Source organism: Mirounga angustirostris, unplaced genomic scaffold (genome assembly GCF_029215605.1).
Source record: "Mirounga angustirostris isolate CCGP_5_RB_7025 unplaced genomic scaffold, mMirAng1.0.hap1 SCAF_11, whole genome shotgun sequence".
NCBI classification, from domain to species: Eukaryota; Metazoa; Chordata; class Mammalia; order Carnivora; family Phocidae; genus Mirounga; species Mirounga angustirostris.
In genome coordinates, this window is record NW_026991719.1 from 41,563,001 (window position 1) to 41,707,179 (window position 144,179).

General features: G+C 43.9%; 2 protein-coding genes and 1 long non-coding RNA gene across 10 annotated transcripts; 2 read left to right on the forward strand and 1 right to left on the reverse strand.

Moving 5' to 3' along the window:
* The first annotated feature begins 13,696 nt into the window (after positions 1–13,696).
* On the forward strand, positions 13,697–61,278 carry LOC123846115 (uncharacterized). 7 transcript variants are annotated; one of them, XR_010406103.1, is made up of 8 exons: positions 13,697–13,880; positions 15,189–15,343; positions 16,732–16,867; positions 18,632–24,771; positions 51,831–51,999; positions 54,616–56,047; positions 56,132–56,488; positions 61,184–61,278. It is a non-coding gene; the product is annotated as an uncharacterized LOC123846115 (long non-coding RNA). The 7 variants fall into 7 exon arrangements; XR_010406101.1 differs by having other exon boundaries at positions 54,616–54,985; positions 55,881–56,488; XR_010406102.1 differs by having other exon boundaries at positions 18,632–21,585; positions 24,694–24,771; positions 54,616–56,488.
* An 843-nt stretch (positions 61,279–62,121) lies between these two features.
* On the reverse strand, positions 62,122–91,772 carry ZNF182 (zinc finger protein 182). 2 transcript variants are annotated; one of them, XM_045877014.3, is made up of 6 exons: positions 91,629–91,772; positions 91,192–91,378; positions 90,236–90,294; positions 69,822–69,948; positions 69,424–69,516; positions 62,122–63,752 (listed from the first exon to the last, which is right to left on the reverse strand). In XM_045877014.3, the coding sequence occupies exons 3-6, from the start codon at positions 90,248–90,250 to the stop codon at positions 62,122–62,124; spliced, it is 1,866 nt and encodes a 621-aa protein (XP_045732970.1). In that variant the 5' UTR covers positions 90,251–90,294; positions 91,192–91,378; positions 91,629–91,772. The 2 variants fall into 2 exon arrangements, with proteins under 2 accessions (XP_045732970.1, XP_045732961.1); XM_045877005.3 differs by having other exon boundaries at positions 69,424–69,519.
* Positions 91,773–96,025: 4,253 nt separating this feature from the next.
* On the forward strand, positions 96,026–99,540 carry LOC123846088 (sperm acrosome-associated protein 5-like). Its single transcript, XM_045877158.3, is given in 4 exon segments — positions 96,026–96,907; positions 97,306–97,464; positions 99,166–99,244; positions 99,348–99,540. Coding segments are annotated over 4 exon segments (594 nt in total). The 5' UTR covers positions 96,026–96,654; the 3' UTR covers positions 99,451–99,540.
* Positions 99,541–144,179: the final 44,639 nt, after the last annotated feature.

The window sequence follows — 144,179 nt, forward strand, 5'->3', positions numbered from 1 at the left end:
CTGGGAAAACTGGGCAGCAAATGTAATAGAACGAATCTGGATCACTTTCTTATACCAGACACAAAAATAAATTCAAAGTGGATTTAAAGGCCTAAATGTGAGACCTGAAATCATAAAAATCCTAGAAGAGAACACAGGCAGTAATTTCTTTGACGCTGGCTGTCGCAACTTCTTTCTAGATATGTCTCCTGAGAAAAAGGAAACAAAAGCAAAAATAAACTATTGGGATTTCATCAAAATAAAAAGCTTTTGCACAGTGAAGAGAGCAACCAACAAAACTAAAAGGCAGCCTATGGAATGGGAGAAGATATTTGCAAATGACATATCTGATAAAGGGTTAGTATCCAAAATATATAAAGAACTTATAAAATTCAACACCAAAAAAAATAATAATCCAATTTAAAAATGGGCAAAAAATAAAAATAAAAAATGGGCCAAAGACATTCAGACATTTTTCCAAAGAAGACGTCCAGGTGGCCAACAGACACAGGAAAAGATGCTCCACATCACTCATCATCAGGGAAATACAATGAGATATCACCTCACACCAGTCAGAATGGCTAAAATTAACAACACATGAAACAACAGGTATTGGTGAGGATGGGGAGAAAGGGGAACCCTCTTACACTGTTGGGAATGCAAACTGGTGCAGCCACTCTGCAAAACAGTATGGAGGTTCCTCAAAAAGTTAGAAAATAGACCTATCCTATGACCCGGCAATTGCACTACTAGGTATTTACCCAAAGGACACAAAAATACTAATTTGAAGGGAAAAATGCACCTCGATGTTCATAGCAGCATTATGAACAATAGCCAATTATAGAAAGAGCTCAAATGTCCATCAACTGATGGTTGAATAAAGACGATGTGGTATAAAAAGGGGGGGTTGTGCCTAGGTGGTTCAGTTAGTTAAGCATCTGATTCTTAATCTCAGCTCAGGTCTTGATTTCAGGGTTGTGAGTTCAAGCCCTGCATTGGGCTCCATACTGGGTATTTACCAGAGGAAAATGAAAACATTAATTTGAAAGGATACACGCACCCCTATGTTTATTGCAGCATTATTTATAGTAGCCAAATTATGGAAACAGCCCGAGTGTCCATTGATTGATGAATGGATAAAGAAGATGTGGTGTGTGTGTGTGTACCTATCTATATATACACATATATATGTATATGTGTGTGTGTGTGTATATATACATATATATATATATATGTAATGGGATATTACTCAGCCATAAAAAAGAATGAAATCTTGCCATTTTCAACAACATGGATGGAGCTAGAGAATATCATACTAAGCGAAATAAGCCAGTCGGACAAAGACAAATACCATATGATTTCACACATACATGAAATTTAAGATACAAAACAAACAAAGAGAAAAAAGAGACAAACCAAAAAACAGACTCTTAACTATAGAGGACAAACAGGGAGGTGGGGGGATGGGTGAAATAGGTGATGGGGATTAAAAGTACACTTATCTTGATGAGTACTAAATAATATATGGAATTGTTGAATCATATATTGTACACCTGAAACTAATATAATACTGTATATTAACTACACTGTAATCAATCAGCTTCAGTAGAAACAGAAAGAATTTAAAAAATTAAAAGTGCATGAGGACTGAAAAGAATAAAAAATTTAAAAAGTCTATTAAATAATAAAATATGGAAAAATTATATTGTAGTATTGTTTGTACTACCAGAAGGCTAATAATAACTCAATTGTCCATCAATAGAAAAAATATGGTAATATGCACATTGGAATACACTGAAATAATGAAACCATGTATATATTTATAGATAGATCTTTAGAATATATTGAGATAAGAAAACCAAACTAGGTATGGAACAGTATATATGGTAGGCTAAACTGTGTGTGAGAAAGGGAGTTAAATAAAAATATATATTGGTATTGCTTATATTTGCATAAAGAAAACAAAGTAAACCAACAAGCAAATTAAATAAATTTTCACTAAAACATAGACGTGTGTGTGTGTTTATGTGCACACACGCACATGGGTGGGAGTGAAACTTCTTTTTTTTTTTTTTAAAGATTTTTTATTTATTTATTTGACAGAGAGAGACACAGCGAGAGAGGGAACACAAGCAGGGGGAGTGGGAGAGGGAGAAGCAGGCTCCCCGCAGAGCAGGGAGCCCGATGCGGGACTCGATCCTGGGACTCCAGGATCATGACCTGAGCTGAAGGCAGTCGCTTAACCAACTGAGCCACGCAGGCGCCCCGGGAGTGAAACTTCTTAATTTATATATTTTTATATCCCTTTGATTTCTGAACCATGTAAATTTATTACCAATTCATGAATTACCTATTCATAAAAAATAAAATAAAAACATAACCCTGGAGGGACACCTGGATGGCTCAGTCGGTGAAGCGTCTGCCTTCGGCTCAGGTCATGATCCCAGGGTTCTGGGATCGAGTCCCACATCGGGCTCCCTGCTCAGCGGGGAGCTTGCTTCTCCTTCTCCCCGTTCCTGCTCTCTCTCCCTCACTCTCTCTCTGTCAAATAAATAAAATCTTAAAAAAAAAAAGACATAACCCTGGAGGAGAGAAGAAGCTGTTTGAATTCTGAACACACTCCCTACTGTCAGTTTCCCACTCAGGTAGGTTACAGGTGTAAGTTCTACAGAGGATTAAACAGCAAGAATGGTTCGCATGAGCAGCCCCACCCAGGCCACGACTCCCTGTTGTTGGATTTCCTGCTGTTTGTGGAGAAACAAAACTCTAACAGAGAGGGGGGCCTTTGTGTCCAGCGCACCAGCATCAGTGTTCATTCCTCTCCTGGAGCGGTTTAGATCCCCTCCCCATCCTGACATGCCTCTGAGAATTAAGAGAGGTAAATCCTCCCTGAAATGCAGCCTTGTCACCTACTAGAGGTAGATGGCAAGCCGGGCTGGAGGAAATCATGCCTCAACTTCCTCTCTTTGTTCCTCCAAAGCCCCCAGTATGGACTGCACGTTCTTGCAGACCTCTGCTATGCTCCTGGTTCTGTCCATGACCATTCATGCTTGTTACCTGCTGCACCCCAAGTCCCTTTAATGTGACTTGGACTTGTGTAAGTCTGGATAGACTCCTGAAAATTCCCTACCATGGGTGTAACAACAGGAAGTTCTAGAAGGGCCATAAATACCACCTCTCAAAACGGCTGAGTGGGAGGAGCTTGGGAAGTGGTTCTATATACTCGGTCTTCTGGAGATTTTGAAATGAAGAAATCTTGAATCTGTGAATGCCTGACCCATTTATGCCTCTGCAGTGTTTTGGCTCACTTATTGGTCAAACCCTTCATCACCAAGGCAATATGGTATTACCTGTAAACTTCAGAGCTATCTGCCTTTTTTTCATACCTGTCTCCCCACCAGAACACAGGCACCTCAACTCTGTTCTTGTGGAGGGAGTAAGGTGGATCCCTGGGGACCTTCTTATGTGAACTTCAGTGTAGCCAGATAAAGAAAAAAAGATAGAATTGGAATTCAACATTGTCAACCTCTAATGAATTAATGGATCTAGGGAGTGATTACCAACAGGTGATACTATTACAACAAGAAAAATGACTGGTCAATATGTGCCTTCTGTAATGGTCTTCTGTGTTGTGGTCTTGCCAAAAAAAGAAAAATAGAATTTGCATGTGATCAAACCCTAAGTATAATTATCAATTTATAGGAAATTAAAAATATTAAAGAACATGTTTGACAACATCATGGAGATGTAATCAGCAAAATCCAGATCATGGGAAATAGTGCAGGAAAAATGGCCTGGGTTTTGCAACAACAACAAATAAAATGTAAGAAAAGCCATTATAGAGGGCGCCTGGGTGGCTCAGTTGGTTAAGCGACTGCCTTCGGCTCAGGTCATGATCCTGGAGTCCCGGGATCGAGTCCCGCATCGGGCTCCCTGCTTGGCAGGGAGCCTGCTCCTCCCTCTGACCCTCCCCCCTCTCATGTGCTCTCTCTCTCTCATTCTCTCTGTCTCGAATAAATAAATAAAATCTTAAAAAAAAAAAAAAAGAAAAGCCATTATAGAGGAGACTCTATAGATTAAATACACTTAAAGAATTATTAGCCATTTACAGTGTATATACCTTTCAGGGTGTAGACCTTATGGTGATCTCATGATTCCTGACACCTGGTATTCATGCCCTTTATAATTACCTCTTTGTGAGTGTGGGCAGAACCTGTGACTTGCTTCTAGTCAATAGAATATGGCAAAGGTGAGGGGATTTTGCACCTGTAGTTAAGGTCTCAGATCAATTGATTTTGAGTTAATCAAAGGGGATATTACCCCAGGTGTGCCTGCTTAATCAAGTTAAAAACTTTAAAAGAGGGACTGGGCTCTCCCTGAGGTCAGACTCTCTGTGGCTAGCTTTGAAGAAATAAGATGCCATGAAGTAAGTGACCAAACTTCACAAGCTCATCCAAAAAATAGAAGAGGGGGAATGCTTCCCAACTCATTGTGTAAGGCTAGTATTACCCTAATATCAAAACTAGACAAAGATATCACAAGAAAATAAAACTACAGACCAATAACTTTTATGAATATTCTCAAAAAATTCTTAACAAAATACTAGCTAAGCAAATCCAGCAACATAAAAAAAGTATTCTACACCATGACCAGGTGAGATTTTTTTTAAGATTTTATTTATTTATTTGACAGAGAGAGACACAGCGAGAGAGGGAACACAAGCAGGGGGAGTGGGAGTGGGAGAAGCAGGCTTCCCGCAGATGCGGGGCTCAATCCCAGGACCCTGAGATCATGACCTGAGCCGAAGGCAGACGCTCAACCAACTGAGCCACCCAGGCGCCCCTGACCAGGTGAGATTCTATTTCAGAAATGCAAGTTTGGTTTAACATGTGAAAATCAATTAATGTAACAAATACACAGTATTAATAGAATAAAAGATTTAAAACCATATGATCATCTCAATAGACACAGAAAAAGCATCTGATAAAATCCAACACCCTTTCAGGATAAAAACATTCAAAAACTAGGATGAGAAGGGGACTTTCTCAGCATGATCAGATTATCTATGAAAAACCCACAGTTACCATCACACTTAATGGTGAAAGTCTGCTCTCTCCCTAAGATCAGGAACAAGACAAGGATGTCTATTCTCACCACTTACATTCAACATTGTACCGGAAGTTGTAGCCAGGGAAATTAGGCAAGAAAAAGAAATAAAATTGGGGCACCTGGGTGGCTCAGTCGGTTGGGCATCTGCCTTTGGCTCAGGTTGTGATCCTGGGGTCCTGGGATCAAGCCCCCTGTCAGGCTCTCTGCACAGCGAGGAGTCTGCCTCTCCCCCAACTCGTGCTCTCTCTCTCTCACTCACTCTCTCTCTCAGATAAATAAAAAAATCTTTAAAAAAAGAAAAAGAAATAAAATGCTGCCAATTGGAAAGGAATGAGTAAAAATCTTTACTTTCATATGACATGATTTTTTTATATAAAATCCAAAGGGATCCACACACAAAAAAACCCCAAAACCCTATTGGAACTAATAAACTTTTTTAGCAATGTGGCAGGATATAACCTTATCATATTATTGCTGGTTCCCTGTGGTCTCTGTCTGCTGCCTAAGTAAAAACAAAGCTCTCTTGTATTCTTTTCCTTGAACATAGCTAGCTACTGCTCTGAATTTAATCAATTGCTGGATCTGTCATCTTCCACTCAATTCCGTTGACGAAATTCGATAGCTGTTCCTTCGAAAACTTCAGAAGGTCATATTCCTCCTATAAGTCCTTTCTGGTACTTAATGGTCACATTATTAATTTAAACCTCCAGGCTTGTAAGAATTGTACCCTAACCCCAAGTCAACAAAATGCTGCTGAGGTCACTACAAATATTGGCAGATTCCAGTCCACCCAGAGTGGGCCACATCGAGATGAGGCCAGATGTGATAGTCAAACTGTTACCATCAAAGGCATTCCAGCCTGCTTTGCAGAAACTGTTTAACTGACTTTGTCTGCCATAAGGGACACAACATTGGTTTATTCCTGTTGTAACAAATGATACTTACACCTCTGCTGCAATTTATGCCCCAGTGGGGTACCACTTCTTTTTTTTTTTTTTAGATTTTATTTATTTATGTGACAAATAGAGAACACAGCGAGAGCAGGAACAAACTGAGGGTTCTAGAGGGGAGGGGGGTGGGGGGATGGGTTAGCCTGGTGATGGGTATTAAAGAGGGCACGTACTGCATGGAGCACTGGGTGTTATATGCAAACAATGAATCATGGATCACTACATCAAAAACTAATGATGTAATGTATGGTGATTAACATAACATAATAAAAAAAAAGAAGGCTGCTCAGAACCAGCAGCCTGACCCCAATCAGACTGATTGCTGCTATGGACTGACTGTGTCCCCCCAATGTTTATATGTTGAAACCCTAACACCCAATGTGATGGTATTAAGATGTGGGGTCTTTGGGAGGTGCTTGGGCTTGGATGAGATCGTGAGGGTGGAGTCCCCTTGATGGGATTGGTGCTTTTATTTAAAAAGACTAGAGTGCTTATGCTCTACCTCTTCTCTCCCATTCTCCCACCCTCCAACATTGTTAAGGAAGTGTTTCAAATAGAAGGGAAATGATAACAGAGGGATACTTGGAACATCAGGAATGAAGGAAGAGGAACAAACTTAGTGAAATAGCTAGGTACAGACTCTATTCTCTTGAGTTCTTTAAGATGTGGATTGTGATTGAAAGTAAAATCAAAACACTGTCTGGTAGGGGTTTTATGTATATAGTTGTAGCATCCTGGATCCAATCAGGAACACCAACAGAGTGGCCAAGGATACGGAAATTAGTATGGACCAGCCATCCAATAGATTTTTATGTATTTATTTATTTGAGAGAGAGAGAGGGAGAGAAAGAGCACAAGCAGGGGGAGCAGGAGGCAGAGGGAGAGGGAGAAGCAGGCTTCCCGCTGAGCAGGGAACCTGATGCAAGACTCGATCCCAGGACCCTGGAATCACGACCTGAGCCGAAGGCAGACGCTTAACCAACTGAGCCACCCAGGCGCCCCTGGATCAGCCATCAGAACAGAAGCCAAGCACTCTTCTTCAAGGCTATGGAAGAATGACCCTGAAGGTGTTTCAGAGATCCTCAGGGCTGTCACCGCCACCACCGGCCCAGAGTGCCGGGCCCTGTGGCCCAGAGCAGTTTCAAAGGGTGGGACTACATGAGTGGGGCCAGCTCAGAGAGCTGCACTGTGAGCAGTATCCGGTAGGGGTGACACTGCCCCCCAAAGGGCCCACAGGGTGGAACATTGAGCCACAGAGGATTATTCTCCAGCTTTAAAGTTTACTGTTGTTTGCCCTGTTGGGTTTGGGACTTACTTGGGACCATTACCCCTTTCTTCCTTCCTATTTCTCCCTTTTGGAATGGGAATGTCTATTGTATGCCTGCCCCACCCTTGTGTTTTGGAAGCACCTAACTTGTTTGGTTTCACAGGTTCACAGCTGGAGAGGAATTTGCCTCAGAAAGAATCATATTCTGAGTCTCACCCATGCCTGATTTAGGTGATATTTACATGAGACTTTGGACTTAGACTGTAGAGTGATGCTGGAATGAGTTAAGACTTTGGGGGCTATTGGGATGGAATGCATGCATTTTGCATGTGAGAAGGACATGGACTTTGGAGGACAAGGGGCAGAAGGCTACAGACTGAATGTTTGTGTCCCCTCAAAATGCATATGTTGAAACCAATCCCCAAGGTGTCTGATTTGGAGGTGGAGCCTTTGGAAGGTAATTAGGTCATGAGGGTGAACTTGTCATGAATGGGATTAGTTCCCTTACAAAAGTGACCTCAGAGGGCTCCCTTGCCCTTTGATGGAGGACAGTGTGAGAAGACTGCCATCTATGAAGGAGGAAATAAAGCTCTCACCTGAGGAAGAATCTTGTGAACACCTTGACCTTGGACTTCCCAGCCACCAGAACAGTGAGAAATAAATTTCTGTTGTTTATGAGCCACCTAGCCTATGATATTCTGTTATAGCAGCCTGTTAAAAAACAAAAATTCAACCAAGTTTGAAGATCTAACTAGCTTTATTAAGTGACTTGTGCATGGGGCAACATCCCATCTAGCAAGTGAAGGGGACCTCTGAGGAGTTGTACAAAATGGAAGGTGTTTTTTTTTTTTTTTTTTAAGATTTTATTTATTTATTCATGAGAGACAGAGAGAGAGAGAGAGAGAGAGAAGCAGGCTCCCAAGGAGCAGGGAGCCCGATGCGGGGCTCGATCCCAGGACCCTGGGATCATGACCTGAGCCGAAGGCAGACGCTTAACCATCTGAGCCACCCAGGCGCCCCCCGGTTTTTTGTTTTTTGTTTTTTTTTAAGATTTTATTTATTTTTTTGACAGAGAGAGACACAGCAAGAGAGGGAACACAAGCAGGGGGAGTGGGAGAGGGAGAAGCAGGCTTCCCGCTGAGCAGGGAGCCCGATGTGGGGCTCGATCCCAGGACACTGGGATCATGACCTGAGCCGAAGGCAAATGCTTAACGACTGAGCCACCCAGGCGCCCCAAAATGGAAGGTTTTCATAAGAAGGAGAGTGGGTCAAGAAAGTTAGTAGCAAAAGAAAAGATAGGCTTGTTCCAAGCAAGGTCACCTTCCCTTAGGTGTAAGGACAAGGGGTCTTTGGGTGGATTACCTCATCTTCCTTTGGGGGATGTAGAGGGTTCATGTGACACATTACCCTATTGGTACTGATCAGAAAATTCCTGGTTGACAGGTTAAGACTTAACATTTCTGGGGGAGGGTTAAACTGCAATTACATTAGCCCTGGTTTGTTGACTTGGCCTGGCCCAAGCGCTGGGTTTTTGTGTTGAACAAGCCTGAAATGGGGCACCTGGCTGGCTCAGTCAGAAGAGCATGCAATGCTTGATCTCAGGGTTGTGAGTTCAAACCCCACGTGGGGTGTAAAGATTACATAAATAAATTAAAAAAAAAAAAAACTGAACTGACTAAAACACCAATCCAGGACAAACTTGGAAGGAGTTCAGACCTTGTTGGAGAAGTTGTGTGTCTACCACCAGGAGAGCAGAAAAGTTGGCTGCTTTGGCCAGACTTGCGCTGGTCTGAAGTTTCAAACAGGCAACTCTTTGGAGTGGAGGCAGAGGTAAGTGATCAGCAGCTGACAGTGTGGACATGCAGTGGGAATCTGGGTGCTGAGGAGGAGAACAAAGCAAAAGAAATGAGATAAAATTAAATTTCCTTACAATTTGTAGCCCCTTGATAAATACCCAAGACAGGCAGAGTATGACAATCAGGCAGAGTATGACAATCGTCAAGAAGGTCACAACTGTCTTCATGTTAATGCTTTGCTACAGGCAAAGAGCAACCTTAGCTTGACGATATCCAGACCTCCAGAATCCAGTAAGTCTTCTTTAACATACAAAAGTCCTTTTGGAAACTTCCTTGATCTCTACATCCCCCCCAACTTAAAAGTATCTAGTTGATTGCTCCTCACAATCCCAGTGCAGCTCTTCCTACCCACCGTCCTGTCCCCCATGCTTTAATAAAAACACCTTTTTGCACTGAAAATGTCTCAAGGATTTCTTTCTTGATGGCCACTCCTGGCCCAGAGCACATCAGGCGCCAGCAGGGGCAAAAGGCCTTCAGAGCACAGGCATTATGAACGACTCTTCCTGGTCCCTTGTACAGCAGGTGGGTTTTGCATGGCCAAGGAACGTGCGGTGGGGGGTTGCAGAGCAGGAGATCTGTGCTGAGAGGGCTATGAGCAGGTTTTTGCCAGGCTGAGGCTGCAAGGTCACAGAGAGATGGTGTTCTGGACCTGAGACTCGGGCAGGTTCCACTGGATGTCCTCAAACCCCACAGGGAAGACTCCTTCTTTCCCCTACACCAGAAATTGTCGGAAGCACCATCCTCCTGGCGTGTGAGTGAGTGCCCTCTACTGAGAAATCTTAACATTACGCTCACTTCAAAGGAGAAATGCTTGAAGGAAGTTGGCTGTTGATCATGAAATATATATTGAAGAGTGTGTTCACAGCTGAGAGGCAACAAATTGATACGTGACACATGGATGTAAAACATGGAGCGATAATAATACAAAGGGGAAAGCTTTCTACATTCCACATGAAGTTTTATTATTTTTTTAAAGATTTTATTTATTTATATGCCAGAGAGAGAGAGAGCACAAGCACAGAGAGCGGCAGGCAGAGGGAGAGGGAGAAGCAGGCTCCCTGCTGAGCAGGGAGCCCGACGCGGGGCTCGATCCCAGGACCCTGGGATCATGACCTGAGCCGAAGGCAGATGCTTAACCAACGGAGCCACCCAGGTGTCCCTCACATGAAATTTTAAAATATGAATTCTAATCAGTCCCTGAAAAGTTAATATATATTTAAATCATAGAGATACTACTAAAAATATATATTAAAAGGGATATAGTAAAAAATGTATTTAGACAAAATAATGCTGAAAATATTTAAATAATTGAAAAGAAGGCAGGAGAAAGAGAGAAAAAAACAGAGGAAACAATCAGGAAAGTAATAATAGGTGCCTGCGTGGCTCAGCGGTTAAGCGTCTGCCTTCTGCTCAGGTCATGATCCCAGGGTCCTGGGATTGAGCCCTATGTCGGGCTCCCCGCTCAGTGGGGAGTCTGCTTCTCCCTCTGCCCCTGGCCTTGCTTGTGCTCTCTCACTCTCACTCTGCGTGCCCTCTCTCTCTCTCTTAAATAAATAAATAAATAAATAAATAAATAAATAAAATCTTTAATTAGAAAAGAAAAGTAATAAATTATAAGACATAAATCCAAATATTAATAATTACATTAAATGTAAATATCCTATAAATTTTAGTATTATTGGTGATAGTTCTGTGAAAAAGGCTGTTGGTATTTTGCTGGGGATTACATTAAATCTGTAGATTGCTTTGTGTAGTATAGACATTTCAACAATATTTGTTCTTCCAATCCGTGAGCATGGAATATCGTTCCATTTGTTTGTGATGAGGAGCAGAAGGCAAGCTGAGGGCAAAGCACAAGCTAACACCCCCCTCCTCCCTCCCACCCAAGGTGGGATGTGTGTGACATTCCTCAGGCACTCCTGGCTGCCTGAGAACAAAGGAAAGAGAAAACCAAATGGTTAACTGATGGAGATCACAGTCATGCAGGACAAGAGTCTCCATCAGTTTGCAACTGTCTTAATGATTTACAAGGAAAAAAAAGCAATCTCCAGAAACCTATAGACTCAATTTCCTGGAGCCCTATCATCACCCTCCTCTCCATAGGATAGAAAATCTTATATAATCAGTCAATCCTCACAACCCCAGTGCAGCTCTTTCTGCCCATGGCTCCTGTCCGCATGCTTTAATATAACCACTTTGTGCACCAAGGAGGCCTCAAGAATTCCTTCTTGGTCATCGGCTCCGGACCCCACAACTCCAAACCACATCATCAGGGTGGAGGAATGTTGTACCTACATTCCCATAGACTCACTGGGATCTTTAACATTACTAAAAATATCAGAGAAACAAGCAAATCAATATATTTGGTATTTTTGCTAGTGCACCAACATCTGATATCTGCATGCTTTTCAGATTAGAAATGGGATCTGCTCTTTTCGTTTAACTTGGGTAAACTTGGTTCCTGACTTACAAGTGGACTACACATTCTATCATCATTCTTCCAGCATTTGTCTCTATTACAGTGTTCAAATGTGGGACCTCCGGAGTCTTGAATACTGGTATGCAGCCACTGTCCTGTGTGATGATTCAACACTAAGCTGCTGTTGAAGCAATGTGAAGAATGTACACTTATCCAACCACAAACTGCGTTCTCCAAACCATCATTAGATGAGTGGAAGCCAGACAATGGTTAAGATCTGAATTTCACAGAATAATGTTCCATGGTTGACCTCACCTGCCCTTGGCTAAAAGGGAGAGTAAAAGAGTGAAAACCTCTCTGGGATAGAAAGAGTGAAAATCAGCTCAGAGTGAGAAAGAAAAAGGCAGCCTTGCTATTAATTGGGCTGGGGTGACGGGCACAGGTAAAGACAAGTGCAAAGTTAACAGGAAATATTGTTTCTCCCAGTCATACAGGAGCTGTAAAATTCCAAAAAGACACGATCTTCCCGTTACTACTGCTTTCTTATCAATGACCCCAGAGCCACTTTGCTATTTTCATCTATTACTGGGGACTTCCAACAACTGTTAAGATGTCCCTGCCATTACATACATAGGGGTGCACCCACGTCCCCATCCCGCACATACTCCAGCTTCACTCCTGCCTTGGAGTCCACCTGTGCGTCCCGCCTTCTCTATTTGAAATTCACTGAATCCCGCCCCGCTGCCAGGCACGCTCCGAGCCCATAGGATCCGCACACAGCTCTCACAGTCGCCATTGGTCCTAGCCCTACTCGAACACTAATCTAGAGTCCTCCGCCATCCCGTCCAAGTCTATAAAGCACGGCCCTGCTCCTCTCCCCATTGGCCAGTTTGGTTCCACTCAGGTTCGCCCCATCCACACGGTAAAGGCAGTGCTGGGGTACTGGAGCAGTGGGAGTCTCAGGTGCGAGTCTATTCTCGGGACTAAGAAGGCTACAACTTGGCCGGTCTTTCTACGTGGAGGGCGGGGCCTGCGCGGAGATCTACACGGTGGGCGAAACCGGTGGGGCGTTGTACGTGAAGGGAGGGGTGTGTGGGGCGGTCTACGTTGTGGGCGGAGCGAGCATGACGTTCTACGTGAAGGGCGGGACGGTCAACGTGGTGGGAGGGGCGTGTGGGTGGTTCTACTTTGGAGACGGGGTGTGTGTGTGGTGGGGGAGTTCTACGTGCGGGCGGAGCGAGCGGGGCGTGGGGCGGCCTAACGTAGTGGGCGGGGCTGCGAAGTCGTTCTGCGTGTGGGTGGGGCTACTGGCCCGCTCTACGTGGTGGACGGGGCGAATGGCCCGCTCTACGTGGTGGGCGGGACATGTGGGTGGTTCTACGTAGGGGAGGGGGCGTTCTACGTGTGGGCGGAGCGAGCGGGGGTGTTATACGAAGGGGCGGGGCCAGGGGGACGTTCTACGTGGAGGGTGGGGCGTAGGGGCGATCAACGTAGTGCGTGGGGCTGCGAAGTCGTTCGACGTGGTGGGCGGGGCGAATGGCCCGCTCTACGTGTTGGGCGGGACATGTGGGTCTACGTGGGGGCGGGCTGTGGAGGGCGTTCTACGTGAGGACGGGGCAAACGCGGCGGTTAACGTGGTGGGCGGGACATGTGGGTGGTTCTACGTGGAGGGCGGGGTGGGGGCGGAGCAGTTACATGAGGGCGGGGCGAGCGGGGCATTTTTACGTGGAAGGCGGGGCGTGTGGGGCGGTCTAACGTAGTGGGCAGGGCGTGTGAAGGCGTTGTACGTGTGGGCGGGGCGAGTGGCGCGCTCTATGTGGTGGGCAGGACCTGTGAGTTGTACGTGAAGGGTGGGGTGTGGGGGCGTTCTACGTGAGGGCGGGGCGAGTGGGGTGGTCTAACGTGATGGGCGGGGCATAGGCGCATTCTGCGTGGTGGGCGGGACATGCGGGGTATTCCGTAGGGGGGCGGGGCGTGCAGGACTTTCTACATGGAGGGCGGGGCGTGTAGGGGAGGTGTCTGTGGAGGAAGCTTCGTTCAGAGAATTCTACGTGGAGGGCGGGGCGTCACGTAAGGGGCGGGAAGTCCAGGGGCATTCTCACGGGGGTGGGGCCTTCATAGGCTCCGCACAGGCCCCACACGCCCTGCGCACGACGGTTTCTCGCAACCCACCAAACGGGTTGGGGGCTTCCTGTGGGCGTGTCTTTCGGGGCCGGAGCTGCGCCTACTTGCGCGGTGGTTGCGGCTTTACCTAGCCTTTGAGTTCGAGCTGTGGACGGACCGAGTCGCTGAAGTTTGTGGTTTGTGTAAACTTGGCTACTTTGTTGTTTTCTTTTCCTATCCGTGCATCAGAAGATGGTAGCTGTAGCTACCTCGTGACTGGTGCAGAGCGTTCCAAGCTAGGCTGTGAGCGTACTAAAACGGAATGGTGGGTTTTCTAAGGCAAGAAAGGGGCATCCCGATTCAGGGCATGTAGGCAGGTGCTAACAGAAATAATATCTACAGTTAACATTCAGCCCTTAGATGCTACCACTGTGCTAAGTGCTTTACTTTCTTCAGTTTTTTTTTTAATCTGCTAAAAAGGTACCAAGTGAGTACTATTATTATCCCCATTTTATCAGTCCAAGGAGGGCGATGCATGACACAGTCTTCCAGGTGCTGGGCCTCTGCTGAGCTCTTTCCCCTCCTATGTCACGGCCTCTTGCTTGCACTCTTGGGATGGTGGAGTGCTCTCCCAAAGGATGGACTTGTCTTGACACTGTGGCAATTCTTCCTGCGGCTGTGAAGGGGGTGGCCTGGCTGTGGGGACTGCACAAGAACAAGAGCCGCATGAATTACAAGGTCAGCCAGACCTGGTGGTACTCCCATGATACAGTAAGGCCATATACATCGGCCCCTCCCAGGCCCAACTCAGACCCACCATAGAGCACTGTATGGACCTCCAACATTTACCTGTGTTATTTCATTTTCTGACCTGTCCTGGACCCAGAAAATGGATGCACTAAGCACTCCCCCTAACACTATCAATTATTCCATTAACTTTGTTTTTCTTGATTTTGGACTTGCCCCAACTCTTGTCAACACACTTGGGGTGGGGATCTGGGGTCAAGTCAGAAGTCAGTCCCCCTCTAAAAAAAGTCACCTCCTACCCCTGCCTTCCTAGGGACCTGGTGGCTGTCAGGTCCTTTGCCCCTCAGGGATTCCGCTAGGCGTCTGGGCTGGATTTTCACTGGTCTCAGCTGGGTCTGCGCCCACCGTGCTGCCTTCCGGAAATCTGTTGTGCTTTCATGACATCTGTTCCCTTTGTCCACATGGTGAGTTTATACATTAAAAAGAGCATTTGTTTACAGTTAATTTTGTGTCTTAGGAAAAAACGAATTTAGATGCTTGTGGTCAGTCCACCACATTTAATTGAAAAATTCACCTTGTGTTCTCATACTTTAAAAATCTCTAGATTTAATTGTTTCCTTTCTCATTCCTGATTCTGTTTATTTTCATCTTAATTTTATCTTAATCAAATTTGAGGGGTCTATAGAGTCTTTTCAGTGGTGTTTTGGTTTTGAGACGGAAACTAAACATCTATTATTACCTTAAATCCTCCGTTGCAGACTCTTCATTCCCAGGTGTTTGCAGTTACCTACCACGTTTATCCAACACCTGTGCCCTGTCCCTCCTGATGTGACCACCTGGAAATGCCTTTTCCCAATCAGCCTGAGGGACACGATGCACCTTTCAAAACCGCTCTTCCACAGCTTCGCAGCATGTAAGTGTCGAGGTTCCCTGGTGTTGCAGGGTTGCGGGGTTCTTGTCTCACGGAGTCCAAGAATGAATCTCGCGGACAAAAGAGTGAAGTGAAGTGAAAGCTTATTAAGTGAAGGTGAGAACAGAAATGAAAGAAAAAAAGCTCTCTAGAGTGAGAGGGGTCCCGAATGGGTTGCCACTGAGGGCTTTTATGGTCCTCTTTTATAGAAAACAGACCAGAGAACTTGGTAACTATCTTGTTTATAACATTTAAGACAAACAAGGTGGATTTGTAAATATTCCGAAAATAGCAAGGTGGATTTGTTATGCTCTTTTCTCTCTGGTTAATATCTTGTCTATAACATTTCTCCACATCTGGGATTTCTGTGAACCTGGTTACTAGCCCCCTCCCTGTCTCTCCCTACCTAGCCACGCCTGTTCCTTACTCACTGGCTATAAACCCCTTGAGGACAGGAAATGTGTATTCTGCATTTCTGTGCCCCCAAACACCCAGGAAAACCCCAGCTATATAACAGGAGTTCAAAAAAGTTCTGGGGCACCCGGGTGGCTCAGTCGTTATGCGTCTGCCTTCAGCTCAGGTCATGATCCCAGAATCCTGGGATCAAGCCCCACATCGGGCTCCCCTTGCTTGTGTTTTTTTCTCTCTCCCTCTTCTCTCTCTCTCTCTCATTCTCACTGTGCCTCTCTCTGTCAAATAAATAAAATCTTTAAAAAAAAAAAAAAAGCCAAAGTTTTGTTCTATGAATACTCAGTGGTGTGGGATTCGTTACGTTATTTTTTTTTAATTGGGAAGCTTTAATACAGTGGATAACTTGCCATAAGCATCTGTTGTGCAGTCGGTCTTGCAAGTAGATATATACAAGGGCATAAATAATTGCATAGCATGAAGAATTTCGCAAAAAAAAAAAAAAAATCCACCTAACCATTATGCATTTCAAGAAACAGAACCTATCCTGTGTCAAAGCCCTCTAGCCAAAGACCACCAGGAACCCAAGTGTGGTTGAGCATGTTGGATTTATTACCCAGTGCAGCGAGGGAGAATGCACACAGTGTGGTGTCTCAGTAAGGGGGTGTTATAAAAGACTTGGAGGATGCGGGCCTCTGGTAGGTGATTTGTGGGGAGGATTGGAGAAGCCAATGTGGATCTAGATTGGGTGCTGGCAGGAAGCAAGGGTATTGGAAACCTATATGGTGGACGGAATGAAGAGAGACTAAAACTAATTGGTAGAGAAGCACGGGTCACTGATATGAGTGGACAAAGGGGGGTGTTTGATCATTTTTTGTGGTTTGGACAAGGTTTATGTCTTTGTTTGTAGTCAGCCATGATGAGAGGTTTTGTCTTGATCCATCACTGTCATAGAGTGATTTGGTCTGTTTTTCTTCTGTGAGATTATTCCAGTTCAGCAGGTGAACACCAAGGCCCAGCTGTGTCATGCCAGCTCCCTGGCCTCCAGTGCTGCCCCGTTCTCACCAGCATTCCAGAATTTGCCTCCTGTCTACCACCAGTGACCACACCCCCTCAAAGGTAACCACTATCCTGAGTTCTCTCAGGCTAGCTTAGTTGTGTCTGTGCTTGAACTTTAAATGGTATCATGTGGTATGTGCTCTTTTTAAGTCAGCCTTCCAGCCAGCATTTTTATCTGGCTTTATCTTTATGAGATATCTTTTTTTTATTATTAATTTTTTTATTGTTATGTTAATCACCATACCTTACATCATTAGTTTTTGATGTAGTGTTCCATGATTCACTGTTTGCATATAACACCCAGTGCTCCATTCAGTACGTGCCCTCTTTAATACCCATCACCAGGCTAACCCATCCTCCCAACCCCCTCCCCTCTAAAACCCTCAGTTTGTTTTTCAGAGTCCATCGTCTCTCATGGTTCGTCTCCCCCTCTGAGAGAGATCTTTATGAGATTCACCCACATTGTTGCATCTACCTGTAGTTCATTTCCATTCCATTAGAGTATTCCATTCTATAGATGTACCACGGGACCTTCATCCATTCTACTACGGATTGACCTTTTTTCTTACTTGAGGTTTAACTGACATCACATTATATCAGTCGCAGGTGTACCGCATAGTGATTTGACCTTTGCCTACATTGGGAAATGGTCCCAATAAGTCTAGTTAACATCCGTTACCATCCACAGCTGCAAAAAATTCTTGTGATGAAAACTTTGAAGATCTACTCTGTTAGCAACTTTCAAATATGAATTCTTTATGTATTTTGGATATTAACCCCTTATCAAACATATGAGTTGCACATATTTTCTCCCCTTCAATAGGTTGCCTTTCCATTTTATTGATGGTTTCTTTTGCTGTGCGGAAGCATTTTAGTGTGATGTCCCACTTGTTTGGTTTTGCTTTTGTGGTCTTTTGCTATCAGGCATTGGGGTGGCCACGCTGAGTTCTGTTTGCTTGTGAGTTGTGCATACCTGTGAGATATGCTAATCTCCAGCCGATTCGGTGGCATGGAAATGGGGGCAGGTTCAAAGTTAACCAGATTCTTCTGCCCTCATTTATTCCAAAAAAAATTTTTTTTTTGGTTGGGGCAGAGATTATCAAAACGGGAGAACCCCAGTGGGGGAAGGTACATTTCAAGAGAGAGTCAGGACCCCTGGTTCAGCTGCCCCTCCGCACCAAGGAATTCTTCCTAAGCGACTCCCTGAAGGACCTAGGGTGTGAGGAGACAAATTCCGTCACAGATGGACTGCAAAAAAAGAAACCGAATACTCTTTACAAATTTAAATCTCAAATTGTATTCTGTTTGTTCTAGAGGGCAATGGTTACTTGGGTTGAATGTATGGAGAAGTTATTTTATTTTAAATGTTTATACCCCAAATAATGCTTCTCGTGTAATATAGGCTTGACAGAGGCAGAAACCAGGGGCATGCCATCAGTACCAAATATTCCCTTTACAGCCAACATTAGCCGTAGTGGGGGCGGGCAGTGCAGGAGCCCATAAAGGGGCCCAATAATGTCTACCCCACTCATACAAAAAAGCAAAAAGAAAAAGAGCAAGATTTTTAAAAAAGATTTTATTTATTTGAGAGCGAGAGAGAGCGAGCAGGGTCGGGAGGGAGGGGCAGAGGGAGAGAGAGAAAGAGAAGCAGACTCCCTGCTGAGCAGGGAGCCCAATGCGGGGTTCGATCCCAGAACCCTGGGATCGACCTGAGCCCAAGGCTTAACCGACTGAGCCACCCAGGCGCCCCAAGGGCAAGATTTTTTTTCTACACAAGTAGAAGCCTTTCATCTGTTCACCTGTTTTGTCTCCTGCTCTATATAGACCCATGTCCTGAACAGCGAGCTCCGCTTTCCCTTTGACCGGGTCAGAGTCTTTCATTGCCTGCTCTCCCTCACCTACCCCTGGCATCTTGATGTGGGACAGGCCAGAGTGACAGCATTTCCTGCATCTGGGTCTCAGCTGGAAAATGGAAATTTCTGCCTGAGGCTGTTACACCAAGTAGGAGTCACTGCAGCTTTTGCCGAACAGAGACTGCCATCCATTCTCTGTGCCAGTGTGGTTCACCCAGCCAGAGGTCAGAGGAGCCCACAAGAGCCTCCGCCCCCAATTTAAGTCTCTTCGGTGCTGGGCAGAGTGGCTGCAGAAACGGTTGCAGATGGGCAGGAACGGTGGTGGGGCACAGGAAGGGCTGGTGGGGGGCGTGCAGCAAGAGGGTGTGGGCAGAGGTTTCCCAGGCTGGGGGGGGGCAGGGCTGGATGACCCCTCAGGGAATGGACCCCAAGAGGCCCTCTGAGTGAAGGGAGCGGAAGAGGGTGCTCCTCCAAGCTCAGCAGCAGAGAGAGGCTTGACCGTGACCTGGAGGCCAGGTGGAAGGCTGCGGCGGGGGCGGGGGGGGGGGCTGCGGTGGGAGCTGGGCTCTTCCAGAGGAGTCCTGAGCATGTCCCATCTCCCCAGCTGGCTCTGCCAGGGTGTGGAAGACGTTGGGCTCTGCCTTCCTGTGGAAAGGAGACAAAGTGGGATCGGTGGGGTCTAGGGTCAGGGTGATGGCCTTTTTGTTTGGGTGAGCCGGAGGGAGGAGGTGGTAAGAGGAAGTGTCCTGAGTCATTGTCATGTTCTGGGTGGGCATAGTCTGGGACCTGTGTGCAGTCTCACACAAAGAGAGATGTCTCAATAGGCCTGTAGGGAGCAGGGAAATGCTTCGTAGTGCCCCGGATGAATTTCGGGGCAGTAGCCCTCCTAGCAGGCTGGGATGGTTAATGAAGATGACCCAGGCGACCCACTCAGCCGCAACAGCTTCATCTTTAGAATGATGCTAAGCTGCCTGTCTTATAGACACAGGACTGCAGAGAGTGTGAAATAAGATGGGTCACTCAAAGTGTAGGAACAAGGACCAATATCATGTGCAAGTAAGGGGATCGTCTTCAATAAAGAGAGCCTAGCCGGATTGGAAAGATTCCCTAAATATTGCTCAAAAATACCACTCTAATTCCTAAGGATCCCATACCCCAAAGGAACTAACCAGTTAATTTTCCTTTTATTTACAAATAATTTCAAACTTAGAGATGATTTCCATAAACAATACAGGGAATTCCTATATGCCGTTCAACCCGATACAACAACTGTTAATATTTTGGCACATTTGCCTTAAGATTCTTTCTTCCCTCTCCCCGTCCCTTCCTCTCTCTCTATACACATTTATATATTTTTATATATATATAAAATTATGTACATATTTTTCCCAAACCATTTGAGAGTAAGTTGCAAACACGATGCCTCCGTGCTTCTAAATGTCTCAGTGTGCCTTTCCTAAGGCCAAGTATGTTCTCCTACATAACCACTGTCTTAGCTCAGGCCTCCATAACCGAATACCACAGGCTGGGTGGCTTAAGCAACAGAAATTTATTTTCTCACCGTTCTGGAGGCTAGAAGTGCAAGGTTAAGGTTCTAGCTGATTCAGTTCCTGATGAGGGCTCTCTTCCCTGATGTGTAGATAACCATCTTATTGTGTCCTCAACGTGGCCTTCCCTCAGTGCATGGGGGTGGGGGAGCACGCATGCGTGAGCAAGGTCTCTAATGTCTTGTCTTATAAGGACACTAATCCTACCAGCCAGGGCCCTTCCCTCACGACCTCATTTAACCTTAATTACTTCTTCAGAGACCTCCTCTCCAAATACAGCCACACGGAGTGTGAGGGCTTCAATATACGAATTTGAGGAGGGACACAAACATTCAGTCCATAACAACCACCAGCACAAGGCAGTAGTTATAAAAATCAGGAAATTTAACATTGAGACAGCTGTGTTACATCACCCCTAGATCGCATTTGTTTTCACCAGTTCTGGTCCAGGATCCAATTTAGGACCACACATTAGATTGGTTGTCCTGTCTCTTTGGTTTCCTTTCATTTGGAACAGTTTCTCAAATCTGTCCTTGATGTTATGGGCTGAATTGTTTCCACCCATCCCCTCCCCGCCCTGCCAAGTTCATATGTTGGAGTCCTAACCCCCAGTACCTCAGAATGTGACTGTATTTGCAGATGATGTCTTTAAAGAGGTAATTAAGATGAAATATAAGTTCGCATGGGTGGGCCCTAATCCAATCTGACTGGTGTCCTCCTCAGAAGAGGAAGTTAGGACGCAGCTGCACACAGAGGGAAGACCATGTGAAGACACAGGGAGAAGGCGGCCATCTGCAAGCCAAGGAGCGAGGCCTCTTCATCTTGGACTTCTGGCCGCTGGAACTGTGAGGAAATAAATGGCTCTGAAGCCACTCAGCCTGTGGTACCTCATTATGGCGGCCCAGGCAAAGTAATATACGCGATTGTGTGACCTCGACCCTCTTGAAGCTTTTACCTGCTTTTAGAGTGGCCCTCTGTGTGGATCTGTGTGATGTTTTCTCCTGATTAGATTCAGATCTTGTACCTCTGGCAGGAAAGTCACAGAAGTGAGGCTGTGTCCTCCTCCGTGCCTCCTATCTGGAGGTGTCATTTCCTCTCTGATTTCTGTTTCTCCCCAAGGTGTAACACAAACTTGTTCTAGGGTAGGAACCCTACGTAACTCCACCCCCGGCCCAGAGCACTGCGCCTAGGAAAGCAATGAGCAGTCCCCACCTGGGTCTTCCACATTGCCCAGTGTTGCTCACCAGAGTGGACAGGAATGTGTGGTTACAAGCTGTGCCGTCTGAGGATGGGGCTGTGGATGTCCCTCCGGCTGGAGGAAGCTGGCGCTTTCTCAGGAGCCTGACGCTGGACAGCTGGAGCCACCTGGTCTTCGTGGGTGAGGCTGGCTTCCCCGTGCACCTGGGTCGTTCAGGTTGCTTTTTTCCATTCGGAGCTTTTACTTCTTGGGTTCCGAAAGCTGGGAGATGGCTCCAGTGACTAAAACATTAGACATGCAAGGTAGGGATATTTACCTCATGGGCCTTTGGGAGGATTCAACAGACCTCTTGGTAGGAAGCCCCTAGCACAGGGCCTATCATGAAACATAGCAGAGGCTGTGTGAGCGTTGGCTGCCATTAGTAGTAGTAGTTCTGTTACCACATGCCTATCCCCATCCCCCCAATCAGAATGCCCCATTCTCTCCCTAGAAACCCCCACAAGCTCCTCAGGGTGCTTACAGCCTAGTTCTGAATGCTCTGCCTATTACCATACTGCAGTAATAATAATCCTTAGTATTTATTTTTTAAGTAAAGTGCGAAGCCCCACATGGGGCTTGAACTCACAACCATGAGATCAAAACCCGAGCTGAGATCAAGGGTTAGACGTTCAACTGACTAATATTATTGGTGCCCCAGTGATATTATCGGTGACCTGATAATCCTTGGTATTTATAATCCTCACAGCCATCCCACATCGTGTGTGTGATCACCCTTGCCTGCTTAAAAATTAGTAAATGGGGTCACAAAAGGGCCTAGGAATAAGGTGTTCAAGTGTCCCCATATCACAAGCATCTGAGGTAGGATTCATAGATTCATATGGGTGACTGTAGCCCTAAAGCCGGACCTAATAGCTAGGCCATTGTGTGGCACGATCACTCTCTCAACGATGCAATCCCCCATTGAACTTTCAGCCCCAGTGTTTTGGGGGGAAGGCAATAACGGAAGTGGACAGATTCCTGAATACTTACCCCTAACTCCCGCTCTGCCCCAAGCAGTGTCCTCCAGGACAAAAACTGGGAGTGGGTCCGTCAAGATGGTGTGAGGTGCAGCTTCCGACCTTCCCAGCCCTGGGAATGGGCTTGCCACGGAGACCCTCCTGGCCTGGGCCTGGGGAATGACGGAGAAGCAGGAGAGCTAGCCAGCCAGGTAGCCAGGGGAGGGGAGGGCGGGCCCGAACTGACACAGCCTGACCAGTCGAGGCATATAAGGGTGATGCTGTGTGGAATTAGATGAGATCACAGAGGACTGCAGAGCATGGCAGCAAGGATGGGAGGTTAAGGAGGTTGATGAAGAATTGTGAGGGCCGAGTGCACGGCCTACGGGAAACATAACTTGCAGGGAGTCAAGCTATAGTGACGTGTAGGGTAGGGATAGAGAGGCTGGACATAGAGGTGGAGTCAAGGGTAGGAGTAAAGTAGTTTATTCAGGGCGAGGCCATGGTATCCAGCCTTAAACATGTCATCGTCTCTGCTCTCCGGACCAGGATCTTTAACGTTAGTACTACTGACATTTGGGTCTGGATCATTCTTCTCTTTGTTGTGGGGCTGACCTGTGCATTGTAGGATGTTTGTCAGCATTCCTGGCCTCCCAGTGGATGAAGTAGCATCCCTTCCAGTTGTGACAACCAAAAAAGGCTTTAGGCGTCGCCAAATGGCCCCTGGGGGACAAAACTGACCCCAGCCGAGAGCCACTGATCTAAAGAAACTATATGTTTCACGTAGTCTACCGTAGGAGTCTGCAAGCTTTTTCTACAAAAGGCTAGGTAGTAACTACTTTAGGCTTTCTGGGCCGTGTGTGGTCTCGGTCACAACTACTCAACTACCCCGTGGTAGCGGGAAAGCAGTCCTAGACAATTTGGAAACAAACAAACACAGCATAGCTGTGTTCCACTCAAACTTTAGTTACAGACACTAAAATTTGAAATTCACAACATTTTCACGTGTCCCAAAATCTTTTGACTTTTTTTTTTTTTTCCAATCGCTCTAAAATGGGAAAGCTTTCTTAGCTCACAGACCGTACAAAAACAGGTGGCAGGCTGGGCTTGGCTCAGAGACCACAGTTTGCCAACCCTGGTCTAGCAGGTAGGATTCCTGTTTTTCACCCAAGCTGCCCAGATTTGATAGCCCCATCTGGGAACGTGCAAGAGCTTTCATAGAATGTTTTTATCAAAGCAGCTTTCTAAAATCTACCCTTACCTGTTCTATCTCTTCGGGTCCCAGTAAATAACACAGGGTGAGGTGGACATTGAGCACAGACTGATGTCCTGAATTCCCTGATTTCATAGGTGGAGAAATTGTGTCATACAAAAAGCTCCCATGCAAAATTTTCAGTGATTTTCAATTTTTTTAACTTTCTAAGAGGAGTATTTCAAACCTACAGAAAAATTGCAAGAATAGCTCAGAAAAATCCATTATCACCTTCATCCACGTTCACCAATTTTTTACTTTTTGCCCCATTTCCTTTGTTTTTCTCTCTCAATCTCCAGATTATTGGTTTTTTAACCATTTGATAGTAAGTTGCAGACATTCTTTTTTTTTTTTTTTAGATTTTTATTTATTTGTCAGAGAGCACAAACAGTGGGAGCGGCAGGCACAGGGAGAAGCAGACTCCCTACTGAGCAAGGAGCCCAATGTGGGGCTCTATTCCAGGACCCTGGGATCATGACCTGAGCTGAAGGCAGATGCTTAACCGACTGAGCCACCCAGGCATCCCAACGTTCTGACTCTTTACCCTTAAAAACTTAAGTGTGAATCTCTTTATAATGAGGACATTCACTTGCATGACCCCAGGGCAGTTTTGAAATTTTTTTAAAAAAAATGTTTAAAGCTTTATTGAAGTTATAATTTACATCCCATACAATTCATATTGTAAGTGGACAGTTCCATAATGCTGAGCAAATTTGCATAGTCATCCCACAAACCAGTTAGAACACTTCCATTCACACCAAGAATTTCCCTCATGCCAGGTTGCAGTCCATCCCCATCCCTAAACCAAGGCCCCCACTGATCTATGTGCTTTCTGTCTCTACAGATTTACATTTCTAGGAATTTTTATGTGAACTGAATCCTACTACACACACACTTGCCCACTTTTTTGAGTCTGGCTTCTTTTACTTAGCAAAGTATTTTTGAGGTGCATTCCTGTTGTTAAATGTATAAGTAGTTCTTTCCTTTTTATTTATGAGTAATGTTTGATTATATGAATATACCATATTATACATTGACCAGGAGGTGGACATTTGGAATGCTTCCAATTTTGAATTCTGCCTATGAGTGAATAATGCCGCTATGAACTTCCACATAAAGGTATTTATGTGAACACATGTTTCATTTCTCTTGGGCAAATATCTAGTAGTCGGTTGGATGGATGGGAAGTGTATGTTTAATTTTTTGAGAAACTGACAAATTGTTTCCCAAAGTGGCTGCACCATTTTACATTTCCCAACGTCGATTATGAGAGTTCTAGTCACTCTATATCCTTGCCAAGGTTTGGTATGGTCGTTTTAACTGTAGGGTATAAAATGGTATCTCAGTTGTGACTTTAATTTGCATTTCCCTGGGGCGCCTGGGTGGCTCAGTCGTTAAGCACCTGCTTTCGGCTCAGGTCATGATCCCAGGGTCCTGGGATCGAGCCCCTCATCGGGCTCCCTGCTCCGCGGGAAGCCTGCTTCTCCCTCTCCCACTCCCCCCTGCTTGTGTTCCCTCTCTTGCTGTGTCTCTCTCTGTCAAATAAATAAAATCTTTCAAAAAAATTTTGCATTTCCCTGATGATGAACATCTTCTCATTTGTGTATTAATCATTTATAAGTCTTTCTTGGTGAAATGTCTATTCAGGTCTTTTCCCCATTTTTTTTTTCCTCAAATTTTTATTGAAATTCTAGTTAGTTAACACATGGTGTAATATTGGCTTCGGGAGTAGAATTTACTGATTCATCACTTACATATAACACCCAGTGCTCATCCCAACAAGTGCCCTCCTTAATGCGCATCATCCATTTAACCCATCCCCCATCCACATCCCCCCATCAACCCTCTGTTCTCTATAGTTGAGAGTCTCTTATGGTTTGGTTCCCACTCTCTTCCCCCTTCCCATATGTTCATCTGTTTTGTTTCTTAAATTCCACATATGGGTGAAATCATACGACATTTGTCTTTCTCTGATTTCGCTTAGCATAATACCCTCTAGCTCCATTCACGTTGTTGCAAATGGCAAGATTTCATTTTTTTTGATGGCTGAGTAATACTTCATTGTATGTATATATGTATACATATATGTATGTATGTATATATACATACCATATCTTTATCCACTTACCAGTCGATGGACATTTGGGCTGCTTCCATAGTTTGGCTATTGTTGATGATGCTGCTATAAACATCGATGTGCATGTATGCCTTTGAATCAGTATTTTTTTATCCTTTGGGTAAATACCTAGTAGTGCAATTGCTGGGTCATAGGGTAGCTCCATTTTTTAACTCTTAGAGGAACCTCCATACTGTTTTCCAGAGTAGCTGCACCAGTTTGCATTTCCACCAGAGGTGTAAGAGGGTCCCCCTTTCTCTGCATCCTCGCCAACACCTGTTGTTTCCTGTGTTGTTAATTTTAGCCATTCTGACAGGTGTGAGGTGGTATCTTATCATGGTTTTGATTTGCATTTCCCTGATGATGAGTGATGTTGAGCATCTTTTCATGTGTCTGTTAGCCATCTGGATGTCATCTTTGGAAAAATGTTGATTCATGTGTTCTACCCATTTCTTGACTGGATTGTTTTTGGGTGTTGAGTTTGATAAGTTCTTTATAGATTTTGAATACTAACCCTTTATCAGATTCGTCATTTGCAGATATCTTCTCCCATACTATAGGTTGCCTTTTAGTTTTGTGGACTGTTTCCTTAGCTGTGCGGAAGCTTTTTCTCTTGATAAAGTCCTAGTAGTTCATTTTTGCCCTTGCTTCCCTTGCCTCCAGAGACGTGTCTAGTAAGAAGTTGCTGCGGCCGAGGTCGAAGAGGTTGCTGCCTGTCTTCTCCTCTAGGATTTTGATGGTTTCCTGTCTCACATTTGGGTCTTTCATCCATTTTGAATTTATTTTTGTGTATGGTGCAAGAAAGTGGTCCAGTTTCATTCTTCTGCATGTAGCTGTCCAGTTTTCCCAGCACCATTTGTTGAAGAGACCGTCTTTTCTACATTGGCTATTCTTCCCTGCTTTGTTTGAAGATTAGTTGGCATATAATTGTGGGTCCATTTCTGGGTTCTCTGTTCTGTTCCATGGATCCATGTGTCTGTATTTGTGCCAGTACCATACTGTCTTGATGATGACAGCTTTATAATAGAGCTTGAAGCCTGGAATCATGATGCCTATGGCTTTGCTTTTTCAGGATTGCTTTGGCTATTTATGTCTTTGTGGTTCCATACAAATTTTAGGATTGTTTCTTCTAGTTCTGTGAAAAATGCTATTGGTATTTTGATAGAGATTGCATTAAATGTGTAGATTGCTCTGGGTAGTATAGACATTTTAATAGTGTTCTTCCAATCCATGAGCATGGAAATGTTTTTCCATTTCTTTGTGTTGTCTTCAGTTGCTTTCATAAGTATTCTACAGTTTTCAGAGTACAGATCCTTTACCTCTTTGGTTAGGTTTGTTCTTAGGTATCTTATTGTTTTTGATGCAACTGTAAATGGGATCGATTCCTTGATTTCTCTTTCTGCTTCTTCATTATTGATGTATGGAAATGCAACAGATTTCTGTACACTGATGTTTATATCCTGTAACTTTGCTGAATTCACATATTAGTTCTAGCATTTTTTTGGTGGAATCTTTCAGGTTTCCTACATAGAGTATCCTGTTGTCTGCAAATAGTGAAAGTTTGATTTCTTCCTTGCCGATTTGAAGCTTCCTTGCCTTTTATTTCTTTTTGTTGTCTGCTGAGGCTAGGACTTCCAGTACCATGCTAAATAACAGTGATGAGAGTGGACATCCCTGTCATGTTCCTGACTGTAGAGGAAAAGCTCTCAGTTTTTCCCCATTGAGGATGATATTAGCTGTGGGTTTTTTGTATATGGTCTTTATGATGTTGAGGTATGTTCCCTCTAAACCTACTTTGTTGAGAGTTTTTATCAAGAATGGATGCTGTATTTTGTCAAATACTTTTTCTGCATCTATTGAGAGGATCATGTGGTTCTTATCCTTTCTTTTATTAATGTGGTATATCATGTTGATTGGTTTATGAATATAAATTTATTCCTGCAGCCCAGGAATAAATCCCACTTGATCATGGTGCATGATTCTTTTAATGTACTGTTGGATTCAATTTGCTAGTATTTTGTTGAGAATTTTTGCATCCATGTTCATCAGGGATATTGGGCTGTAATGCTCCTTTTTCGTGGGGTCTTTCATTTGATTTTATTTGAGTCCTTTCTCTTTTCTTTTTGATAAGTCTGGCTCGGGTTTCTCAATTTTATTAATTCTTTCAAAGAATCAGCTCCTAGTTTCATTATCTTTTCTACTGGTTTTTTGGTTTGTTTCAATATCATTTATTTCTGCTCTAACTTTATTATTTCCCTTCTGCTGGTTTTAGGCTTTATTTGCTGTTCGTTTTCTAGCTTGTTTAGGTGTAAGGTTAGGTTGTGTATTTGAGATTTTTTTCTTTGTGAGGTAGGCCTGTATTGCAATATACTTCCCTGTTAGGATCACCTTTGCTGCATCCCAAAGGTTTGGACTTTCATGTTTTCATTTTCATTTGCTTCCATGTATTTTTTAATTTCTTCTTTAATTTCCTGGTAAACCCATTTATTCTTTAGTAGGATGTTCTTTAACCTCCATGTATTTGTAGTCTTTCCAAATTTTTTCTTGTGGTTCACTTCAAGTTTCATAGTGTTGTGGTCTGAAAATATGCATGGTGTGATTTCCATCTTTTTGTACTTGTTGAGGGCTGATTTGTGACCCAGTATGTGATCTGTTCTGGAGAATGTTCCATGTGCACTCAAAAAGAATGTGTATTCTGCTGCTTTAGCATGAAACATTCTGAATATATCTGTTAAGTCCATCTGGTCCAGTGTGTCATGCAAAGCCATTGTTTCCTTGTTGATCTTCTGCTTAGATGATCTGTCCATTGCTATATTATTATTATCAATGAGCTTCTTTATGTTTGTTATTCATTGATTTATATATTTGGGTGCTCCCAAGTTGGCATAAATTTTTTTTTTAGATATTTATTTATTTATTTATTTATGACAGAGCGAGAGAGGGAACACAAGCAGGGAGAGTGGGAGAGGGAGAAGCAGACTCCCCACTGAGCAGGGAGCCTGATGCAGGGCTTGATCCCAGGATCCTGGGATCATGACCTGAGCCAAAGGCAGACGCTTAAGGACTGAGCCACTCAGGTGCCCTGGGGGAGGGGGGGGTAACTATTTTACAATTATTGGATCTTCTTGATGGATAGACCCCTTAATTATGATATAATGCCCTTCTTCATCTCTTGTTACGTCTTTGTTTTAAAATCTAGTTTGTCTGATGTAATGGCTACTCTGGTTTTCTTTTGACGTCCATTAGCATGATAGATGGTTCTCTATCCCTTCACTTTTTTTTTTTTTTTGAAGATTTTATTTATTTATTTGACAGAGAGAGACACAGCGAGAGAGGGAACACAAGCAGGAGGAGTGGAAGCGGGAGAAGCAGGCTTCCCGCCGAGCAGGGAGCCTGATGCGGGGCTCGATCCCAGGACCCTGGGATCATGACCTGAGCCGAAGGCAGACGCTTAACGACTGAGCCACCCAGGCGCCCCTATCCCTTCACTTTTGATCTGCAGTTGTCTTGAGGTCTAAAACGTAGCCAGCATATAGATGGGTCTTGTTTTTTTTTTTTTATTCATTCTGATACTCTACATCTTTTGATTCAAGCATTTAGTCTATTTACATTCAGAGTAATTACTGATCTGCATTTAGTGCCATTGTGTTACCTGTAAAGTTGGTGTTTCTGGTGATGTTCTCTGTTCCTGTCTAGTCTTTGTTGCTTTTGGTCTTTTCTTTTTTTTCCCCCTACTCAAAGAGTCCCCTTTAATATTTCTTGCAGGGCTGGTTTAGTGGTCACGAACTCCTTTAGTCTTTGTATGGGAAAGTCTTTATCTCTCCTTCTACTCTGAATGACTGCCTTGCTGGATAAAGTATTCCAGCCGCATATTTTTCCCATTCAGCACACTGACTATATCCTGCCACTGTGTTCTGGCCTGCCAAGTTTCTGTATGAGATCTGCTATGAACCTGATCTGTCTTCCCTTGTAGGTTAAGGACTTTTTTTCCCTTGCTGCTTTCAGCATTTGTTCTTGTCTGTGTATTTTGTGAATTTGACTATGCTATGTCTTGGTGATGGCTGGGTTTTGTTGTATTTAATGGGAGTTCTCTGAGCTTCTTGGATTTCAATGTCTGTTTCCTTCCCCAGATTAGGGAAGTTTTCAGCTATAATCTGCTCAAATAAAACTCCATTTTTTTTTCTCTTCTCCTAGGACTTCTATGATATGAATGTTATTACTCTTTAAGGAATTGCTTTGTTCCTTAGGTCTATATTCATGATCTAATACCTCTCTTTCCTTCTTTTTTCAGCTTCATTATTTTCCATAATTTTATCTTCTATATCACTGATTTGTTCCTCTACTTCATCCATCCTCATTGTGATTACATCCAGTCAGTTTTGCATCTCGGTTATAGTATTTTTTATTTCAGCCTAATTTTTAGTTCTTTTATCTCTGTAGTAAGGGGCTCTCTAGTTTCTTCTATACTTTTCTCAAGCCCAGCTAGTATCCTTATGATTATTGTTTTAAATCCTAGTTTAGACATCTTACTTGTATCTGTATTGATTAAATCCCTGGCTGTGATGACTTCCTGTTCTTTCTTTTGGGGTGAATTCTTCCATCTTATCATTTTGTCTGGGTCCCTTTTTTGTGTGTGATTGTTAGGAAAGCCTGTTATATTTCTGCTCCTGAGAGTAATGGTTATATTAGGAAGAAGTCCTGTACTGTCTTGGGCCTGGTACTTCAGGAGGTGTTTCAGAGTACGCACTCTGCTGTTGTGTTTTGGCTGCTCCTTCCCTCAGGTCAGTCCTCTGCAGAGTTACTCCTTGTCTGCAGTGGGGGGTGTTTGGACCTTGTTCACTGTGGCAAGTTTTAACTAGGTGTGTTTTGGTCTGCCTATTAAAAGAAACTAGATTCTATTTCCCCTAGAACTGAAGCTGCGCAACATTCTATGATCAGCAGACTTGGTGCGTGCAAGGGGTTTGTGCTGGTCTTCTGGGGGAGGCATCTGCTTTGCTGATTCTCAGGCAGACTTGCACCTGCAGGGTGCAGAGCTTGGTGTAAACAGCTCAAGCCTCCACTAGGGGGCACTGTGTTGCTCACTGAAGTTGGTCAGTGCTGATGGAGGGGGGTGGGGGGGGTAATGGCATCACCCTGCTGTCTTGCCCCGGAGTGGGGAGTTCGGGCCCACCTCTCTTCAGAAGCCCTCACAGAAGAGCAAACAATCTCCTCTCTTGTGTCCCTGGCTTCCATCAGATCCCTGCCTTCACCCTGTGTCCAAGCTGTCTGCCTGCCAGGAGGCACAGTATGCCTGTGTTTTATCTCAGGCACACCACTGGGTTTCAAAACTCCAATTTTTAGAGACCCGCATGGCGCAGACCCACACATTCTCTGGGGGAGGGTCTTGCCACACCGTGGCCAGTGCCGGTTTGTCCCAGAAAAGCAGTCCTGCGACCACACAGTGTTCAGAGTTAATGGTAACACCTAGCAGAAAGTCGGCACCCAGGTTTGCTGCCCTCAGCAGGTATCTCTGTTCCTATGCTAGTGAAAAGGGCACCACATTGGCGCCCACCACCTCTTTGGTCCCCAGAAAGGCTGTGCCACCTCTCCCAGATGCAGTCCAAGAAGGGGAAACATTTCTCTCCATGTGACCCAGGGGATCCTCAGACCATGCTGCACACTCCCAGGCCTCCACCGTCCTTCCCCACCGGAGCACTGCTAAGCTCGCCAGGCATGACCCCAGTGAAGGCACGGACTTCTAAAACTTCAGACTTTGAGTTCCACTGCTTATAAAAATTTGGGGTAGTCAGCCCTTCTCCTTTTCCTCGTCAGTGGTTTGGGGGAAGAGTTTTTCTTGTGCAATCCCCTGTGCACTGCTTTCTTTCTCTCTCTCTCCCTCTCTCTCCCTCTCCCCTCTCCCCTCTCCCCTCTCCCCATGGTCAGGGCTCCCTCCCCTCTCCAGCATGCACAGTTCTTTTCTCCTCCAATTCTCTGCAGCTCCTACCTTCCATGATGTGGCCATTTTTCTACCTCTAGATGTACAGTTTGCTTTCTCAGTCCTCAGATTAATTTCTTGAGTGTTCACAATGATTTGATATTTAGTTGTGTTTGAGGGATGAGGCAAGCTTAGGGTCCCTTTACTCCTCCACCATCTTAAGTCCTCCCCATTTCCCCATTTTTCATTGGGTAGTTTGTCATCTTATTGCATTATAAGATTTTTTTTTGTATATTCAGGATGTAATTCCTTATGCAATACATGATTTGCAAATATTTCCTCACAGTCTGTGGCTGGTCCTTTCATTTTCTTAATGACGTCCTTTGAGGAAACATTTTTTAAATTTCAGTGGAGTCCAGTTCATCATTTTGAGTGGATTGCACCCTTTTTTTTTTCCCAAGATTTTTTAAAATTTGTTTGACAGAGAGAGAGTGAGAGCACAAGCCGGGAGACAGAGGGAGAGGGAGAAGCAGGCTCTCTGCTGAGCAGGGATCCTGATGCGGGGCTTGATCCCAGGATCCCGGGATCATGACCTGAGCCAAAGGCAGCTACTTAACCGACTGAGCCATTCAGGTGCCCCTGGATTGCACTCTTAAAGTCATATCTAAAAAATCTTTGTGTAAGCCACAGTCACAAAGATTTTCTCCTATGTTTCCTTTGCAAGATTTTTTCATGTTAGTCTTTACATTTAGGTCTATAGTTCACTTTGAGTTATGTATGGTGAGATATGAGTCTAATTTTTTTGTGTTTTGTTTTACATATGGATATGCAGTTTCAGGACTATTTGTTGAAAAGATTATCCTTTTACCATTGAATTGCCTTGGCACCTTTGTAAAAAATCAGATGACCAAAAATGTAAGGATTTATTTCTGGACTCTATTCTGTTCTATTAAGCTATATATCTGCCCTTATGCTAAAAATGTAAGTCTTGGTTATTGTAGTTTTATATTAAGTTTTGGAGCAGGTAGTATAAGCCCTCCAACATTGTTCTTTTTCATAATTATTTTGACTATTCTATGCTCTTTCCATTTCCATATAAATTTCAGATTCAGTTTGTCAGTTTTTTTTAAGATTTTTCTTTTTTAATTAGAATGAGACAGAGAGGGAACACAAGCAAGGGTAGTGGGAAAGGGAGAAGCAGGCCTCCTGCCAAGCAGGGAGCCTGATGTGGGGCTCGATTCCAGGACCCCAGGACCCCAGGACCATGACCTGAGCCGAAGGCAGACGTTTAACGACTGAGCCGCCCAAGCACCCCCAGTTTGTCAGTTTCTAAAAACAAAACAAAAACCCTATAGGGATTTTCATAGGGGTTACACTGAATCTATAAATCAATTTGGGGAGACTTGATATCTTAAAAATATTGAGTCTTCCTAGGGCATCTGGGTGGCTCAGTTGGTTAAGTGTCTGACTCTTGATTTCAGCTCGGGTCATGATCTCAGGGTTGTGAGATGGAGCCCTGCGTCGGGCTCTGTGCTGGGTGTGGAGCCTGCTTAGGATTCTCTCTCTCTCTCTTTTTTCTCCCTGCCTCTCCCCCTCCCACTTCCTCCCCCTCTGCCCTCATCCCCCCTCTTTAAAAAAAATTGAGTCTTCCAATCCATGAGCATAGTATATCTCTCCATTTTTTAAAAGATCTTATTTCATTTATATTAGTAATGTGTTGCATTTTTCAGTGTATGGGTCTTGCATTCTTTGTGTCAAACTTATTCCTAAGTATTTTCTTTTTCATTCTATTATAAATGGAATGACTTTCTTAATTTTCTTCTTACATTGTTGCTAATGTATAGAATGCAATTGATCTTGTATACCGATCTGTTATCCTGCGACCCCGCTAGACTCACTTATTAGTTCTAGTAGATTTTTTCTTATTGTAGATAAATAAGTATTTTCTACAAAAAGATCACGCCTGTGAATAAAAACAATTTTACTTCTTTTCCAATATGTATGCCTTTAATATCTTTTCCTTTCCTTATTATATTGGTTGAAATCTCCAATGCAATGTTGAGTAGAAGTGGGGAGAACAGATATTCTTGCCTTTTTTCTAATCTTAGGTTAAAAACATTCTCTTTCACCAGCAAGTATAATATCAGCTGCAGGTTTTTTTGGAAGTCACAGTTTATAAGATTGAGGACATTTTCCTCTATTCCTAGTTTATTGAGGCTTTTACAAATGAAAGGGTGTTGAAATTTGATAAGTGCTTTTTCTGTGTCTGTGGGAATGATGGTCATGTGGTTTTTGCCTTTTATTCTATTAATATGATGCCTCTCATTAAGGGATTTATTGGATGTTTATAATGAGTTAAGGGATTTCAGGGCTGCTCAAGGAAAAAGATGTGGCCACAGACTGGCAGTAGCATACGACCAGCTTTAAAAAGATGCTTTGAAAGGATGCATACAAGGGGGTGTCCCTCACAGCAGGAGACCTTCCAAAGGGCCACACCATTCTGAAGGGGAGGAGGACAAGGCAACTCCCAGGCAAGGGTATCTGAGAGGGGACTTATGTGTCATGATGGGAAGTCTCTTTGTTAAAGAGTTCTGAAGGGCAGCAGTGGTTTGGGGTCTTTTATAGACCTAGGATTTATCTTATCTATGGCTAGCAAATTTTGTCTGCGGTCTTGTGGGTATACAAAGCAGACAGGCTCTAAATGGCTAAAAATCTGCTTCTTGGGGCTATATTTAAAACACATGGATATGTAAAAAATTGGCACCAATGGCTTTTGAGGTAATGGTACTGACCTGTTGTAAAAAAGTAAACAACATAGGACCAATATATAGAGACTTTCACTCATTTATATAACAATCCATCCCCTGTCCCCGTGTTGTCTTGTAACAAAAGTTGTCATTTATTTCTTTTCTTTTCTTTTTTTTTTTTTTTTTTGACAGAATACAAGCAGGGGGAGCGGCAGGCAGAGGGAGAGGGAGAAGCAGGCTCTCCACTGAGCAGGGAGCCTGATGTGGGGCTCGGTCCCAGGACCCTGAGATCATAACCTGAGCAGAAGGCAGATGCTTAACCAACTGAGCCACCCAGGCGTCCCTGTAATTTCTTTCTTAACCCATGAGTTCAGGGGCAGTGTAAAGCATCCTCAAGACCCAGAATTTTATGAAGGCACAAACTAAAAACGCAAAACCCCTTGACAGCCAGTGGATTTGGTGGGGGAAATCAGGAGACTCAGAAAAGGTTTTTATTTGTTCAATCTGTTGAGTCAACAGGGTGATATTATGGCCTCTCTGATGCATCACCCTGACTATTAGTGAAACTTGGTGAGTGTTCTCTACCTGCGTGCAGAAAGACGAATTGACAAGTACGCCGAACCCCTCACCCCACCGCACCAAGTAACCAATAAGCAATTTAGGGCTAGGTGGTTATCTAACACCGTGGTCCCTAAACTATAGTTAAGATTCGGCCAAGAGTTCCAGTCCTTGGGCTGTTTGTTTAATTTGTGCGGACATAGTTACCTGTGTTACTTTACTTTTTTTTTTTTTTTTTTAAGATTTTATTTGACAGAGACACAGCGAGAGAGGGAACACAAGCGGGGGAGCGGAGAGGGAGAAGCAGGCTTCCTGCTGAGCAGGGAGCCCAATGGGGGCTCGATCCCAGGACTCTGGGACCTTGACCTGAGCCGAAGGCAGACGCTTAACGACTGAGCCACCCAGGTGCCCCCCCTGTGTTACTTTTCATTCAGTGTCCCAAACCCCAAAAGTATACAGTTGCACTGCCCCCAAAGTTAGTGATTGTGGAGTGGTTAGAACAAGAGGGACTATTTGAAAAGCTCATTTGCAGTGATGGAGAGCTGGTGGCTATCATGATTTGTGGGAGCAAGTCCTTGGGGGTTTCTGCTGCTGAGTAAAAAGCTACTGGAATTTTTAGCCAAGCCCAAGTACGTGAAATATTGTCCTGTGTTGGATGAGGGGAAGCTCATGATGGAGGAAACCATTCGATTCCCTTACAAACCCACCGGGTTCCTCCTGCTGCCTATATTCTCTATGTTCCTGTGAAGGTTAAGTTTGTATGGCTTTACTGAAGTTCCAGGAAGTGTTAATAGAAAGATACAATGTTGCAGTCAAACAGCTTTGTAGTTGGTCACGGGCACAGCCCACCTTTGGCCACATATTTCTGTGAGCTTAGCCTCTGGATATTGTTGCTGGGTGTTGATGGGTACAGGAATAGGCTTATCTTGATAAAAGAAGTTCATGGAGGAGCTTGGCCAGGTAGTTATTATGCTATGCCTATGAAGATCAGGTTGGTAGGGGCGCCTGGGTGGCTCAGTCGTTAAGCGTCTGCCTTCGGCTCAGGTCATGATCCCAGGGTCCTGGGATCGAGCCCCACATCGGGTTCCCTGCTCCACGGGAAGCCTGCTTCTCCCTCTCCCACTCCCCCTGCTTGTGTTCCCTCTCTCGCTGTCTCTCTCTCTGTCAAATAAATAAATAAAATCTTAAAAAAAAAAAAAAAATCAGGTTGGCAGAAGCAAGTCCAGCATGCGGTTAAATGTGCCATCTTGTGGATGGTGGTGGCTAAGGCAATATGCGGCTTTGGTTTGGTGGGTAAATTGTATCTTCCTCCTTTTTCTGATGAGTATGCGCTGGTGGCTTGGGTTTCCTGCTGGTTGCCAGTAAGTAGCATTGGTATGATTCCAGTGTGGGGGGTAAACTGTGTAGTGCGCTCAGCAGTTTGAAAAAAAGTTGTTAATTTAGCCATACACCAAATGATGTCATGAACTGTGGGGTACTCACATATGGGATCCTTACAGGGAGGGACCAAATTATTTCCAAAATAGACATTAATTGTATTATACATTTGGCCAGTTTCTCTCTCTCTCTTTTTTTTAAGATTTTATTTATTTCATAGAGAAAGAGAGCATGAGAGAGAGAGCACGAGCAGGGGGGAGAGGGAGAATCAGATCCCCCACTGAGCTGGGAGCCCGATGTGGGGCTCGATCCCAGGACCCTGAGATCATGACCTGAGCCAACAGCAGATGCCCAACCGACTGAGCCACGCATGTGCCCCTTTCAGCCCCTTTTTATCATGACTTTGCTGTGTTGCAGTAGAAGACCCACCTGCTCCATCACTTCTGTCCTAGGGGCCATTTTTCTAGGGTAGATCAGAAGGTGCCCCTTGGAAGAGGGTGATATGACTACGCCAATCAGTTCCCCCCGCCCCCCCAGGTTAGCCTCGCCTCTAACCTTTGGATTATTGTTTCTATCTCCCCTGTTGTGGGATTCTGTACATTTTTTCTTTTTTTTTTTTTTAAGATTTTATTTATTTATTTGACAGACACAGCGAGAGAGGGAACACAAGCAGGGGGGTGGGAGAGGGAGAAGCAGGCTTCCCGCCGAGCAGGGAGCCCGATGCGGGGTCCGATCCCAGGACCCTGGGATCATGACCTGAGCCAAAGGCAGATGCTTAACGACTGAGCCACCCAGGCGCCCCTCTGTACATTTTTTCAAGGATTCTGCCAGAAGGGTGACAGTGTCACTCAGATAGTTCTGAAACCTTATTAATGGTCTTGGTGGGCCCAGCAAACGTTACAGTAGCTGTAAAGCAAGTAGACGTGGATTTGGGTGAAAAGACTCCCACCAGAGAGCAGTTAGATTTCTGCATGGGATCATATATGGTTTTTGTGGGGTTTGTCCTCGCTGTGACACCTAGGAGCTCTGCTGGTTCGCCGTGGTGGCTAATGAATGTTGGAATCGTTGCAGAACCTGCTTCCGCCGTGTGCAGTGTCAACTTGCCCTTGGTGTTGTGAGGGAATGTTAGAGAGGAATTCCTGAGCTGATTGTAGACTCTGATATTTTGGACATGCTTTGACCCAGGTAAGATGCAGTATACATTGCTCTCCCCATGTATACTGATGAGCAGCCGGGAAGGAGGTTTCGTGGTAAGGTCCCGTGGGTCACTTGGTGAGAACAGTTTCTTTGTACCTCAATAAATGGGACTTGTACTGAAGGATGAAAGAGATCATTATAATTAATAGGAAAAGAGGCCAGTAGATTTAAGGGCATACGTTGACCAGGTTTAATTTATCATCATCCAGGGGACTAGTAAGAGCTACCACTTTCTCTCCCATAGGGTTTATTGGTATTGGGTCTGGACTACAGTGTTTTTAATTTGATTGCACCAATCGTGAGCATCCCAGTGGTGATATCGGTGTACACCATCCCTGGGCCTCCCTTAAATTAGTTTCATAGCTAGTGGCCCGTTGCTCTATTCGTTTGATAGCACTCATTGGTAACAGTCCGTTTCGTCTGACTTGAAGTAAAAGTTGGCCGCTAGAATTGGAAGGCATCTATCTGGGAGTCATAAGCCACGTGTTAGAGTCCGGCTTAGCCAGAGTGGGTGCTGCTGGTTAGTAGTGGAGATAGGAGGACGAGGATTGCCAGCCTCGGCGTTGGGGTCTGTGATCATGTTAGTAGGACTGACCGATCCGAATAGGCAACGGTGTGGTTTTTGGGGTCTCCATCCTGACCCGTGTTGCGGGTCACCCTGTGCTGTGCACGTGGCATGTTGTTTTCAGACAGACCTCGGCAGCAGTAGGCTGTTAGGCGATCCATCAGTGGGTGTGTAGCTGACCCTGGCCCAGGTAGGAAGTTCTCGGGTAAGGAGAGGACACAGCAAAAGGGTAGAGGTGAAAGTCAGAGGTCATCTGTGGGCGGCAGTGGTGGGGGGCGTTACGCAGAGACACACATATACAGAGCGGGGGTGGGGGAGATTGGATTGTCCCTTGGGAATCAGTCAAATGGTCTTACTGGTCTGGAGTGATGAGTTCTACTTCCGGGGTATCGGGAGCAGGTCCAGGTTTGTTTCATGGCGTTTCCAGTGGAGCACGTGGGCAGCAGACGAGGACGCCTCTCCCTGCAGACAGTGCTGCGGGGTTTGCCCAGCTTTACACTGGATGAGGAGCGAAGCAGGCTGAGAGGATGGGCCCAGAATCGGTGGTCCATGGCTGGGCCCTGTCAGGTTGGAGGGGAAAGTGGCTGGGCTCTGGATTTTCTGTAAGGGACAGAAGAAAGTTGAAAGTACCAAGTGGACATGGCTTTGCAGTGGGTGGCAATGTCAGGGTGCCCGTGTCCGTGAAAACTGGTAATTGGGTTGTGTCCAGTGTGGATGTGTGCGGTAGCAGAGGTCAGAGCGTCTCTGTTGGTGGTCTCTTCGTTTGTTGCGAATTTTCGTATGATGCAGTTATGCCACAGGGGTGTGAATTTAATGGGATCAGGACTGTGGGCAGTATTTCTGATCTTTTTTTAAAGATTTTATTTATTTGAGAGAGAGAGGGGGAGAAGGAGAGGGGAGAGGGGCAGAGGGAGAGAGAGAAGCAGATTCCCTGCTGAGCAGGGAGCCCGATGCGGGGCTCGATCCCAGGACCCTGGGACCGTGACTTGAGCCCAAGGCAGATATTTAACTGACTCGGCCTGCTTCTCTCTCTCCCTCTGCTGCTCCCACTGCTTGTGTGTGCGCGCGCTCTCTCTCTCTCTCAAATAATTAAATCTTTAAAAAAAATAGTGCTGCGGGGCGCCTGGGTGGCTCAGTCGTTAAGCGTCTGCCTTCGGCTCAGGTCATGATCCCGGGGTCCTGGGATCGAGCCCCGCATCGGGCTCCCTGCTCCGCGGGAAGCCTGCTTCTCCCTCTCCCACTCCCCCTGCTTGTGTTCCCTCTCTCGCTGTGTCTCTCTCTGTCAAATAAATAAATAAAATCTTTAAAAAAAAAAAATAGTGCTGCAATGAACATGGGGATGCGTATATCTTTTTAAACTTTTTAATGGTTAGATTACCTTTATATTTTTGTTTTAATTTTTTTTTCTTTAATGTTTTTGAGTTCGGCGTAGGTGACACACACAGTTACATTAGTTCCAGGTGTACAGCATAGTGATTCAACAAGTGTATACATCATGCTGTGCTCCCCGCAAGGATAGCCCCCATCTGTCAGCATACAGTGCTAGTACCGGATGGTCTGGACCCTTTGTTCTTGGGACTTACTCCGTAACTGGAAGCCTGTATCTCCCCCTCCTCTTCATCCATTTTGCCCACCCGCCCCCACCCCTCTGGTAACCATCACTTTGTTCTCTGTATTTATAGATCTGATTCTGCCTTTTGTTTGTGTGTTTATTCATTTGCATATACCTTTTTGCGTTTGGGTTTTTCTTTGGATAAATACTCAGAAGTGGAATTCCTGGATGATATGGTAGTTCTATTTTTGCTGCTTTGAGAAACCTCCATACTGTTTTCCACGGTAGCCGCACCAATTTACATTCCTACCAACAGTGCACAAGGGTTATCTTTTCTCCACATCCTCGCCCACACTTGTTATTTCTTATCTTTCTTACAATTGCCCTTCGGACAGATGTGAGGTGGTATCTCATTGTGGTTTTGATTCGAATTTCCCTGATGATGAAGGATGTTGAGCATCTTTTCATGTGTCTGCTGCCTATCTTGCATATCTTCTTTGGGAGAATGTCTATTCATGTCCCCTGTTCATTTTTAATAGCATTGGGTTTTTTTGGTGCCGACTTATATGGGTCCTTTATATGTTTTGGATACTAACCCTTTATCAGATATGTCATTTGCAAATATCTTCTCTCAGCGGGTTGCCTTTTAGTTTTGTTCCTGCTTTGTTTTGTTTCTGTTTTTTGCTGTACTAAAACTTTACTTTAGTGTAGTGCTAATAGTTTAATTTTGCTCTTGTTTGCCTTGCCTTAGGAGACGTATCTAAAAAAAAATGTTGCTACAGCCAGTGTCAGAGAAATTACTGTCTGTGTTCTCTTCTAGGATTGTTATGGTTTCAAGTCCCACATTTTGATCTTTAATCCATTTTTAATTTATTTTTGCATATGGTGTAAGAAAGTGGTCCAGTTTCATTCTTTTGCATGTTGTTGTCCAGTTTTCCCAGCACAGCTAACATCCTGCTCAATGGTGAGAAGCTGAGATCTTTTCCTCGAAGATCAGAAACAAGACAAGGATGTCCATTCTCATCACTTTTATTCAAGTGGTACTGGAAGTCCTAGCCACAGAGTCAGTCAGACAAGAAAAAGAAATGAGGCATTCTTATTGATAAGGAAGAAATGAAATTGTCACTATTTCCAGATGACATACACATAGAAAAACCTAAAGACTACACCAAAACACCACTAGAAGTAGTAAATTTAATAAAGTTTCAGGATACCAAATTGATACCCAGAAATTAATACTGTTCCTGTACACTAGCAATAAAGTAGCAGAAAGAGAAATTAAGAAAACAGTTGCATTAAAAAAAAAAAAAGAAAACAATTGCATTTGCTCCTGCACCAAAAAGAATAAAATACCTAGGAATAAACTTACAGAGGCAAAAGACCTGTACTTTGAAAATTATAAAACATTGAGAAAAGAAATTGAAAATGATACAAATGGAAAATTATACCATGCTCATGGATTGGAAGAATCAATATTGTTAAAATGTCCATACTTCCCAAAGCAATCTATAGATTTGATGCAATCCCTATCAAAATAGCAACAGCATTTTTCACAGAACTAGAACAAATAATCCTAAAATTTATATGGAACCACAAAGACCCTGAAAGCCAAAGCAATCTTGAAACAAAGAACAAGGCTGGAGGCATCACAATTCCAGATTTCAAGGTATACTACAAACCTGTATTAATCAAAACAGTATGGTAGTGGCAAAAAAAAAAAAAAATAGACACATAGATCAATAGAACAGAATAGAGAGCCCAGAAATAAACCCACGCTTATATGACAGGAGGCAAGAATATACAATGTGGAAAAGAGTTGCCTTTTCATTTTGTTGATGATTTCCTCTTTTTTTTTTAGAAGCTTTTTTTTTTAAGATTTTTATTTGAGAGCGAGATTGAGAGACAGAGAGCATGAGAGGGAAGAGGGTCAGAGGCAGAAGCAGGCTCCCTGCCGAGCAGGGAGCCCGATGCGGGACTCAATCCCGGGACTCCAGGATCATGACCCGAGCCAAAGGCAGTCGCCCAACCAACTGAGCCACCCAGGCGCCCTTTCAGAAGCTTTTAGCTTTATGTAGTCCCACTTATTTATTTTTGTTGCCTTTGCTTTGGGAGTCCAATCCAAGAACTCATCACCAAGACAGATGTCACAGAGCTTCCTGCCTGTGTTTTCTTCTAGAAGGGTTATGGTTTCAGGTCTTACATTCAGGTCTTCAATCCATTTTGAGTTACTTTTTATGCATGGTGTAAGATAGTCTAATCTCCTTATTTTGCATGTCACTCTACAGTTTCCTCAAGACCATTTATTGAAGAGACTACCGGCATTTGGTCCAGTCTCTAATGGCTTTGTTCTCTGCCATGACAACTCCTCTATTAACAATCCATTTTCATAAACTTCTGATGCCCAAATGCCCCAACTACTCCTGGGCCCGCTGATAGAAGGGCTAGGTTGGCTCCTCCCAAAAGTATGGGGATTCTCCCTCCTGCCAGAGGCTTACCTCCTTTGGTAGTTTGGTTAATTCCTCAGGGCTGGCCCTGTAGCGTGCCTCCTCTGTGTCTCGTTTGGTCTGAGTGGAGCTCTGGTGCACCCGAATGAGCAGAGTGGAAGCCCATGCTGCAATTTTCTCCACATCTCTGTGTTCCAGATGTTTCGGCTTATGTTTTCCAGCCCTGAGTTTACCCAAGTCCTGACCAAATAGTTAGCCCAGTAGTCACAGACCAGAGGCAGTACACTGTGAACCTTGTGAAACTGCTTGTCAGGGGTATCCCCTGTTGCTGGGAGTATTACAGCTCAGCCCACTGGGCCCTTTGGTCTCCACCCCATACGGACTTTGGACTATTTGAATAGGGGTGACAGTCTACAGCTGTCCATTATCTGGCCCCTTATGCTCCCTGCTCACTCCATTGGTAAAGGAAGACCATTGCTTTTCTTGTTTTGAGAGTGCTGACCATCCTCCCTGTTGTCCCCATTGAGCGGGGGCAGAGGCATTTCTGGGTTTGGGGCAAGTCAGTCTCATTGGCACGATGTGAGGCTATTTCCTCATGGAGTTTGTAAATCTCCAGGAGGGCCGACTATAACTTGACCCTGTAGGTATCATTTCCATTTTAATAATGCTGCTGACCATTGCTGATCTGACTTCACGGGGAGCCTTTTCCGTTGTGCAGGACATACTAGAAGTCCTGGTCTGTGGGGTAACTGGCTCTGCCCCAGGAGGGCCTCAGTTTCCAGAAACACCTTGTGTACTACTGGGAGCTACCTCTCCATTGGCAAACACGTTTGGGCTGAGACTGGGAGCCGCTTACAGTAAGAGTCCATCGGTAGGAGTTTGCCTGTCCATTTGGTCCAGGGGCCCCAGGGAGCAAATTTTGGTGGTGGAAACTTGCAATCATATGTCCTGCCCTCAGGGCACTAGTGGGAAACCTGAACTGAATAACCTCCTTTAGTTTATCTAGTGCCTCTTGTCACTCAGGTCCCCACTGAATACGGAAGACAGACTTACGGACTATAGCAAATAGTCTGGGTGAAGAATGTGTTGGCATCAAAATCCAAACTTCTAGCAACTGTCGAGCCTCCTTACAGTTGTGGGAGGTTGGAACACCAGGAGATTTTCTTTTACCAGATTGGGAATAGTTTACCCTTTTTTTTTTTAAGATTTTATTTATTTATTTATTCATTCATTCATTCATTCATTCATTCATTTATTTATTTATTAGCAGAGGGAGAGGGAGAAGTAGGCTCCCCGCTGAGCTGGGAGCCCGATGCGGGGCTCAATCCTAGGACTCTGAGATCATGACTTGAGCCGAAGGCAGCCGCTTAACTGACTGAGCTCCCCAGGCGCCCCTGTTTTTATTTTTCAAGATTGTTTTGGCTATTCATGGTCTTTTTTGGTTCCATATAAATTTTAGGATTGTTTGTTCTAGCTCTGTGAAAATATGTTGGTAATTTGATAGGGATCGCATTAAATGTGTATATTGCTTTGGGTAGTGTACACATTTTAACAGTATTTTTTCTTCCAACCCATGAGCATGGAATGTCTTTCCATTTCTTTCCGTCTTCTTCACATTCTTTCATCAGTGTTTTATAGTTTTCAGAGGACAGGTCTTTCACCTTTTTGGCTAGATTAACTCCTAGGTATCTTATGGCTTTTGGTGCAATTTTAAATGGGATTGATTTCTTAATTTCCATTTCTGCTGCTTCATTCCCTGTGTATAGAAATGTAACAGATTTCTGTATAATGATTTTATAACCTATGACTTTACTGAATTCGTGTATCAGGTCTAGCAATGTTTTGGTGGTGTCTTTTGGGTTTTCTTTATAGAGTATCATGTCATTGGCAAAGAGCAAATGTTATACTTCTTCCTTGCCAATTCGGATGCCTTTTATTTCTTTTTGTTGTCTGACTGCTGTGGCAAGGACTTCTAGTACTGTGTTAAATAACAGTGGTGACAGTGGACATCCTTGTGTTGTTCCTGACTGTAAGAGGAGAAGCTCTCAGTTCTTCCCCACCGAGGATATTAGCTGTGAGTTTGTCATAGATGGCCTTTATGATGTTGAGGTATGTACCCTCTAAACCTACTTTGTTGAGGGTTTTTATCATGAATGGATGTTATACTTTGTCAAATGCTTTTTCTGCATCTATTGAAAAGATCATATGGTTCTTATCCTTTCTTTTATTAATGTAATGAATCACATTGATTGATTTGTGAATCTTGAACCACCCTTACAAAGCAAGAAGAAATCCCACTTGATCGTGGTGAATCATTGTTTTAACGTACTGTTGGATTTGGTGTGCTAGTACTTTACTGAAAATTTTTGCATCTGTGTTCATCAGAGATGTTGGCCTGTAGTTGTCTATTTTTTGTGGAGTCTTTATCTGGTTTTGGTATCTGGGTGATTCTGGCCTCGTAGAACGAATTTGGAAGTTTTCCTTCCTTTTCTCTTTTTCTGGAAAAGTATGAGAAGAATAAGTATTAACTCTTCTTTAAATGTTTGGTACAATTTTGGGGCGCCTGGGTAGCTCAGTCAATGAAGCGTCTGCCTTCAGCTCAGGTCATGATCCCAGGGGTTGTGGGATAGAGCCCCATGTCCAGCTCCCTGCTCTGTGGGGAGCCTGTTTCTCCCTCTCTCCTCTGCTTGTTCTCTCTCTCTCTCAAATAAATAAAATTTAAAACAAATGTTTGGTAGAATTTGTGAAACCATCTGGGCCTGGACTTTTGTTTGTTGAAAGATCTTTTTACTGATTCAATTTCTTTGCTGGTTATTGGTCTGTTCAAGTTTTTTATTCCTTCTTGTTTAAGTTTGGTAGTTTATACGTTTGGCAGCATTTATCCATTTCTTCCAGGTTGTCCAATTTGTTGGCATAGAGTTTTCCATACTATTCTCTTAAAACTGTTCATATTTCTGTGGTGTTGGTTGTTGTTTTTCCTCTCTCATTTGTGATTTTATTTGTGTCCTTTCTCTTTGTTAAGTCTGGCTAGAGGTTTATCAATTTTATTGATTTTTTCAAAGAACCGGCTCCTGGTTTCACTGATCTTATCTATTTTTTATTTATTTATTTTTTAGTTTCCATACCACTGATTTCTGCTCTAATCTTTGTTATTTCCTTCCTTCTGCTGGTTTTAGGCTTTGTCTGTTCTCTTTCTAGCTCCTTCAGGTGTAAGGTTAGGTTGTTAGGATTTTTCTTGCTTCATGAGGTAGCCCTGCATTCCTTCCCTGTTAGAATCACTTTTGCTGCATCCCAGTGGTTTTGGATGGTTGCGTTTTAATCTTCATGTGTTTCCATGTATTTTTAAATTTCTTCTTTGATTCCCTGGCTGACCCATTCATTCTTCTCTAGCACGTTGTTTCCCCTCCATGTATTTTTGGCCTTTCTGGATTTTTTTCTTGTGATTTACTTCAAGTTTTGTAACATTATGGTCAGAAAAGGTGCATGGTATGACTTCAATCTTTTTTAATTTGTTGAGGCCTGTTTTGTGTCCTAATATGTGATCTGTTCTGGAGAATATCACATGCATGCTTGAAAACAAAATGTGTATTCTACTGTTTTGGGATGGAATGTTCTGAATATATCTGTTAAGTCCATCCAATCCAGTGTGTCATTTAAAGCCATTGTTTCCTTGTTTATTTTGTTTGGATGATCTATCCCTTGATGTAAGTGGGGTGTTAATATCCCCTACTATTACTGTATTATTTATCAATTAGTTCCTTTATGTTTACTAATTGTTTTATATATTTGGGTACACCTATGTTGGGTGCATAAATATCTACAGTTGTTAGATCTTCTTGTTGGATTGTCCCCTTTAGGATGCTATAGTGTCCGTCTTCATCTCTTGTTATAGTCTTTGTTTTAAAGTCTAGTTTGTCCGACATAAGTATGGCTACTCCGGCTTGCTTTTGACGTCCATTTACATGGTAAATATTTTTCCATCCCCCTCACTTTCAATCTGCAGGTGTCTTGAGGTCTAAAATGAGTCTCTTGTAGGCAGCATATAGGTGGGTCTTGTTTTTCTTAATCCATTCTGTCACCCTATATCTTTTGATTGGAGCGTTTGGTCCATTTACATTCAGAGTGATTATTGATATGTGTTTAGTGCCATTTTTTACTTGTTTTGTCATTGTTTCTGGAGATTTTCTCTGAGTCTTTATTGTCTTTTGTCATATTTGGTCTTTCCTTCCCACTCAAAGAGTCCCCTTTAATATTTCTTGCAGGGCTGGTTTAGTGGTCACGAACTCCTTTAGTCTTTGTTTGTCTGGGAAACTCTTTCTCTCTCCTATTCTGAATGACAGCCTTACTGGTCAGAGTATTCTTGGCTGCAGATTTTTTCCAGTCAGCACTTTGAACATACCATGCCACTCCCTTCTTGATTGCCAAGTTTCAGTTGATAAATTTGTAGCAAGCCGTATGGGTCTTCCCTCGTTAAGTCAAGGACTTCTCTTGTTTTGCTCCTTTTTTATCAGCACATTTTGCAAATTTAATTATAGTAGGTCTTGGTGTTGGTCTGCTTTTGTTGATTTTGATGAGAATTCTCTGTGCCTTGTGGATCTAGATGTCTGTTTCCATCCCCAGATTAGTTTTCACCATTATTTTCTCAAATGAATTTTCTGCCCCATTTTCCCTCTCTTCTCCTTCTGGAACTCCGATAATACACTATTACATTTGATGGAGTCACTGAGTTCCCTAAGTCTATTGTCTTATTCCATCATTCTTCTTTCTCTCGTTTGTTCAGTGTCTTTGTTTTCCATTCTCTCTTCTGTATCACTAATTCACTCCCCTGCTTCTTCCAGTCTGCTCTTCATTGCATCAGGGCTGTTTCCAATCTCAGTTATTGCACTCTTCATTTCTGACTGTTTTTTTTTTTTTTTAACTCTTTTCTCTCTGTGGTGAGGGCCCCCATGAGGTCTTACAGTGAATCTTGTCTTAAGCCCAGCGAGTATCCTTATCATTGTTGCTTTCAATTCCCCATCAGGCATGTTACTTAGATGTGTTTCAGTTAGATCTCTGGCCGTGGCCTTATCTTGGTCTTTTCATCTGGGATGAAAAAGGCAGAGGCTTAACCGACTGAGCCACCCAGGCACCCTCTACATTTTGTTATAATAAAGACACGTCACTGTTCTTGAATGCTGAAGACAGAGGTGGCTCTATAGTCAGAACACTAGCAGATGAGCTGATACACGGGCCCACACATGTAGCTCAAGCCCAAGGGTTGGTGGTGGACCTTTAGAGCTCAGAGCCCAGAATACATCCCATGTTCACTGTGAGCATCATCCAAAATAAGTATGTTAGTACCATTCTGGTGGCCTAATCTCATGAGAGTCCATGAGAGAAACGTGGTACCATGCAGTAAGTGCTGTCTGTTTGCAATACTAGAACCAGACCTGGGGACCTGCCCAGATGGCACTGGCCCCAGCTAGTCTCAGGCACTGGACAGAGACAGTTTAGAGGCAGCCAGCCACACGGGGCCTGGCGTCCCCACTCGCGGTGTCTTAAGGGCCAGACCAAAGGAAGTGGTCCCTCTCGGGTAGCACAGGCTGTAGTTGGGCTTGGTACTCATCTGGTCTGACAGCTTTGGTCCTGGAATTCTCTGTGCTCCTGGCCTCTCAGATCTCCGTCTCCCCAGCAGCTTTATGATGCCTCCAAATAAATAATGTCTTTTATCCAGTTGTTTAGTTGATCTTAGCAGGAAAATTGGTCTGCTAAAAGCTTCTCTGTCATCACCGAAAGCAGAACTTTCTCCAGTTAGATTTTTGTTTCTCATCCAACATGTAACACAAACCAGGTTGAGCACAGGCATCCTTTTTTGTTTGTTTTGGTTTTTTTAAGATTTTATTTATTTAAGAGAGAGTGAGAAAGAACACGCCTGAGCAGGGAGGAAGGGCAAAGGGAAAGGGAGAAGCAGGCTCCCCGCCGAGCAGGGAGCCCGATGCGGGGCTCGATCCCAGGACCCTGGGACCATGACCTGAGCTGAAGGCAGACGCTTAATGACTGAGCCACCCAGGTGCCCTGCAGGCATTTCTTGAACAGGGAAAATGTTCCCACATATCTTCCTCATCACCCAGGGATGGCCATTTAGATGTAGTCATCACGTGTCATTACAAACTCAGGACATTTGAGGATGAGGAAAAAAGATAGCTTTCAAGACCTAAGTATAAAAGGTTCTATGTAGGACACGATAATGATGAATACCAGATTACCTGGGCGAGCCTTCCTTGCCCAGGGACCAGGTGGCTGCCATTCTGTGATATTACATCTCCACACAGAGGTCTCTGAGCAGGGCCACTGTGCTGCCACTCTTGCCAGCTGAAGTTCTCAGCCTTCTCAGATGTCACTGATCTTGTGGTGGCTCCATCTGAAGTGGTCATCTATTAGAGAAGGTCATCAAGAAGGTGTGACCACCAGGTGACCTGTGAGCTGGAGCCCAGCAATGAGAGGCCCCTCACCCCCTCTCCTGTCCTTGGAATGCCCGCCATTCCCACGGTGGGAGCCGTTTTCCAGGATGCAGCCTCAAGAGAGGGATGTGTTGTTGACACTACTTGGATGGTATACGTGACTAAACCCTGTTAAGGCCTCTATAGAAAGTTTTAAGAGTCTGGCAGGCAGACACAGAGATCTACTCATCTCACGGCCACCCACGACAAGCCTCGGAAGTTCCCTTGCTTATTAGAGCTGCCATTTGCCAATCTGGAATGGGTTGCCTCTTTCTTTGGTCTCCCCTTGCTCTCCATGTATGGGGGCCAGTTTGTGAAGCAACAACTGGTGAGCCGTCCCAAAGTCCGAACAAATGCACCAGCTTGCAACCCTCTCGGGAGCTCTCAGGGTATAATCTGAAACTGGCCTCTGGTACTCCGAGGGCAGGGAGAGAACAGAGAGTCAGGCCACACCAGCTTAGTATGTAGCCGGTTTAATAAGCAAAGGAAACTTACGTACAGGATTTGTCTTGGGGAGAAGCAAGATGAGTAGATCCCGGCACCTGTCCAGCAAATCTTAAAACATTTACGTAGAGGGTTTGACTGGGTTCATTCAAGTATACTTGCAGGTGTTCTCAACCCCACATCACTATCTCAAGGCTCTGTCCTTAGAGCAGCCTCTGGGAGCGGGAAAGGCAAGCGGAACCCACGCTTCAAGGACAGGGCTGGGGAGTAAGGAGCCTCTGATCGACCGGCTCACATGTTAACTGTCAGACACTTCCTCTTGATGACTTTCTCCAGCAAAATGGGCCTTGGGGAGGAAGCATCCACAGGAGAAATCCTGAGTTGGCCATCAACCTCTCGGGGGGGGGTGGGGGGGGTCCAGATGTTAGATGCTTGTGCACTGCCATGTGAGTGTGGAGATGCCCCATAACACTGGCCGGTTTGATGTGCTTGCCTGAGGAACCACGCAGAGTGTACTGCAGCGGAGAAGGAAAACAAATGGCAGGCGCCTGGGTGGCTCAGTTGGTTAAGCGACTGCCTTCGGCTCAGGTCATGATCCCGGAGTCCCGGGATCGAGTCCCGCATCGGGCTCCCTGCTCGGCAGGGAGTCTGCTTCTCCCTCTGACCCTCCCCCCTCTCATGCTCTCTCTCATTCTCTGTCTCAAATAAATAAATAAAATCTTTAAAAAAAAAAAAAAAGAAAAGAAAACAAATGGCAGCCGCAGTGGGCTGGGCACTGCTTGAAACGGTTCATCTGCCCAACTAGAGGCTGAAGCGCGAATTAGAAAGTTGGGAGAAGCGCGGAAATTAGAGAAGAACATGCAGTTGTCTACTACTTTGCTAGCTTCGGGGCTGGCACACCAGGTGGGGGAACAGGATAATAAGTTGGAGACCTTAGCATGCTGTTTTGCGAAGCTATGAGGGTGCAAGCTGCTGCAGATTAAGGTCTGAGTGTTTTTTTAAAAAAACATTTCATTCACTTACTTGAGAGAGAGAGAGAGAGAGCACAGAGGGAGAGGGAGAAGCAGACCCCTGCTGAGCAGGGAGCCCAACATGGAGCTCGATCCCAGGACCCTGGGATCATGACCTGAGCCGAAGGCAGACGCCTAACCGACTGAGCCACCCAGGCGCCCCAAGGGTCTGAGCATTAGTGGCAAAATCTGATAAGGATGCTGAGAGGTGGAATCCCTGGGAAAGTGAGGAAAGTGAAGAGGAGAGGAGGGTGTTGTGGTAATTGATAGTGGAATAGACGAAGTGCCCCCATGCCATATGACCCCTGATACAAAGGAAAATTTTAAGTAGTAATTGTCCTAGACTTCTGATAATAGAGAAATATGCCCCAAAACTCCTAGGAGAAAACTTGGATTCTTTCTGTCCCTTGAAATTGTAAATCTTACTGTGTCTTTGAAAAGGAAACACCCCAGGAAATAACGAAAACACTGTCCATGATTGCCTGAGACTGAGGAGAGAAAAAGGGAAAGAGGCTTTTTAAAATACTACTATAGAACTATAGCTCCCTTGCCCAAAATCTAGCTCACAGCTTCCGTAAGATTACTTGTCAAAGGCAAATACAAGTCTTCAAATCTTCTCCACAAATGTTAGTGAAAGGCTTTAGCCATGTAAGCTGGTAACCTTAACTTGTTCCATCTTGCAGAGATAAAATTTGGATTCAACTGTTGGCTATAAACTAGTGAGTTTTGCGTTGTACCTGATTCGTGACTAAAGTTTTGGAATGAAAGCTATGGAGGCTCTGTGCCTCTATGTTTATGTTTGTCTGTGGATATTAGGCTATGAATAGAGGATTTCCTACGTCTGGAGGATATTGCTAAAATCCGTTTGTAAAAGAGCTTGATTTAATTGGCTTAAATAAGTTTTAATATTAATAGTGGACTTATGTAAAACTATAACTTAATTTTGTTTCATCTGCTAGAAGGACAAAGTTTTCTTGTACTATTGGTCTGTTCTTCAGGAAGTTGTGAGAAGTTTTTCTTTACCTTTTAAGTAACTTGCCTAGAAAACAAAGATTCTGTGTTTTATCAAAGTAATTTCTGTGCGCAGCGTTGTCTTTAGCATATCTGTGATTACTTAAGAAAACAGTCCTCTCTATTGAAAGAGCTAAGTTTTTTTATAACTATGTAACTTTCTATATTTGCCTTTGAAGTCTTTGTCACTGATTAAATGGATAACTAAGTATTGTTTCACAGTGATCTATGATTCTGTTTAATGAAGTGTTTTAAATTCCTTTGATATTTTAGACAAATGTCATAAAAACAAATTCTGAAGTCTTGTTTTTTTAGAGATTTTATTTATTTTAGAGAGTTGGGAGGGGGGAGAGGGAGATTCTTTTTTTTTTTTTTCCATCAATGGATAGATCGGAGAGGGAGATTATCTTGAGCAGACTCTGCCTGCTGAGCACAGAGCCTGATGTGGGGCTCAATCCCACGACCCCAAGATCACGACCTGAGCTGAAACCAAGAGTTGGATGCTTAACCGACTGAGCCACCCAGGCGCCCCAAATTCCAAAGTCTTTTTGACCTCAAACTAACTTCGGGATTTTCTAGATGTTCCCTGGAACATCTCAAAAGATGTGTTCTCTCTCCTTATAAAAGAAAGATATTAAACTAATTAGGCTTATTTGATATGTTAAATTACATGGGAAGCATTGTCAGATAAGAAGTGATGCTAAACTTTCATTAGGTTATATTCATATAAATATATTTATTTAAGATTTTTATTTATTTGTCAGCACATGCAGGGGGAGCGGCAGGCAGAGGGAGAGGCAGACTCCCCGCTGAGCAGGGAGCCCGATGCGGGGCTCAATCCCGGGACCCCGGGATCATGACCTGAGCCGAAGGCAGATGCCCAACCGACTGAGCCACCCAGGTGTCCCAAATATATGTTATATTTATATAAATGTAAGTGTCCCAGAAATTGTATGAAATTTCTAAAACTCTGATATTTCCTGGTATAATGTTATCAATCATAAGTCTAGTTATTTTTTTTTAAGATTTTATTTATTTATTTGCCAGAGAGAGCGAGCAAGCACAAGTAGGGGGAGCAGCAGGGGCAGAGGGAGAAGCAGGCTCCCCGCTGAGCAGGGAGCCCGATGCAGGGCTCGATCCCAGGACCCTGGGATCATGACCCGAGCCGAAGGCAGATGCTTAACCAACTGAGCCACCCAGGCACCCCTCTAGTTGTTATTTTTTTAAGGATGTCACAGAAATAACCAGATTTCCTCCAGATCTTCTCACCACTTTCCACAGACTCCTCCTCTCCCAGCAGGGCCTTAAGAGGCCTATCACTCCCTTCCTTGTCTCCTGAGCCATAGCAGCACTTTCCTTGGTATGTCTTTTGCTTAATATGCCCCTTTTTATATAAATAAAAGATACATTAGAGTTGTTCTCTCCGAAAAAAAGAAAGAAAAAAAATTTCCTTGTTCATTGCATTATCATGAACTCTCATCAGATCTTTATGACTATTTTTAAGTCTTTGGTCATTTATAGATGGTTATCCTTTTACTGTAATGCTTTGGCAAAAGTGTTCCTACAAAAGTGCATCATCTTCAAGGGGATTCGTGGAAGAGGCTCTGACAGGTTCGGGTTTCTGAGAACAATGATGAATGTGCCTTCATGTGGGAGGGGCAACAGTGGATCTTCCAAATGCTTCCCCAGGGCTACCTGCACAGCCCCACAGTGCATCATGGGATGGGAGCCCGAGAACTGTCCCCGTTCTCTTTCCCCACATTGGTAAGATGGGCCCATTGCACTGATGTAATGTTAACGTGAAGATTTGCTTCTGCTGCGGGACACCCTGAAGGCTTTGCTGGAGCATCTGTGAGGGAGAGGATGGGCAGTGAACCCACAGAAAATTCAAAGCCCAGGCATCACTGTAGTTTGGGGAAGTTGTTTGGGTAAGATGTGCATTGTCTCAGAAGCTGTGACTGATCAAGTACCTACCCAACCGCTAAGAACGTGAAAGAAATGCAGGCCTTTGTAGGAATTTGGCGGTTTAGGAGGACTTTTATTCTCCACGTGGCACGGTGCCTTCATCCTTTATACTGCCTCGTAAAGAAAGGGCACGCGTGGGCTTGGGGATCAGAACAGCAGGCCCCCTTTGAGAAGGCAAAAAATATTAATGAAGCAGATGAAAACTCTGGGCATCTCCCAAGCCTGTAAGGCTGCCATTTGAGCTAGATGTGACTCCAGAAGGTATGGGTTGGGCACTATGGCAGAGACAACAGGAGGAGAGACTACCCCTAGGAATTGGGGTCCCAGCCCTGGAAGGGGGCAGAAGCCCAGGATACCCCATAGAGAGACAGCTTCTAACGGTACACAGCGCTCCTTCAGGTCGAGCCCCTCATGAAGGAAGAATACATCATGGCAAGAACTTCCCTCCTTACCAAAGGGCGGGTTGAGAGTACGTTCCATCTACCCACCTCTGCCATGGTTCAAACCCCCCACTTTGAAGAAGTTCCAGGCCTATTGGCAACAGAAGCGCACCCTGTCTGCCAGCCCATTGTCTCTAGAAGTACGGGGGCTACAGATCCTTTGGAGTATGTAGATCCTCCAAATGCCCCTGCCTCTATTCCTGTGGCCACTTGCAGCCCGTGGAGTGGGAGCGGGGGCAATTCCTGTTGATGCCTAGAAACAGGAACAAGCCACGGGAGCCATAAAGCTGAACTCAGAGCGGTTTGGCTGGTGATCACTCCTGAGCCCCAGCTGCTAACCCTTTGCACTGACAGTTGGCCGGTTCTAAAGGGATTGACCCCGTGGCTTGGACAGTGGGAAGCTGAGTGGTGGGTGATCATGAGTAAGCCCTCTTGGGGTCAGGATAGGTGGAAAAGCATTTGGGTGCACGTTCGAGAACCTGAGGCAGTCTTCCCTGTCTTCTACATCCTAGGTCGTGAGGCATGGACACCCCCTGGCAGGCAGCTGCTGCCCCAGCGTGGGTACAGGCCCTAGCAACAGATCCTTCAGTAGATAAAACAGATTAGGGGCAAAGGAAGACTGGCCCCCATAGCACCTGTGTGGGTGGTATATTGCCCTTGAGATGCAGTGACTTGGTTAATGCAGTGACAGCACGTCCTGTGTGTTCTAAACCGTGCCCACGACAGCTGCTGATGGAGTCGGAACATCCACGGGAGTTCCCAGCTGGTGAGAGATCGGCAAACTGATGATACTGGCCCCCGCCTCCCTCTTGAGTCAGGGTTCTATATATGCCTCGGTTTGTATGGCCACTGCATCTGGCCTGACCCAAGCTTGCCCCAGTCACTGTGCAAACCAGGCTGCCACCATTAGGGGATTAGAGAAACTGCGTACCATGTACGATACCCTCACTGACCAGACAGTGATTGGGGGTCACAGTTCAAAGGTCATGATGCGCAAGACTGGGCAAAAGAACATGGCGTTGAACAAAGCGGCAGGGTTGGTAGAAAGGAAGGATGGAATATTAAAGCAGCAGATTAAATTACTAACAGGTAAACCCACCTCGGCCCGGTGTTGTAGCCTTTTTTTTTTTTTTTTTTTTTAAAGATTTATTTGTCAGAGAGTGAGAGAGAAAGAGAGAGCACAAGCAGGGAGAGTGGCAGGCAGAGGAGCCCGGTGTGGAACCTGATCCCAGGACCCCAGGATCATGACCTGAGCCAGAGGCAGATGCCCAACTGACCGAGCCACCCAGGCGTCCCTGTTGCAGCCTTTAATACATTTGAATGATCAACCAGGGGCCACTGCTGAGACACCCAACACTATGAAGGTGTGGAAGTCACAGGAGATGGCCCTTGCCCTGACAGTCACCATGGATCAACATGCTGTGCTGCTGAGAACACACCTGGGGAAGACATCATCTGCTGGAATTTGCAATGGGGCATTTCACCAGGATGGGCGAGGGACCTCACACCCCCTGGTAAGGGGGAGCTACTCTCTCCTCCACTGGGATGCCATCGTCCTGCTGCAAGCTGGACTTGTTGACATGCACTCTGCCTGGAATGGAACATGCCCCATTGAAAGAGGGGAGGGGGAGGTCCTGTCCCTAGTCCATCTAGGGTTCTGACAGTACTGCCCCCACCAGCCAAATACATGGCATGCACAACCTGCTCAGGTTCCTAAGGCTTCCAGTCTCCCTTTCCTTGAGGCCAGCTGGGCACATTTTCTTTTCCACTGGTATGATCATCTGGCCGCCATCTTTGTCCCCTCCGTTGGCCTGGAGGGTGTTATCGCACACATTGAAACCTCACTAATTCACCCAACAAAGTGATAGCCAACAGACCCTTCCTTGTATTGAACACTGAAATGTCTCTGATGAGCAAAATTGTCCTCCAAAATAGGATGGCCTTGGACATTATAACTGCCTTGCAAGGAGGCACCTGTCCATTATCCAAACAGAATGTTGTGTGTTCGCACCTGATGAGTCTGCTAATGTATCGTCTTTATTAAATCGCACGAGGCCCCAAGTGAACGTCTTGAGTGACCCAATCCCCAGCCCATAGGAATTAATAAATCGGTGGTTTGGGTCCTGGGGTTCTTGGTGGAAAAAACTGTTGCTCACGTGGGGAATTATCTTCTGAATCTGTGTTCTCTCTCGCACGTGCTATCGATACCTCTTGCTGGCTGATCAGGGCCCACTGCAGAAGAGGCGCACGTGTGAGCTTGTAAGAAGCAATCACAAGGGCTGGGGAGTTGGAGGAGGTCAGCGAGAGGGCGGGACTTCCAGTTCATCCGTGAGCTGGACCCAGGCAATGAGAGGCTCCGCACGCCCTCTCCTGTCCTTGCAATGTGTACTCTGTCCACCCTTCTCACAGTGGGAGCCATTTTCCGGGATGCAGACTTCAGAGAGTAAGGTGTTGTTGAGACCGTCTGGCTGGGGTATGTGACTGAACCTACTTAAGGCCTCTCTATACTTTTAAGATGCTGGCCAGCAGGTGTGAAGATCTACTCATCTTGTAGCCACCCAAGACAAGCCTCATAAGTAAGTTCCCTTATTAAGCTTGCCACGTACCAATCTGGAACAGTCTGCCTCTTTCTTTGATCTCTCCTTGCCTTCCATGTACAGGGGCCGGCTGGCAAACCAGAATCATTCCTGGGTGATGAAAAGACATATAGGAGCTCCTTGCCTGTAGAGTGCTGAAAATGTTCAGGAAAGATTCCTTATCCCTTTTGGACCCTGGAGATAGTCTCTCACCTCCCAAGGGAAGTGGCCAGACTTTGCAAGATATAATTTGGGCAGCTTTGTTATGTAGTCCATAAAGCTACCCTTTTCTCAGTCTTCAGAGACCCGCCCCCCCCCAAGCCCAAGCAGGTGCCTTAAATCCTGAATCATGTCCTCTTACAGTTGATCAAGTTACCAAACCAGACCTGATCTTCACGTTTGAGAGAGTCTTGGATGGCAGAAAAATCTAACGTTGCATAGGTGAGTGAGAACTAGGAAGATTGGGGATGGTGGATGGAAGGTTTTATCTGGTGAGAGACTTGACATGTGATCGACATATTTTTGGTCTTCCTTAAAGGAGAAGCGATAGGCCTCTGGTGATTATAGGACATGGGCGTGAGCTCCTCAGTTTAAATGACCTTTCCACATTCCCGTGCGTGCGCCCCCCCCAATATTCTTTGCTTAGGTTTGAGAAAGAACCATGCCTGCCTGCCTTTTCCTCAAGATCTCATCCCTGCCTCTTTCAGCTGGAACAAGCCCTTCTGAGTCATTCTCCCTTTCCCTGGCCTTTTCATTTTCCAACCCTCCAGTTGTCATCAATTCCCTTTTCTTATGCATTCAGACATTTATAGATCCGTCCTTAACTTTGTGACCTTTGTTTCTTCTGCTTTCTTTTCTCCTCCTTGTGAGAAGCTTTAAGCTGTTTTCTGTGTCTCCCAGTCAGATTCCACCCCACCCACATGTAAACTCCTCCTTTCAGGGATCTCCATTCCCTGGCCCTATCCATTATTTGTTCTTCTCTGCAACCCCCCCCCCCCAAATTGAAGCTATGGTGTTTGTCTTCTAGTTGTTGTCAGAAAGAAAAACAATTTGTGTTCTAGCTTATATTTAGCAGCCTTGCAAAATTCACTTAAGTCTAACAATTCATTTACAGATGCTTTTGGATTTTTCTGTGTAATGTCATCTGTAAAAATTGGGCGCTTTATTCCTTTCCAGTCATTCTTTTCTCTCTCACTGTGTATCACTAAGTCCTCCAGTACAGCAGGCATCCTAGTTCTCCTTCCTAGTCTCAGGAGGAAAGTTTTTACTGTCACCATTTTTCCTTTTTTAATACACCCTTTATCAGACTAAGGAAGTTCTCTCCTCTTCCTAGTTTGCTAAGAATTTATATTATGAATGGGTGTTGAATTGTATGAGATCCCCTTCTCGTTAATTACATTGGCTAAATTGTCGATTTTATTGACATAAGGTTTTTTTCATAATTCCTCAATTTGTTTAATATATAAAATCTTTAGTGAAGTCCATTATATCACTCCTAATTTGAAAATTTGTGTTTTCCCTTTTTCTTGATCAGTCTGGGGTTTCTCACATTTATTAACCGTTTCAAAGAACTCCCTTTGATTTTTCTCTTATTGCCTGTCCTCTAGAGGACAGGAAAACAAATGTGATGGAGGAAACTCCTAAGTGTTAAGCACAGATAATAAGCTAGGAGCTTGAGATGTATCAAAATTCATAAGGCGTGAAGTATAAATAATGAGTAAGCAAAGTGCTTTGTAGGCACCAGCAGAATTCGTAAGATGTGTTAAATATAGTTAGCAGGTAAGTTAGTAGGTGATGGGATATGCTCAAGATAAATAGAATAAATGGAATATATGATGGAACAAACAAGAGTGGTACTTGGAGATAGAAAGGAATGCAAAGACTAGGTCATAAGGTATCCTACCACCCAAACCAACAGCTACATTTTACTTAAATTCACCACCAGTTGGTAACACTTGGGATGGTTCCATTGATAAAACCCAGGACCACGCAGGAAGCTAACTGGTGAGCTACAGTGGAGGCAAGCAAGGGGATGTCCTTGGCCCTGGGCATCCTCAGTCTGATTGGCCCCTTGTTTAAACTTCAACTCTGGTCCTCATCATCAGGGAGGCTGATGCAAGAGACACAAAGTGAGAACAGAGATAAGGGCGTATGAACATTACATAACAAAGGAGTCAGGAAATGTGGTCCTTCACCCTCTTTCCCCTTATTCTAAATGTTAACTTACCCATCTCTTTCCGTTTGCTTCTTGGTGGGTTTTTAAATATATGGATCTTGTGTTTTTTAAGTGACAATAAGCCACATGACTGGAGCATTTTTATTTTGGTCTGTGAGCCTTCCTATTCTGAGACCTCCGGGATGGCTTGCCTGGTAGCATACTGGAGTCCATCATTCAATCAAGGGAATTTCTCATAGTAACCATTCCCAAAGGAGGTGAGAAGGGATCCTAATTCACAGTTTGGAGATTTTTCCTAAGGAAGACAATAGGAAGTAACTGGTTACAATACTGGGGGTCCAGTGCTGATCTGGGTGGTCATAGGGCCAATCAAGGGTCACAGGGCTGATCTTAGGGATCTGAAGGTAGTCTCGAGGGTCCTGGGAAACAGGTTGAAGAGCCATCATTATGTATATCATTTTAGAGGTTTTAGCTAAAGCAAGACAACTGGCATAAATAATGGGGGACAGGACTCGGCTGGCCTATGGGCACAGCAGAGCTGATTTGGGGGTGGTATCAGGGTTATACTTGTGGTGGGGCCTCTCCCTCTCCCAGTGTATACAAATAAGGACACGGGACAGGGAAGGGACGGGACATTTGTTGAGCACGGTGTCCCAAGCACGGGCTCTTCCCATCGCATATACCTCTCGTCACCATGGGGTCCTCGGGGCAGCTCCTCTTTATGCAGAAACCCGTGACCACCTCCTGCCTCCTCCACTCAGTCCTCACCAAACCCTCACTGCCAATACCATGAGATCCTTCATCCCTGAAACCCAAGACCCTCCAGCCCAACTCCACAGAGCACCCTTCACTCCCCAGATCCAGCGGTCTGTCCCACGTCAACCCATACTCTTCCTCTTCACACTTGCTAGTGCTCTGCCATTTTGCCACTTGTCTGTTCTTCACTGTCTGCCCCATTCACCATCGTTCCCACTATGCTTCACATCCCAACTTACTCTGCTCCGTCCACATTTCCAACATCCACTCTCTGCCCATTCACTCCTACTACTCGCTCCCACTTTCCCCAGCATTACTCACATTGGCTTCTACTTTCTTCTCAAGCAACTCACCCCACTGGCTATTTACCCTTTTTCCCTACTCTTCCCTGTTCGCCCTCATTCTGCCCGCCCCCATCTCCCCCCCACTCGGCCCTTCATTACCCTCATCTATTTTCCCGATTCCGGTCCATTCATCCACATCCTGCTGTTCAACCCCCACCCTTTCCCCACCATGGTCCATGCCTCACTCACTCCCACTCACACACATGGCCCATCAGACTGCCATCTGTGTCCCAGGAAGCCGGTGTCCACAATCAACGTGAAAAGGCAAGATCTGACCGCTGTCCACACCGCCCTTCAGGCTGACCTCTGACGGTCCCGAAACCCCCAGGGATATTATCGGCAGGAAGAGGAAATGCTTCATTTCTGGTGCCTTTGGGCATCCTCTCAGCCTGCACCAGAAGCAAGTCCTTTAGCCCGACATTTCTTCCCCAAGCTTCCTTCTCCCTGGAAAGGCACTCAGTGTGACCTGACTTAGAGAGCTCATAAAAAGTTAGCCCACTCCTCATTTTCTTGTAGGGTAATTTAGGGGAAAAACAAGGCCCGGCAGGAGACAGGAAGGGTCTCAGAGGTCTGACTCACTTACCTGTTTTGTTAAATCCAAACACTGACTCTGCCCCGGTTTTACACAGCTTGGGTTCCCCAGTTCCACCAGAGATCTAGTCCCAGGGAAAAGCCACAGAATCACGAGGGCCACAAATATGGTCACATAGTGGGACCTCTTACTCTGGGGCAGACGTGCTGCTACCTGGTCTTTGGCTGTGTCCATTCGGACCATGGCTCTTGATAGGTCACCAGCAGTAGTGTGACCTAGGGGGTGAGCTGCCCAATTTGCCTGCGTATTCACGCTTTTATCCCTTACAATAAAAATACGCATACCGGGGGGCGCCTGGGTGGCTCAGTCGTTAAGCGGCTGCCTTCGGCTCAGGTCATGATCCCCGAGTCCTGGGATCGAGTCCCACATCGGGCTCCCTGCTCAGCAGGAAGCCTGCTTCTCCCTCTCCCACTCCCCCTGCTTGTGTTCCTGCTCTCGCTGTCTCTGTCTCTGTCAAATAAATAAAATCTTTAAAAAAAAAAATATGCATACCCACAAACACAAAACGAAGTAATATAAATTATTTTGTTAAAATATAGAAAGACAACAGTGGGCTTTATTACAAGATATTTTCAGAGGTCACAGTGCACACTAAATTAAGAAATGTATTCCAGTCTCAATTATTTCAGGTTTATGTGATGTGGTCCCAGGTGACCTAAGAATCACTTTATTTGGCACCCTCAGGAAAGCAAGGCCTGTGTGCCTTTGGAACCGGCTGGATATCCGTTGTTCTGACAGATTATTCTATTTATTATTCACTCAAAACATTAAACTCCACATTGAACATCTGTGTCTTAAATGTTAGGAAATCCTGCATCTAGAATCTAACTTCATTATCACAGCAATGGAACAGAACATTTGTTTTAAAACGTTTTATTTGCTGAAAAGGTAGTACAGCCACAGAGCACGGTTTTCAAAAAGTTATGGAAGGACATACAGTTGTCTCCCAATGCCATGCCCCCAGCCACCCACTCCCCCTGCCCTTTCCCAGAGGTGATCAGGGTTCTCAGCTGCTCATGTATCTTCCCAGAGATAGTTTATGCATATATGCTCAATTATGTACTTGCAATTTGTTCTTTTTATATGTGAACGGTAGCATATTCACTATCCTGCACCTTGCTTTTTGCACCTAATAATGTATGGTGGAGATTGTCCCACATCACTACACACACGATGTCCAAGTTCTCTTTATATATATATATATATAAAGTTCTCTTTATATATATATATTCGAATATTATATATATATATTCGTTTTGTCTACCTAGCAGGTTTGCTGTATGAACATACCAGGATTTCAGGATCCAGACCCGTCATCTGGACAGCTTCCAACCTTTTGTTTTTATAAAAGTGCACCAGTGAATATCTCTGTGTGTTCGTCATTTTGTACACTCATGAGTATATACATTCCTAGAAGTGGAACTGCGGGTCCAAAAGCCATTGCCTTTGTGGTTTTCATTACTTTGGAATCATTTTTATTTGAATAAGAGTTTTTCCTGGACTTGCTGTTTCCTGGAGGTTCACGTGGGGTAAGAAAAGGGGGCCACATTCTAGGCAGATAAGTTTTTTTTCTTACAACTGGTTTTTTTCCCCGTTTGGTATTTCTTTTAGATTTGACTTCTCCAGAGTCCGTAAACCGGGGCAGCTGTTGGGTTCTTCACAAGGAACACTCCCTTCTCTTGCCCCAGCCCATCGAGTGCTCCTCTCATGAGTGCAGACTACTTTCTACAAATACGGCTTGTCTGAGCGATTCCTTGTGGAGGCCTCTGCCAGTCTCTCCTCAGACCCCAAATGGGTCTGGGAGACATCCTACCTCCTACCTGCCAATGCCCTCTGTTACTGTGGTGGATGTAGTTGGCCTTGCACTCGGGGGATATCCTGAACCTCAACTAAGAGTCCTCGCCAGTGCGGCCCCACGTGTGCAGCCTTGAGCATTCGCTTCGAAATCTCCTGCCCTGGCGCTCGATCCCCTCTGCCTCCAGCAGTGCGCTCATCAGGGCTTCCGCTATCTCCTCGTGTCAGATACAGAGATTACACTTCCGCTTTTGCTCCTTGTAGTGTTTGGATGAGGACTGAGATGAAAAGAAAAGAGACTGACTTTTACTCCCCATATTTAAACCAGAAATCAGAACATACTTTTAAAATGTTAATTAAATGGACAAAACTTTCCCTCCGTGAACGTTGACAGGCACCCTTGATCTACTCTCTAATGTGCAATGAGCTTTGACTTCCGGCTGTGGCCCTTCCCGTGGGCCTTCTTTCCCGTGTGTGTTCTCTGATGTACAATCAGGTTTGATTTTTGGGTAAAGGCCTTCCCACACTCTGCACACTTATAGGGTTTCTCTCCGGTATGAGTTCTCTGGTGTACAGTGAATGTGGATTTTTCTCTGAAGGCTTTGCCACACACAGAGCACGCGTAGGGTTTCTCTCCTGTGTGTGTTCGCTGATGTATTATGAGCTGGGACTTTTGGCTAAAAGCTTTCCAACATACGGGACATTCATAGGGTTTCTCTCCTGTGTGAATTCTCTGATGTATAATGAGCTTGGACTTTTCTCTGAAGGCTTTGCCACATTCGTTACATTTATAGGGTTTTTCTTCCGTATGAGTTCTTTGATGTATAATGAGGTATGATTTCTGGGAAAATGCTTTTTCACATTCACTGCATTCATAGGGCTTCTCTCCTGTATGACCCCTCTGGTGGAGCATGAGATAGGATTTCTGAGAGAATGCTTTCTCACATTCATTACATTCAAAAGGTTTCTCTCCTGAATGCGTTCGCTGATGTACGCCAAGGTTTGATTTTTGGGTGAAGGTTTTCCCACACACATCACATTCATAGGGTTTCTCTCCTGTATGAGTTCGCTGATGCACGATGAGGGTTGACTTCTCATTGAAAGACTTCCCGCATTCAGTGCATTTATGAGGTTTCTCCCCTGTATGAGTTCTTTGATGTATAATGAGAGTTGACTTATCACTGAAAGTTTTCTTACACTCATTACATTCATGGGGTTTCTTTCCTGTATGAGTACTATGATGTATAATTAGATCAAGCTTCTGTATGAAAGATTCCCCACATTTAGTGCATTCGTAAGTTTTCTCACCCGTGTGGGTTTTCTGATGGACAATGAGGTTTGACTTCTGAGTGAAGGCTTTTCCACATTCATTACATTCATAAGGTTTCTCTCCTGTATGAGTCCTGTAATGTATGATGACGGTTGACTTTTCTCTGAAGGCTTTTCCACATTCTGGACACTCAAAGGGTCGCTCTCCTGTATGACTTCTCAAGTGTATAATGAGCTGAGATTTTTGGCTAAAGGCTTTTCCACATTCAGTACATCCAAAGGGTTTCTCTCCCGTATGAGTTCTCCAATGTACAATGAGGTGTGACTTCTTGCTGAAGGTTTTCCTACACGCGGTGCATTCGAAGGGTTTCTCTCCATTTTTAATTCTCTCTTGTAGACTAAGCCCTTTCTTCCGCCTGAGGGCCTTCCCACACTCTTTATATCCGTGGGGCTTCACTCCAGGAGTTGTTTTCTCATACTCCGTATGGAAGAATAATTTTGCACATCCATTATCATGTTTCTTTCCTACAGAGCTTCTGGTAAATAAGTCTAAACTATCTACCATATTTCCAAATGGCTCATGTTTATGGGACCTTTGTATTGAAGCAACAAGGTTTGAATTCAGAGGAAGTGCATTTCCAAATTCATTATAGTCATGGCCAGTCTTGGTGAGAATTGTTTTCTTGTCAGGGAATCCAGCTTGCATCAACAGATATCTGTCTTGGTCATCCTGGTGCTGTCTCTCAATCTGTTCATCAATTTGACAGGCTGCTTCTAAAAGGAAGTACAATAAACCATTTTTGTAACTTAACATTATATAATGAACCTTCTTTAAAAATTCCCTACCATATGAAAGCTGATACTATTATCTCATTTTATCTGAGCTCCTAGAGAGGATCTTGACCATCAAATCCTGTTCTTTTACTAAACTCCCACCTGCTAAGCTTTTTGTTACCAAGAACAATCTTACCCTGACATCTCAGTCTGTCTTACCTCTACTTTTACATCATCTCTGATTTCCATCAACTCTGGGGACCTTATCAACCTTTATCTTCATTTATCATATGAACTCCTCTAAGTGTACATGACTTATACTATTTCTAACTAAGTAGAAATGCAACAGTGTGGTTAGTGGACTCAAATTTTACAACAATCCTGAATCCACATTCTTAGTGAATCAGAGAAAGATCTAGAATAACCTTACAAAAACAAAGAAAAACTCAAAGATCTTTCCCCAATCTGGATTCATCCAAGCTTGCATTCACCGTTCTTCAACACCACCTTCTGCTCCTGTCTACACTATTTTCGCTAAAAACTATGACTGTATTAATGCCAAACCCTTCCTCATGTTCTATCACCCACATAGCCTAGTCTCCCATATTTTGCCATATTCAAAATCTAGGTAACTTTCAAGAAGCAATTCAGTCTTGTCTTTTTTTTTTTTTTTTAAAGATTTTATTTATTTATTCATGAGAGAGAGAGAGAGAGGCAGAGGGAGAAGCAGGCTCCCCGCAGAGCGGGGAGCCCGATGCAGGACTCGATCCCAGGACCCTGGGATCATGACCTGAGCTGAAGGCAGACGCTTAACCAACTGAGTCACCCAGGTGTCCCTGCAATTCAGTCTTTTCAAAGAAGCTTATTCTGATCTTCCTGTATAACTTTAATTTTTGTTAATTTGTAGTTATCTATACCACTCGTTTAGACAGTTAAAGTTGCAAAGCTTTGCCTTAAATATACCATATTCCATCAACTGCAAGATGCATATTATTTCACATTTTAACACATTTCTGAATCCAGATGTAACTTATAATCAGTGGCATGTCATCAATTAATTGGTGGCAATTTTTCTTAGTGGTATGTATTAAAATCAATTGGATCTTGAAGTCAATAAAATATGGTAAATACTTTTTGCATATATACCGAATTTTAATCATCTTTGTAGTTTACTTTTCACCTTTTCCTAAAATTTTGTGTGAAAAAATGTACAGAAAAGATGAAAGAGTACAAAAACTACTCATACTATTCATACTACCACTCAGATTTAATAGTGATAACATTTACAATTGTAATACTGAATTTTAAAATGGACCATGTTCCTACGACATCCTTAATATCATTAGCAAAAAACTAGTTCTTAGGCATGAATATCAGAATCACAGAAAAAGTTTTTACAAAATACATCTGCTGGGACCACCCAAGCTCCACCAACCATCTACTAAATCTGGACGTCGTTAGATGGTAAGCAGCAGCATGGTTAGGGCCATAAGCCCTCTAGCCCAGGCTCAAATCCTGGCTCAACCATTCACTTGCTCTGTGACCTCAGCAACTTACCTAATCTATTTGTATTTTATTTCCCACCTGGAAACAGGAATTATAATAGTGCCCACCTAAATATGTTAACAGGGATTAAACAACTTCTAACGGGGCATGCATGGCACACAGGAAGTACTTTTTTTTTTAAGATTTTATTTATTTGACAGAGACATAGTAAGAGAGGGAACACAAGCAGGGGGAGTGGAAGAGGGAGAAGCAGCCTTCCCACGGACTGGGGAGCCCGATGCGGGGCTCGATCCCAGGACCCTGGGATCATGACCTGAGCCGAAGGCAGACACTTAACGGCTGAGCCACCCAGGTGCCCCCAGGAAGTACTTTCAACTGTTTACTAGAACAACTGATGCTACTACTACAATAACTAACCTGGTTAAGAGCCACTATGCTACTACAAAAAGAAAGAACTCAATATATTTAACATGCTCTTGACCATTAAGTGAAAAAAGGTGAATAAAACTGTACATAGTAGGCTACCATTTTTTAAGGAAAGAAATACATGAATACCTATTTATATAGACTCATCATGTAAACAAGGGAAGAATATACCTTTAAATTTTAATAAATGGTTACCTACAGAAGGAAGGAAGAGAATGAAATGAAGGGAAAGAAACTGAACTTCTTTAAATATACCTTGTTTTCTAGATTCGACTTTGGAACCAAGTAAGTGTTTTATATATTCATAAAGCAAAACTGAATTTAAAAGGATTCCATAATAATAATATACCCTCACCTGTATTTCCAAACAACCACTGCTAAAAAGTCTTGATTCTCAATGGCATCAACATGATTACCTCAATTGATTCAAACCACTATCGACAGCAGCCTCAGAATAATACTAACAATATTACCATCAGATGTAAGATTAACAAAAACCTTTAAGCCCAGAATTTGATTTGGAAATACCAATTTTTTAAATGACGGGGAAGTATCAATTTGAATACATGATATATTTTCTCTTAAAAATCTTTTTTTTTAAGATTTTATTTATTTGAGAGAGAGAATGAGAGAGAGAGAGCATGAGAGGGAAGAGGGCAGAGGGAGAAGCAGACCCCCTGCCGAGCAGGGAGCCCGACGCGGGACCCGATCCCGGGACTCCGGGATCAGGACCTGAGCCGAAGGCAGTCGCTTAACCAACTGAGCCACCCAGGCGCCCTTAAAAATCTTTTTTACGGGGGGCGCCTGGGTGGCTCAGTCGTTAAGCGTCTGCCTTCGGCTCAGGTCCTGATCCCAGGGTCCTGGGATCGAGCCCCGCATCGGGCTCCCTGCTCGGCGGGGTGGCCTGCTTCTCCCTCTCCCACTCCCGCTGCTTGTGTTCCCTCTCTCGCTGTCAAATAAAATCTTGGGAAAAAAAAAAATCTTTTTTACAGGGCGCCTGGGTGGCTCAGTCAGTTGAGCGTCTGCCTTTGGCTCAGGTCATGCATCAAGCCCTGCATTAGGCTTCCCCGCTCAGCAGGGAGTCTATTTGTCCCTCTGCACACCACCCCCCCTCCCGCCCCGTTCGTGCGCGCACACTTGCGCGCGCTCTCAAATAAAACCTTTTAAAAAATTGTTTTTACGTGGTTTCTAGCTCTGTCAATGTTTAAAAGGCCTAGAAACAACTCCCTAACATCCAAATTGTGGTCTCAAAAAACTATTGCCACAAAAAAACAAAACAAAAAACAAAAAAACAGGGTTCCTTGGAGAAATGGCTGATTCCAAGCCAGAAATGGGAACTATATAAAAAGCCTGGAACATCTTGTAACACCAGAAAGCAAAGACGCTACCAAAGACTCAGGAGCCAATCTGAAGGGGTTTCTGCTCACCAGAGATAGGGCAGTTTGATTCATAATGAGGATAAGGCAATGTTTGATTAAAATATTAAAAAAATATTAGTCACCTTTTGAATGATGCTACAAAACCAACTCATTATTTTTTAGGGGATTTTTTTTTTTTTTAAGATTTTATTTATTTATTTGTGAGAGAGAGAATGAGAGACAGAGAGCACAAGAGGGAGGAGGGTCAGAGGGAGAAGCAGACTCCCTGCCGAGCAGGGAGCCCGATGCGGGACTCGATCCTGGGACTCCAGGATCATGACCTGAGCCGAAAGCAGTCGCTTAACTGACTGAGCCACCCAGGCGCCCCCCAACTCATTATTTTTTAAAGTGGTAAACAAATGGGAAAACACACATAACTGAAATGGAATTCCTGGAACTAACATATAAGCAAATAACAGATGAGAGGCAATCCTCTTTATAGAAGTATTCCAGCTAATCAACAAGGCACGATAGAATATCACCATTTTGCAAACATTAATGAATACATACAAGCAATAATCACCGAGAACTCATAACTACAATAGACAACCAGGCACTGCATGCCTTCTGATGTCATAGCAGCTAGGAAGTAAACTTGCTAAAAGAAAAAAATAAAACCCTGGATCTGATCAAACTTCAAAATCTAACCACCAATTTACAAGAAAAAAATAAGGGACAGAGGAATATGTTAAATACCATAGGGTACTTAGCAAAGTTCAGAACGTGGGAAACTAAATGACAAATTAACCAGTTACTTAAAAAAAATAAAAGGGGGGGAAAAAGATAGCTGGGAATCATTTGTAGGTTATGAGAAGAATCCAAGTAGCTATGAGAACATTCAGCACCCAGATCCTGATTTCTCAGTACCATTCCCCATTAAAAGGAAAAAATCCTTGGAGAAGCTGCTGATTCTAGGTCTGAAACAGGGAAAGTACAGTGTGAACCTGGAATATATTTTTGTGCTAGAAAGTGCTCAAAGAATGATGGGGTCATGTTAAGAGTTGGAGGAGCCAGCCCGAAGGGACTCCTCCTGGACAAATTGAGGACAATTTGAACATCAAAATGAATAATGACAGAAGACATTAATGCATTATAACACACTGAAAAATAACAATCTGAGTCCATACTGATACTAAAATTAATTCATTAATGGGATGGGGCAAAAGAAGAGTGCCAACTTCTAAATGGAGAAGGAATGGGAAAAAATTCGCCCTTTTTCCAACCATCTTATAAATTGATTCAGGCAAAGAATCCTCTGTGAATGTTAAAACGCTGGGTAAAAATTTTTGAAAATGGGATATTCATCATTTGGCAGTTCCACAAAATGTTAAACATGTGGTCCAACAATCCCACTCCTATGTCCATACTCAAAAGGAATTAAAGCCTTCACCTCCACAAAACATTCTACATGAATGTTCATAGCAGCTTTATAATGGCCAAAAAGTGAGATCGACCTAAATACCCATCAGCAGATAAATGGCTAAACAAAAGTGGTGTATCCAGACAGCAGAGCATCATTCCACCAGAAAAAGGAATGAAGTCCTGATACATGCCACACCATGAATGAACCTTGAAATCATGCCAAGTGCAAGAAACCAGACATGAAAGGCGACATTTTGTATGGTTCCATTTACATGAAATCTCCAGAATAGGCAAAACCATAGAGGCAGAAAGTGGCTGCCAGGGGATGGGGGAAGGAGGAAATAGAGACTGACTGGTAAGGGGTACGGGTTTCTTTCTGGGGTGATAATGTTCTAGAATTAGGTAATGGTGATGGTTTCATAACTTGGTGAACATACTAAAAATCTCTGAATTTGTATACTTCAAAAAGAGCAAAGTTTAGGGTCTGAATTCTATCTCAATAAAGCTATTTTTAAACAAAAGTAAGATGTTTTAGGAGAGCAAATCTGGTCGAAAGATCTCAACTGAATGGAAACAGGTAATCCAACATGGACTTAGAGCAGTAGTGCCTACACCTGTGACTCAGGTGGGCCTGGCTTCAGATAAAGCGGTGAGAAGTGAGAATGGGAGAAGTGGCAGGGCGTGAGCGGGGACTGGCACTTACAAGACGCTTATCCACCGGGAAAAGGAGCTATGCAGAAACTTCTGGGTGAGCATCAACTTAAGGGGAGTGGTCTGGTGGGTGTGGGACAGGGGCGAGGGGTGTCACTCTTATGTCTGAGGTATTCATGTCCCTGTCCAACAAGATCAAAGGGTCACAAGCTTTCTCCAGACATTCCTGAAAGCCCTTTCAGAGGTCCTCACCCATGGCTGACAAGCTGGCACCTCCTGTCCCTGTCGTCTGAGTCAATGCCACTCACCTGGAAAGCTCCAAAAGGAGATTTTTGTTTCTGCTAGGCATGGCTCTTCTACCTCCAATTTGAGGATGAGGTCTGGTTTCGTCACCTGTGGCCCTGCTGATGAGAAATGACAGTGATACCTCCTGGATCTTCAGAGCATCTGAGAAAGAGGGCAGTGGGGTCTGGGGCAGCATGAGAGACCAATCACTTGACACAGTGGTCCAATGGTCAAGTCGAACCATTCACCTGAGTTTTGAGTTCACAAACACCCTGTTAGGAAACTTCGATCCCTGGAACTCAACGTCCAACTTTTCAAGCAGTTCAGAGACCTTACAAGTTTTCCAAACTGAGAAAGGAAAGGCCCTCTATCAGACACAACAATCATAAGCAGCAAAATTACCTGAGGAAGCCATTCTTACCCACAGAGACCAGGCTGCTGTAGGTCTCCAGCATCACTTCTCTGTACAGAGTCTTCTGTGGAGGGTTCAGGTACTGCCACTCCTCTGGGGTGAAATCCACAACCACATCCTCGAATGTCACGTGTCCCTGTAATTGCACATTCCTTTTACTCTAAAATACTGACCACTGGGTGATGAGGATGAAATGTAGGGAACTGCTGATTGGGTTCCCAGTTCGTGATGATGACTTAATACAGGATGCCTACCTTGTTGGAAAATCACAAACCATGGCAGAAAAACTATTCCATCAACTACACGGAATATTCCATAAGTGTATAGAATATATGTAAGACAATGTGGTATTTGCACAAGGATAGACAAACAGTCCAGTAGGACTAAAAAGAGAATCCAAATGCCATATGGGCACCTGAGTTATGATAAAGTTGACACTGCAAGGCAGTGGGGAGAGGATGATCTTTTCAAATAAATGTGGGTGGACTACTGGATATCCACAGGGGGCAGAATTTAGCTACTAACTCACCATACGCAAAAATGAGCTACAGAGAAATTGTAAATCTAATGTGAAAGATAACACAATAAGGTGCCTAGAAAACAGTACAGGAAAATGTTTTCATAGTCTTGGTGTAGGAAAAGAATTCTAAAACAAGATGTGAAAAGCGCTACTCATGAAGGAAAAGATTTATAAATGTTACAAGATTAAAAGTACAACAGTCAGGGAAATACAAATCAAAACCACAATGAGAGAGAGACCACCTCACACCTGTCAGAATGGCTAAAATTAACAACACAAGAAACAACAGGTGTTGGCAAGGATGTGGAGAAAGGGCGGTGGGAATGCAAACTGGTGCAGCCACTCTGGGAAACAGTATGGAGGTTCCTCAAAAAGTGTAAAATAGAGCTACCCCATAATCCAGCAACTGCACTACTAGCTATTTACCCAAAGGATTCAAAGATACTGATTTGAAGGGATACATGCACCCCGATGTTTACTGCAGCATTATCAACAATAGCCAAATTATGGAAAGAGCCCAAACGTCCATCGACTGATGAATGGATAATGAAGATGTGGTCTATATCTACAATGGACTAGTACTCAGCCATAAAAAAGAATGAAATCTTGCCATTTGCAACGTGGATGGAGCTAGAAAGTATTATGCTAAGCAGAATAAGTCTGTCAAAGAAAAGTAAATAACATAATTTCACTCATAAGTGGAATTTAAAAAACAAAATGAATGAGGAAAGGGGAAAACGAGAGAGAGAGAGGCAAGCCAAGAAACAGACTCTTGACGATAGAGACCAAACTGCTGGTTACCAGAGAGGAGGGGGTGGGAGGATGAGTGAAACAGGTGACAGGGATTAAGGAGGGCACTTGTGATGGGCAGCGGGTGTTGTATGCCAAGTGTTGAGTCACTCTATTGTGCGCCTGAAACTAATAATACACTGTATCTTAACTAACTGGAATTTAAATAAAAACAAAAAAATAAAAGTAGAACAGTAAAAAGGCAAGCTTTAAATGGGGAGATTATCTGCAACAATCAAAAATGATAAAGGGATCTTATCTGGAACATATAAAACCCCTGCAAATCGGGGCGCCTGGGTGGCTCAGATGGTTAAGCGTCTGCCTTCGGCTCAGGTCATGATCCTAGGGTCCTGGGATCAAGTCCCGCATCGGGCTCCCTGCTAGGCAGGGAGCCTGCTTCTCCCTCTGCTTCTCCCTCTGCCTCTGCCTCTCTCTCTCTCTCTCTCTCTCTCTCTCTCTCTGACTCTCATGAATAAATAAATAAAACATTTTTAAAAAACCCTGCAAATCAATAAGAAACACAAAAACAACACCAAAAAACAGAGAAGAGATGTGAATATGTACTTCACTAAAAACAAAACCCAAATGGCCTATGAGCATAAGAAAATGTACTCAACCCAATCAGCACACAGGTAAATGAAAATTTAAGCCATGCTGAGACACTCCTACGCCCCCACTAAAAAGGTTATTAATTAAGCAGACTAAAATATCATAAGATTGTGGTGAAATGAGAACTCTCACACTTAGTAGGAATATATACTGGCAGAGTTGCTTGGGGAAATTGACAGTGTTTACTAAAGTTAATGATTTGCATACATTATGATGCAGCAATTCTACTTCTAGGTACACAGCTTAAAGAAAATCATGCATATATGCTCTAGAAAACAAGTACAGGATGTTCACAGAAGCACTACTTCTAAAACTAAAATGTGGAAAAAATGCAGATGTCCCTTAACAACACAATGGGTAAACTGTGGCACATTCAATGGGATCCTGCCTGGTGATGAAAATAAATGAACTACAAACCACATATCCAACACAGGTGAATCTCACAGATGTACCGATGAGCACAAGAATGCAGACACTGGAGTATATCCTGCATGATTCGATTTATATATAATAAGAGCACAGGCAAGGCCAACCTATGATGTTAAAAGTCAGGAGAGCAATTACCTTTGTGGGTGGTACTGATTGGGAGAGGGCAAGAGTGGGGATTCTGAGGTCCTTGTCCTGTTTTAATCTTGACCTTTATACTTAAAAATTACTTTCACCAAAAGTGCAAAGTCAGTTCAAGGGAAAATGGGAGTTCCCATTTCAACAAACGATGTTGGAACAATTGGATCTACATATGCAAAAACAAAGAACTCCAGCAAATACCTCCCACATGTATAAAACTCAAACCTCAACACAGATCGCAGACCTAAATGTAAAATCTAAACCTATAAAATTTCTAGAAGAAAATATAGGAGGGGCACCTGGGTGGCTCAGTCAGTTAAGCATCCAACTCTTGATCTCAGCTCAGGTTTGATCTCAGGGTTGTGAGTTCAAGCCCCATGCTGGGCTCCACGCTGGGTGTGGAGCCTACTTACACACACACACACACACACACACACACACGAGAAAATCTTTTTAACCTTAGGTTAGTCAAGTATTTCTTAGATGGGACAGCAAAATTCAAAAGACAGTCTTAAGAGAAGAAAAAGCCACAGAATGAAAGAAAATATTTACAAATCACATTCTGGCAAAAAAAAAAAAATTGTATTGAGAATATATAATGAACTCTAAAAACTAAAAAAAAAAAAGGCAAAAGAAAGATATTAAGCCAAAGAAGATATACAAATGAGAAATAAGCACATGGAAAGATATTTAACATCATTAGTCATGAAGAAACTGCAAATTAAAACCACAATGGGAGTTCGAGACGGCCCTGTGGGAAGACCAGGAAATCGCCTCCTTCCATGGACACAACAAACTTACAGCTCTATATAGAATAATTTTCCTCTAAAAAGGACCTGAGAACTAGATGAACAGCAGCACCTCCACAACAAAAGACAAAGAGACACAATGAGAAGGGCAGGAGAGGCAGTGACAGAACCTCATGTGGGACCCCACATCAGGAGTGGTGACCCCCCACAATCGGAAGAGATCACAAAAACATGGAACTCTACTCAAAGAGTAAAAGGACTGTGTCCCACATCAGCAACCTCCGAACCTGGGGGCCTGCACCAGAAAGCCCCCAAAATGTTTGGTTTTGAAAATCAATGGGGATTAAGACCAGGAGAATCACAGAATGTAGGGAACATAGAGCTCCCATTCTTTTTTTTTTTTTTTAAAGATTTTATTTATTTGACAAAGAGAGATACACTGAGAGAGGGAACACAAGCAGGGGGAGTGGGAGAGGGAGAAGCAGGCTTCCCAGAGAGCAGGGTGCCCGATGTGGGGCTTGATCCCAGGACCCTGGGATCATGACCTGAGCCAAAGGCAGGCGCCCCTAGAGCTCCCATTCTTAAAGGGCTCTCACGCAAAACCCACTCACCCTGATAGCCAGTGCAGAAGCAACAGATTGAAAAGTGCCTAGACCATAAGGGAGAGAGACACACTAATTTTTTTTCCTTTATTTTTAAAAGATTTTATTTATTTATTTGTCAGAGAAAAAGAGAGCACAAGCAGGGGAAGCAGCAGGCAGAGGGAGAAGCAGGCTCCCCGCAGAGCAGGGAGCCCAATGTGGGACTCGATCCCAGAACCTTGGATCATGACCTGAGCTGCAGGCAAATGCCCAACCGACTGAGCTATCCAGGCATCCCAAATATATGTTATATTTATATAAATTTAAGTGTCCCAGAAATTCTATGAAATTTCTAAAACTCTGGTATTTCCTGGTATAAAGTTATCAATCATATCTAGTTATTTTTTTTTAAGATTTTATATATTTATTTGTCAGAGAGAAAGAGAGCACAAGCAGGGGGAGCGGTAGGCAGAGGGAGAAGCAGACCCCCTGCAGAGCAGGGAGTCCAATGCAGGGCTCAATCCCAGGACCCAGGGATCCTGACCTGAGCCGAAGGCAGACACTTAACTGACTGAGCCCCCCAGCACCCAGCACACGCTAATTCTAAAGCAGCTGCCACAGAGACAGGAACTTACAAGGACTTTATCTGGGGATGGATGTGCTGGCCAACAGCATTTTTGCAATCTCATCCTAATTTGCTGGTGATGAAGCCAACAGGCACCATTTTTGGTGCCTACTAGCACCAGAGGGCATGCTCTGCCCATCCCATGCCATGGCGGGGCTGGGCTAGCACCCCATGCAACCCTCACAGAGACCAAGCCACAGGGAGGACAGGTGACCATCCCAAGCCCCATTCTCCTTGCTCAGTGGCCAAGATGCCAGCAGGCCCGGTCAGTGACCTGACCTGTACCTTCCCACATAATGTGGCTAAGCTGCAAATGGATAGGGTGAGTGCCCTGAGCCCCGCCCTCCCCATGCAGAGACCAAGCCACAGTGGAAGGGCAAGCAGCTTGAATCCCACTCTCCCCATGCAGCAGCCCAGCCACGACAGAGCTGGGCAAGTGCCCTGAGCCCTGCCCTCCCCACACAGCAGCTGTGGTCCTATCACAGCCAGCATGCACATGCAGCCCACACAAGGGACACCATAGAATGCCTGACTCTGGGGGCCCAGGGAGACTTTTGGGCCACATGGAACATTTCCTACACAAGACTGTTCCTTCAAGACTGAGGGAGGTAGCTGTTTTACCTAATACATGTAGACAAACACAGAGAGACAAGCAAAATGAGGACACAGAGGAATATTTTCCAAACCAAAGAAGAAGGCAAACCCTCAGGAAAAGACCTTAATGAAATAGAGATTAGCAGCCTACCTGATAAAGAATTCAAAGTAATGGTCGTAAAGATGCTCACTGATCTCAGGAGAAGAAAGGATGAACACAATAAGAACTTCAACAAAAAGAGGGGACGCCTGGGGGGCTCAGTCGGTTAAGCATCAGCCTTCAGCTCAGATCATGATCTCAGGGTCCTGGGATTGAGCGTTGGGCTCCCTGCTCAGTGGGGAGTCTGCCTCTCTCTCTCTCCCTCTCCCTCTGCTCGTGTTCTCTCTCTGTCACAAATAAATAAATAAAATCTTTAAAAAAAAAAACAAAAAACAAAGAACTTCAACAAAAAGAAAAAATATGTGGGTACCTGGGTGGCTCGGTAGGTTAAACATCTGCCTTCAGCTCAGGTCATGATCTCAGGGTCCTGGAATCGAGCCCTGTGTCAGGTTCTCTGCTCAGTGGGGAGCCTGCTTCTCCCTCTCCTTCGGCCCCTCCCCCCAACTCATGCACACACTCTCTCAAACAAATGTCTTTTGAAAAAAAAAAAATATGTAAGTACCAAACAGAAGTTATAACTAAACTGAAAAACACACCTGAGGGGTTCAAAAGCAGAACAGATGAAATAGAAGCACAAATCAGGGAAGCAATGGAAAACATCCAGAAAGAGCAGCAAAGAAAAAAGAAAAAGAACTAAAAGAGTAAGGACACCTTATGAGACCACTGGCACAACATTAAGCAGAATAACATTTGCATTATAGAGTTCCAGAAGGTAGGAGAGAGAAAGGATCAGAAAAATTATTTGAAGAAATAATGGCTGAAAACTTCCCTAACCTGGGGAAGGATACAGACATCCGGTTTAAGAAGCCCAAAGAGTTCAAAATAAGATGAACCCAAGGGAAAACACACCGAGACACATTACAATTACAATGGCTAAAGTTAAGGATACAGAGAAAATCTTAAAAGCAGTAAGAGAAAAGCAAAGTATTATGTACAAAGGAAACCCCGAAGTCTATCAGATTTTTCAGTAGAAACATTGCAGACCAGAAGGGAGTGGGATGACATATTCAAAGTGCTGAAAGGGAAAAACTGCCAACCAGGAATTCTCTACCCAGAAAGGTTATCATTCAGAATTGAAGGAGAGAGTAAGAGTTTTCCAGATAAGCAAAATCTAACAGAGCTCATCACCACTAAACTGGCCTCCAAGAAATGTTAAAGGGACTTCTCTAAGCTAAGAAGAAAAGGCACTAATTTGTATTTTAAAAAAGAGCTATATAGCAATACTTGTATCAGACAAATTAGACTTTAAAACAAAGACCATAATGGGGCGCCTGGGTGGCTCAGTCGTTAAGCGTCTGCCTTCGGCTCAGGTCATGATCCCAGGGTCCTGGGATCGAGCCCCGCATCGGGCTCCCTGCTCCGCAGGAAGCCTGCTTCTCCCTCTCCCACTCCCCCTGCTTGTGTTCCCTGTCTCGCTGTGTCTCTCTCTGTCAAATAAATAAATCTTTAAAAAAAAAAAACAAAGACCATAACAAAAGACAAAGAGGGTGCCTGGGTGGCTCAGTTGGTTAAGCAACTGCCTTCGGCTCAGGTCATGATCCTGGAGTCCTGGGATCGAGTCCCACGTCGGGCTCCCTGCTCAGCGGGGGATCTGCTTCTCCCTCTGACCCTCTTCCCTCTCATGCTCTCTGTCTCTCATTCTCTCTCTCAAATAAATAAATAAAATCTTTTAAAAAAAAAGACAAAGAAGGGTACTACACAATGATAAAGGGGTCTATCCAACAAGAGGATATGACGTTTGTAAATATCTACGCACTGAACACAGAGGTGCCTAAATACATATAACAAACATTAATAGAAATAAAGAGAGAAATAGCAATACAGTAATAGTAGGGGACTATAACCTCTCACTTAAATCAATGGATAGATCATCCAGACAGAAAATCAGTAAGAAAACATTGGCCTTACACAACACATTAGACTAGATGGATCTAACAGACAGATACGTAACACCCCATCCAAAAACAGGAGAATACATATTCTTGGGTGCACAGGGAACACTCTCCAGGATGGACCACATGTTAGATCACAAAACAAGTCTTAACAAATTTAGGAAGACTGAAATCATATCAAGCATCTTTTCCACCACAGTGGTATGAAACTAAAAACCAATTACAAGACCCAACTGGAAAAAACACAAACATATGGAGACTAAACAACATGCTTTTAATTAACCAATCAAGAAATCAAAAGGTAACATGAGGGGCGCCTGGGTGGCTCAGTCGGTTAAGCATCCAACTCTTGGTTTCAGCTCAGGTCATGATCTCAGGGTCTTGAGACTGGGCCCCAAGTCAAGCTCTGTGCTCAGCATGGAATCTGCCTGGGATTCTCTCCCGCTCCCTGCCCCTCCCTCCGCTCATACATGTGCATGCACTCTCTCTTGCTCTCTAAAATAAATAAAAATCTTAAAAAAAAAAAAGATAACATGACACAAATGAAAATGGAAACACAATGGACCAAAATCTTTGGGACACAGGAAAAGCAGTTCTAAGAGAGAGAAGTTCAGAGCAATACAGGCCTACCTCAGGAAACAAGAAAACATCAAATAAACAATGTCTTAACATTCAAGGAAATAAGAACAAAGCCCAAAGTTAGTAGAAAAAAGGAAAGAATGAAGATCAGAATGGAAATAAATAGAGACTAAAAGCACAATAGAAAACATTAATGAAACTAAGAGCTGGTTCTTTGTAAAGATAAACAAAATCAACAAACTTTTAGCCAGACTCAAGAAAAGAGACAGAGCCCAAATAAAATCAGAAACAAATGAGGAGAAGCTATAACTGATACCATAGAAATACAAAGGACTGTAAGAGAATACTATCAACAATTATACACCAACAAATCAGACAACCCAGAAAAAATGGATAAACTCCTAGAAACAATATCTTCCAAGACTGAATCATGAAGAATTAGAAAATCTGAAGACTGATTACTAATAATGAAACTGAATCAAGGGCACCTGAGTGGCTTAGACAGTTAAGTGTCTGCCTTCGGCTCAGGTCATGATCCCGGGGTCCTAGAATCAAGCCCTGCATTGGGCTCCTGGCTCAGCGGGGAGCCTGCTTCTCCCTCTCCCCTCTGCCTCTCTCCCTGCTCATGCTCTCTCTCTCTCTCTGTATCTCTGTCTCAAATGAATGAATAAAATCTTTTAAAAAAAATTTTTTAATTAAAAAAAATTTTAAAAGAAACTGAATCCGTAATCAAGAAACTCCCAACAAACAGAAGTCCAGGTCAAGTTGGCCTCCTCAAATTATTCCAACTCTTCAAGAGGAAGGAACACTTCCACACTCATTATACAAAGCCAGCATTATCTGGATACCAAAACCAAAGACACTACAAAAAATTACAGGCCAATATCCATGATGAACATAGATGCAGAAGTCTTCAACTAAATATTAGCAAACCGAATTCAATAAAACATTAAAAGGATCGTACCCCATGACCAAGTGGGATTAATTCCATGCATCCAAGAATGGTTTAACATCTATAAATTGATCAATGTGATACACCAAGAAAAGCATTTGACAAAATTCAACATTCATTTGTGATAAAAACTCTCAACAAATTGGGTATACAGAGAAGGTATCGCAACACAATAAAGGCCATATATGACAAGCCCATACCTAATATAATACTCAACAGTGAAAAGGTGAAAGAAAGCCTTTCCTCTAAGATCAGAAACAACATAAGGATGTCCACTCACCACTTTTATTCAACATAGTACCGAAGTCCTAGCCACAGTAATTATGCAGGAAAAAAAAGAAATAAAGGAAATAAATGGGAAGAAGTAAAACTGTCACTATTTGCAGATGACGTATTATATAAAAAAACCTTAAAGACTCCACCAAAAAAATCATTAGAATAAATTCAGTAAAGTTGCAGGACACAAAATTTATATACAGAAATCTGTTGTGTTTCTATACACTAATACCAAACTATCGAAAGAGATATTTTCTTTTTTTTTTAAGATTTTATTTATTTATTTGACACAGAGAGAGAGACAGCAGGAGAGGGAACACAAGCAGGGGGAAGCGGGGAGGGAGAAGCAGGCCTCCCGCGGAGCAGGGAGCCCGATGCGGGGCTCGATCCCAGGATGCTGGGATCATGACCTGAGCCAAAGGCAGACGCTTAATGACTGAGCCACCCAGGCGCCCCCATCAAAAGAGATATTAAGATAACAATCAGATTTACAAGTGCATCAAAAAAACCCCTAAAATACCTAGGAGTAAATTTAACCAAGGACATGAAAGACATGTATTCTGAAAACCATGAGCCACAGATGAAAGAAACTGAAGATGACACGAATAAATGGAAAGATACCATGCTCACAGACTGAAAGAAATAATATTGTTAAAATGCTGTAGCTAAAGCAATCTATAGATTTAATGCAATCCCTGTCAAAATACCAAGGGCATTTTTCACAGAACTATAACAAATAATCCTAAAATGTATATGGAACAACAAAACATCTCCAATAGACAAAGCAATCTTGAGAAAGAACAAAGCTAGGTATCATGCGCCCTGATTTTAAACTATACTACAAAGGTATAGTAATCAAAACAGTATGGTACTAGGAAAAAACCAACACACAAATCAATGGACCAAAATAGAGAACCCAGAAATAAACCCATGCTTATATGGTCAATTAATCTAGAACAAAGGAGGCAAGAATATAACAATGGAGAAAAGACAGTCTCTTAAATAAATGGGTGCTACATGCAAAATGGGCAGCTACATGCAAAAGAATGAAACTGGACCACTTTCATACACCATATACAAAAATAAGCTCAACGCCTGGGGAACACGGTAGGGAGATTATTCACTCTTCTTGGAGTGCATGCCTGAGAGGCAGCACTCATGGAGACACCTCCCTGGGAACAAAAAAACTGGCCAGCGCCATTTCGATTCCCCACCCCTCAGCATACATAGAGCCATCTGTGGCAAGCAGTATACACTGATGCTGGCTACCTGACTTGCTTACACCAAGCCCCACACCCCTGCAGGCAGGTGGAACTGCCCTTCTCAGTCATGCGTGCCTCAGTCCCAGCACGGCAGGCCCCTCCCCCAGAGACCAGCGCAAACCCCTGTCCACGCCACAACTCCTGACCAGGGAGTTTTTTCTGCAGGGCCTCAGTTTCAGTGAAGTTGGTGACAGGTCTCATTTAACAAGCGGACCAGAGCACACCTAGTTCAAACTTGCCACATTTCAGGCCAGGGACCAAACACTGCCCACAGCAGGCAGGGAGAGCCTCCGCAGATGATGGGCCTGCAGGACAGAGCAGCCAGAACACAACAGCAGAGCTCACGCAGCACACACTGGAGACACTCCGTGAAGTGCCAGGGCCTGGGCACTCCATGGCCTCTTCATAAGGCCATTACTTTCAGAAACAGGAGACATAAATGGCTTCTCTGCCGCACAGAAAAAGGCAGAGAATTGGATAAAATGTGAAGACAAAGGAAATTATCCCAAATGAAAGAACAAGGCCATGGCCAGAGATCTAACCGAAACAGATATAAGTAACATGCCTGATGGAGAATTTAAAGCAACGATAATAAAGATACACACTGGGTTTGATAAAAGAATAGAAGACATCAGTGAGACGCTTGCCGAAGAGAGAAAAAAGTTAAAAAAGAATCAATCAGGGGCGCCTGGGTGGCTCAGAAGGTTAAGCGTCTGCCTTCGGTTTGACTCTCACCTCAGGTCTTGATCTCAGGGTCATGAAATTCAAGCCCCATATGGGGGGGGGGGTCTACTTAAAAAAAAAAAAAAAGAATTGACCAGAGATAAAGAGCGCAATAAACAAGATTAGAAACACACCTGATATAACGAACAGCAGGCTAGAAGAAGCAGAGGAATGAACTAGTGACCTAGAAGACAAAGTAATGGAAAGTATGTAATGAAGATGAAGAAGAGAGAGAGAAGAATTATGCAACATGAGAACAGACTTAATAAACTCAGTGACTCCATCAAACGTAGTAACATTTGTATTGTAGGAGTCCCAGAAGAAGGAGAGAGAGAAAGGGGGGGTAGAAAATTTATTTGAAGAAATAATAGCTGAAAACTTCCCTAATCTGGGGATGGAAATAGACATCTAGATCCACAAAGCACAGAGAACTCCCATCAAAATCAACAAAAGCAAGCCAACACGAAGACATATTGTAATTAAATTTGCAAAATATACTGATAAGGAAAAAATCTAAAAAGCAGTAAAACAAAAGAAGTCCTTATTGGCACCCAGCTGGCCAATCAGTACAGCATGTGACTCTTTATCCCAGGATTGTGGGTTTGAGCCCCACGCTGTGTGTAGAGATAACTTAAAAAATAAAATCTTAAAAAAATTTAGTCCTTGGGACGCCTGGGTGGCTAAATTGGTTAAATATCTGCCTTTGGCTCAGGTCATGATCCCAGGGTCTGGGATCGAGTCCTGCATTGGGCTCCTTGCTCAGCGGGGAGCCTGCTTCTCCCTCTGCCTGCCGCTCCCCCTGCTTGTGCACTCTCTCTCTGACAAATAAGTAAATAGAATCTTAAAAAAAAAATTAGTCCTTAACATACAAGGTAAGACCCATAAGGCAGATTTATCAACAGAAACTTGGAAAGCCAACAAGGAGTCGCATGATATATTCAAAGTGCTGACTGGAAAAATCTGCAGCCAAGAATCTATCCAGCAAGGCTAACATTCAGAATAGGAGAGATAACAAGTTTCCCAGACAAACAAAAAATAAAGGAGTATGTAACCACTAAACCAGCCCTGCAAGAAATATTAAAGGGGACTCTTTGACTGGAAAGGAAAAACCAAAAGTGACAAAGACAAGAAAGGAACAGAAAAACTCTCCAGAAACAGGAAAATGGCAATAAATGCATATCTATCAATAACTGCTCTGAATGTAAATGGACTAAATGCTCCAATCAAAAGACATAGGGTGTCAGAATGGATAAAAGAAAACAAGATCCATCTATATGCTGCCTACAAGAGATTCATTTTATTTCACTTTTTTTTTTTAAGTAATATCTACACCCAGTGTGGGGCTCAAACTCACAACCCCGAGATCAAGAGTCACATGGCTACTGAGCTAATCAGGCACCCCATACAAGATAATCATTTTAGATCTAAAGACATCTACGGATTGAAAGTGAAGGGACAGAGAAAAATTTATCATGCAAATGGATGTCAAAAGAAAGCCAGAGTAACTACTTATATTGGACAAACCAGACTTTAAAACAGACTGTAACAAGAGACTGAAGCAGTGCACTATATCATAATAAAGGGGACAATCCAACAAGATATTACAGTTGAAAGTATTTATGCACCCAACCTGGAAGCACCCAAATATATAAAACAATTAATAACACGTGCTTTCTTTAATGTTAATAGTGTCCTTGTTTATGTCTAATATCTGGTGCCCTTGCAAGTTACTTTTATTTGTTGTTATTATTATTTGTTCTTGACTATTAACTGTAAGAGGTAACAAAGTGTCTTTGGTAAAAAAAAAAAACAAAACAATAACAAACATAAAAAACTAATTGATAACAATACAATAATAGTAGAGGATATTAACACCCCACTTACATCAAGGGACAGAAAATAAACAAGGAAACGACGGCTTTGAATGACACACTGGACCAGATGGACTTACAGATATATTCAGAACATTCCATCCTAAAACAGCAGACTACACATTCTTTTCAAGTGCACATGGGACATTCTCCAGAATAGATCACAGATTACATCACAAAACAGGTCTCAAAAAATACAAAAAGACTGAAGTCATACCATGCACCTTCTCTGACTGCAACGTTATGAAACTTGAAGTCAACCACAAGAAAAAAATCTGGAAAGACCGCAAACACATAGAGGTTAAACAATATGCTACTGAACAATGAATGTGTCAACCAGGAAATCAAAGAAATTAAAAAAAAATACACGGAAACAAATAAAAATTAAAACACAATGGTCCAAAACCTTTGGGATGCAGCAAAAGCAGACCTAAGAGGGAAGTATATACCAATACAAGCCTACTCAAGAAGCAAGAAGAAAATCTCAAATAAACAACCCAACCTTACACCTAAAGGAACTAGGTAAAAAACAACAAATGAAGCCCAAAGCCAGCAGAAAGAAGGAAATAATAAGGATTAGAGGAGAAATAAATGACACAGAAATTTAAAAAAAAAACAATAGAACAGATCAATGAAATCAGGAGCTGGTTCTTTGAAAAAATTAATAAAATTGAGGGGCGCCTGGGGGGCTCAGTCAGTTAAGCGTCTGCCTTCGAGTCAGATCTCAGGGTTCTGGGGTCAAGCCCTGCAATGGGGAGTCTGCTTCTCCCTCTCCCTCTGCCCCTCCACCTGCTCATGCTCGCTCGCTCTCTCTCTCATAAATAAAATCTTTTTAAAAAATAAAATTGATAAACCTCTAGCCAAACTTATCAAAAAGAAAAGAGAAAGGACCCAAACAGATAAAATCATGAATTAAAGAGGAGAGATCACAACCAACATCACAGAAACACAATTATAAGAGAATATTATGAAAAACTATATGCTAACAAATTGGACAACCTAGAAGAAATGGATAAATTCCTACAAACATATAAGCTACCAAAACTGAAACAGGAGGAAATAGAAAACTTGAACAGACCCATAACCAGCAAGGAAATTGAATCCGTAATCAAAAAACTCCCAACAAACAAAAGTCCAGAGTGCTCACTTCAGCAGCACATATACTATGAAGTCCAGGGCCAGATGGCTGCACAGGCAAATTCTACCAAACATTTAAAGAAGAGTTAATACCTATTCTTCTCAAACTATTCAAAAAAAAAAAAAAAAAAACAGAAAAAGAAGGAAAACTTCCATACTCATTCTATGAAGGCAGCATTACCCTGATACCAAAACCAGATAAAAAACACCACTAAAAAAGAGAACTACAGGCCAATATCCCTGATGAACATGGATGCAAAAATTCTCAATAAAATACTAGCAAACCAAATCTAACAATACATTAAAAAAATCATTCACCACGATCAAGTGGGATTTATTCCTGGGTTGCAAGGGTGGTTCAATATTCACAAATCAATCAATGTGATACATCATAGAACCATACCATCATTTCAATAGATGCAGAAAAAGCATCTGACAAAGTACAACATCCATTCATGATAAAAACCCTTAACAAAGTAGGTTTAGAGGGAACATACTTCAACATAATAAAGGCCATCTATGACAAACCCACAGCCAGCATCATACTCAGTGGGGAAAAACTGAGAGCTTCTCCTCCACAGTCAGGAACAAGACAGGGATGTCCACTCTCACCACTTTTATTTATCTGAGTACTGGAAGTCCTAGCTACCACAATCAGAGAATGAAAAGAAATAAAAAGTATCCAAATAGGCAAGGAAAAACTAAAATTTTCACTATTTGCAGACGACATGATACTGTACAAAGAAAACCCAAAAGACTGCACCAAGAAACTGCTGGAACTGATACACAAATTCAGGAAAGTCACAGGATACAAAATCAATGCACAGAATCTGTTGCATTTCTATACACCACTAATGAAGCAGCAGAAAGAAAAATTAAGGAATCAATCCCAGGGGCACCTGGGTGGCTCAGTCAGTTAAGCATCTACCTTCAGCCCAGGTCATGATCCCAGGGTCCTGGGATCGAGCCCCACATCAGGCTCCCCGCCCGATGGGCAGCCTACTTCTCCCTCTCTACCGCTTATGCTCTCCTGCGTTCTCTCTCTCAAATAATAAAATCTTAAAAAAAAAATCAATCCAATTTACCACTGCACCAAAACCAGTAAGATACCTAGGAATAAACCTAGCCAAAGAGATGAAAGACCTGTACTCTGAAAACTAAAACACTGATAAAAGAAATTGAAGATGACACAAAGAAATGGAAAGACAGGGGTGCCTGGGTGGCTCAGTCGACTAAGCATCAGACTCTTGATTTCAGCTCATGTCATGATCTCAAGGTGGTGATATCAAGCCCCACATGAAGCTTCAGGCTCAGCATGGAGTCTGCTTCAGATTCTCTCTCTCCCTCTCCCCCAACTCATTCTCTCTCTCCCTCTCTCCCCCTTCTCTCTTTTTTTTTTTTTTTAAGATTATTTATTTATTTGACAGAGAGAGAGAGAGCACAAGCAGGGGGAGTGGCGGGCAGAGGGAGAGGGAGAAGCAGGCTCCCCGCACAGCAGGGGGAGCCCAATGTGGGACTCGATCCCAGGACCCGGGATCATGACCTGAGCTGAAGGCAGTCATTTAACCAACTGAGCCACCCAGGCGCCCTCTCTCTCTCTCTCTCAAAATAAAGTAAAATCTTGAAAAAAGAAATGGAAAGACATTCTGTGCTCATGGATTAGAAGACCAAACATTGTTAAAATGTCTATACTACCCAAAGCTCAATCTACACATTTAATGCAACCCCTATCAAAATACCAACAGCATTTTTCACAGAGCTAGAACAATCCTAAAATTTGTATGGAACCACAAAAGACCCCAAATAGCCAAAGCAACCCTGAAAAAGAAAAGCAAAGCTGGAGGCATCACAATTCTATAATCAAAACAGTGTGGTACTGGCACAAAAATAGACACACAGGTCAACAGAACAGACAAAAAACCCCAGAAATGAACCCACAACTATACGGTCAATTAATCTTGGTCAAAGCAGGAAAGAAGATCCAGTGGGAAAAAGTCTCTTCAACAAATGGTGCTGGGAAAACTGGACAGCAACAAGCAAAAAAATGAAACTGGACCACTTTATTACACCATAAACAAAAATAAACTCAAAATCGATGAAAGACCTAAATGTGAGACATGAAACCATAAGAATTGTAGAAGAGAACAACAGCAGTAACTTCTTTGACATGGGCAGAAGCATCATCTTTCTAGATGCCTCCTGAGGGAAGGGAAACAAAAGCAAAAATAAACTAGTGGGACTTCATCAAAATAAAAGCCTTCTGCACAGTGAAGGAAACAATCAATAAAACTAAAAAAGCAACCTTCAGAATGGGAGAAGATATTTGCAAATGACATATCTGATAAAGGGTTAGTATCCAAAACACCTAACAAACTTATAAAACTCAACACCCCATAAGCAAATACTCCAATTAAAAAATGGACAGAAGGTGGCACAGTTTGTTAATAGTTGGACTCTTGCGGGGTGCCTGGGTGGCTCAGATGGTTAAGCGTCTGCCTTCGGCTCAGGTCATGATCCCAGGGTCCTGGGATCGAGTCCCGCATCGGGCTCCCTGCTAGGCGGGGAGCCTGCTTCTCTCCCTCTGCCTCTCTCTCTCTCTCTGACTTTCATGAATAAAATAAATAAATAAATAAATAAATAGTCGGACTCTTGCTTTTGGCTCAGGTTGTGATCTCAGGGTTGTTGAGATCGAGCCCCACGTCAGGTTCCATGCTCAGCACGGAGTCTGAGTGGGATTCTCTCCCTTTCCCCCTCCCTACTGTGCTCTCTCTCTCTCCCTCAAATAAATCTTTTTTTTTTAAAAAATGGGCAGAAGATATGAACAGACATTTTTCCAAAGAAGACGTCCAGATGGCCAACAGACACATGAAAAGATGTGTCACTCATCATCAGGCAAATGCAAATCAAAACTACAATGAGTTATCACCTCACATCTGTCAGAATGGCTAAAATTAACAACTCAGGAAACAACAGATGTTGGCGAGGATGCAGAGAAAGGGGAACCCTCTTATACTGTTGGTGGGAATGCAATACTCTGGAAAACAGTATGGAGGTTCCTCCAAAAGTTAAAAATAGAGCTATCCTACAACCCAGGAAATGCACTACTAGGTATTTATCCAAAGGATACATAGTGATTCGAAGGGGCACATGCACCCCAATGTTTATAGCAGCAGTGTCCACAAGAACCAACCTATGGAAAGGCCCAGATGTCCATCGATAGATGAATGGATAAAGATGATGTGCTATACATATACAGTGGAATATTATGCAGCCATCAAAAAGAATGAAATCTTGCCATTTGCAACAACGTGAATGGAACTGGAGGGTATTATGCTAAGCAAAATAAATCAGTCAGAGAAAGACAAATGCCATATGGTTTCACTCGTATGTGGAATAAGAAACAAAACAGATGAACATAGGGGAAGGGAAAGAAAAATAAAATAAGATGAAAATTGAGAGGGAGGCAAACCAAAAGAGACGCTGAACTCTAGGAAACAAACTGAGGGTTGCTGGAGGGGAGGTGGGGGGGATGGGGTAACTGGGTGACCGGCATTAAGGAGGGCACTTGATGTAATGAGCACTGGGTATTATATACAACTGATGAATCACTAAATTCTACCTCTGAAACTATTAAAAAATTTAGATTTATTATGAACTACAATAAAATACAAACAAAAACTTTCCAATTTTTTCCCAGAATACCAACTGAAGTAAGTAATTTAAGAAAAGATTCCTGAAAATGCAAATGGACCTGAGTGTCCCAGGGCAGTACAATCCTAATTTTTAAACAATGTGCAGGGGTCACTACGAACCCCGTGTCACCAGCAAAACCTGTCAACAATTTGAATGTTTTACTTAAAGTGGAAAAGCAGCTTGCAGTGACATCAGCTTTAGAAAATGAAACATCTGTAAAGCATGAAAATACATCTTTAAAAAAAGTTAAAAATGGGCAGAAGACATGAATAGACATTTTTCCAAAGAAGACATCCAGATGGCTAACAGACACATGAAAAGATGCTCAACATCACTCATCATCAGGGAAATACAAATCAAAACCATGATGAGATACCACCTCACACCTGTCTGAACGGTTACGATCAACAACGTAAGAAACAACATGCACCCCAATGTTTATAGCAGCGTTATCTATAATAGCCAAATTATGAAAACAGCTATATGTTAACTAACTGGAATTTAAATAGAAGCATAAAAAAAAAGACAGCGTGGTACTGACAGAGGGTTAGATATATAGATCAACAGATCAGAGTAGAGTCCAGAAATAGATCCACAAATATGCCAACTGATTTATGACGACCTGCAAAAGCAATTCAAAAGAGAAAAATGATCCTTTCAATAAATGGGATTGGAACAAATGGAATTCCATATGCAAAATAATAATCCTCAACCTAATCCTCACCCCTTATATAAAAATTAACGCAAAAGAGATCATAGGTCTAAATGTAAAACCTAAAACTATGAAACTTACAGAAAGGAAAAAAAATCATGACACAGGATCCACAAAGAGTTCTTAAATATGACACCGAAATCACCATCCATAAAGGAAATAATTCATAAATTGGACATTTTCAAAATTAAAAATTCTTGCTCTGTGAACAATACTGTTATGAGAATAAAAAGACAAACCACACAAACTATGTATCTGACAAAGGACTTGCACACAGAATATATAAATAACTCTCAAAGCTCACTAGTGAGAAAACAATCCAATTTTAAATGGGCAGAAGAGTTGATTGAACACTTCATCAAAAAGGATACACAAAAAGTAAATAAGCATATATAAAGATCTTAAACATCATTAGCTATTAGTGAAACCCAAATTAAAGCCATGATGAGATACCAACTATACTGCTAGAATGACTAAAATTAAAAATACTGACAATACCAAGTGCTGACAAAAATGTGAAGCAACTGTAATTCTTATACATTGCTGGTGGTGATGGTGGAAATGAAAAATGATTCATTCTGGAAAACAATCTGGCAGATTCTTAAAAAGGCAAACATACACTTACCATATGACCCAGCAATCCAATATTTATTCTAGAGAAATGAAAACCTATGTTGACACAAAAACCTGTGTATGAAGGTTTAAAGTAGTTTTACTCATAATTGCCAAAAACTGGAAATAATTCCAATGTCTTTCACCAGGAGAATGGATAGATAAGCTGTGGTACATCAATACCATGGAAGACCACCCAGCAATAAAAAGAACTGACACACACAGCTTGTCTGAATCTCCAGGGAATTATACTGAGTAAAAAATATCCTCAGTTTCAGAAGGTCACATACTATATGATTTGATTTTTATCACATTCTTGAAATGACAAAATTCTAGAAATGGAGAATGGTAATTCCTAGGAGTCTAAGAAGGGGAGGATTGGAGAAAAGGGATGGATCTGGCTATAAAAGGGTAACATAAGGGATCCCTGCAATGCTGGAGCTATGTCTTGACCATAGCAAAGTCAACATCCTGGTCATGAAATTATACTATAGCTTTGTAAGATGTACTATTGGGGGAAACAGGTAAAGGATACACAGGATCTCTCTGTATTATTTTTATAATTGCACGTCGATTGATTATCTCAAAAGAACGTTTAATTTTTTAAAAAAAAACGTTACATACCACATGATTCCTTTTATATGACATTCTTGAAAAGATAAAACTGTTGTGACACAGAACAGATCTGTGGTTGCCTGAGGTTACAGGTGGGGAAGGACAGAACCATAAAGGGATAGCATAAGGCATGTTTTTGGCCTGATGAAACTATTCTCTATCCTATAGATTAGTTACACGCATCTGTATTCATGAAATGCCTTCATCTCAGCACTGACCTTAACAATGCCAAATGTGTTCACATTTATTGTACTGGACAACAACAAAATCAATATTCCTGCACACTAATTTAAAAAACATTTTTTTAGTGAAAGAAAAAAGATGGTTGGCTGTGAGCATCTGCAGGACTCTGTCTCTTGGCCAAATGAGAATCCAAAGTTGGACTGATAAAATTACTTCGGAAAAATGATTTCAAGAAAAATTTCAAGTTCCCTAAGACATTTTATTCCCAAATTACACCTTGACATTATGTCTCCAGCTCACTGAGGAATGCTCTAAGAAATACCGGCAGGAAACCAGGCTGTGGTTGAAGACAATTCCACCATCCACATGAAGACTCAGAAAAGAAATGCCATGGAAGGCAATTCCAGGAAACCTTTACTTCCCTGAGGACTTGGTGCGCTCTCTCCTGATGAGTAAGGTGAGCCAGCTTCCTAATTAAGTTTCCCTCTGGCAGCCAGAGGCTCGAAGAAGAGAAATCCGTAAGTCAATGTTAGTATCTGTCACACCCTAAGTCCTCCGCATGTCTACACTCTAACCTGGCCTTGCCGCTGTCTCTCATTCGCCCTGATCCTAATGCTTATTTACAAATAATTTCCTATCTTATGTCAGAAATTCCTACATAGCTCATCACATCCATGGTACCAAACAAAAAAAAAAGAGGAAGGAACAGACTACATACTTACCTGGGGTTTGGCCATTTCCTGCTCTTCTTGGGAAAAGGCAGAGATGTGCGAAGCCCGAGCTGGAAGAATGGAGAAGTGTACAGCATATGAGAGAACCCATCAGGCATATCTGCCCAGAATTATCTGCCTAGGAATCCCCTCACATGAGCTGGGCATGAGGCCACCCTGTGGAAGTTTGGGCAACCATGCGGTTTTAACAACCACCTGTGTATTCTTGACTCTTTTCCTCACCTGAGCTTCTAACACAAAAAGGTTTTTTTTCTATATATACTTGTGTACTGACCCAGAAATTGTATTTCCAGGTATTTCCTTTAATGAAATTATTCTAATACATCACAATTCCTCTGTAAGTACCTTCATCTCAGCACTGACTTCATGAATGCCAAAGTTAATCCTATATGACTCAAAATAAGAGACTAATAAGGAAATACAAGGGGTGAAATCCTACATAGCTATTAAAAACACCGTTGTATGGAACTGTATGCTTTAGTATCTGTGTACTTTTCTGCACATATATCTAAATTAAAAGTTTTTAAAATGTCACAGAATAAATTAAGCTGAATCACAGTAAAACTTCTAAATGAAAAAAAGGTAGGTTATAAAACTGCAGGAACCCATCTCAAACTATATGTGACATGTTTAAAAGACGCACACTCCTAATACACACCAAAAACTCTAAGAATGGACGTTTAAATGTAGGGGGATAAAATGAATTCCTTTTGATTTTCTTTTCCTCTATTTTTAATTAATCTGTAATTCAAATGTGCTAGTATTTGTTAAACGCCAAGAAAACTGAACTTTTAAAAACTGTCATCCTCCTGACGTTTTAAGCCCGACGATCCCCCCCCCCCCCCGCCACCAGACCCTGCAGCACCAAGCCTCGCCCACCCCACCCCCAAACCCCAAGCTCTAAGCTCTGAGGTGAGTCCTCTCAGGTGCCTCTTCCTTCTCCTCACCTCACTGGGGCCGGCTTGCCCAGGAGCCAGAAGGAAGCCTTCGGGTGCAGATTCACTTCGGCTGGAGCATTCACACCAGGCCCCTACCTGGGGGCGTGGGCAAGGGGAGAGGGGCACAGGGAGAGGTGGGGCGCGCCTAAGGAGGGACCTGAGGAGTGCGTATGAACCCTTAGCGCAGGTCACTGTGCTGGAAAATGTGTAGAAGTCAGCGTTTAACAAGCCCCATTCAACCCCGACTAGTACCATAACTTTGTCCACCATCGTGCGCACAGACCTTCATTCGGTCTCCCATCACTCACCCCACAACTCCCCACATCAATGACCGCCCCCCCACATCCCCCTTCCTTCGTTCCCCCCAGAACTCCCCATCACTCAGCCCACCACCTCTAGCACTCGCCCTCTCAACCCCTCTCCCTCTCTCTCTCTCTCTCTCTCACCCTCTCGACAATAGATTTTCTGCTCACTGCAGAGGAGACCAGTACAAGACCTGGCCCTAAGAAGCACTTCCGCTTCGGGACCAAGTCGGGCTCCGCAGCCCACAGGGCTGCAGCAGCTGGGTGTGCGCACGCTCAGTGGGGGCTTTGAGCCCGCGTCCGCCAATAGTCAACACCGGGCCCCCTCCCGCCCCCCTCCCGCCGGCCCCACGCGAACGCGGCGGGGCCGCGGCGCCTGCGCGGAGGGAAGATGGCCGCGCTCGCGCGGTCCCTGCTTTGAGATGGCCGCGCCCACCAGGGCTCTACACCTCGAGGGCTGCCGTGTGGAGCAGGTGTTTACTTTGTTCGGCGGAGACCGTCATTCCCGAGACCTCGAAAAGCATTTTGCTTGTGGCGGGGAGGGGAACTGCCCAACTGAGGAAAGTTCTGGCAGGCCGGAATGTGGGGTCTTGAACCCGAAGGGCAGCGTCGGGTTCACAGGTGTAATTGAATAGGAAGACGGGATGCGTGGCCGAATCGCCCAGCGTGCACAAAGGCTGAGAGGTAGGGAAAGGTCACACTGGCTCCATCCACTGGCTAGAGCTGGGAGTTTTGAAGGACGGCATACAAACAAGCTGAAGGATAAAAAGAAACGGGGACCTAGGACGCACACACCCCGGGGTGAAGGGAATGTGTTCAGCAGTGGCTGACGGGTTGCTTTCTCTGGATGGGCAGGAACGAAATCCTTTCGTCGGAGGTGACAATTTGGCTGACCAAAAGGAGCCGGCCCCACAAACAGCCGAAGCAAAGAGCTTTCTGGTGGAGGGCACGGCTGTTGCAAAGGCCCGGAAGTGGGACCCAATTCGGCGTGTTGGAGGAATGGAAACTGGCAGTGTGTTGGGAGCGTAGGAGGTGTGAGGGAGGGAGAAGTGGGTGGGGGGCCAGATGCCGTAGGGCCTCCTCTGCCAAGAACAGAGCTCATGCTTCACTCTAGACAGAATGGGAAGCCATAAGAGGGATAAGATTTTTTAAAGACCCATCAGAAGCAATCTCGCATTCTTGTTTATTGCGAGTCTTGCACCACTAGAACATGAGCTTCACAGGGATTTGCTTAAGCATCTCCTGTATGACAGACAGTATTCTAGACATTGGGAATATAGCAAGGAAGAAGCCAGAACCAAACAAACATGATGGAGACAACCTGGTTTCAAACCCCTACCTAGGAGCTTTGTAACTAGGGCAGAACTCTTCTCTTCCTCATCTATAAAATAGGGACGATGACAAATGAACTGATAATTGTAAAGACTTAGAACAATGCTTGGCACATAGCAAGTGCTACATGTTTTAGTATTATTATTTAAATAAGATCAGGCATCTATATGTATTAAGCTTTTGTTAATAAAAAGGAAAAAATTCAAAGATAACCTGCAGGCTGCTTTGGAGAACGACAACAGAGGGCAAGGGCGAAAGCAGGAAAAACAGTGTGGCTTCTGCCAATAGGCCCAGCAAGTGATAATGGGGGCTCAGACCTCGCTCAGTATCTCCTGTGTGCCACACACCGTGTGAAGCACATGATATGACCTGCCTCACTCAGTCCCCACTATCTGCGAACAGTCCCATGGCCTCCACTTGTCAGAGGAGGAAACTGAGTCCCAGAGAGACTAAGTAACTTGCCCAAGGTCACACAGTTTCCCAAGGTTGGATCCTTAACTTCTACCCAATAATATTCTTCTTTTGTTTATTCACTATCCCACAGAACTTCCAGAAAGTATCAGCGGGTCCTCATCCCAGAACCATTAAAACTAGCCAAGGAATGTTTTTACCAGAAATCTCGATGGAGCTTCTTGGCAGACAAAGCAAAGAGAGAAAACAGAGGAATAGCTCCTATCTCTTGCTCCCTGAAGGATAAGCACTTCTTGGCTACAAAACATGTCCGTTCTCTCTGAATGCATTCGAAGGTGGGAAATAGGAAGGCTGGACCTGTAGGGCTCATCCCAGCCTGGCCTCTTCTATCTTAACAAACATCATTCCCCCACCACTTTGTACACACACACACTCCCCTGTGTATAGAGAGGATCCTTTAGGGTTGGTGGCTATTGGGGTACAGTGATTGCCAGCTCCAGAAATGTCCCTGAGCCAGTGATACAGCCCCTCAAAAACTGTCCCAGGGTTCACAGTGCACATCCACAAGCTCTGTGAGACCAGCTTTTCTGCGCTGAGGAGCGAGGCCTCCCACTGTGTCCTGGGCATCTTCTGCCATCAGTCTCTGCAGGTGCAACCTCCTCATATAACAGTCTAAGCCACGGGTAGCTAGGTGAAGGGGTATGGGAAGCTGACAGTAGCTGGTACCACCACAGAGTCTCTACAAGGTGACACTCCCACCCACAGGTCCCCCACCTCACCAGTGAGTCATCACCACAATTGTTCTTTTTTTTTTTTTTTTTTAAGATTTTATTTATTTATTTGACAGAGAGCGAGCGAGAGCAGGAACACAAGCAGGGGGAATGGGAGAGGGAGAAGCAGGCTTCCCGCAGAGCAGGGAGCCCTATGTGGGACTCGATCCCAGGACCCTGGGATCATGACCTGAGCCAAAGGCAGACGCATAACGACTGAGCCACCCAGGCGCCCGCACCACAATTGTTCTTAAGATACATTTCATCAAGGGGTATCCGGCTAGCCCAGTTGGTAGAGCATGTGACTCTTGATCTTAGGGCCAGGAGTTCAAGCCCCACACTGGGTGGAGAACTTACTTTAAAATAAAAGATACATTTCATCAAAACTACAGAAGTGGGGCCAATTGTGAGCAGATTTGGGACCATAAGGCAGCAGGTGAGTTTGTCAGAGCAAAAGCACACAAGCCACTTCTCTGGTGACCTTGAAGCTAGCATGCTAGCCCTGAACTACCTGCTTCCAAGAGAGGAATCCACTTCCATTCTGGTATTTGTAGTATACCATCACTGGTATATGAATCCTGAACAATATGTCAGAATTTACTGTCTTGGCCAATGCGAGTGTCACTAAATGGGAGACATATGGGACAGGCAGGGGTGAATAATGGCGAATGAAGGGCAGATTGGGAGTTAATGGGGGCAAGGAGAGACAGAGGGTGTTGGGAGGGAGGTGAATGAATAGAGTGGAGTCAAAGGGGGTAGTGTGGAGTTGCACGACGGAATGACCATGCATTCGATTTTGAATTAATTGGAGATTATGGATGAGACTGAGTAAATGATGGGAAAATGAGGCACGGGCTAAAGTGACCAAAAGTGAAAGTGGGAGCAGACTGAGTGAATGGAGCAATTCAAGGAGGTGAACATTAATGGACTTGATAAAGCAGGAGAGTGCAAGTTGTTTTGAGCACTAAGGACCAGAGTGCGAATAAACGATGGTTTATGGGGCATGTTAAGAGTGAGAGAGGTGAATTTAGGGGGAATGTGGGAGTGAATGGAGGTAATGTGGGGCATGGAGGGAAGAATGGGGAGTACAAGGGACAGAAGAGGGACTGAAGACGTATACATGGTAGAATGTGAGTATGTGAATCAGGCTGAGTTTCGAGTGGCGACACTCTAAGGGAGAAATGGAGTGGCTAGAGGTGAATGAGGGGCAGACTGGGATTAGATAGGGGTGATGCGGGGCTCCAGGCATGTCCAGGGATCCCGGTATCAATCAGTCCAGGTGAAGGAGCTGCCGCATGTGCCTGTTGGGCAGAGTGAGAGAGAAGAGAAGCAAAGAGAAGAAGGTGAGTCACTGTGGGTATTGTGAGCCAAAGGGAAAGACGAAGGTCACATGGCCCCAAGTGAATAAAGTGGGGGAACATGGGGCCCAGGGAATTCAAGGCAGAGTGTGACTGAATGAACGGAAACTAGACATGAGATCAGGCGCAGAACGGGGTGGTAAGAGGGAACAGGGGTCACACAGGAAATGAGTTTCAATGAATGAGATCATTTCGATGAATGAGAGGCAGTGAGTGAGTGAGAGTAAATGGAGTCAATGAAGAGAAAGTGAGGAATGGGGCTGAGCAAGCAGAGAATGAGAATCTGCAGGTAACTTGGGCTAGTGTTTGGGAGGAATACGGGGAATGGGGGTAAACATGGGAGCAGCGCTGGAGAGAATAAAGGTGAAGAAAGGGCCGCAAGAGAGAGAGTGAGGGAGAGAGTGAGGCCCAGAGTCCATGAAGCAAGCTGAAGCGTGGGCCACGTGAGAGTGAACGGGAGTCACTTCGTGCGGTGTCAAGAAGTGGAGGGGAAAAGTAGAAAACGAGAGTCTGAGAGTGAATGGAGGTGAAGGAATACGACATGAGAGAATTGGGGCCATGTAAGGAGAGGGTTAAGGAATTGTGGCAATATGAGGCCCAGCGTGAACGAAGGGTAGTGGCCCAGAGACAGTGTAAGTGAACTGGGGGGGGGGGGGGTAGGGATGAAAAGCTGGAACAAGAATGGAGGTGAAGCAACAGGAGAGGGCGCATCTCTATGTTGTGTGTCGTGTATAATATGTAACGGAGGGCAGAGTGTGATTGAATGGGGTGAACGTGGGCCAGATTCCAGGAAATTAGCGTGGAACTGTGCATAGTAAGTGAAGTGAAGGAGGTGCCGAGAATGGGTAAATGGAGGTAACGAGGGGCAGAAGGCGAGGGCATGGTGGCCATATTGTGCAGAGCGTGAGAAATCGAGGTGGTAGGAGGCACAATGTAGTGAACAGAGCTGGCTGCTGAGCAGAGTGGGGGGGAATGGAGGTGACGAGGGGCAGAGTGAGTGGAAATGGAGGGAACCAAGTGGTGGAGCATGATTAAAAACAGTGGAGTGGCACTGTGTTAAGGAAAGTGGGGGAATATGGGCTGATCGTGAGGCCCAGGGCCTGAGTCCTATCTCTGAGTCTCCAGCCCCTCTCTTCCTGCATCTCTTTCTGACATCTCAGGGTTTCTCCCTGGTTTTGCCTCCTCCCATCTTTGTGCATAGGTCAGTATCTTTCTTTTCCCTTGTGTGTCCGTCTCTAACAGAGGTGGCGCTTGGAAAGACAGTGAGCCCTCTGGCTTCTGTGTTCCAGAATCTATTACATGGTATTTGCTCATAGAGCCCAGAGGTCCAGAATGCCCCTAGTTCTGAACAGGACAGCATTTGAGTCTGGAGCGAAGAGTTGGCTAGGAGGGCCTATGCATGTTAGAATGCAGACCTGGGTCACTGTGGTGGTGACTCTGGCCACACTGATGGTCGCCGCCGTGGATGCGAAGATCTATGAATGCTGTGAACTGGCAATGAAGCTGAAGAAGGTGGGCCTCAATGGCTTCAAGGGCTACAGCATTGGAGACTGTGAGACTCCAGCTGCCCCAAGTCCCACCCACACCCCGAGCTGCCCACCACACTCAGACCCAGGCCCCCCTTCTCATCTATGACCTCCCTAGGCCAGGGCATGATCCTCTCGGCCATCCCCTGACTGATGGACTCTAATGTCCTTACCATCACTGCCTTCACAACCATCACCCCCATGTCTACCAGCAACACCATCACTACCATCAAAGTCATCACGAATACTATCACCCCGCCATCCCTCGTGTCTCACCAGAATCACCACCACCACCACCACCACCAAACCAAGATCACCAGCCCCACAACTGGGATGACAACGATCCCTGTCCCCTCCCCTTATCCTACCATCCCCTAGTCCCAGGACTCATGCCTACCTCCTACCTACCCCCTCCCTGCCCCAGGGCTGTGCATGGCACACTATGAGAGTGGCTTTGACACCTCCTTCGTGGGCCACAATCCTGACCGCAGCAGCAAATACGGCATTTTCCAGCTGAACTCCACCTAGTGGTGTAACGATGGTATTACACCCACCCAGAACCTCTGTCACATCGAGTGTCCAGGTGAGGCAGCACTGGGGACACCCCGAAGCCCTGCCTGGCCTCACTGCCCAACACACAGAGTTCAAGGTTGCCTAAGCCATAACCTCCAGTAACTAGCAGAAAAATGACAAGGAAAAGAGCACATTTGCCTGGGCTGTTAGAGACACCATCCATCCCGTATCCTTACCAACTACGCTGAGATGTTGTCCAGGTCAGGAGGGCTCAGAAGTCCTATACCTCCCCGAGAATGGAGGCTGCAGTTTTCGGGGACTCAGAAAACCGGAAACTTACCTCCATGTGGAATGGAGGGGGAGATTGTCCTGATTTGGTGTTGAGGTTGTTCAGGCCCTGAGGGAAGAAACACATTATCTGGCTGTAGGAACAGAAATAAGGAGTTATCTGTGCAGAAAGGAGAGAGCTTTCCAGACAAGACTGTGGTGGTATTGAGGACAAAATTTAATAGCGGTAGTTGTTCGGGGTTGGCCAAAATGGTGCTTGAGGTTGTCCAAGATAGACCAAAATGGGGACTGAGGTTATTAGGGTCCAGGCCAAATGGAGGTTGAGGATGTCCAAGTCCTGCTAAAGTAACAGAAGAGGTTACCCAGGATTGGCCAGCTTGAAGGTTGAGGTTGTCCAAGACTAGCCACCACAGAGGTTGAAGCTGTCTAGAACAGGGTAACATGAATAGTAAGGTTTCTCAAGACTAGCTAAAATAAAGGTTAAGGTTGTTCACTTTGAGCCAACATGGAAGTTGAGGTAGTCCAGGATCAGCTATAATGGAAGTTGAGGTCCTGGGATGGTCAACATGGAGGTTGGAATTATTTGTAACTGGTCAAAATGGCAACTGAGGTTGTCCAGGACTGGTCAATATGGCAGTTGAGATCATTAACCAGTCAGAATGCCAGTGAAGGTCACCCTGGTTGAGCAGTTGGGATCATCTAGAACCAAGCACCATGATACCTGAGGTTGAATGGAACTAACCAGCATGGAGACTGAGGTCATTTGTAACCAAAGTGGCAGTTGAGGTTATCCAAGACCGGACAACACAGTGTTTGAAGTCACCAAGACTGACCAAACTTGCAGCTGAGTAGCTTCCCAACCAGCCGACCTGGTGGTTAAGGTGATGTCAGACCAGCTGCTGTTGCAGTTGAGATCATCCATAACCACACAAAATTACAACTGAAGTCATCCAGAACTGGCCAACATAGAGTTTGAGGTTGTTAGGACCAGGCAATATGATGGTTGAGGATATTCATAACCAGGCAAAATGAATCAAGATCATCCAGGATCTGGGGGCACCTGGGTGGCTCAGTCATTAGCTGTCTGCCTTCAGCTCAGGTCATGATCCCGGGGTCCTGGGATCGAGCCCCGCATCAGGCTCCCTGCTCGGCGGGAAGCCTGCTTCTCCCTCTCCTGCTCCCCCTGCTTGTGTTCCCTCTCTCACTGTGTCTCTGTCAAATAAATAAATAAAATCTTAAAAAAAAAAAAAAGATCATCCAGGATCTGTCAACGTGAGTTAAGGTTCTACAGAACCAGCCAAAATGGCGGTTGAGGTCGTTCATAACCAGCCGACAAGTGAATCAAGGTCATCTAGAATCAGTCAATGTAGTAGTTGAAGTTATTCAGGCTCCAAGGAATGCAGAACCCCTGGGCCTACCATACACTGTCACCCTGTCCCCAGTGCACCAGATCACTATATCCCTTTCTTCCCTCCCCCCATAGACCTGCTCAACCGCCATATTCTGGATGATACCTTGTGTGCCGGGAAGGTGGTGTCCTCAGGGAATGGTATGACTGCTTGGTAAGTTCATAGGGGCGGCCTGGACCTTGGGCAGCGGGGATAGTGGCACTGCCACCCTATCAGCCTGTCCACTTCACCCTCCTTCTCTCCCTTCATTTCCCAGGGATTCATGGACCCGGCACTGTTCTGGCCATGATTTATCTGAATGGCTCAAGGAATGCAATATGCATGACAAAGCTGTCTCAAAGAAAACTAATAATTCATGATTCAGTTTCCCAGAAGTAGAAATTTTCTTTTCCTTTCTTTTCTTTCTTCTGTGGATTTAATAAAGAACGGTATCTATAAGCAATGCAAGAGTCCTCTGATGCCTAACTCTCTTCATTTTTCCAATGCCTGGAGGAACCCCCATGTAATCACTTCCCGCATACATTCAAAGCTCTAATCAGGGACACCATATCGCTCGGGGTGAAGGTAAGAGCATAGCTTCTCTACCATCTCTACCACTTAGGAGCTCTCTTGCGCCGGGCAAGGCATTTCATTTCTCTGGGCCTCCGTTTCCTCCTTGGCAAAATGAGGATGATAATGGTAGCAACTATTTCATGGGATTGTTGGGAGAATTAAATGACTGAATGTTTGGAAAGCACATAAAGTGCTTGGTGCACAAGGCAGTTATAGGTCTGGAGATGGAAGGGTGGGATGAGGGGCTATGAAAATTGGCTTTCCTTAAAAAGCATCACTCTCAGTAGAAGTCACTACAAGGTCTTCAATTAAGGTAGATACAGTCTCTCCAGGGAAAATAAGATTGGTTTCAGCTTACACAGGATACTCAGTGGGAATTAAAGTGTTCACATTCTCCCACATCCTCCCATATCTCCCTATTCTGACACTCGGCCTCCCACTCCCTCTTTCACAATTAATCCTAAATTTCGAATGACAGAGTGGGAATTTAGGCCAGGAATTCAATGGATGCACAGTGTAGTAATTTCTTTCTTATAGAATGCCTGGATTTGGGTCTGTGTCTTGGGCAGAGAATTTAGGAATTTAAACTTGCCTTTCTTTCTCTCTGTACCAGCCCCATCAGAAGCAGCCACCACTGTGAGGAAGCAGTCCCTCATGTCTTTTGTACTTTTTGATTGGGGGTGGATATTCAGCTACCCAAAGCCTTGTTTTCAGTGTTTACTTCATCCAGGGTAAGCACAGATGATCATTAAAGCAGATATCCACCAGTGTGAGAATGACCGAGCCCCCTTCCATCATGCCAGTTTGATTTCTCCTGCCTTCAGCCCCAACCAGCCTAGATGGCCAAATTTCACATTTCCCTGGGGATCCATAAAGGGTGCCATCACTCTAGGTACTGATTCCTGTATTCATCAAAAGCAGCAAAAATAGGGGTGCCTGGGTGGCTCAGTCATTAAGCGTCTGCCTTCGGCTCAGGTCATGATCCCAGGGTCCTGGGATTGAGCCCCACATCGGGCTCCCTGCTCGGCGGGAAGCCTGCTTCTCCCTCTCCCACTCACCCTGCTTGTGTTCCCTCTCTCGCTGTGTCTCTCTCAGTCAAATAAATAAATAAAATCTTTAAAAAAAAAAAGGCAGCAAAAATAAACTCTGCTGAATTTAAGTAAAAAGTAGATCTAAAAACCAATCAGGTAGCTCATAGCATTTCCAGGAAGACTGCATGATCAAGCCCAGAAAGGGGGGAGGTCCACACATAGAAAAAAAGCCAAAATCTTGACTGCACTCAGTTGGTTGGGCATCTGCCTTCAGCTCGGGTCATGATCCCAGGGTCCTGGGATCGAGCCCACATCAGGCTCCTTGCTCAGCGGGGAGTCTGCCTCTCCCTCTCCCTCTGCTTGCCACTCCCCCTGCTTGTGTGCACTCTCTCTCTGTCTCTTTTTTATTTATTTGACAGAGAGAGGGAGAGCTGCAGGCAGAGGGAGAAGCAGGCTCCCCGCTGAGCAAGGAGCCCAATATGGGACTCAATTCCAGGACCCTGGGATCATGACCTGACCCGAAGCCAGATACTTAACCGACTGAGCAACCCAGGTGTCCCTAAATAAAAAATTAAAAAAAAAAAACTTTTCCCATAGGAGTCCTATATATAGAGTGTGTGTAATGCAGAAACCACCCGTGTGCTCTGTGGAAGTGGGTTTACAAATCCATTATTTTCATGACCTCACTCCTTAGTCACATTTTTCTCTCTAATCGATGTAGCTTGCCTCAGGTGTCTATTTTGGTTTTTCTGATGCCAAGCTGGTCAACTTGGCAGACTTCCAGAAAGAAGAATAATAAACCATTCCCTGTGAATATACCTTTTGTTAGAAGCAGACCTCTGATAAGGTTGACTTATTTTCTTTTAGGTCTAGATACCAGTCAGAAAGAAATTCAAATTACATGTCTCCTATACTCTGAGCTTGAGGGAAAGAAAGCACAAATTGCTCTGACAGAAATTGGAACAAGAAAGTAATGATAAGTATCAGTGACTTTGATTAAGAAAAATACCTCAAAATGGAGGAGAGAAGGTGAAAATAGGTTTAGAGAGCCGTGAGTAGGGTAAAGGGATTTTGAAAAGGTAGTAGATCCAGGATTTGGAGGAAGGGGACTCAAATAGAAGAGCCTTTCAGGAAGGCTGAAAATGGGGTGCCTGGGTGGCTCAGTCGATTAGGCATCCGACTCTTGGTTTCAGCTCAGGGCATGATCTCAGGGTCATGAGATCGAGCCCCATGTCAGGCTCCACACTGAGCATGGAGCCTACTTGGGATTCTCTCCCTCTCCCTCTGCCCTGCCCCGACATGCTCATGCGTGCATGCGTGCTCGCTCTCTCTTGCTCTCTCGCTCTCTTAAAAAAAAAAAAAAAAGGAAGGCTGAAAACAACTGAGGTGACCAAGAGAATAAGTAGAAGGATGAGGCAGATTGTAGTCCAGTTCCTTACCATTTCATTCCCAAGATTACCATGAGACAGCTCACAAAACTAACAATTTGGAGTTAGCAAAAAAAATGTCATGTCCTTAAGGAAGATATCTCTCAGCTTTTAAAGACGTCCAGCCCTCATGCACCCACTGGGGTCTTACTCATCATCTCCATCTGTCCGTTTCTTATTTACCTGTATAACTCGAACTTGGAATTTCTCTATGATCCGGAGTCCTCTCTTCTCCAAACAGGTGATCACATCTGGTTTGGTAACAGGATACCCTGTAATGGAAATGATAGATGACTTAGGCACATCCGTGTGGGTTTCACGGCCTCAAGGTAATTAGGAAGTTACATTTTAATAAGTATAAATTTCACACGAGAGATGAAAATACAAACACCTTATTCAGTCTAAGAGGGATTAGGAATCTTGAATCCCTGGAACTTGAGGTCAAAGTATTGAAACACTTCAGAGATGGAAAGTCATCCTATCTGGTACACTGTGAATTACTCAGGGAAGCTGTGCTCACCCACAGAGACCAAATGACTATAGCTCTCTAGCATCACAGCTCTGTAAAGTGTCCTATCAGAAGATTCCAGATGATTCCACTCCTGGGTGAAGTCCACAGCCACATCCTCAAATGACACCGATCCCTGTAACTGCATCCTTCCATTCAATCAGTTTGATAGAAATTTAAATGATGATATATTTTAAGATGAAGGGAATATTCTTCAGAGAGAGGCTACTGTTTAATAATTTCCAAAAAGTTTTCTCTGAGATATCTGCAATAGCTATCTCTAGCAAAGGACTTTTATTCTATAGAAACCATAAAGAACTCCTAAAAATCAAGATGATAAATGTAGGCAATCTCATAGAAAAACTAGAAAAAGATTTGAACAGATACTTCACAAAAGATGATATCCAATTGGCCAGTAAACATATGAAAGGGTGCTCGAGGGGCGCCTGGGTGGCTCAGTCGGTGAAGCATCTGCCTTCGGCTCAGGTCAGATCTCAGGGTCCTGGGATCGAGCCCCATGTTGGGCTCCGGCTCAGCGGGGAGTCTGCTTCTCCTTCTCCCTCTGCCCCCCACCCGCTCTCTCTCTCTCTCTCTCTCTCTCTCATGCTGTCTCTTTCTCACTCACTCTCTCTCTCAAATAAATAAGATCTTTTAAAAAAAGAAAACAGAAAGTTTTAAAAATAAAGTACTGAAAACAAAGAAAAGAATGAGGAAAATTTTTAAAATAAATAAATAAATGAAACATCCTTTCTACCAAAAATAAATAAATAAAATAAAATAAAAATATGACAGAAAGGATTAGGAAGGGTATCTTCATTCATTAGTAGGAGTATAAACTTGCACGAACTTTTCAAAAGGCTATTTGGCAAGGTCTGTGAAGGTTCAAAATGTGCCCAACTTTTGAACCAGAAATTCTAGAAATGCTCAGCACAGTACAAGATAGAGGACAAGAAAGATTACTACCATGCTATGCATCGTGGCCCATGCATACAAGACAAAAATATGCAGCTGTTAAAGATACTGGTCTTGGGCGCCTGGGTGGCTCAGTCGTTAAGCGTCTGCCTTCGGCTCAGGTCACGATCCCAGAGTCCTGGGATCGAGTCCCACATCGGGCTCCCTGCTCGGCAGGAAGCCTGCTTCTCGCTCTCCCAGTCCCCCTGCTTGTGTTCCTGCTCTCGCTATCGCTCTCTCTGTCAAATAAATAAATAAAATCTTAAAAAAAAAAAAAAGATACTGGTCTTGACAGTGAAATATCTTCTATCGTCAAGTATTCACGGAGTGGGGACTATCCCAGCTACGCCAGTAACCAGCTCTGCAACTCCACGCCACTTGCTTATCCACGCTGGGACTCAGTTTCCTCATTAGTAGAATGTGGATATTAAAGGTACCCACTTCTCAGGGTGGTTGTGAGGACCAAGGTGGTCATGTGTATTAAGTACTGAGTAGGGGGCGCCTGGGTGGCTCAGTCAGTTGTTAAGCAGCATGTCGGCTCAGGTCATGATCCCAGGGTCCTGGGATGGAGCCCTGCTCAAGGCGGAGCCTGCTTCTCCCTCTCCCTCTGCCTCCCGCTCCCCCTGCTTGTGCGCGCGCTCCCTCTCTCTCTCTCTCTGTTAAATAAATAAATAAAATCTTAAAAAATAAAATAAAATAAAGTACTTAGTAGAGTGCCCAGTGCAGTGCAGGCTCATTACATGTTAGCTTCTGTTCCTGCCACTAATATCACGGTCATCCTCAGCCTCTGTATTATCATTATCATTACTCCTACTACCTTCATCAATATTACTATGTAAAGAGAAAACAGGGAAGTGCAAAACAGTTTGTATATTATGAGCATATTTTAGCAAAGGGTTCTATATCAACAATATGCTCGGGGCACCTGGGTGGCTCAGTCGTTAAGCATCTGCCTTCGGCTCAGGTCATGATCCCAGGGTCCTGGGATCGAGCCCCACATCGGGCTCCCTGCTCCACGGGAAGCCTGCTTCTCCCTCTCCCACTCCCCCTGCTTGTGTTCCCTCTCTCGCTGTGTCTCTCTCTGTCAAAAAAAACAACAACAACAACAACAATATGCTTTTACGTGTATGTAAATATGAAGAAGAAGGGACAGAGAGAGGCATAGATGGAAATTAAATTCACCATAGAATTGGTTATCTGGAATGAGTGATGATATGAAACCTTGAGATATTTTCTCTTTTCGGATTATACTTTCCTAAAAGAGTTTGAGTGTTTGGTGCCACTTCTTTTGTAGGGAGAGGGGGAAAAATGACCTAACAATATAGGCATGTTTAAAAAGGGCAAAAGGGAGAGGCGCCTGCATGGCTCAGTTGGTTAAGCAGCTGCCTTTGGCTCAGGTCGGGATCCCAGGGTCCTGGGAGCGAGCCCTGCAATGGTCTCCCTACTCAGTTCAGTGGACAGTATGCTTCTCCCTCTCCCTCTGCGCCTCCCCCTGCTTGTGTGTGTGTGTGCGCGTGCAGGTGCGCTCTCTCTCTCTCTCAAATGAATTAAGAAAGAAAGAAAGAAAGAAAGAAAGAAAGAAAGAAAGAAAGAAAGAAAGAAAGAAAGAAAGAAAGAAAGAAAGAAAGGGAGAAAGAAAAGAAACAGAAAGAAAGAAAGAGAAAGAAAGAAAGAAAGAAAGAAAGAAAGAAAGAAAGAAAGAAAGAAAGAAAGAAAGGGAGAAAGAAAAGAAACAGAAAGAAAGAAAGAGAAAGAAAGAAAGAAAGAAAGAAAGAAAGAAAGAAAGAAAGAAAGAAAGAAAGAAAGAAAGAAAAGGGCAAAAGGTAAAGAACTGAACATAGTCAGGGACATCATGAATTCTCAGCCTGAAAAGGAAAAACGCAGACCTTTGGATCACTCCAGCTTTGCTGAAACCCCAGATGAGAAAAAAAACGTATTGGAGGGGAGGTGGGTGGGAGGATGGCTGAAACAGAGAAAGGGGATTAAGAAGTACAAACGGCCTGTTATAAGTAAGTCAAGGAGAGAAAAGTGCAGCATAGGGAACATCATCAATAATACTGTAATAATGTCGTCTGGGGACATATGGTGACTACACTTACTCTGGGGAGCATTGCATGAGGTAGAAAATTGTCAAATCAATATGTTGATTTGAAACTAATATAACATTGTATGTTAAATTATACTTCAATTTAAAAAAATACTGGAAAATAACTTGAAGGGTATGGGGTTTACTGGTTATTTCTTTTTTTTTAAGATTTTATTTATTCATTTGACAGAGAGAGACAGGGAGAGAGGGAACACAAGCAGGGGGAGTGGGAGAGGGAGAAGCAGGCTTCTCCCAGAGCAGGGAGCCCGACGTGGGGCTCGATCCCAGGACTCTGGGATCACGACCCGAGCTGAAGGCAGACGCTTAACGACTGAGCCCCCCAGGTGCCCTGTTTACTGGTTATTTCTTGACCGTTAAGATTTTATCCCTGTATTGACCCTGAACATGAGAACTGCTTGTGCTGACATGACTTTGGTTTCCGGAAGTGTCACATCCCTTTAGTTCTGTCCCAGCAGGACGCCTTTGGCTGGTATGAAGACACGTATTAAGTCACATGCAGAACAATCGTCTCCCTGTGATTATCACAAGATTGCTGATGAGGACATGGCTGACCCATAAGAGAAATATCTTGAAACCTCAACATCAGGAAATCTTTGCTTCTGAGGGAGTGGCTCACTTTCTCTCTATAGGTAAGATAAATAGAACAAGTGAGTGTTTCTCTCCTTTATGTGACGGCTTCCAGGAAGCTCAGAAAAAGAACTGGAGCTCAGCATTAAGTATGTAGAATCCTATGACCTACATATATACATTTCAACATTGCTCTGGTATCGCTCTATTTCCCTAATCCTAACTTTTCATGTGTTTATACATGTACATTTTATGGTATAAATAATAATGTCAAACCCATATATAAAGCTTATTATGTGTGTGTGCGCCTGGCATTGTTCTAAACACTTAATATTTTTTTAAAGATTTTATTTATTTATTTGAGAGAGAGAGAGAGAGCACAGAGGGAGAGGGAGAGGGAGAAGCACACTCCCTGATGAGCAGGAAGGCTGAGGCAGAGCTCGATCTGAGGACCTTGAGGTCATGACCTGAGCTAAAGGCAGACTCTTAACCAACTGAGGCACCCAGGCGCTCCCTAAACACTTAATATTAACTCAGCTGATCTTCACAACAACCATAAAGGCTTAGGTATCATCCTCATCATTTTACAAATGGGGAAACTAAGCTACAGAGAAGTTAGAGACTGTCTAAGCTCACAAAGCTGTTACGAGCATTTTGGCTCCGGAGTCTGTGCTCTTACTGCTTCTTTGCCTCTAAATGTTTTAACATTGGTCAGGGAGAGGGGAGCAAGCAAGAACTTACCTGGAAATTAGTCATGTCTGCCTCATGGAGAGAGGGCAGTGGCCTAGAAAAGCAAAGCTGCAGAGAGGGGGGAGAAGAAAAGAGAAGAGGTTGTAATAACATGGAAAAATGGAAAGTTCACCAAATCATCAGGCTAGCAGTGCGTAACCGCCAACTGGTTAAGTGACCACGCTGTAGCCAAGAAAAAACAGGAAAGAACATTCGTTTTCCCCACCCAGCCCCATCATTCAACAACACCGCTCGGTCACGGTCCTCACAGACCTCCCAACACTCACGCTCACCCAGCACTGACTCTAGACACCCCCCATCGCCCCAAATACCCTCACTGTTCACCCCACGGGCCCCATGACGCACCCCAGAGATCCCCCGTCACTGACTCCAGAGACCTCCCATCACACAGCCCAGCCCCTACAGCCCCACTCGGCAGACCCCCCCACTCACCTTAGAGGCCCCCTTACCTAGCCCCCAGAGACTCTCACGACGCAGCTCAGAGCCCCCCCCCCCAAGTACTCAGCCGGCGAATCCGCGTCTTTACAAAGCCCGCACTCGCTGTGTCCCCGCCGCTCGGAGCGAACCGTCCGCCCTCCATCCCCTACTCTCCGGGTTTCCACCTGGATTCTGGCGAGGGCCGCCTGGAGTTTCTCAATTTCTTCCAACAACCACTTTCTCGGTCCTTTAGCCCACCGTCGAGGGGTCCGGCTCTAGTCCTCGCATGCGCACTTGCCCGCGCTGCTGCCGTCGGGTCTGCGGCCAGTAGCAGCTCGGTGCGTGTGTGGTTTTGCAGCGGCCTTGACCGCCCGGGGGTGGGGGTGGGGGGTGGAGGGGCAGAGAAATGGCCGCGCCAATTAACCGGTTTGGCAAGGAGCAGACATCTTTCAAAGGTTCCAATTCCGTACAGCGGAGATCGGCGCCTCTGAAAGTTCAGAAGACTTGGGATTTCGGGAGGACTTTGAAAACTTGCCACGAGCGAGGCCCTTGGCGCAAAGGCTAGTGATGCGCGAGTTATGCGCGTGGTTGCGGGTCTGATGGGAACTGATCTGGACCAACGTAGGGCTGAGGACAGGACCAACTCCTCCGTGGGAAGATACCACGGCGGAGTTGGGCATGGGGAGACCGGGAGTAGTACAGTTATCCCTGGGAACTATTAGTGGGAAGAAGGGAGGCAAACTGGGAATGATCCCTTCCTCTACCACTGGGGAAATGGGGAGAAAGTGTAGAGGTGCGGGGCGCCTGGGTGGCTCAGTTGGTTAAGCGACTGCCTTCGGCTCGGGTCGTGATCCTGGAGTCCCAGGATCCAGTCCTGCATCGGGCTCCCTGCTCAGCAGGGAGTCTGCTTCTCCCTCTGACCCTCCTCCCTCTCACGCTCTCTGTCTCTCATTCTCTCTCTCTCAAATAAATAAATAAAATCTTTAAAAAAAAGAAAGAAAGAAAGTGTAGGGGTGCAAGAAGGTAACACTGGGGAGATGGGGGGGTGGGGAACGGGGGAGTACAGTCCTTCTGATAGATACTATTCGGCTAGCGGTCCTCTGTGGGAGATACCACTGGTGCAGATGGGGCAAAGTCCGTCCTCGGAGAAAGAGACCTATGAAGAAAGTGACAAGGGTAAACGTAAGTGCAAGGAGAGCCAGAGACAGAAGGCTGGGAGGACTGGGGCCACAGGGAGGCCCTAGTCGGCGACTAAGTAAGAATCCGAACCTGACAGTGATGGGCCAGGTCCACATTCCATCCCCTTTCTAGGAATCTGCCCCCAGAAAGTTGTGGGAGGGTCGAGATGCCAGGGTCCGAGTCCTATGGGCCCAGGTCCCAGGCCTCCGGGCCTCAGTAACCTGTGGAGGAACAACCAGGACACAGTGCTCAGGTTCTGGACCTTAAACACTCTACCCTATTAATCACACTCTACCACTTAGTCATGTGAAAGGCAAAATGCACAGGATGATTAAGGAGATAATTTTTTCCCAGGCTATTGCAATGGGGAAAACTCGTTAATGAGGAACATCTCAAAAGCAAGGAAAGGGACCTGGGGTTTTATAGCGTGTTAAATAACAAAACCAAGTAAATTTGAAGATCTAATTGGTTTTATTAAACAGTTCATGAGTCGGGTGGCAGCACCGCACCCCCAGCAAGTAGCGAGGGGCTCCAAGGAGTTGTAAAAAATGCCAGGCTTGTACAGAAGGGTGGGGGCAGGAAAGTTATTAACAAAAGAAAAGGATTGTTCCAGGCCAGGCCTCGCTCTAGGGGGAAAAGCAAGGTGTCTTATCCTGCAGATTACCTCATCTTTTTTGGGAGGGGTATGGAAAGGGCTCAAGTGGCAGATTCATTGGTGTGGATTGAAAAATTCCTGGCTGTCTGCTTAAGACTGTATTTCTGCGGGAGGTTGAAACTGCAATTAGATTATGACTTTGGGGGATACAAAAATGCAGATTTGAAGGGGTACATGCACCCCAATGTTTATAGCAGCATTATCAACAATAGCCAAACTATGGAAAGAGCCCAAATGTCCACCGACTGATGAATGGATAAAGAAGATGTGGTATATATATACGATAGAATATTACTCAGCCCTAAAAAGAATGAAATCTTGTCATTTGTCACGGTGTGGATGGAGCTAGAGTGTATTATGCTAAGTGAAATAAGTTAGAGAAAGACAAATACCATATGATCTCACTCATGTGTGGAATTCAGGAAAGAAACCAGATGAACATAGGGGAAGGGGGAAAAGAAAATAAGGAGAGAGGGAAACAAGCCGTAGTGACTCCTAATGATAGAGAACAAACTGAGGGTTGATGGAGGGAGGTGGGTGGGGTTGGGCTAGATGGGTGATGGGTATTAAAGAGGGCATTTGTTGTGACAAGCCCTGGGTCTCGTATGTAAGTGATGCATCACTGAATTCTACTCCAGAAACCAATATCACACTGTGTGTTAACTAACAAAATTTAAATAATAAAAAAAGATTATGTCTTTGGGAATATATTTGGGAACTCAGTCTAAGTGACTCCATTTTGAGCCTATGGGTGTTTTTTTAACAAGAGGCAGATAAAAAAAGTGTCACCCTTGAGTCAGAAAGGACGGAGACAGGTCTTACCTTGAAATATGCAAAGGCATTGGGAATTGCTATGGACTGAATTGTGTACCCCTCAAAATTCATATGTTGAAGCCCTGGCCCCCAAAATGATGATATTTGCAGATGGGACCTTTGGGAGGTTAATTAAAGTTAGATGAGTTCATACAGTGGGGCCCCGGTTGGATGGGATAAGCATCCTCAGAAGAGACACCTCTGCCCAAAGAAGAGGTCATGTGAGGACACATTGAGAAGGTGGCTCTCTACAAGCCTGGAAGAGAGTTCTCCCCAGGAACCAAATCAGCTGGTGCCTAGATCTTGGACTTCCCAGCTTCCCGAACTGTGAGAAATTAACTTCTGTTGTTTAAGCCCCCCAGTCTATGGTATTTTGTTATGGTGGCCCGAGCTAATACTGGGAACTCTGGGGTTCTCCATTTCCTGGAACACAAATGAGCAGGGGTATTTCTTCTCCATCAGTGCTTTCCAGAAGAAGAGGACTCATTCAGATATGAAGTCTGACTCTGCCAGGCCCCTCCATTCCAGCTCACCTTTGCCCCTCGTGGTTCCCCATTCCTTCCTATGCTACCAATCATTCAAATCTATTCCCTCCCACTGTACCCCAGATTTCCCCATTCGGTCCCACTGTTTATTCCCTTCCATCCACTCTGCTTCGTGGCCACCATTCACACATACTGTACCCCATATTAACACCTTTAAAAAAAACAACAAAAGGTCCCACATATTCATTACTGAAACAACCTGCTGGTTGTTTCATGATCTCAGGGTCCTGGGATCGAGTCCCGCATCGGGCTCCCTGCTCCTTGGGAGCCTGCTTCTCGCTCTGCCTCTCTCTCTCTCTCATGAATAAATAAATAAAATCTTTAAAAAAAAAAAAAAAGAATCACAGAAACAAACAGAAAAATCATTTTCCCAATTAAACATGTCCAGCTGTCCAGGGAGTGGTGATGTTTTCAGCTTGATAAGGCAAGACACGAGTGACCTTGATACAGTGTAACTCTGTGTGTGAGATCATGTGCAATTCCTTACACACCTAGCTTGGTTCTTCCCCAATGTCTCCTCTTGGAGTTGTACCTGATTTTTTTTTAATATTTTTATTTATTTATTTGAGAGAGAGAATGAGAGAGAGAAAGCATAAGAGGGGGGAGGGTCAGAGGGAGAAGCAGACTCCCTGCCGAGCAGGGAGCCCGATGCGGGACTCGATCCCGGGACTCCAGGATCATGACCTGAGCCGAAGGCAGTCGCTTAACCAACTGAGCCACCCAGGCGTCCCGGAGTTGTATCTGATTTTATCACCAGTTTTCATTCAAACCCAGTGAGGAATTAGTTAATTCTGCTTATGTTTCTTGGCCAGGAATCACTTGATCCTGAAGGTCTTGTGAGAAGACATGATGAGGAACAAAATCAATCACACACACCACAATAGTAGAGAAAGGGAGAGAGAATTAACACCTTTTTTATTGTGATAAATACATATAACATGGAATTTATTATTTTTCCCATTTTGAAGTGTACAATTCAGTGTCATTTAGTACATTCCCAATGGTGTGCAACCATTACTACTATCTAGTTGCAGACTATCTTCACCACCCCGAAATGAAACTCCGTACCCATAAAGCAGTCGTTCCCCATTCCCCCCTGCGCCCTCAGCCCCTGCCTCACACTAATCTGTTTTCTGTCTCTATGGATTTGCCAATTTGGGCTATTTCATATAAATAGAATCATACACTATGTGGCTTTTTGTGTCTGGCTTCCTTCACTGAGCATAATGTCTTCAAGATACATCCATGTGTCGGGGCACCTGGGTGGCTCAGTTGGTTAGGCGACTGCCTTTGGCTCAGGTCATGATCCTGGAGTCCCGGGATCGAGTCCCGCATCGGGCTCCCTGCTCGGCAGGGAACCTGCTTCTCCCTCTGACCCTCCCCCATCTCGTGCTCTCTCTCTCTCTGTCTCATTCTCTCTCTCAAATAAATAAATAAAATCTTAAAAAAAAAAAAAAAAAAGATACATCAATGTGGTGTCATGTATCAGTATTCATTCCCTTTTATGGCTAAATACTCTATTGTAGGGATATACCACATTTGGTTTATCCATTCATCAGTTGGTAGACATTTGGGTTGTGTCCACCTTCTGGCTATTGTGAATACTGTTGCTATGAACATTTGTGTACAAATTTTTGTTTGGACACCTGTTTTCAACTTTATTGTGTATATACCTATGAGTGGGATTGCTGGACCATATGGTATTTCTATGTTTAACTACTTAAGGAACTACCAAACTGTTTTTCACTATGGCTACACTATTTTCCATTCCCACCAGCAGCGTAGGAGGGTTCCAATTTCTCCACATCCTGCCCAACACTTGTTATTTTCTATTTGTTTTTATTATAGCCATCCCAGTAGGTATGAAGTGGTATCTCACTGTGGTTTTGATTTGCATTTCCCTGATGACTAATGATGGTGAGAATCTTTTCATGTGTTTGTGGGCCATGTGTATATCGTCTTTGGAGAGATGTCCTTTCAAATCCTTTGCCCACTTTTTAAATCTTTTTTTAAAGTAGGCTCCGTGCCCAACATGGGGCTTGAACTCACATTCCTGAGATCAAGAGTCACATGCTCCACAGACTGAACCAGCCAGGCACTTTTACCTATTTTTTAAATGGATTTTTGTCTTTTTATTGTTAAGTTGTAAGAGTTCTTTATATATTTTGGATACCAAACCCTTATCAGATATCTAATTAGTAATACTTTCTCCCATTCTCTAAGTTGTCTTTTTACTCTCCTGATAATGTGCTTTGATGTACAGAAGTTTTCAATTTTGATGAAGTCCAATTTACCTATTGTTTCTTTGTTGCTGATGCTTTTGGTGTCATATCTCAGAAGCCACTGCCAAATCAAAGGTCATGAAGATTTACCCCTATGTTTTTGTCAAAGAATTTTATACTCTTGGTTCTTATATTTAGGTCTTTGATACATTTTGAGTTAATTTTTATATGTGATATGAGGTCAGGGTCCAACTGCCTTCTTTTGTATGTGGATATCCAGTTGTCCTAGCACATTGTTGAAGAGACTGTTCTTTCCCCCATCTAATTGTCTTGACACACTTGTTGAAATCAACTGACCATACATGGGTGGGTTTGTTTCTGGACTTCCAATTTTATTCCACTGACATATATATATGATATATATGATATATATATATCATATATATGATAGACATATATATGATATATATATATATCATATATATGATAGACATATATATGATATATATATATATATATGTCTATCCTTGTGCCTGTACCACACTGTTTCAATTACTGTAGCTTTGTAATAAGATTTGAAATCAGGAAGTGGGAGTTCTCCACTTTTGTTCTTTTTCAAGAATATCTTGACTAGTTGGGGCTCCTTGCAATTCCATATAAATTTTAGGATCTGCTTTTCCATTTCTGCAAAAAAGGCCATTGGAATTTTGATAGGGATTACATTAAATGTGTACATTGCTTTGGGGAGTATTGCCATCTTCACAATGTTAAGTCTTCCAATCCATGAACACTGGATGTCTTTCCATCATTTAAGTCTCTTTCATTTCTTTTAATGATGTTTTGTACTTTTCAGTGCACAGGTCTTGTACCCGCTTAGTTAAATTTATTTCTAAGTATTTTATTCTTTTTGATCCTATTATAAATAGAATTGATTTCTTAATTTCCTTTTCGGATTGTTCATTGCCAGTGTATAGAAATACAAGTGCTTTTGTGTGTTGATCTTCTAGTCTGCCACTTTGCTGAATTCAGTTATGAACTCTAATAGTTTTTTTGTGGATTCTCTAGGATTTTATATATATATAAGATGATATTATCTGGGAAAGAAATCATTTTACCTCTGTTCCAGTTTGAGTACCTTTAATTTCTTTTTCTTGACTGAAATTGCTCTGGCTAGAACTCTGAGTACAATGTTTAATAGAAGTGGCAAAAGTGGGCCTCCTTGTCTTGTTCCTGATCTTAAGGAAATGCTTTTGTTCTTTCACTATTGAGTATGATGTTATCTATGGGTTTCCCATAAATGCCTTTTATCAGATTGAGGAAGTTCCCTTCCATTCCTAGTTTGTTGAGTGTTTTTTCATGAAAGGATGTTGGATTTTTGTCAGGTTTTTTTCTGCATCAGTGAGATGACATAGTCTCATTAACATGTGGTCCAAGACATTTTCTAATTTCGACTGTGATTTCTTCTTGACCCATGAGTTACTTACAAGTGTGTGACTTATCTTCAGACATTTGAGGATTTTCTAGTTATCTGTTGTAGATATATAATTTAGTTCCACTGTGGCCAGAGAACATACACTGTTAAACTTCATCCTTTGAAATTTGTTGAGACTTTCTTTATAGACCAGCATGGGATCTACTAGGGTAAATGTTCTTTGTGCACCTGAAAAGAATGTGAATTCTTCAGTTGCTGGGCATGGTGTTGTCTATGTACCAATTATATGAAACTCGCTAATTGTGTTGTTCAAATCTTTTATATCATTTCTGATTTTTTTCTGCTTGTTCCATCACTGAGAGAGGTGTGTGAAAGTCCATAGCTATTTTGGGGATTTGTCTATTTCTCCTTTTAATTCTATCAACTTTCACTTTCTACATTTTGAACTTGTGTGATTCGGCGATATAATAGGCACCCAATAATGGACACCCAAAGATACCATGCCCTAATTCCCAGAAACTGAATATGATGAGTTGCCATATACACGAATATATTTTGTCACATAACAAAAGGGATTTTACAGATATAATTAAGATTATTAATCAGTTTATCTTCATGTAGAGAGATTATCCACATGGGCCTAGTGTGATCACATGAGCCCTTAAAAGCAGATGTTGGGGGGTGGAGGCAGGAAGATGGGAGCAGAGTAGGAGGACCCTAGGCTTGCCTCATCTCACAAACAAAACTGAATTTGTGTATCAGTTCTAGCAGTTTTTTGGTGGAGTCTATGTACAGTATCATGTCATCTGCAAATAGTGAAAATTTCATTTCTTCCTTGCCTATTTGGATACTTTTTATTTCTTTTCATTTTCTGATTGAGAATTGAAGTTCATTCCCTTGAAGAAGGTAGGAAGTGCAGAGACTTAGTTTGGGGTCAAAGGGATCACGGGTGCTGCAGAGGGGAGGGAACTATGGTCACAGAGAAAGCCAAGAGAGAGAAGAACACACAAGGAGGCTTGGAAAACAAGAGGGGCTGAATTTCACAAGTTCTTGCAACCAGTTACCAAAACTGAAACAGGAAAAAATAGAAAATTTGAAAAGAGCAACAACCAGCACAAAAATTGAATCAATAATCAAAAAACTCCCAACAAATAAAAGTCTAGGACCAGATGGCTTCATAGGCAAATTCTACCAAATATTTTAAAAAGGATTAATACGTATTCTTCTCAAACTATTCCAAAAAATAGAAAAGGAAGGAAAACTTCCACATTCATTCTATACTAGCCTGATACCAAAACCAGATAAAAAACACCACTAAAAAAGAGAACTACAGGCCAATATCCCTGATGAATATGGATGCAAAAATTCTCAGTAAAATACTAGCAAATCAGGGATGCCTGTGTGGCTCAGTCGGTTAAGCGTCTGCCTTCAGCTCAGGTCATAATCCCAGGGTCCTGGGATCAAGTCCCACATCGGCTCTCTGCTCAGCAGGGAGTCTACTTCTCCCTCTCTGCCTGCCGCTCCCCCTGCTTTGTGCTCTCTCTCTCTGACAAATAAATAAATAAAATCTTTAAAAAAAATACTAGCAAATCAAATCCAACAATACATTAAAAAAATCATTCACCACAATCAAGTGGGATTTATTCCTGGGTTGCAAGGGTGGTTCAATATTCACAAATCAATCAATGTGATACATCATAGAACCATACCATCATTTCAATAGATGCAGAAAAAGCATCTGACAAAGTACAACATCCATTCATGATAAAAACCCTCAACAAAGTAGATTTAGAGGGAACATACTTCAACATAATAAAGGCCATCTATGACAAACCCACAGCCAGCATCATACTCAGTGGGAAAAAACTGACAGCTTCTCCTCTACAGTCAGGAACAAGACAGGGATGTCCACTATCACTACTTTTATTTACCTGAGTACTGGAAATCCTAGCCACCACAATCAGAGAATGAAAAGAAATAAAAAGTATCCAAACAGGCAAGGAAGAAATGAAATTTTCACTATTTGCAGATGACATGATACTATACATAGACTCCACCAAAAAACTGCTAGAACTGATACACAAATTCAGTAAAGTTACAGGATATAAAATCAATGTACAGAAATCTGTTACATTTCTATAACCACTAATGAAGCAGCAGAAAGAGAAAATTAAGGAATCAATCCCACTTACAATTGAACCAAAAGCAATAAGATACATAGGAATAAACCTAGCCAAAGAGATGAAAGACCTGTACTCTGAAAACTATAAAATACTGATAAAAGAAATTGAAGATGGGGCGCCTAGGTGGCTCAGTCAGCTGAGCATCTGACTCTTGGTTTTGGCTCAGGTCATGATCTCAGGGTTGTGAAATCAAGCCCTGTGTCGGGCTCTGCCCTCAGCAGGGAGTCTGCTTGAGATTCTCTCCCTCTCCCTCTCCCTCTGCCCCTCCCCGCAACTCGCTTGCTCTTTCTCTCTCTCTCTCTCTCAAATAAATAAATCTGTTTTAAGAAAAGGAAATTGGAGATGACACAAAGAAATGGAAAGACATTCTGTGCTCATGGACTGGAAAAGTAAATATTGTTAAAATGTCTATACTACCCAAAGCTCAATCTACACCTTTAAAGCAATCCTTATCAAAATACCAACAGGATTTTTCACAAAGCTAGAATAAACAATCCTAAAATTTGTATGGAACCACAAAAGACCCCAAATAGCCAAAGCAACCCTGAAAAAGAAAAGCAAAGCTGGAGGCATCACAATTCTAGGCTTCAAATTATATTACAAAGCTGTAATGATCAAAACAGTATGGTGCTGGCACAGATATAGACCCATAGATCCATGGAACAGAATAGAATACCCAGAAATGAATCCACAACTATATGGTCAATTAATCTTTGACAAAACAGGAAAGAATAGCCAATGGGGGAAAAAATGTCTCTTCAACAAATGGTGTTGGGCAAACTGGACAGCAACAAGCAAAAGAATGAAACTGGACCACTTTCTTACACCATACACACAAAAATAAATTCAACATGGATTAAAGACCTAAATGTGAGACCTGAAACCATAAAAATCCTAGAAGAGAACACAGGCAGTAACTTATTCGACCTCAGCTGCAGCAACTTCTTTCTAGCTTGTTTCCTGAGGCAAGGGAAACAAAAGCAAACTACTGGGATTATATCAATATGAAAAGCTTCTGCACAGCAAAGGAAACCATCAACAAAACTAGAAGACAACCTACAGAATGGGAGAAGATATTTGCAAATAACATATCTGATAAAAGATTAGTATCCAAAATATATAAAGAACATATAAAACTCAACACCCTAAAAATGAATAATCCAGTTAAAAAATGGGCAGAAGATACGAATAGACATTTTTCAAAAGAAGACATCCAGATGGCCAAAAGACACATGAAAAAGTGCTCATCACTTATCATCAGGGAAATGCAAGTCAAAACTACAATGAGGTATCACCTCACACCTGTCAGAATAGCTAAAATCAACAACACAAGAAACAACAGATGTTGGCAAGGATGTGGAGAAAGGGGAGCCCTCTTACACTGTTGGTGGGAATGCAAACTGGTGTAGCCACTGTGGAAAACAGTATGGAGGTTCCTCCAAAAGTTAAAAATAGAACTACACTAAGATCCAGCAATCACACTACTAGGTATTTACCTCAAGATTACAAGAACACTAATTCAAAGGGATACATGTACCCCAATGTTTATAGCAGCATTATCTACAATAGCCAAATTATGGAAGCAACCTAAGTGTCCATCAATTGATGAACGGATAAAGAAGAAATGGTACAGGGGTGCCTGGGTGGCTCAGGTCATGATCCCAGGGATCGAGCCCTGCATCGGGCTCCCTGCTTGGCAGGAAGCCTGCTTCTCCCTCTCCCACTCCCCCTGCTTGTGTTCCCTCTCTCGCTGTGTCTCTCTCTGTCAAATAAATAAAATCTTTAAAAAAGAGAGAAATGGTACACACACACACACACACACACACAATGGAATATTACTCAGCCAAGAAAAGGAAGAAATCTTGCCATTTGCAACAACATGGATAGGGCTAGAGTGTATAATGCTAAGTGAAAGAAGTCAGTCAGAGAAAGACAAATACGACATGATTTTATTCATATGTGGAATTTAACAAAACAAAACAAATGAGCGAAGGAAAACAAGAGAGATAGAGGCAAACCAAGAAACAAACTCTTACCTATAGAGAACAAATTGATGGTTACGAGAGGGCAGGTGGGGGGGATGCGGGAAATAGGTGATAGGGATTAAGGAGTGCACTTGTTGTGATGAGCAGCGGGTGTTGGATGGAAGTGTTGAATCACTGTATTGTACACTTGAAACTAGCATAACACTGTATGTTAACTAACTGGAATTTAAATTAAAACTTTATTAAAAAGCAGATGCTAGGCAGTGGAAAAGGAAGGCAGAAGGGAAAGTCAGAGATTTAAAGCACATCAAGAAGTTAATGTGCTATTGTCGGCTTATGGATGGAGGGGACCATGTAAAAAAGAACTGAATTCTCCCAACAAACTGAATGACTTTGAAAGTGGATTCTTTCCCAGGGCCTCCAGAGAGGAACACAACCTTGCCAGCACCATAATTTCAACCTTATGAGACCCTAAGAAGAGAACCCAGCTGAGCTGCATGTTGCTTGGATTTCTGCCCTATGGAAACTGTGAAGTAAAAATGGGTGTTGTTTTAAGCTGCCAAGTTCATGGTAATTTGTTACAACAGCAACAAAAAAAATGAATAATACAGGTAGATTGAAAATTTGGAATTGTTATATTTTCCCTTGAATTGGCCCTTTTATTATTATGAAATTTCCCTCTTTATCTCTTTCAATACTTCTTCTACTTATAGCCTACTTTGCTATTAGTGTAGCTACAATAGCTTTCTATCAGTGTTTTCATGGCATATGTTTCTCCATCATGTTATGTACAAGCTTTCTATACCTCTTCATTCCTTTCTATAATTCTTGCTTCCATTTGGGATCAGATTAAATAACTCCCTTTAGTTTTTCTAGCGGTACAAGTCTACTGGTGATCAATTCTCGTAGCTTTGTATGTAGAAGGCTTTATTTCACCTGATTTTTTTGACTACTGGTATAGAATGGGTATAGAATTTTTGGTCGGCAGATTTATTTGCTTTCAGCAGGGCAACAGGTTGTCCACATGAAGAGACAACATTTTTACCCCTTCCACTATAAAAATACCTGCCACCCTGGTGTCTGAGCACTCTGTTCTTCCCCTTAGGTCCTTTCTAAACAGGAGTAGAAAATGATACAGTCCCTATTGAGATGTTTGTTTATCCTGTGCAGTAGAGACTTAATTCATAAGGCCTGGGCTTCCCAAACCTGACACCTTCCAAATGTCTTCAGGACTGGCACTTAAGCAGCTCCTGAGAGATAACGTCTGAGTCCTTGGAATATCTTGCCTAATAAGAGTGTCTTTGCATACCTAAGACCTTGGGCCACACCAGTTAGTCTATGCTAACAATCTGATTTATGGAGAATGTACTTTTTTGTTTGTCTGGGTCTTTAGACCACACTGTATTGGTTTGGCCTCTAGAGGGCTTGGAGACTAAAGAGCTGAGTCACGCAGGTGCCCCATGCCTGAGACTAAACCCCAATAAAAACCTTGGACTCAAGGCTCCAGTGAGCTTCCCTGATTGGCAATACTTTATACATGTTGTCACACATCATTGCTGGGAAAATTAAGTGCTGCCCATATAACGCCATTGGGAGAAGAAGCTGGAAGCTAGCACCTGGTTTCTCCTGGCTTCTGCCCTGTGCACCTTTTTCATTTGCTGATTTTAATCTCTGTTTTTTGCTGTAATAAACCACAATCATGCGTACAATCACTCTTCTGAGTTCTGTGAGTCTTTCCAGTGAATCATTAAGCCTAAGAGTGATCCTGGAGACCGTATATTTGGCATCAGGAGTGACGTTCACTAGAATGACCCTGGTTCACTGAAACATGGCAAAGATATTGTTGGAGAAAAGTAAAGATGGGGCAGTGGGAGTTAATGAACCTTTGACACCTGGATAGCTACCAAGTGACCCATGGTATAAAACAGCAGCTATGCTGTGATCAGTTACTAGACGTAAAAGTTACCAGTGGAATTCAGAAATGACAGACCTAACTCCTGAGCAGTTGGGTCACTGGATGTGTCAGTCAGGGTCCTCCAGAGAAACAGAACCAATTATTATTTTTTTAATTTTTATCTATTACTAGTTCCATTCTATATGATTGTATATATTTCCAAACAGGAGCAGAACCTGTATAAACAGATACGACCTCCATATATATATAATGAGATTTATTATAGAGAATTGGTTCGTGCAATGATAGAGGCTGAGAAGTCCCACAATATATTGTCTATAAGCTAGAGATCCAGGAAAGGTGGTGGTGTAAATTCCAATCCAAGTCTAAAGGCCTAAAAACCAGGAGCATCAATGGTGTGAGTCCCAGTCCAAGGCTAGGAGAGAACCAGTGTCTCAGCTCAAAAAGTCAGGCAAAGCCCTTCCTCTGCCTTTTTGTTCTATCCAGGACCTCGATGGGTTGGATTATGCCCACCCACATTGGGAAGGGCAATCTGCTTTACTCAATCTATTTAAATTTGAATCTCATCTGGAAACACCCCTCATAGATGCAACCAGAAGTAATGTTTAGCCAAGTATCTGGGCACCTAGCGATCCAGTTAAGTTGACACATCAATTAGCCATCACACTGGATATACAAAGAAAAGCAAAATAATAAGAAACAAGCTGAATATACAATCTCTTGGTTATGGTTATCTGTAGTAACTAAAATGAAAATAAAGGGAGAGTGTTGAGGTGGTTCCTGACACCGTGCCAACCTTAGATTTTGGCTGGTCTGAACTACAGCTGCTAGCCTCAGAGCCACTACCAAATGGAAAAAAAATATGCTGGAATACCAGATAGTACCTCTACAACCTCTGGCCACCAAGAAGGTAGCCCAGGTGGCAGGGGGACAAAAGAAAGAAACTACTGAAACCGGGGGTATAGTGCAAAAGAGAGTCAAGACTTTAGCTAAGCTACTCCATGGTATTGCGTTGACATCTATTCTATGTGGACAAGCACCCTACAGGGGCCTTAAACTGACACTTGGCCACCTCTTGCAAGAGCATGTGCTGTACAACAGCCCACAGAATCACAAGTAAATATAAGTTCCTGATATGACTTCCTCAGTGATCTTTGTGATAAACAGGTCTTCCCCCACCCCAGGACCTTCTCCTTGCATGTCCCTTATCTAAGACCCTGTGAAGCTTACCAAAACCTCACTCTTTATGGTTTGATTGACCAATCTGGCCTTATCCCAGAAACCCCAAAGCAGTGTACCCATGGACTCTAATAAAGGCATGTGCCCCAGGCCCAGCCTTGCTCTCTGCCTGCGCCCTGCCTTGACCTCCCTGTGTGGCCCATCGAGGTGTGCCTCTTCCAGGACCTGAGAATAAGCTTCCTTATTTTCAATTTCTTTGTTGAATCTGGCTCACCATCTGGCTCCCCAGGGCTCTATTTAACAAATGTTAATTTAACAAAATCCTAACAAGGAATTATCTCATTTTTTGGATCAATATCATCAACTTCTTCTGGATCTTACAGATGCTCTACTGACACCAAGTCTTTGAGTTTCCAGACCTAATTCCAATGTGGGGGAAGAGAGCTCCCCCCCAGCACACACACACACCAAGCAATTCTAGGACACCAATAGGGTGTCTGGGAATTCGACCCGATTCTGATACTATCTACCCAGAGGTAGCATCAGATTCCATGGGTGAAAGGATCAGCCCTACAAGACTATCCCCACACCCACTCCCAACCTCAGACACCAGTGACAAGCCCCAGGCTGGTACCTGTACTTCCGACTGACCAGCTACAGATTGGAGGTTCCAACAACCTCCTCCTTGGACTTCAAATGCCAGTCACAATTCCAGATTATTACTTGTACTTCTGACCAACTGTCTAGAAATTAGAGGTTCCCAGCACCTTCTCGTGAGATTCTTTGAATTTGCTAGAGCAGCCCACAGAACTCAGGGAAACACATTTACCAGTTTATTAAAGAATACGAATCAACAGCCAGATGAAGAGATACATAGGGCAAGGTATGGGGAAAGAGCACCACTGTCCTCATGTCTCCATGTGTCCACCAACCCAGAATCTCTCTGAATCCAGTCCTTTTGGGTTTTTATGGGGGCTTCATTGCATAGTCATGATTGACTAAGTCATTGGCCATTGGCTGATCCAACCTCCCGTCCCTCTGCTCTCCCCAGAGGTCAAGGGGTGGGGCTGAAAGTTCCAACCTTCCAATCATATGGTTGGTCCTCCTGGCAACAAGCTCACCAAGGGTGGGATCCAGAAGTCACCTTCATTAGTAACAAGACACCCATGTCACCTTTATGTTTCTGAAGCCTTCTTAGGAACTGTGGATGAAAACCCAATATATCTGAGAAATATATTGTGGTCATCTGGACCAAATATATATTTCTTATCAATTATGATATCATAGATGCTAAGAAAATTAGATTGATGCACAAAAGAATGGGGAAATACAAAAGGGAAAGTCAAGGGACTTGTCTGGGCAGGGTGGAGATCTTTAAACAGTTATTGAGAAATGGGATTAATAAAGCAGATATTGACGGAGCCAAAACCAAGGCATTAATGCAGCTCTATTGGAGGTTGGGTGGACTGATGGGCCCTCTGCTGGTCCACCAACATTGGCGTGCCCTAAACAAATCCACTCTATTCTCCCTAGTCTGGAGGAATTTTAAAAGCCAGACGGCGGGACACGTGGGTGGCTCAGTTGGTTAAGTGTTTGCCTTCGGCTTAGGTCATGATCCCAATGTCCTGGGATGGAGTCCTGATCGGGCTCCTTGCTCAGCGGGGTCCTTCTTCTCCCTCTGCCTGCCGCTCTCTCTCTCTCAAATAAATAAAATCTTAAAAAAAAAAAAAAAAGGCCAGAAGGCAAAGATGATTGGAAAACTGACCTTGAGTTACTAGGGGTCATGGTTTGGCAAATTAATCAAGATAAGAATTGATGAAGGAGCCACAAGTCCCTTGGACAGATCCCTGGCCTGGGGACCCAAGGCTATATGAACATGAGTGAGTAAAAAGGCTAGGGTAGGGAAAAACTTTCTGGGACTCCTTGACATGAGATCCCAATGCACAGTTTTCCAAAACCTGTTGGTGAAGTCCTAACAGAGACTACACTTAGATTGGGAGAATATTGGGATGCAATAGTTGATGAGATTACGATGAAAGGTTGGATGAAAATCGAAATGTGTGCATGGACTTTATGTGAAGTGGTTGCATCTCCCTTACCTGAATGTATTATTGGGATGAGTCTGACTGCAGAACACTTCTCCTACCTAGTATTGGAGAACAGAAGGCATGTAAGTTTACCCTTTGGCCAATTATTAATTGAACATGCTAAATGGAAACCTATAGAATTGCCAGAGCCCACACAGGTTCTTAATTTGAAACAGTATAGAATGGGCACCTAGGTGGCTCAGTCGGTTAAGCATGTGCCTTCAGCTCAGGTCATGATCCCAGGGTCCTGGGATCAAGCCCCGCATTGGGCTCCCTGCCTGGCGGGAAGCCTGCTTCTCCCTCTCCTTCTGCTGCTCCCCCTGCTTGTGTGCTCTCGCTCGCTCTCTCTCTCTCTCTCTCTCTCTGTCAAATAAAAATCTTAGGGGCGCCTCGGTGGCTCAGTTGGTTAAGCAGCTGCCTTCAGCTCAGGTCATGATCCCGGGGTCCTGGGATCGAGCCCCGCGTCGGGTTCCCTGCTCAGTGGAGAGTCTGCTTCTCCCTCTCCCTCTGCCTGCCTCTCTGCCTACTTGTGCTCTCTATCTCTCTGTCAAATAAATAAGTAAAATCTTTAATAAATAAATAAATAAATAAAATCTTAAAAAAAGAAAGAAAGAAAAGAAACGGTGTAGAAGACCTGGTGGACAAAAGGGAATCGGCTGGAACTTATGGCAAAAGTCGAGTGCCACCCAGTGGCGATCACTAAGAGTCTGGACCAGAAAATTTCCAGACCCAGCAAGTATAATAGACACTGGTTGAGAAACAATTACTAGCTTGCTATTAGGCATTCATTGAAACCGTCCCCATGACTGAAGGTCATATAATAAACTTAAAATACGAGATACCCGTCATGTCTTGGGTAATGTCAGAGAAACACTCCAAGAAGAAAGGCAGTGCCCAGAAGAGTTCCATAATAAAATGGAAATGGTTTATATAGGAACACGCTGCCAGAGGAATGCAAGAAATCATATTCACAAGCGGGTAGACCCCTTTCCTGAGGGCTGACTTTGGAATCACCTGAGGAGCTGCCAAATCCTATTGCTACACAGGTGGTGTCCTATGAACAGCTCTATACCGAACAACAAAAAGCTGCTTAGTCTACAGATGGCAGTTCCAACGTGGACAGACGACGTCCTGTTTGGAAGGCCACCACATGGCAGCTGACTGATGTAAAGAAGGTGAGAACAAATCAACTCAGTGGGCTGAATTGCATGATGTTTTCCTTGCAGTGATGGAAAAATAGAGCGAGGATAAGAACCACTATGTTTGAGTTTTCCTGACTAATGGGTTGTAGTCAATGGCCTGGCCATATGGTCAGGCAGATGGGTAACAGAAAACTGGACTATTAAAGTGGTCCCCACATGGGTCACCTGTCCTGTGAAAATCACTGGGGAATTTAAATGGTGCAGTAAAGTAGAGCATGTCAATGCTCATCAGAAGAACCCGTTTCCAGAATGCAAAGGAACTGGCAAGTGGATATCCTGGTGTGCTGGCTTGAGGCAGTCAGCAGGGTCTATGAAATGAGTGGACATGGGAGAGATGCAGCAATGCAGACATTTTCCTCTAGCACCCACTGAGACACAAAATGTCAACAAGAACTGTCCTGTCGAGGGATACCTGGGTGGCTCAGTCGGTTAAGTGCCTGCCTTCAGCTCGGGTCAGGATCCCAGAGTCCTGGGATCAAGTCCTGCATCGGGCTCCTTGCTCAGAGGGGAGCCTGCTTCTTCCTCTGCCTGCCGTGCCCCCTGCTTGTGCTCTCTCGCTCTCTTGCTCTCTCTCTCTCTCTGACAAATAAATAAAATCTTGAAAAAGAAAAACAAGAACTGTCCTGTTGAGGGGTGCCTGGATGGATCAGTTGGTTAAGTGACCACCTTTGGCTCAGGTCATGATCCCAGGATCCTGGGATTGAGTCCCGCATCGGGCTCCTTGCTCAGAGGGGAGCCTGCTTCTCCCTCTCCCAGCCACTCCCTCTGCTCGTGCTCTCTCTCTCTCTAACAAATAAATAAAATCTTTTTAAAAAAAAAAACCTGTCCTGGGGCACCTGGGTGGCTCAGTCATTAAGCGTCTGCCTTCAGCTCAGGTCATGATCCTCAGGTCCTGAGATCAAGCCCCGCATCGGGCTCCCCACTCGGCGGGAAGCCTGCTTCTCCCTCTCCCACTCCCCCTGCTTGTGTTCCCTCTCTTGCCGTCTCTCTCTCTCTGTCAAATAAATAAATAAATAATCTTTTAAAAATTAAATTAAATTAAAAATTTAAAAAAAAACCTGTCCTATCGAATGACAAGAAAGACAGAAACCTCAGATGACTATAAAGCAGATTCCTTTGAAGAAGGCCCCACACATAAACTGGCAAGTCAATTATGTCAGCCTGCTGCTGGTAGTTCTGGGAAGCTCTAAACAAGTCTTTGTTTTTTGGGGGTTTTTTTTAAGATTTTATTTATTTATTTGAGAGAGAGAGAGAGAGAGCACAAGCTGGGTGAGGGGCAGAAGGAGAAGCAGACTCCCTACTGAGCAGGGAGCCCAATGCGGGACTCGATCCCAGGACCCCAGGATCATGACTCGAGCTGAAGGCAGACGCTTAACGGACTGAGCCACCCAGGCGCCCCCTTTGTTTGTTTTTTCACTGAGATATAATGGACATAACATTACATAAGTTTAAGATGTACAGTGGTGTTGATTTGGTACATTTACATATTATTGCAATATGGTTACCACCGTAGCATCAGCTAACACCTCTATCATATCACATAATTATTATTTCTTTTCTAAATGGGTCTTGACAGGAATAGACACAGTATTGGGCTTTGCATACTTGGTGGTAGCTACAAATATTCAGAACACTAGTTTTTTTTTAAGATTTTATTTATTCATTTGAGACAGATACAGAGAGAGCACGAGCAGGGGGAGAGGCAGAGGGAGAGGGAAAAGCGGTCTCCCCGCTGAGCCGGGAGCCCAACGTGGGGCTCGATCCCAGGACCCGGAGGCAGGCACTTAACCATCTGAGCCACCCAGGCGCCCCTGGTACAGACTCTCGCGGTGAAGCACTTAGCCTGCAGGCAAAAACCCTGTCCAAGTGTCACCTGATAAAGCTGTGCATGCTACTGCCACCTTGTGGTCATATATTTTCCCTTGCTCAGCCCCCACATACCTCAAACGCCCGTACCCAGTGGCAATGAGCAAGAGAGGATTTCTGGCGGTCATTAGGAAATAGATAGGGGGGGCCACCCAGTCAGGAGGACGACCAATTGGCAAAAATCCCAAGACAGCCTCAAATGGCTGGGATTCAGAATTTGGAATGCCCACCGCCTCACTTTGGCATGGCATTGCTCTGGGCTGCATTACACATTTTTTTTTTTTAAGATTTTATTTATTTATTCATGAGAGAGAGAGAGAGAGAGAGGCAGAGGCAGAGGGAGAAGCAGGCTCCCCGCGGAGCAGGGAGCCCGATGCGGGACTCGATCCCAGGACCCTGGGATCATGACCTGAGCTGAAGGCAGACGCTTAACCGACTGAGCCACCCAGGCGTCCCTGCATTACACATTTATCACGGTCTCCCCATGCGTCATTACCTCAGCCGGGCAGTTATACCAGTCTTTGAATGAATCCAAGCCACTGGAACTGACTTTTGAGGTCTAGGGCACTGAGCTGCCCGAGGAAGGAGGTCAGCTCGTCTGCCTGGGTGCCCCCCCGCCCCCCCCCCCCCCCCCCCCCCGCCAAACAGGCAATGAAGAATGTTAAGACCCGCGGGCCTGAACAGAGAAGGAGAGGAGGATGTGCCCCCCTGCCCCGCACTGAGGGTGAGCTACCCCTACCCCATCACAGGCTATGGTGGGAGGAACTCCCTGTCACGGGCCAGTCACTCAGGGGTACTCTGAGAGGAGAGGTCATCCTCACCTCTGGGGACACTCTGGCAGCTAAACAGGCTTATAAGGCAGAGACGTCAGGCCAAGGCTGGTCTCCTGAGTGCGTCTGGGGGAGGCACCTTTGCACAGAGCTGGCTTGACTCCGATGCTGTTGCACCTGCCATTCCAGTTCCTCCCTAGAGGGGTGTCCAGACCCGTCTTGGGTTGAGGTGGCTCAAGCATTACAGTGACTAAAAGACAAGGAAGTTTATATTCCTGCTCCTTCCAGGACTCCTAAACTGGGGGCTGTCTTGCTGACCTGGGGCTCCACACCAGGAGAGGTACATCAGGCCTTCCCCTTGGCAGCTCCTTGCCAGGACAGGGAGACAAGATGGAGGGGAGGCCCCGGGGGCAGGGGAAGAGGACTGGAGCCCTCTAGAAGAACAGGCAGCACAGTACCACCATGGTAGTGGGGAAGAGAACCTACCCTCTCCCCAAGACCACCTGCAAGGTAATATAGACCAAAGAGACAAGATGGGAGGGTCAAGAAGGAGGAGACTCCTCTTCCTCCTCCTCCTCCTCTTCCTCCTTCTTCTCTCTCTCTCTCTCCCTACCCCTACACCAACCCCTACCCCCCACCCCACTCTCTCATCCAGACTTCCACCTAATAGGGGTTGAAATAAAAACAATTGGGCGCCTGGGTGGCTCAGTCGGTTGAGCAACTGCCTTCAGCTCAGGTCATGATCCCAGGGTCCTGGGATCGAGTCCCACATCGGGCTCCCTGCTCTGCAGGGAGCCTGCTTCTCCCTCTCCCACTCCCCCTGCTTGTGTTCCCTCTCTCGCTGTGTCTCTCTGTCAAATAAATAAATAAAAAATCTTTAAAAAAAAAAGAAATAAAAACAATTGGCTGCCATAGTACAGGATGGAAAAATAGAGTCCGTACTAAAGGATGCTACACAATTGGTAGAGAAGGTGGGAAGGATCCCCAGAGGAGGCTTTGGACCCCAGTCCACATATACCTTGTTGATGTGGATTTTTTACGGCTTAGAGGACCACCCACCCTACATTAGGCTTTATATCCACCTGAGCAGACTGTCAACAGAAAATGCTCGCTGAGGCCAAAGATCTCCTCCATCAGCTGGGAATGCTGGAGTGGGCTTATCAGGTAACAGATGGTGTGCTGCATGACTTGGCAAGTTAGAGGAGGCAGAATTGAGTCCTGAGTCCACACAGTTGTTTCTCGGGGGGGGGGGGGGGGGGCTCCTGACAAATATAAGTCATCTTTCCTGACAATGATGGCTAATGTTAAACCAATACAAGAAACCATAGCTGCCCTGAATTAAATAGAAATTCATGAAAAACAAACTCAGAGCCAAGTATTTAGGCCATCTGACCTAAATCAAAATTACGATCAACAGTGAAGCAGCCTGTCCCCCGCCCCTCGAGCCAAATAAACCACCTACAGCCAGGGCTCTGCTTAAGCGTAAACCTTAAGAAAACAAGACAGGTTATACATTAGTCAGGATTCTCCAGAGAAACAGAACTGATAGGATGTACACATATAGAAAGAGGTTTACTGTGAGGAATTGAACTCACGTGGTTAGAGACACTGACAAGCCTTAAAATCTACAGTCCTCACGCTGGAGCCTCAGGAGAGCCAACGGCATAGTTCTGGTCCAAAGACCTGCTGGCTCAAGGCCCAGGAAAAGCCAATGGTTCCGTTTGTGTCCAAAAGCAGAAAAAAAATGAAGTCCCTGCTCAAGGCAGTTGGGCAGGAAGACATGCCCTCCTACTCATGGGAGGGTCAGCCTTTTTATTCTATTCATGCCTTTAACTGATTGCTTGTGGGTCACCCACATTGGGGAGGGCAATCTGCTTTACACAGTCCACTGATTCAAATGTAGTCTCCTCCAGAGACACCCTCACAGACAAGGTCACACATAAACTGAACCATCACAGATGATATTGAACCCTGAGAAACGAGAGGGTCCCAAATTGGATGTTCTCTAATAAATAAGCAGAGTAATTACAATGCTAGGGTTAGATTACAAGCTACAGCAGGCTTCCCCTTCATTGGCAGCCTCACTTTCAGTACCTACCTGTGATCACCATCAGTGCCCAGGACAACCCCCATATAGGGATTCAGCAGCCACTGACTGGCTCTGTTGGACATGGGTGCTCAAACCTCCCTAATCCCAGGGAGCACTCATGCTTCAAAGGGACCCTCCAAAGGAGGGGACCAGGTTGGGAAGAGAATTAATTAAAGGGAAAATTACCAACTTAACTATTAAGATTGGCCCCCCAGGGAGGGTGAAAGAAATAAAAAATAAAGTTGGCCCAACTCTGCTAAAAGATGTTTCTTTCCTTGTGGGTCCCTTGGAGATTCTACCTGTTCCCATTACTGGAATGGACCATCTTAGTCCGCAGGTAACCTCATGGAACCAACCTAAGGCTTTTACACTATTGGTGAATGCCAACCAGTGGGAATGAGTTTCCCCATCAGTGTGGGCAGTAAATACACCACAGTAACGGCTACAGCAAGGCACTGAAGGACCACATCCTGTCATGGCTGATGTAAAGAAGGGGTATCTACCGTCTCACCTTTCAGTTCCCCATTATGGCCTGTGCTTACAGACTCTACCAGTGAGTGGAGGCTAATTATAGATTAGAGAGGATTAAACAAGGTTTTCCCCTTCACTAGAGCTCCTCTACCAGATATCACCACCTCAATGAACAACATTCAAAATAACATGGGTATGGCTAATTGGGGTAACTGGGTGATGGGCATTAAGGAGGGCACGTGATGTGATGATCACTGAGTGTCATACGCAACTGATGAATGATTGAACGCTACATCTGAAACTGATGATGTACTATCTGTTGGCTCATTGAATTTAAATAAAAAAATTAACGTGGGTAAATTGTTTGGAGTTATAGGCTTGGTTAACATATTCCATTCAGTGAAAATCTCACAGGAGAGTTGACTACAATCTGCCTTCACCTTTGAGGATCAAAAATAGACCTTTTCCTGGTTGCCTCTGAGGGAGTTCGATAGTCTTGCCATTGTACACGGGTTTTGCTGACAGGACCTAGATGCCTGCACCCTATCCCACCAAAAACTCGGCTCTGGCATCGTATTGATGACATCCTCTTCACTGGACCTAGCCAAGACTCTGTCTCATGAGCTGTCACAGCGTTGAATGAACACCTCACCATCCTGAGGGGATGGACAACTGCCCACCCATAAGATACAAGGGTCATCCTAGTCTGTTAAATTCAGAGGTCACATTTGGAACTGAGAAGGGCAACTATTCCCAGTCTGGTAAAAGAAAAGCTCTAGTGTTCCAAACTCCCACATCAGTAAGGAGGCCCAACATTTGCCAGAAAAATTTGGATTTTGGTGTCAACACATCCCTCACCTTAACTCTTTGCTAGGCCCTATCTACTGGGTAGTCCATAACTCTTCTGTATTCAGTGGGGTCATGAGTAACAACAGGCACTACATAAATTAAAGGGGGCTTTCACTTCAGCTCTCCGAATAATGCTCCAAGGACAAGACATACAATTAGAAGTTTCTGCCACCGGGGTGCCTGGGTGGCTCAGTCAGTTGGGCATCCAACTCTTGGTTTCAGCTCAGGTCTTGAGCTCAGGGTCATGAGTTCAAGCCCTGTGTTAGGCTCTACACTGGGCATGGAGCCTACTTAAAAAAGAAGTTTCTACCACCACAAAATTTGCTGGGGCCTCTGGACTAAATGGACAGGCAAACTCCTACCCATGGGCTTCTGCTGTAAGCAGCTCCCAGTCTCAGCCCAAATGTATTTGCTACTGGAGAGGCAACTCCCAGCAGCATACAAGGCCCTCCTGGGGCAAAGCCAGTTACCCTCAGACAGAGATTTCTAGTATGCGCTGCATAAAAGAAAAAGCTCCCCATAAAAATCAGATCAGCGGGCGCCTGGGTGGCTCAGTTGGTTAAGCGACTGCCTTCGGCTCAGGTCATGATCCTGGAGTCCCGGGATCGAGTCCCACATCGGGCTCCCTGCTCAGCGGGGAGTCTGCTTCTCCCTCTGACCCTCCTCCCTCTCATGCTCTCTGTCTCTCAAATAAATAAATAAATAAATCTTAAAAAAAAAAAAATCAGATCAGCAACAGAGGCCTCCTTATTAAGATGGAAATGGTATCTAAGGGTGGAGCTAAACCCAGCCCTACTGGAGTGTTAGAAACTCCATGAGGAAATAGCTACATCCCCTGCCACTGAGGCTAACTTGCCCAAATCCCAGAAATGTATCTACTCAATGGGGACAATAAGGAGGATGGAAAACACTCTCAAAACAAGAAAAGCAGTGGTCTTCCTTTACCAATGGTGTAAGCATGGGACCTAAGGGGCCAGCAATGGAGAGCTACAGCCTATCACTCCCATTCAAATACTCCAAAGTCCATATGGGGGGCATACCAAAGTGCCCAGTGGGCCGAACTACGTGTAATATCCTAGCAAAAGAGTATGACTTTGACAAACGTGCTCCAAAGGCTTACATTTTTACTGACTCCTGGTCAGTGGCTAATGACCTAACTACTCGGTCAGGACTCTGGCCAAATCAGAGAGGACTAAAAAAATACAAGCTGAGACATTTGGGATACAGAGATGTGAGGAAATCACCACATCGGCTCCCACTACCCCATCTGGGTACACCATATCTCTGTTCATGCCAAACAAGTGACAGAGGAGGCACGCTCCATTGCCAAACCTTATGCATTAACCAAACCACCAAAGGAGGTAGGGCTCTAGAAAGAGGGGGAGTCTCCAGACCTTTGGGAGGAAACACCCTACCCCTTTTATCAGTGGGCCCAGGAGAGGTGAGAGCATTTGGGCAGCATGTGGTTGTAAAAATGAATTTTTTTTTTAATGTATTAATAGAGAAGTCTATGCAACAGAGAGATATTTAAACAAAGCCATTAGGGACTACGCCAGATGCCAGAAATCCAGACACTGGGTCTACTTCACAGGAAAAAGATTTACAAAGAAGGAGGGCTACCTCTGAAATAGCAAATCAATTTCATTAGGCCTCTCCCTGCAGGGACAGAACTGTTATATATGACTTAACAATGGTGGATATTGACATGCACCTTCTATCTGCTTACCTAAACAGGGCACCAGCCTGTGCTGATGTTATTGAGGGGTTAGAGCCTTTGAGAGTGTCACGAGTTATATAATCAGATCAAGGATCCTGCTTCACTGCAGAGAAAATGCAACAACAAGCATTATAAAATAACACTGCTTGGGTTTTTCACCTACCCTATTGTCCTATAGCAGCAGGTATCACAGGAAGACATAATGGTATTTTAAAACAAGGGCTCCTAAGAGAACATGGAGGACAATGGTCCCTGAAGTTCAAAAATACTGCCCATGGTCCTGATTACATCAAATTCGCACCCCTGTGGCATACCCGCACCATATTAAAATTCACAACAAATGAAGAGACCATTAATAGAGATGCTATGACCTCTGCTACACTGGACATAACTCAATTACCAATTTTTTTAAAGATTTTATTTATTTATCTGAGAGAGAGAGAGAACGAGCACAAGCAGGGGGAGAGAGAAAGGGAGAAACAGACTCTCCACTGAGCATAGAGCCCATTGCGGGGCTCGAACTCACAACCCTGAGATCAAGACCTGAACCGATATCAAGAGTCAGACACTTAACCAACTGAGCCACCCAGGCGCCCCTCAATTACCAGTTTTCACTGATACGGAAGCCCTGACGTTGCCACCCACAGCAAAGCCATGTCCACTTGGTACTTTCAACTTTCTTCTGTCCCTTACAGAAAATCCAGAGCCCAGCCACTTTCCCCTCCAACCTGACAGGGCCCAGCCATGGACCACCGATTCTGGGCCCATCCTCTCAGCCTGCTTCGCTCCTCATCCAGTGTAAAGCTGGGCAAACCCCGCAGCACTGTCTGCAGGGAGAGGCGTCCTCGTCTGCTGCCCACGTGCTCCACTGGAAACGCCATGGAACAAACCTGGACCTGCTCCCGATACCCCGGAAGTAGGACTCATCACTCTCAGACCGGTAAGACCATTTGACTGATTCCCAAGGGACAATCCGGTCTCCCCCACCCCCGCTCTGTATATGTGTGTCTCTGCGTAACGCCCCCCACCACTGCTGCCCACAGATGACCTCTGACTTTCACCTCTACCCTTTTGCTGTGTCCTCTCCTTACCCGAGAACTTCCTACCTGGGCCAGGGTCAGCTACACACCCACTGATGGATCGCCTAACAGCCTACTGCTGCCGAGGTCTGTCTGAAAACAACATACAGCCTGTGACTCACAGGGGTCTTCTAACCCTGTGGGCCAACTTCTACTTTAAATACGTGGCCAATCATAGTCTGAGCCCATAACCAATTGATTTGACCCGGGTGCTGAATACGAGGTAGCTAACACACAGGTTTATTTGGTTACACGATAACATTATAAACATCTATTGACACCACCTGGAATTGCATTAAGCCACACAGCTTGCCTTCACGGGAACACAGAATACAGGCAACAGAGGGAGGCTGGTGGGCCTGTAAGGGAATCCCTTGTAAAGGGCTTCCCCTATTACAAGCTTCCCCTTGTCCAACACTGGACACTGGATTTGAGTCAAAATTCCAGTAGAGTTTTCCTCAACAGCAACCCCCCCCACCCCAATGACTTGCCCTCAGCAACCACACTAGCCATGACCCTCTAACACTACAAACAAGCTTTCCAAATACTCCCCTGATAGGGGCACCTGGGTGGCACAGTCGGTTAAGCATCTGACTCTTTGTTTCAGCTCAGGTCGTGATCTCAGGGTCCTGGGATGGAGCCCCGTGACGCGCTCCATGCTCAATGTGGAGTCTCCTTGAGATTCTCTCTCCCTCTTCCCCTCCTGCTCATTCTCTCTCTCCCTCCCTCTCTCTTTGTCTCAAATAAATAAATCTTAAAAAAATATTCCCCTGATACTAACCACTTGAGGATCACTAATTAGAGTAGAAGGGAGCAATAAAAACAGCGTATGTACAAGACACCACACAGCAATGAAAAGAGACTCAGATAGCTGTGTCCTAGGCATTATCCACACAAATTAAATTGCCGAGAACTGAAACTCTTGGCCAGTCTCACCATACTTTAGCAGACACTGTGTTAGATGACAGCACAGCCCTAGCTTACCTACTGGTTGATGAGAGAAGTCTGGGCCCTTACTAATACATCTTGCTTCACGTTGGTTGTCAAAGAAAAATCAGGACTTACTAAGGAGAAACTTTTCTTTCAAAAGGATTATTGCAAGGGAGGGAAAAGGACCATTTCAATGGTGGAGGGGGGTGGGTACAATGGGGAGAGTGCTGTGACCATAAGTTTGCAAGGGTCTCAAAATGAAGCAGGAAAAAAAAGGCTTTTATTTTATAGGGTAAGGAGGAGGCAACCAACCAAAGATAAGCTGAATATTCGGAGGGGAAAGTTGGAGAAGCAAGGGAAAATGACCAGTGGGGTCTGACAGGAAAGTACCTGGCCGTTGTCAGTCAGTTCCCAGGAGATGCTGAGAAGGGGGGGCACGTTCCACTTTTTGTGTGTTTGCTCAGGCTTGGAGACAGGCAGAGTTCAGGAACCTGTAGGAAAAGAGAAGCCTGACTAAAGTGAGGTCAAGACAAAGCAGAGGGTAAGCAATAGGCGATTTTGAACACTTGGTCCCCTCTGTTGTTTAAGACAGACAAAGCCTGCCCTTAAACACTATTAGGGGATGGAATAAGACTCCTTGGGAAGTTGAGTTTGGTCCAAATGGTTTCAAGAGGGGCTGACCCTCATGTTCTTGTTGTTCCTTTTGTATCATCTGTTGATTGTGCTGTCTGGCTGCCACGTGTTGGAATGTCTTAGCGATTAGGCATTTAACAAGAGATATACCCAGGAATAAAATAAAATCATAGTTATTAAAGGCTAAATAAAGCAATAAAGGCAAGAGTTAAGGTTTAGAGCGATCCAGTCAAGAAGATTCCTAGACCTTGGGCCTGTAGCATATTCAGGTAGTGGAGTGAGGATGACAGACAGTGGTGATCTGAAGAATTTCCTGAAGTGTTTGGATGCATTTGGTGATGGCATAAACATCAGGGAGGTTTCAGGGAGTACACGCACAGCCGTAACTTCCAACCATTAAGCAAGTGCCCCCTTGAGAAGCCAGGATCATGGCCAATGCTAGACAATTATGAAGGACCACCGGCTGGAGTTCCTGTAGTTCTCTGGCAATTGTCTTGGTGGTTTTGGTAAAACCATCCACAGTCATGGTTATTTCCTGTAGCAGAGCCACAGCCTCCTTTTGGGACTTGAAGTGTGCCTAAGCTTATAGATGTAACATGCTTTTGTAGACCTTTTGGCTCATCGAGAGTCTGGAAAACTTAAATCAGAAGTAATGGAGTACTTAAGATGAAAAAAGAAAGCAATCTGGCTAAGCATAGATTGCCCTTCTTGAAAAGTATTGAGGTTGAAGGAGATTCCTTATATCTAGGGAGAAAAGCCCAGCATAGGGCACTGCCTTCAACAGGGAGTCTACTTCTCTCCTTCTCCCTCTTCCTCTGTCCCTCCCCGCTGCCACTCGTGTTGCTCTCTCTCTCCTTCAAATCAATCAATCAATCAATCAGTCAATCTTTTTAAAAAAAGCTCCTTGATTATAATGGACAAAATACAGAAGCAGCATGCCTGATATACCACAGTGTGTTGTGTACAAGTATATATAGCGCTTGCTTTTATGGGCGGAGAACTACTAAACAGAATGGGGGGGTGGGTTTCAGATGGGGAATAAAGCAGTAGGATCACATGGTCGGTCCAAATTCCCTGCAGGACAGCCCTTCTCTGAGATGAAGAAGCCTTTTGAAGGCCCGATGGCATACGCAGACTAAATTACATCTAGATGTGCCTGCCACTCATTTAACCCTAGTAGAGGTCCCAAAATTTTGGAGTACAAAACATGTATCCTAACTACACTCAGGCCATTAGTACGCAGTGGCAGCAACATGCGTGGTGGATTAAAACATTAGTGGGACGCCTGGGTGGCTCAGTCAGTTCAGCGTCTGCCTTGGGCTCAGGTCATGATCCCAGGGTCCTGGGATGGAGCCCCGCATCGGGCTCCCTGCTCCGCAGGGAGCCTGCTTCTCCCTCTGCCTGCAGCTCCCCCTGCTTGTGCTCTCGCTCTCTCTCCCTCAACCTCTCTCTCTCTGACAAATAAATAAATAAAACTAAAAAAAATAATAAAACAACATTAGTCCACGAAACAAAAAAGGCTTTAGGGAAGATAGGTGCTAGTTTAGGTATCATGGGACAAGTTGAATTCACTTTTAATGAAGAGCAACATTCAGAGGAAAAAGATTTATTAACTAGAATGAGCAGACTAGAGGGATTTTCTCCCAGGAGGAAGGCAGAGGATAGGAGTCAGCTCTTTAGTGAAGTAGGTCAGGCAGACTCAACAAATAATGCTGGATGATGTTAGGATCTAGTGCTCGTACCCTAACCTAACAGAATCTCTCGACTGTTTTAATACAGATGGAAGCTGAAATGGCCATTGGGCAGTAGCTCTCCATTCAGCTACTGAGGCTCAAGGGACGCACCTATGGTGATGTTATGGGTCTCCAAACCTATGGAAGGTCTCTGGGGACCCTTGTAACATACATCAATGTACTATGACTACCATTCCCCCAAGCATAGTTCAGAATAAGATATATCCTATAGTAGAGTTAGCAGAGATAGGAACCTATCCCTGAATACCACCTGTGTTCTCCACATAGGAGGGAAGTAGATCCTGCTGGATAACTGGATACGAAGCAGTATACAAAAGAAGCCAGTCCCAGTCCCATGAATTGACATAGGATGACTAGTTTTCTCCCTGACCAACTTGGAACCCAGAAATAACCAAATTATAATATATTACAAATTGTAATGACACGTGTCCAGCATATATCTGGTATATGGGTAAGAGCTGATTCTGTTGAGAAGGCCTAGTAAATACCTCTGTAATTTTTTTTTTAAAGATTTTATTTATTCATTTGACAGAGAGAGAGCACAAGCAGGGGGAGTGGGAGAAGGAGAAGAAGACTCCCCCCGAGCAGGGAGCCTGATGCGGGGCTCCATCCCAGGACCCTGGGATCCTGACCTGAGCCGAAGGCAGACGCTTAACTGACTGAGCCACCCAGGGGCCCCTGTGATTCTTTTTTTTTTTTTAATTGTAGTTAATACACCTTTGTAATTCTTACTGACTTGAAATGAATCATACCCTGGCGCTATTGGTAAGATTCAACTGCCTTATGTAAATAACTCATGTGATTGTACTGATATTGATAACAAAATCATCGGGAAATTGAGTTAAAGCCTTTTCAAGATGTAAGATAATGGAGAATGACTAGCCTAAGGAAAAATTGGATTTACCTAATCATGAGCTCATTTCTATGCTAAATAGTTCTATACAAGTTTATGGTAAGGTTCATATAGCAGTAGATCAAGAGGACAAATGAGAAATCAAATTAGTACAAAAACGTAATGGCTTTATAAGAGGATTAGTTGTTTCTTTAAATCTACCCCTACCCCATACTAGTTCCTCCAAATACACAGGAATATTCATACTGGTATTATTGCTGTACCTAATATATGCTGTATTAAATACGACACTAAATGTAGATGCTCAGACAAGTATGATCATTTTGCTGTTACAGAGCCTAGGCCGAAGGCCCGGGGGATGGACTATGCAAATGGTTAACTCAGCAGGCCTGGGCTGCCCAAACCCTGTATATTCCAAATGTCTTCAGGACTGGCCCTTGACCAGTTTCTGAGATAACCCCTGAGCCCTTGAAATATCTTGCCTGATAAAGAATGTCTTTGTATATCTGACATCTTGGGTCATGCCAGACAATTTATGCTAACAGTGTGACTTATACGAAAGCCTGGTTTTTGTATGCTTCGGTCTTGGGCTACACTATATCAGTTTGACTTCTTGGGAGCTGAAGACTGAGTAGCTAAGGTCAGTCACTCCATTCCCACAAGTGGACACTCCATGCCTACATGACTGACCCCCAGTAAAAACCCTGGACAGCAAGGCTCAGGTGAGCTTCCCTGATTGATTATTCTTCCTGTGTATTGTAACACATCATTGCTGGGAGAATTAAGTACTATCTGTGTGACTCTACTTAGAGAGAATAGTTGGAATCTTGCTCCTGGTTTCTGCTGGACTCTTCCCTATGGACCTTTTCCTTTTGCTGATTTTAATCTGAATCTTGCACTGTAATAAATCATAGCCACAAGTATAACAGCTTTTCTGAGTTCTGTGAGTCCTTCTAGTGAATCATCATAACTGAGAGTGGTCTTTGGGACCCCCAACACAGTATTCCCCACTTGTTTTTCCATACAACAAAATGGAGAAGGGAAAATAATTGAAAAATAGGATTACAGAAATTGAGAGAGAATAAAAGGTTGAATAGCTCATACTCCCAACTTCTATATAAACTATGCATTTGTCTGTTAGCTTCCTGACAACCACAATAAAAAAAGGTAAACATGATCAGCTACATGATTTGCATTCTCCATACAGAAGAAACAAATCAGCTCCTAAGGAAGTAAAGATTGCCAGGCACTAAGGCTGGTGAAATTTTATTGTTGGTTCTTTCTAAAGGTCAGTGATTTTCAGCTTAGAATTCTCCCAGTGAGTCCATATTTAGTAAAAAATTTCAAGCTTTCAGGGAGGAGGGTAGGCTTTCCTGGTTTTTCCATGGCTTCTTTGTGGTCATCTCTGTGATTTTATGTCCCAACTCAAGGCAAGTTCCTTCTCCTATGCTCTTGTACTTGAAAAGGATTTTTTTCTCCACAAACACAATGTACATATGGAGAAAAATGTAAACACTATAGGTAAACATTAGGAAAAGATAGATTTCTGTAAAAGGAAAAGGAAAATCCTTCATAATATATTCCCTGACCTTCAATCCAATATAACCGTGATTATCTTGTCTGAAGAAATTCTGGCCAGATTTTGTTTAATATACATATAAGCCCATCTATCCGTATGTAGCTTTGTGTAAAGTGAGTGTGTTGCTCATTATATTCTGTATTTTCCTTGACAAAAAAAAAAAAAAATCTACTATATGTTCTGTCCTGCTATTTGCTTTGTTTATGATAGATTTTGACATAATTTGAAGAAAAACATGTTTATAGAAAAAAACTTACCAATCTTTTCTTTTATACTATCTAGGTTTTATATAATGCTCTATAAGGACTCTTCCACTAAGAAGTTAGAAACAAAAATTCTGGGCACAGGGGTGGCTCAGTTGGTTAAGTGACTGCCTTCAGCTCAGGTCATGATCCCAGGGTCCTGGGATCGAGTCCCACATCGGGCTCCCGGCTCAGGGGGGAGCCTGCTTCTCCCTCTGACCCTCTCCCCCTCATGCTGTTTCTCCCTCACTTGCTCTCTAATAAATAAATAAATAAGTAAAATCTTTAAAAATATATATATATATATAAAAATTCTCTTGGTTCTCTTGTATTTCTCTTATTGTTTCTCTCTGTGTTTCATGGTTTCACTATTTTAGGTTTAAATTTTTGTCACATATGGAATTACTTTTTTGTAAGGTGTGAGGTAAGAGTCTGACTAGATTTTTTTTTGTCATGGCTACTGGGTTTCAAATAATCTTTCTTCCATGGATGTAGGATGCCACTTATATCATATTATTAAACTCCCATTTGTAGACGGGTCCCTTTTTGGACTACATTTTGCTTCAATTACTATTCTACTGATGACAGGATTTTACATTATTTCTCTTATAAAGTACAAGCAAAATCTAGGTGCACAGTAAACATTCTACGCATTTTAATGTGGTAAAAATTATGAGAATGATCACTTCAGGCTGAACAGGTACATGCTGAACAGGGATCTGTAACCTTTAAGGCCATGACTCTGGACTTCTCCCAGGAGGAGTGGCAGAATATGGGTCTTGAGAAAGAGGAACCCTCCTACACTTTTGGTGAGAATGCAAGCTGATGCAGCCACTCTGGAAAACAGTATGGAGCTTCCTCAAAAAGTTGAAATTAGAGCTACCCTACAACCCAGCAATTGCACTACTGGGTATTTACCCCAAAGATAAAAATGTAAGGATCTGAAGGGGTACCTGCATCCCAATGTTTATAGCAGCAATGTCCACAATAGCCGAACTATGGAAAGAGCCCAGATGTCCATCGACAGATGAATGGATAAAGAAGATGTGGTATATATAAAATGGAATATTATGCAGCCATCAAAAAATGAAATCTTTCCATTTGCAACAACATGGATGGAACTAGAGGGTATTAGGCAAGCAAAATAAGTCAATCAGAGAAAGACAATTATATGATCTCACTGATATGTGGAATTTGAGAAACAAGGCAGAGGACCATAGGGAAGAGAGGAAACAATGAAACAGGAGGAAACCAGAGAGGGAGACAAACTATAAGAGACTCTTAATCATAAGAAACAAACTGAGGATTGCTGGAGGGGAGGGGGTAGAGGATGGGGTAACTGGGTGATGGACACTGGGGAGGGTATGTGTTGTAATGAGCACTGGGTATTATATAAGACTGATGAATCACAGACCTGTACCCCTGAAACAAATAATACATTATATGTTAATTAATTGAATTTAAATAAAAAAGAGGAAAAAAAGAAGCTTAAAAAACGGTTATCATTTCTAAAGCACATCAACTTAACAATAATAAAAGAGTAGTGAGAAACATAGAAAAATTAAGAAAGGCAACTCTCTCATGGAGAAATCAGGGATTTTTTTCTTTCTCTTTTTAAATTTGAATTTAATGCCTGTTATAAGATTGTTATTTAATAAACAAAGAGCAAAAAAAAAAAAGAAGACTGTTCTCAGGGTGTGATCTTCTCAATGCCTTATTTCTCTTAGTTCTTCTTTCTCTTCTGACCCTGATTCTCCAAACTTCCATTGATTCTGTGTTTCTAGCCACTGCACTGCAAATAAAACCTTTTTCTGCTTTAAAAAAAAAAAAAAAAGAATATGGGCCTTGTTCAGAGGACTCTGAATATGAAAGTGAGGCTATAGACTTACAACCACCTGGTCTCTGTGGGTAAGAATGGCTCCCCTCTGTAATTTAATGAACCTAATCCTTTCCTCTGTCCTTCAGAGCTGTCAGTGCCAAGATCTTTATGTTTTTCCCATAACAGAGTGTTTCTTCTTTTATTACTTTTATGGTTTCTGGGGGTTTTTTAGTGTTTACCTTTATGTTACATACCGAATTTTTTTTTTAAGATTTTATTCATTTATTTGCGAGGGAGAGAGAGAGAGAGGGAGGGAGCACACGAGCAGGAGGAGGGGTAGAAGGAGGAGAAGCAGGCTCCTCACTGAGCAGGAAGCCTGACGCGGTACTCAATTCCAGGACCCCTAGGATCATGACCCGAGCTGAAGGCAGACACTTAACCGACTGAGCCATCCAGGCACCCCTGGAACTTATTTTTGTGTATGGTATGAGTTAGGGATCCAGTTTTGATGGGAGGTTAATGGGCAACTTTATTATGATGTCCCTGAAACTGCTTCTTTTCTTCATGAATTTTTGAACTGTCAAGGCAAAGACCTTTATGATTTTCCCTTAACAGCATTTCTTGTTTATTAATAGAAACATTTTGTGCTAATGAATTTAATTTGAGTACTACTTTAACTGTTTGTGATCAATCCAATGGTATTTTCTGTTTTTTAATAATTAAATTTAGTCCTGTTATATTTATAGATCTAACAGATCTATTTAGCCTTATATGTGTTAGATATACCTTATTATATTATTTATTTATTTTTAAGATTTTATTTACTTATTTGACAGAGAGAGAGATAGCGAGAGAGTGAACACAAGCAGGGGGAGTGGGAGAGGGAGAAGCAGGCTTCCCGCCAAGCAGGGAGCCCGATGTGGGGCTTGATCCCAGGACCTGGGACCATGACCTGAGCCCAAGGCAGATGCTTAACCGACTGAGCCACCCAGGTGCCCCTTATTATATTATTTAATTCTTCTCCAACCTTTTTATTTGTCCAATTGATCTATTATAGATCAATACATAAAATCTCCCATTTTTAAGATGTTTTGAATATATTTTTATTTCTTGTAGTTTTTTTGTTTGTTTGGGGTTTTTTTTTTTTTTAGAGAGGGAGAGGGACAAAGGGAGAGGGTGAAAGAGAATCTTAAGCAGGCTCCAAGCCCAGCACAGAACCCAACAGGGGGCTCGATCTCACAACCCTGAGACCATGACCTGAGATGAAATCAAGAGTTGGACGCTTAACCAACTGAGCCACCCAGGTGCCCCATAGTTTTTATTATAAATGTTGAGGGGGCGCCTGGGTGGCTCAGTCAGTTAAGCGTCTGCCTTCAGCTCAGATCATGATCCCAGGGTCCTGGCCCCGTGTCGTCGGGCTCCTTGTTCAGCAGGGAAGCCTGCTTCTCCCTCTCTCTCTGCCGACTACTCCCCGTTTGTGCTCTCTTTCTCTCTCTTTCTGATCAATAAATAAATAAAATCTTTTAAAAATACTATTGGGATGCCTGGCTGGCTCAGTCGGTAGGCATGTAACCCTTGATCTCTAGGTTGTGAGTTCGAGCCCCACATTGGGTATAGAGGTTACTTAAAAATAAAATCTTTTTTAAAAACTGTCTATATTTTCTCATTTGTTGCTTATTGTTCTAAACTCAACATTTTCAGATGTTAAGATTCTCTTCTCACTTCCCTTTGTTTGCAATTGTCAGGTATGATTTTATATTTGCCCTTCTATTTCTAATCTTTCCAAATTGTCTCTTAGATTTTGGGTTTTGCTTTGTATTTCAAACTGAATATATTTGGTCTTTCAGTAGACAAGGTTACCCTGATTTTGTCTGTACACATGACAGATCTATTTGATCTTAGGTCTCCCAGTCTATTTCCTATTGTTCATGCTGTTTTCATTGCTTTTGTCTTTTAATCTTTTGTCATGTGGTCCTGGTTTCCTTCATATTATTTTGGGCATGTTTCTTCTAGAACAAAGGGAGGGACACTTCTGAAGGGTTTGTGGGGAGCCAATATAATTGTAATACACAAATCTGAAAAGTATGGACCAAAAAAGCAAGCAATAGGTCAGTTTTATTTGCAAATATCAATGCAAAACTACTAATTAAAATACCAGCAAAAGTTTGTCTGTTGCAAGCTGGTTTATGTTTATAGCATGAACAAATGAAGTTTATTCCAGTAACGCAAGAAGGGTTCAATATAAGGACATTTGTTAATATAATTTATTATATAATGGATCAAAATGAATAGTCATATGATCATCTCCATAGATGCTGAGAGGTAATTTGATAAAATTCAACAGCTATTCTTTTTTTTTTTAAGATTTTATTTATTTATTTGAGAGAGAGAGAATGAGAGACAGAGAGCACGAGAGGGAAGAGGGCAGAGGGAGAAGCAGACCCCCTGCCGAGCAGGGAGCCCGATGTGGGACTCGATCCCGGGACTCCAGGATCATGACCTGAGCCGAAGGCAGTCGCTTAACCAACTGAGCCACCCAGGCGCCCCAACAGCTATTCTTGATTCAAAAAAATAACTCCAATAAAATAGGGACGAATGGATACTTCCTTATCATCATATACTATCTCTCTCTCAACTCAAAGCCTATATTTCTCTTTTAACTGGAGGGTACAGTTCATTCGTATTTATTATGACTGGTGGTATATTTGTATTTATTTCTACTATATTATT

What these genes read in the sequence shown, in the direction of transcription:
- ZNF182 (XM_045877005.3), bottom strand. An exon ending in CAGCAGCCTGGTCTCTGTGG is followed by an intron (nt 69,520 to 69,821) that starts GTAAGAATGGCT and finishes ATTTCTCATCAG; the next exon opens with CAGGGCCACAGGTGACGAAA. An exon ending in CTCCTTTTGGAGCTTTCCAG is followed by an intron (nt 63,753 to 69,423) that starts GTGAGTGGCATT and finishes ACTTCCTTTTAG; the next exon opens with AAGCAGCCTGTCAAATTGAT.